The sequence below is a fragment of the Idiotropiscis lumnitzeri genome, chromosome 2 (genome assembly GCF_059441095.1).
Source record: "Idiotropiscis lumnitzeri isolate Australia: NSW breed Sydney's pygmy pipehorse chromosome 2, RoL_Ilum_1.0, whole genome shotgun sequence".
Classification (NCBI taxonomy): Eukaryota; Metazoa; Chordata; class Actinopteri; order Syngnathiformes; family Syngnathidae; genus Idiotropiscis; species Idiotropiscis lumnitzeri.
Window position 1 is genome coordinate 20,128,192 of NC_142392.1, and position 125,464 is coordinate 20,253,655.

A 125,464-nucleotide genomic window follows, 5' to 3' on the forward strand; every position below is an offset into this window, starting at 1 on the left:
TCTCGTGAGATTAAGAAAAAGCTGCCCAGATATCTGTCTTTGTACTATTTCCTGAACTCCAGAAATTGAAGAAACTAAATATCGGAACTCTAATCAGTTGTTGTTGAGTCTTTATTTGACCCTTTTCTTCTTGTGTACAAAAAAACTAACACGCATTGGAGTAAGTTTGGCTTTTAAAGGTTGATTTACGAAACTACTTCTCATTTCCATGGTGACTGAACTCCAACATCATCTTTCCACAAAGAGTCAGTTCCTTCAGTTTTTTTGTCTTTTTTTAAGCTTCAAGGATCGCTGCTATTGTCACCAGCACAATTGTGTCTCTCAGCTTGCTGTTTAGTGGCGAATTTTTTAGCACAAACGCTGCAACTGAATGGCTTGTCTCCACTGTGTGTTCTTGTGTGGCTTGTTAAATTCGCCTTTTGAGAGAAACATTTTCCACAAACTAAGCATGAAAAAGATTTTTCACCACTGTGTGTTCTCATGTGCCTTACCAAATGAGACTTTTGAGAGAAACCTTTTCCACAAACTGAGCAGGAAAAAGGTTTTTCTCCACTATGTATTCTTGTGTGACTTGTTAAATTTGCCTTTTGAGAGAAACTCTTGCCACAAACTGAGCAGGAAAAAGGTTTTTCACCACTGTGTGTTCTTCTATGGTTTGTTAAAGTTGATTTATCAAAGAAGCTTCTGCCACAAACTGAGCAGGAAAAAGGTTTTTCACCACTGTGTGTTGTTGTGTGTTTTGTTAAACTTATCTTATGAGAGAAACTCTTGCCACAAACTGAGCAAGAAAAAGGTTTTTCACCACTGTGTGTTCTTGTGTGTTCTGTTAAATATGTCTTTTCCGAGAAGCATTTTCCACAAACTGAGCAGGAAAAAGGTTTTTCACCACTGTGTGTTCTTGTGTGGCTTGTTAAATGTGATTTTCGGGAGAAACTCTTGCCACAAACTGAGCAGGAAAATGTTTTTTCTCCAGTGTGTGTTCTTGTGTGTCTTGTTAACGTTGCGTTTTGAGAGCTTTTACCATGAACTGAGCAAGAAAAAGGGTTTTCTCCACTGTGTGTTTTTTTGTGCCCTTTTAAACACAAAGTTAATGAGTCAGTGTGACGTGCCCTTTCACCTTTAGCTTGCCCATTATCATCATCATTATCACCATCATCATCGTCATGAGCGTCTGATAATGTGTCCTCATTATGTGCTTGTGATGGCCCACAATGGTCTTCATCACCTTCTGTTGTCACGTGATGACTTGAACTGCTACTTGGAGGCTCCGCCCCTCTCTTGTCCTCACTCTCATCCTTGTTTTCATCTTCACTCTTTGTAGGGACAACGTTCACTGGTGACTTGTTAATCTCCTCCTCCTCCTTCTTGATGTGAGTCAAGTTTGGCTCCTCTTTCACAGAACAGAGATCGTTTTCACTGACGTCTGTAGGACACAAAAAGACAAATTTGGTTTGGTCAAGTCAAAGCTCAGGCGGCGACTTTGTCTTATATTGTTTCTAGTACATTCCAACATTCCCCTTTTTAATTTTTTTTATAAAATTTCTGTTTCTAAATAAATTTGAAAACAAAATTACGTGTGAAGAATCAAAATCCCTACGCATAAATTAAGCAACAACACTTTCACTCTGACATATATGAATAAGGTGTATTTTAAAGTTATCCAATATGTATTAAAATTAGACTAAGATACACCATAATATTATTAGAGTTCACTGAATTATTTTGTAACTGCAATGATGCTTAACAGCCATAGGGTGTCAGTAATGAGTAACAAAGTAACACAAGACCTCCCTCTGATACATCATAATTGCCATTTGCATAAATTATCAAGAACTTTGAGTTGCGGGGGAGATGCAAACCACCTGGGCCACAGGAACTTTATGACCAGGAACTAAATGTTCCTGGACTTGTTGGTGGAAAATGGGGTTGTGACGTTCTCCATTTTTAAGCCCAAAGTAAGCCAAAGATACAGATGCATTCCTTGCAGCATGCGCTTGTTCACTGATGAGATCCGTGCAACCCTGGATGGATGCATTCAATGTATTTTAAATGTTTGGATGGGGTGAAACTATGCACACGTGCACAGAACAGTGCAGAGCCACGGGAGGTTCATTGACTCTCACCCGACCAAGACAGTACAAAGTTCATAAATAAAAAAAAAGACTAATACGTACTTTTTTTTTTTAGCTTAACATTTTGTGTTTTATTCACTAAAATTCATCAACCTCCATTGATGTTTTCGCCGCAGTGTGCACATTTTTTAGAGTCAGGTAGAATTCCTTCCCTAAGTCATTGCTTGAACAAGATATAAATAGAAAATTGAAAATGTAAAATAATCAGTTCAAATTTTATACTGGGAAAAACACGGAGTGTACCCCCCACTATTGGTTATTCTTTGGCATTTATTTTCTGCACTGATTTAATATGGCATAAACAAATGTTTCGCAAAACGACAGGTAAAAGGCAATAATTAAAAATAAAACGGCAATAACCTTGAACGCATTCCCCCAAACAACTGAATGTTGTGATGCATATTTTTAACAATAGAAAGCCGTTCTTTACAAAGCAAATGAGAGTTAGACGTACAAACCTGCTTTGTGTAGCACAACACGAAGCTGCTTGCAAACTTCGCCCAGCAGTTGAAGATGTTGCTCGTTCTCTTCTTTTATTCCACAAGGTTCCTCTTCGTACTTGGGTGTCGTTCTTTCACACATTTTCAAATGATAATTCCAAAAAACCGCACTTGATCTCTGCTTGGCGATGAGTCATGTGCCTCTTTTCGTTAGCGGCTAGCTAGCTTACAAGCTAAGCTAACAAGCTAAGCTAACTGCACCGAAAAGCATCAACGCGCGAAAATTAGATTATCGGGACACAAAGACTTAATGAATTATGTCGATGTCCTTTAGAGTAGCACTGGACATCCTGTGAGAAAATTACAGTCGGTTCCACACTAAATCAGAAAAATTTAGCGGTGGTTGTTTTTATTTCGGTGTGGACGGGTCGGTGGATGTGGACGAGGTCGAAGTTGCGCGCTTCCTAATGACGTCATGCTTTAAACACGTATTTTTCAAATATATTTCTTTGCCTCTGTGTTTGTTTTACCCCTGGCTGTTTTGTTTTAATATATATTTTATATAATATTTTAATTCGGTCGATGAAAAAATTAACAAAATAAATAAATTGAAGCCACATTGGCGAGGCAGTTCTTACGTCACTTCCGCCTTTGGCTTGAGAAGCCGCTGCTGCTCCAGCAGTGGGACGTTTACGTTTCTCCTACCGAACTTGCAACAATGCTGTGGTTCACTCGGGCTGCATGAATATAATGTCTGCATATACTCGCAGTGCTTCTCAATTATTTCACACCCACCCCTGTTTAAGTGGGGTTTTCTAAGAAAAGATACAAGTCCAGTTTCTTTGCTCTGACCCAACTTGGCCAGCGTTTATTTCCAACAACGTGTTCCTCGAATGCCCTGCAGTCCTAACAACAGGCTTACACACATCCAACTGCCCTGCAGTGCCCCCTACTGATGCACCTGATAACACAGCATACCATATTGTTACATCCTTTCTCTTTTTGGAAAGCTTGTCCTTTAAATTGGACTTGGTGCCGAACACATACAATGTGAACAATGCTGAGACTGTGGCAGTTGAAAGGAGCACACACGACTGACTGTGAACACGTCTTTATTCCAAGACTGCCAACAACAGAATAACGCACAATAACAAATTCGCGCCAACAAACATTCACATGGATACGCCCCCAAACGGGATTCCTGCTGGGTGAGAGGCATGGTCCTAATGTCCGCCACACAGCCCCCCCCCGAACACCCAGAAGGTCGCTCAGAATGAAAACCTCACAGGGGGCTTCACCGGCCTGCCACAACGACTACGCAGGCCATCCTTTAGTGGTGCAGTTGAAACCCGGTGGGCAGGGGGGTCAGGCGAGACAGGAGCGGGAGCACGACACACAACGTCGTCGCGCGGAAGTGAGGGCGCGGACTTTGGAGGGCGACCGCGGCGAGGGACGTGGGCCGGCAACAGCACATCGCCTGCAACCAAATGAGCTGGTTTTAGCCTATCTACGGAGACGCACTCCCTTCGCCCACCCATATCAAGCACAAAACTCTTATCGCCGTGCTCCAGCACCCTAAACGGGCCGTCATACGGTGGCTGCAAGGGCGAGCGGTGGGCATCGTGGCGCACAAAAACAAAACGGGCTGACATAAGCGCGGACGGCACGAATACCTTGGGAACACAGTGGTGAACCGGTGCAGGGCTCAGGGGCCCCCCCGACAAAAAGGAAAAGGGCGGAGCGTCCAAACCGTCTGGCAGAAATTCACCAGGTACGCGAAGCGGCTGACCGAGCACCAACTCAGCAGGAGCGGCGTTAAGATCCTCCTTCGGCGCTGAACGTAAGCCGAGCAAAATCCATGGCAGACGGTCGACCCAGTTACCGTCCGATAACGCAGCTCGCAGCGCAGCTTTAAGTGACCGGTGAAAACGTTCGCACAAACCGTTAGCCTGCGGATGGTAGGCAGTAGTGCGGTGCACGCGCACACCCAACGATACTGCCAAGGCTGACCAGAGCTCAGATACAAACTGGGGGCCCCTGTCCGAGGTGATATCGGACGGCGTGCCGAAACGCGCGACCCAGGACGACAGAAACGCACGGGCTATATCCACCGAGGTCGTGGAGGACAGAGGAACCGCCTCTGGCCACCTAGTCGTCCGGTCCACCATAGTGAGTAGGTGAGTAAAACCTTGCGAAGGGGGAAGGGGACCTACCAAGTCCACATGCACATGGTCGAACCTCCTGGCCGGAATCGGAAAAGGTTCAAGGCTCGACCTGGTGTGTCGGTGGACTTTGGCACGCTGACATGCTACACAGGCCGCTGCCCACATCCTGACGTCCTTACGAAGCCCGGGCCAGACAAACTTTGCCCCAACCAGTTTGACCGATGCACGGACGCCAGGGTGTGACAGGGAGTGGATCGAATCAAAAATCCGGCGACGCCATTCCAACGGAACTACAGGACGAGGGCGGCCCGTGGACACATCGCAGAGGAGAGCAGTGCGACCGCCCCGCAACACCACCTCCTCAAGCTTAAGAGCCGTACTCACTGCCTTGAGGTTGCGGATGTCAGGATCAACGGACTGGTCGGCAGCCATTTCCGAAAAATCAACCCCGAGCTGGACTGGACACACGATCGCGCGCGATAAACAATCAGCCACAGGGTTACACTTACCGGCCACGTGCCGAACGTCCGTCGTAAACTCTGAAACGGCCGCCAAGTGCCGCTGCTGACGGGCCGACCATGGTTCAGTAACCTTTGACATCGCAAACGTAAGTGGCTTATGATCCACGTAAGCCGTGAAACGGCGTCCTTCAAGAAGGAAGCGAAAGTGGCGCGTCGCAAGGTACAAAGCCAACAACTCTCGGTCGAAAACACTATACTTGCGTTCGTTATCCCGCAGCTTACGACTGAAAAACGCAAGAGGCTGCCACACATTTGCCACGAGCTGCTCAACCACTGCCCCAACAGCTATATCAGAAGCATCTGTAGTTAAGGCAACTTGCGCAGTCGCAATCGGGTGGACCAGGAGAGTCGCACTCGCCAGGGCGTCCTTAGTTTGTTGAAAAGCCTGTTCCCGCCGTGCAGACCACTCGACAGTATCATTAGCTTTCTTATTTTTCAAGGCATTGTAAAGAGGATGCAGGAGGTGGGCCGCACGCGGGAGAAACCGGTTATAAAAATTAACCATGCCCAAAAACTCCTGCAGCGCCTTAATTGAGGCCGGGCGGGGGAAATCCACCACTGCCTTCACCTTGGCGGGCAAGGGGACCGCGCCCTGTGCTGAAATCCGGTGGCCTAAGAAATCAATCTCAGCCAGACCAAATTGACATTTCGCCGGGTTAACGATCAGACCATGCGAATCAAGACGCTTGAAAACCTCTGTTAAGTGCGACAGATGTTCCTCTGGTGAAGGACTGGCCACCAGAATATCGTCAAGATAAACAAACACAAAGTCGAGGTTGCGCAACACAGAGTCCATCAATCTTTGAAAAGTCTGTGCTGCCCCCTTCAGTCCAAAAGGCATGCGCAAGAATTCAAAAAGACCGAACGGGGTTATCACCGCGGTTTTGGGCACATCTTCCGCCTGCACAGGCACCTGGTGGTAACCACGGACCAAGTCCACTTTTGAAAAAATGGTGGTGCCCGCCAAACGGGTGGAAAAGTCTTGAATGTGTGGAATGGGGTAACGGTCATGCGTAGTCACATTGTTAAGGCGACGAAAATCACCACAAGGCCGCCAGGAACCATCCCTTTTAGGCACCATGTGTAAAGGCGAGGCCCACGGACTGTTAGAACGCCTCACAATCCCCAAACGCTCCATTGTAGCAAACTCCCCTTTTGCTATCGCCAATTTGGCCGCGTCAAGGCGACGCGCGCGAGCAAAAACAGGCGGGCCGACCGTGGGTATGAAATGCTCCACCCCGTGTTTAGTGCATGCGGTGGAAAAGGCTGGAGTCGTTAGGGAGGGAAAGTCTGTCAGCAGGCGCTGATAAATGTCACCCGATGCCAAATAATTCGCATGCGTTAATGGCCCGAGTCCCCCAGCCTCACACGGAAAAGTAGCAAAAGAAACAGCGTCAATCAAACGGCGGTTTGCGACATCAACGAGCAGTCCATGTGCACACAGAAAATCCGCGCCGATAATGGGAACCGTGATTGCGGCAACAAGAAAGTTCCACTGGAAATCACGTCCATGGAAGCACAGAGTCACCGACCTGGAACCAAAGCTGATGATGGGCGAGCCGTTAGCCGCACACAGGGGTGGTCCGCAAACGCCGCCCGCCTTGTCCACGGCGGAGGGTGTAAGCAGGCTGACTTGCGACCCGCAGTCCACCAGGAAACGTCGTCCAGAGGACGAGTCTGTGAGGAAAAGCAGCTCGCTCTCTTTGCCGGCGCCCACAGCCACTACTGAACGCCGGCGTTGGAGTTTCCCGGAGCTTCGTAGGTGCAGGGGGGAACACAACGCCGAGCCCTGGCGCCAAACCGCTGATGGAAGAAGCAGAGAACCTTCCCACGACGCTTTCGAACGACCACTGCGGCCACCGTTGGCGGATCCACGTCTGGTGTCGTCTCAAGGGTGGAATCGGCCGCCACACTTTGCACGGCGAACCGTCTCGTAACCAGCAGAACTCGATCCGCTTCCTCAGCCAAACCTCGATGATCACCGGTCGCCAGACAAGCGGAGTTAGCCAACACTGCGCGCACCGGAGATGGTAGCTGTCGCAGGAAAATGTGCGGGAAAATAAAACCGCCCTCATCCGAACCCAAGAGCGACAGCATATTGTCCATGAGATCCACCGCCGTGCCATCGCCCAAACCGGGCTGGGAAAGGAGCCTATCTGCCCTCTCTGAGTCCGACAAACAGAACCTCCTCAGCAGAAGCTGTTTGAGCGCGTCGTATTTCCCGCCATGTGGAGGTGCTCGCAATAGCTGCATAACACGACGTGTAGTCAGTTGGTCGAGGGACGCCACGACCATGTAGTACTTCGGGTCATCGGAGGTGATTCCATGAAGGTGGAAAAGCGCTTCCACATGCTGGAACCACGAAGCCGGATCGCTCTGCCAGAACTCCGGTAGCCTCACGGCAGCGGTGACGGCTGCAAGATGAGGGAGTTGGGGCGGCATGGCCGAGGAAGACACCTCTTCATCTACGACTTGAAACATACTCAGCGTCGGGGTCACCAATGTGGCAGTTGAAATGAGCACACACGACTGACAGTGAACACGTCTTTATTCCAAGACTGCCAACAACAGAATAACACACAATCACAAATTCGCGCCAACAAACATTAACATGAATACGCCCCCAAACGGGATGCCTGCTGGGTGAGAGGCATGGTCCTAATGTCCGCCACAACATCATGTCATTATCCACACCGCTTATCCTGAACAAGGTCGCGGGAGGCTCCTGGAACCTATCCCAGCTGACTTCGGGCGAAAGGCGCACTACACCCTGAACTGGTCGCCAGCCAGTCACAGGGCAGACATAGACACCGTCACTGAGTGGGAACTGAACCCACGCTTCCTGCACACAACTCAGGCGAGTGTACCACTACACCATCTGTTTTGGCCGTTATTATATTTTCAATTGTTTATAGTTAAGAGACTGTTGCATGCCATCCCCTTTAAGTCCCAGTTTGGTGGTGCACTGCCCCTTTAAGAGAGTGTCAAAAGTCAGCGCGAGAACAAGCGCTTCCTGCTCACACAAAGTCTGTTATACACGAAGCCAAGTAGCCGTTAGGTTGTGTCTGATGCTTAAGTCCATAAAACGGCATTCCCTGTAAGTGTTTTTCAAATATTTAACCATTGATTGATGCTAATTAGTAGAGTTTGTAAATCGCAAATTAGGATGTGAACTATTTGCATTGCCGACTGTGCCGCCATTTTGTTTATTGTTGTGATGTATTTGTTACCGTTTCACACCTGCCATATAAAGAGAAGGTCTAAACCCATCCTGGCGTCAGTGACTGATTGTGTGGAGGTGTTTAACTAACTGGTTAGCAGAAAGGTTCTGTGAGGCCAGTATACACACACATCCATGTCTAACCAAATTAAAGATTACATGGACTAAACTGGTTTGATTATTCCTCACCTGGACAATATTGTGTTCTAATCAACTCCTGAAAATCTGTCCTACAAGCAAATATTTTACAGAAGGATTGTATTATGATTGCTGGCATTATTTTAAACACTTACAGGACAGAAGGTCAATTATTTAATTTAGCAGGTTCATATTTACGGAATATGTTAAACATTGATGAAACAAAAAGCATTTATCAGATGAAAGTAGAAGCACGGCTCACAAGAATAACTGGGATTGTAGTCCTGATGTTTTCTGATTTATTATATTTTTCTCATATGCTAAATTTATAGTACTTAGTTGAAATGTGTGAACTTTATTGAAATTTTGGGTAGTGAGAACAAATTTGCACACATAGCATTTCCATGACTTGCATTCACATTCACAGCACTTCATGGACAAATACGACGAAGCACATTCTCCACATTGGCTGTAGAGATGCAAACATACCCAATTGGGCACTGGAGGACTCACACAGACGCTATAAAAAAAACACATTCCGAAAGACAGAACAATTGGAGATCGGAGCACATGCACATACACACGCACGTACACAAGCTCATACACATAGACTCGCACATACACATGTACATACACGTATACCTGCATATACACGTGCACATACACATGCACACCGACAAGATTCCAGAGCAATGCCAGCTGGAGAGACGGAGAGACTGCCCGCCGGAGAAGGCCAGCCTTGGCGTTCCAGTCTTGGGGACAAGACGGGAATCAACTATCCAGACGATGACTAACCTGGGGAGGACCTTCCCTTGGACGTGGAACCGTGCCGTGGGAGGGAGCGAGGACGACCGATTCAACCTACATTACCCTTGTGTTGCAAGTATGGTGACGAGCTTGCGTGACGTGTGGGGTGCGCATGCGTGGAGGAGGGAGGGGTCGGATGTTGTTGGAGTGTTGAATGAATGAAAAGGAGGAAGTGAAAAATGGAAGAGGGAAGAGCATGAAAACAATAAAGCGAGGCTACAGGTACACCACTGTCTCCCTGCTGGCGTGTTATTATTGATTGGGAGGACTCCGCTTTTCGACGACGTGCGGCGATCACGATCCCCGGGCAACTCCGGCCTTGGAGACGAATCTCCCCTGCGTCCCCCACCCGACCACGGTCAGGAGGAAACCGAGCAGGAACGGATAACACTTGACATAAAAAACTCCTATTAAAACTGAAGTGGGCTGAAAGATGGCCCGCATTTTTCGACTGTGCTCGCCCGAGTGCAGTTTTCTCGTGACATTAAGAAAAAGCCGCCCAGATATCTGTCTTTGTACTATTTCCTGAACTCCAGAAATGGAAGAAACTAAATATCGGAACTCTCATCAGTTGTTGAGTCTTTATTTGACCCTTTTCTTCTTGAGTACAAAAACCGAACACGCATTGGCGTAAGTTTGGCTTTTAAAAGTTGATTTACTAACTACTTCTCATTTCCACGTTGACACAACAACAATACTAAAGCTGTTGCTTTATGTTATCCCTATAGAATTTTTGTTTAAAATCCCCCTGGCTCTTTTTATTGTCCTTTCTATATGTACGTATTAATAACTGTGTTTGGTTTGTTAATGTTAATAGAGTTTTTTTTTTCTTTTTTTTTTTTTAAAACGTATTAGTAAATTTTTATCATGTCACTGATCGTGTAGTGGTACACTCGCCTGAGTTGTGTGCAGGCAGCGTGGGTTCAGTTCCCACTCAGTGACGGTGTCTATGTCTGCCCTGTGACTGGCTGGCGACCAGTTCAGGGTGTCGTGTGCCTTTCGCCCCGAAGTCAGCTGGGATCGGCTCCAGCACCCTCCCGCGACCCTGGCCAGGATAAGCGGTGAGGATAATGAAATGACATGACAAGTATTTATCATCTCATCATTATTTGCACAACAGAGTACTGAGCTTCGAGATCCTCACGATAATAGTTCTCGAAATTATATTTCTTATCAATGTAGCTTAGTTAAGGGATATTTTATTGACAATCTAATCTCAATATACAAAGACAGAAAAACAATTGGTGGTGGGGGGGCGCGAATCTTTTTCTTCTTGGTAGGGGCGGGCGTGATATAATTGAGAAGCACTACTAGTATATGCAGACATTATATTCATACAATCTTACAGCCCGAGTGAACCACAGCATTGTTGCAAGTTCGGGAGGAGAAACGTAAACGGCTTCTCAGGGCATAGGCGGAAGTGACGTAAGAGCTGACGCGACGCGCAACTGTGGCGTTAATTTAGTTATTTTGTTAATTTTTTATCAACCGAATAAAAATATTATATAAAATATATATTAAAATCGAACAGCCAGGTGTAAAAACAAACACAGAGGCAAAGAAACATATTTGAAAAATACGTGCTTTAGCATGACGTCATTAGCAAGCGCGCAGCTTCCGAAGGCCCGTCCATATGGGCTGATATTTGTGCCACAAGAAACTGAATATTTGAATTGAAGACTGGATATTTGAATTGAAGACTGGATATTTGAATTGAAGAGTCGATATTTGAATAATTAATAATTCAAAAATTCAGTTTTTAATTCAAATATCCAGTCTTCAGTTCAAATATCCAGTCTTCAATTCAAATATTCAGTTTCTAGTGGCACAAATATCAGCCCATAGTATGGTCGTTTTTCAAAGTCGCACAGAAAGGATTTCCTGTTCGACACGAAAGCGGAAGAACAGGACACACCCCGCTGTGATATGATTGGCTGCTGGCTGTGTGGCGCACTGTCACCAACTCACCGACAGATGTCGCCATTTGCGATGCAAATCATTGTTATCTTCTAAACATTGGAAAAACGTAAGATTTGAACCGTATGCACGAGAACAAACATTTTAGTTCCCAAATATGAACTTGAGAGATGTATTGTATTTTACTTTTGTTGCTGGTTTTGTTTTCACATCTGACACCATGTTGTTGGTTGGATAGTATTCCAAATGTATTTCCCTATTAATAACAGTTGACATGATAAAGTGATACTTTATGTCAACATATTTGCACCTTTGCAGAGTTTTTCAACAGGTTGCGATGTGGTTGCAAATTTTAAATTAAAATATGTCACTCTTTTATTACTTAACTGTTATTGTGTTAGAAAATAATTTCGGTATTTATTTAAGTACTTTAATATTTCATTATTCGTTTCAGTATTCATTAAACTACAATAATTCACTATTAATTTCAAGATTCATTGAACTGCTTTAGGATTCATTTAGTATTCAATGTTTAATCGTTACAGAATTTCCTTTTTAAATTTTTGTTTCACCATTTTGTCCAATCTTAATCTCTTGGAAAATTATTTAGCAAGCACCAACACAAGGTTTTTAAAGATTGTGGTAAATTTCCGCTGTTGATGTGCGGGTCTGGCTCAGCTCCCCTCCGGACAGGTCGCCAGGCAAGGTTGGCTTGGTGATGGAAAAAACTTCTGACACACACCGGTGGTTGGAAGAAGATTTTATTGATCTCAGCTGATGTCAGAAGTTCCCAAAAGAAAAAAGGTGTCTCCCTCTCGCGCCTTCCCTTCTTATAGGGAAGGCAAACAAAAGACATGAATATCTAATTCTCGCTTGTTGCATATTCATTTTATCCTGCTGCCTTTCAACTGACCCTCGAACTGCGGGGCACAGACTCCCCAGATGGGACTTCCCGGCGCCAGACCCCTCTTTTGTAAACCCCCTCCTTGGGACGCAGATAACCCCTGTTCTGCTTCCTGACCCCCCGTAGATAAAGCTAAAGTCTCGTGCCTCTCAGGGCGGCAATCTACGTGTCGAAGGGGGAGTCAGGAAGCCCTGGGGGAGTTCAAAGCAACAGTTGTCATGGCCATAAAATAAGTTGTCTTTGTCAGACCTTGTGAAAATACACTACACATCCCCCCTTCGAGGCAACCCCAGATTGCCTCGACACTTAGTTAAGATAAAACAAAAACGACATCAGCATGAATCCAAAAATCTCAATCCAACATTTTATGCCAATCCCATGTCTACAATTTGAAACCTATTTGACTAGATCCTAAATGATGCTCAAGGCATGTTACTTAAGGTTAACTTTAGACTAGGAAAAGCTAATCTAATAAGGCCAAATCACTCCCTGATGGCACCCTAACACCTCCCACAGGACTACACACCACCGCAAAAATTTAAAAGATCTCATATCAACCACCCCGGTCACATCAAATTTACCCCTTGACTGGTAATTCTTTTAGCAAACCGACATTAACATTAGGCAAATTTCGATGCAGTCCATACGGAAGTGTTAGGGACCCACCGAGCCTCCGTCGGAAAAACCCCCCTCGTGTAGAGAGTGGGGAAAAAGAGGGAGGCCCATACTAACCAACAAACAATGTTTACAGATTGCCACAAATACAAAGGCCATGAACATGAAAACGAGCATAAAGGCTTCATATGACATGCTGAAGCACCACAGGTATAAGTGAAAGAATAGTCATGCAGCAAATACAAATGATATCAAAACACAGTAAACATGTTCCACCGTTCCGTGCCTCCTGTGTGTGTAGTTGTGTGCTTGTGTATGTGTTGTACAGTCCATTGCACTGATAGAAAAGCACGCCGACAAACAGGACAATACTGGTAAGGGCCCGCAGCCCATAGTCATCGGCCTCGCACCAACGTTTACAGTCCCCTCAACGGTCTGCAGGACCCTGGCCAGTTCCTTAGTGTCCTGTAGCAGTAAAAGCATCATAAATCTCCTTTGACCCCCCTTGGATCCCATCCAACCTCACAGCCATATTCAGGACATGATTGACTTGCTCGGGCAACACTTTAGGAAAAAACAGATCTGATGGTCGCATCCTCCAACACTCATAGGAGTCCTCCATGTCACTTGCTCCAAGCGGGGTTCCAATCTGCATCCACCTCCAGTTACACTCCACCTGAAATACAACAAGCAGAAACACTCCCCACAAAATTGAGCACCTGAGGTGCCAAATGAAATAATTTTCAACATGAGAAATAGGCACATTCCAGGACGTAGATGGCTCCACGGCCACTGCAATCTTCAACACAGCCACCGTCTCCGGAATGCCCCCCTCCGTCCCCAAACTGTACCAACACTGACTCTGTCAAATAGGGGAGGGTGCAGAGACAGCAAAAAATTGGGGAAGCCGCGGAGCGGAGCCCAACATCAGTCGAACTCCAGGTCCACAACCCCTCCGGCAGAGATGCAAACAGGACTTTCGCTTCAGAGTGACCCATTCCCTGTCCCGCATAGTGTCGAGAAATTTGGTAATGTTCCAAAACAAATGAATTTGTAATGGGGCTGAAATACGCTACCCTGATAGTGAAACAGAGTATTCAACATCTGAACTGAAAACCCGTCAGTCGTCTTCACCATGGGGCCTAAGTCTTTAGTATGATAATGCGCGCCGTCAGTTAATGTGATTTGTGGCAGGCGAACGTAGACCATTCATACTGTCTCCTCTGCTCCGGAGCAAGGCGCACATGCAAGGCAACGCCGGTAGACATAACAAACACATAATCATCATGTAAGATCTATTTCTCACCCTCGATTTTGGGTGAATGCACACTGACAAACCAAATCATCATAACTCAGTGTTCAATGCAAAGTACCAATTGGTGGTTTGAATGAGTGGGGGCGGCTACGCCACGCAGACCAGAGCAGGAACAGGACGTACAAACCGCGGGAGGATGGAGACCCTGGTTTCAGAGCTGCCAGGTCTACTGGAACGGAGGAGAGCACAACGTATGCTTCCCCCGGCGGATGTGCACAGTCAAATTCAGTCCCATCTGGTAATGCCACTCAAATACCAGTGTTAGTTTCATTTGTGCGGTGTCAGTCCACTGCAGTGACTCGGGCAATCTCCAGAAGTCCACAAGGGTTGACAGTGTTGTTGCTCACTGCGATGTGCAGAGGGAGCTTGTAAAGCCTGGAATATCTTGTCCCACCATCAAAAACTGTTGTCCATCTACCGTCACCGGAATGCCGGGATCTGCCAGTCCTTGAACGCTGAGGCTCCGCGGGCACCCCTATTGTGGAATGGGGTCCCAATCTGGTTGAGGAGTCAAGTGTGCTTTGAGAGGCCATGGAAGCGTTGTCAGAGGAGTGGGTAGCGGTGGTGCCCCCTCGCTGGTGGAGCTCTTTGTGACAGGCATGGCACTGGACCACAGGATGGCACCTTTCAGGAAGTGGCTCAGTATGGACAGCTCATCACCCAGTGACCCCACAGCAAGGGCACGTCCCACTCACAACCCATGTCTATAACCACTCCTACTTTTGTTACGTGACCTTGCAGACCGGCTGGTGCGGACAACAAGCCTGCTGTGGCGCTGCATTACCAGAACCTGGCGCAGGAGCAGCAGAAACGGAAGGCGCAAGCGCAGTGGGAGCTGTCTGTATTAGCCGCGGCATTAGCTGCTCCCCCACTTATTTATTTTTTTTCCTTTCCATATTCTTTGTCCTTTCCCAATGAATTTGCACTCTTGGCCCTCTGAACCCGCAAATGTAGCAATTCTTTTTCTACACCCAAGGCAATATTTCCTTTCATTGATGTCGTGCAAATTGACGCAAAAATGTGTGCACTACTCAAACCGATTAGCAGTTTCTCATTGACGGACTGTTTCGCATGACGTCAGTAACGGGAAGGGGCACGCCCTTAAGGACGGCCACCTGGAACAGCTGTGTGGTGATGACACTATTGGACGGGTCACTTGCGGAAGTTTCAATCCATTCACGTCTCGCCCTGGCAACATGGCCAGGCCTGTCTCCCATAAGAGCTCACTAACCTAATCCCTCATAACAATGACTAGATGGAATCAACTCACAGTTAACAGCATGTGTCATCTATAAATTATTTTAAATTATGTTGAACCCCTTAAAGGTCTGTCAAAAATTCCTGACTGTTAATCACCCAAACCTAAATTATTTCTCCCAATAGGTATCCTCATCATATTTTACCTATTCCGATGCCAATTGGTTTTGTCTTCTATTTATTATTCCCTTTTAATTCCCATGAACACATCAACTATAATTTAGCTATTCTTTTTCAACTAACTCTAATAGGACCCCGTTTTCCTCAACCAAGGTGTCAGTAGCCTTTAAACTGGATCATCTGCAGACTAAAAACTTCTACTTTACTGTATATCAAAAGTCCCCTCATAACATGACAATTCGTCATATTCCCATATAATTACTATCTCAAAATGCCGTTTCATTCATTGAATTACCTCAGTACAACCGTCACCAAACTGAAGCATGCAACATTAGACGTATTTTGTTTGGCATGACCTCTAACCTTGCGTGTTCTGTTTTAACCCAATTGTATCTCTTATCAGTATCGCTGTTTCATTAGTTGCTGCCGGTCGTAAAAAGGAGGGGTTCAGAGAGGAATTTCACTCTCAGGGGCAATCCCAAACTTATGTTTCCAGGACATTGTGACACTCTAGGCTGGTTTATTATCCTTCTTATTGCAATTTTACTGCATTCAGTCTTCCTCGAGACTGAATACATTATAGTTTTTCTCAAATAGTTAATCGTAGTTTGCCACTTTAGCTTTTGCGCTTTCCATATTGCCAAGTCAGATTCCACGTATCATGCCTTTATCCTTTTAAGATCTTGGATTTCTCTTTTTTTTTTTTTTTTTTTTAAAACACCCCTACTTGAATTGAAGATTAATTTCACCCCAATGATTTTGTAGCCAATTATCTTTTTATCGTTCTAAATTTGCTTTAGTTATTATCCAAATTTTGAAATATATTTTATGCTGCATCTTTCAATGCAAACTACGACGCTCACGCGTTAGCTTTTTTGATAAACTGATGACACTGCTTAATAATGCAATCACCTAAGGACACATGGGTTTTTTTAGAAGGGGCACTTCTGACTACAAAGGACCTTGCACTGGTTTATAACTATCACCCCTTATCTCCTGCGTGGGGGCTGCCTGACGTCCTGGTCCCACAGTAGATTGAGGTGAGACCCCAGCGCTCTGCTTGCATTCTTCCTGCTGGGCCCAATCTTCAACTCTTTCACCTCAGCATGATCATTGTTGATATGTCCTGTTAACACTTAAACATCTTTACATGCAAAAACAATTATGTGAACAAAATACTGCATCTATCTCCCCCCTTTGACACATGCCCCACATGTGTCAACACAAATAACAATAAAAACTGAAAAAAATTAATTCGTTGACCAGCCTTCTCTCCTTCTGGAATGGACACTCACTTGAATGCTGAAACACAACCGGAAACAACTCACACGAACAAAATCACTTCCCATCTAGTACCTGCTCCCGCAACCTGCTTGACATGGGAACGGCTCTAACAAAACACACCTCAATAAACAAACACCCACTTACGACAACAAACCACATCATACAAATCAAACACCACATAATCTCGGAACTGGAATCAGCAGCGTCCATCCTGTAAATCAGCCTGAATTCATCAACAACAAAATCAACCAAACAGGAAAAATAAATGGTTAGGGTTAAAAATTAACAAATATAGCATATCATTCTCCCAGAAGGTGATCCGCAACCTGCAAAATCAACATAAATCACATAACCAACCCAGCGTCTGCTCCTTTAGCAATGGCTGAGCATTCAAGCTGAAAAAAAGGTTAAAAAACAAAACATTTCACGAAGTCACAATTGTCACTTGGTCTCAGTCTCTGGCACGAATGCCATATGTAGGGTCACTGTCCAAGTTTTTCCGTCTCATAGTCGACATCTGTGTCACCTCTCATACAGTCCAAAGTCATTCACAGCTGGTACAGTTGTGTCCAGCACTATTACTGCAATAGGCCTTCTCCATTTGACTAATTTGGTTGTCAAATGGTGCCATAAGATGTACCACTTCCAAATTATTCGTCCACACAGATTTGGTCAAGAACCGTCACCGATCAGTCGGTGTATCCCATTTGTTGAACCGCACAGTTTATGCAGTATATAGTTCCAGGTGAGAGGAATTTATCCTCTTATCTTGTTCACATCATCTCCAACTCTCAATGCACTTTCCCTTGAACATCTTCACACATGCCTCTTCAAGCAGGCTACCTTTTATCAATTAAACAATCCCCCATGTGGTTGATTGACTCCCATTCTCAATATATAGTCTAAGTGTAATTTTAATGGTGGCCACCCACACACACACACACACACACACACACCGCACTAGTGACTGACACATTTCCATCCTCTCACAAAACCTTTAATCACACGCAAATGAGTCATTTCACAGAATCAGAGCTAATTTTCTTCAATCAACAGCTCCAATCCACCATTACCAGTATTATTGCTTTCCCCAACTCCTTTCCAACTCATTGTAGTCCAATAGATCAGATGGATATCAAGTGCAAGACCTAATTTACCTTGAAAACAACTCCGCCCCCTCATTGGCTCTAATCTCCTCAAATTTATCCTAAAATGAATATTGAATTGTATGTTTAAAGTTCTTCCCGTGGCCTTCCCAAATACACCTATAATCCTAGAACGTGGTTCAAATCCCCTCTTTGTTTGCTTCAATTGTTAACAAAACTTTAATACCTAAAGTTGTGCTGTATCTTCAAGTTCTTCTGTTTAATACATCTTGGATTACAACTGCTCTTTTTTCTTCCCACATCCATGTGTTTATCTTCTCATTTGTTGTCATCCCGAACCTCTCTTGCAGGTTGTCAAACTCTATTTTGTTTTGTCTTGATTTCTTACTCGTTTATTTAATTATTTGTATCTCCTCAACGTCAATTTACAACGTTCATGCCTCCCCTTTTTCTAGTTCATTTTATTGTTTTCTGTGTGTAATTCCTTGGTGTTGTCACATGATCTTAATTACAGTAGTTAAATTTATATAATTTCTTTCTGTTTTGTAACCCCCTATAAGATTTCTCCGACTAAAAGTTTGTGGTCATTCAACTTCACTGTTCGAGCTGCAAATTGTTCATTCCTAATCAATCCACGAATGCTTTTTCCTCAAGAATTAATCTGTCTAGCTAACTATGGGAAGCCTACAATACCCCCCTTTAATGATGCCTCAAATGAACAGTTTGTTTTGTTTTGCTTTTTTATTTTTATTTATTTATTTTTTTATTTTCCTTTTCCCATGCCGCTGTCAACCAAGAAAGTATTGATAGAAATGTATCGCCTAATCATCTGATCAAATCTGGTGATTCATAATTTACCACTGGCTAATTCCAACTCTGCTGCATTAAATCCCACTGTTAGTTGTCGCCACGTGTATATTTTCCTTCTATTTTAATTTAATTCCATATGACTGCTACTCTTCTAAGATGTAACTCACAAGTATTTTATAAATCAGTTGCCCGATACGAATAGTTAAATTGTTTCCTCTTACGAGAGTTCGTATAGTTAGATTGACTGATTTAACAGTCCAGCCACCTGCAGACTGAATTGAAGACAGCTCAACTTCCATTACATATTCTAAGTTTCCCACTCAGGCCATTTGTACTCTGCTTCTTCCACCCAGGCTTCATGAACCCAACTCAGTGGGGGAGGCTGAAATCCCCCCTTTGAAACCCCTCGTTGTTCACTACCTCAAAGCAAAGGCTGAAGACATCTTCTGTTGGGGTCAGAAACAGGAGGTGAACGCAGGATTCTGGATCTGCCTGCTAAAATATTTAGACATGTTAAGTAACATTCTATTTATTAAAAGTCATTAGTTATGGCTAGCCTATTTGTAACTACATTTTCCAATTGATGGAATTCCATGTTGTATACTCTAGTATTTCTGTAGTGCTGTATGATTCTGGCCATATTTATCAAACATTTTCCTGCCCCTGACCAATTAAATCTCTTGACACCACACGTAACTTACTCAACTTCCCCAAATTCTTTTTTCTAACCATTCTCACTGTCTGCCAAGAAAATATTTCACTGAATCTCTTCATTAAGCATTAATTTTCTTTCGTTCTTCCTTAAAACGGTTCTCAATTCTCCATTTCGCACGTATGTAAATTACTCGTCTTCTCATTGGACGCCCTCGCGTGCAAGCCTATCCTAGACGCTCCCAGCAGGAAAAAGAGAAGGGGGGGGGCCGCCTCACTGTTCATGCGCCGATCACGCGGCCCCCGGGTTACCAGGGGTTATGCCCCCTGCCAAAGGCTCCAGTCTACCGGCCGCTCCTCCCTGCCAATTTACAAGCAGGCAATCTCAAGCCAACGGTAACAGCTCCTACCCCCTGAACTTTCCACTCGTTCCAATTCACTTACGTTTTTCTTACTCAACCTCCCTTGCCTCTCAGTTAGAGAACCAAATTCTGCCCCCGCACCTCAGGTTTGACACCACTTAAAATTTCAAATTTTTTGTTTTTAAAAGCACAATTTTGATAGAACATTCCTTATCGATCTCGTGATGCACCCCTTAAACCATTTAATGACTCTTTCCCCACATTTTGACACACAAACAGACGCAGACAGACACAGACACGGGCCCACTCCATAGAAGACAATGTTCACGAAAAGAACAGACACAAACAATAAACTGACAACAATTCAATCTATTTCATTTTGGCTTATGATAATTCTCGTTTTGATGGCTATTTTTCTCGAAACTATTACATGTACACAACCCTCTAAGGTTGACGGCCACGTTCACGCGCAGCACAAGGACGTGTGCGCGTTTTGGATTTTCCGATATTCAGTCATTTTTGCCACTCTTACTTTCTTCATCCTTATATTAATACAATCACATTATAGTTAATATTATTCTCGGTACGTCTCTATTGATTTTCAAAGCGCTTGTCTATCATTATCATTACTTCTGCAGACTTTCAAACATTTTTCTTGCATGCACATATCATTCATTTACTGGTATACCATTATTAAACCCCCTAATTAGGCCTAATTTCCACGTACCCATATCACTTCATAAACCCCTGCGTACATCCTATGCCAAACGTGGACCGCAGCCAGGTTCTTGATTTTGCGTGGCCTTGACCAGAGCGCATTTGATCACCGGATATGTCTCAAACAGCGGAATCGAACCGGCTTGACAAGGAACCTCCGTAACATACCGAACACAACGACAGCTCCTGGCTCCGCGCCGTCAACACTGAAGTGCGTCTCGTGCCTCAAATGCGCTCCATGCCTCGCTTGCCCAAACGATACGTGATAGCGCGCGTGTACAAAAGACTCATATTTCCTTATTTTATGCAGGCAGTGTTCAGGCAGCTAGGCGGGGTCCTTCATCGCTCTGGCGCCGCGGTCGAGAGAGAGAGAGAGAGAGAGAGAGAGAGAGGGGGACAGGGCGAGAGCGCGAGAGTGCGACCAGTCGGAGCAGTTACGGCGAAGTTAAAGTGTGCCGCCGATAGAAGTTCGTGATTTGATCCGTGTGTTTTCCTCTGAGCTGAAATTGTGCCAATCTCGAGTGTGCGTCCATGTGAGGTGAGTCGCGTTGCCTTTCAGTGTTTATCTTTCTTCTGACGGAGAAGCTTAAGACTTCCTCCTGCTACCAACGAGTGAATGCGGTTAGCATTAGCTGGCGCTACGTTGTATGCTCGCGTATGTTATTTCGGCTTGTTTACCTGCTTGATGTCAAATGGATAAGCATATTTAACTTTCTATGTGTAGTTGCTTATTTTGGTTTATTTCTCCCTGTTTAGAGACCACACATACACATCTCCAGGCCATATATAATCCTTATGGCCAGCCCTGTTTGACATATTTCCATAACTACGGACACCCAAACACACAAGACTCATCCAACCACTCGACGTTTCACCTAGTGGCCTCCACGGCAGGAAACCAAACTAAAAGGACACATTGTAATGGACTTTAATGGACACTGTTGTGAATTTGGATGTTAATTGCCAAACTGTTGGATAAATTGCTTAAAGCAGCCACCTGCCTCCTCCTTATTCCGCCATCCTGCACCATTTGCCCTTCCAAACAACCCGCCGCAAAGTGGCGCTCTGGCCGGCGCCCCCGGCTCCGGTAAGATAAAAAATCTGAACCACCCGATTAACAGTCAAGACTGACACACACTGCTATCGACATAGCCTCCACAACAAAACCCCTGTCATGCCCGACGCGGATCATGACAGCTGTAATGCCACGTGCAATGGCGCTAGTCGCCTGTCAACAAAATGCGAAATAAAATGAAAAAAAATGTCAATGGAATGCCAATGCCAAATAAACAAGTGTACTTCATCAGGAACATGCGCCGTCTCGAGTACTCTGGTGCGCAGTTGCCACTGGTCGTCAATGTCATGCACAGTCGGGGTCAAACAGGGGTCCATGTCGCGTCTCGACCACAAGTCGGATGTGGATCCAAAACGCTTGACATGTCTCCGCTCCCGTCCCGATGTTGTCCATATCGGGAAGTACGGTTTGCAACAAATATTTTCGTACCTCTTGTCGACTACTTTTATGAGGCGTTTAAATCTTGTGCGCTCCACTGTCGCTCGAGGAGCTACATCTTTAGCAATGTGCTAGGCCAGTGTTTTTCAACCTTTTTTGAGCCAAGGCACATTTTTTTCATTGAAAAAATCCCGCGGCACACTACCAGCTGAAAATGTGAAAAAAAGTGTTTTTTAACATTGAAAAATGACCTATTAAAAGTCTTGAATATGAATCAAATCAACAAAGAATAAAGTATCGTAAAATCTTTCACATTTATACTCAGTGTGAAACCTGTGCCTGTTTGGATGAACACAGAGCTGATATATTGGCAGGAATCAAAGTATTAATTCCTCTGCCACGAGTGAGACTTTTTTTTGATTTAGCCACAAGTTCAGCGACGTGGTAGCTAGCTTTAAGGGCTCTCTCGCTTACCTTTGCGGTTTTTCTCATGAAAGTTGCTTGTTTCTCCGTGTGTTCACTCAGGCGAACAAAATACGCCACATTTTTGTTTTGAAGTAAAGGGCGTTTCGTTTGGAGATGGCGTTTAAGCGTGCTTGGGACCAGAGCGCCGTTGGAGAGCTTTTCACCACATACCAAGCACAACGGAGTCGGTGTCGTTGCATCTCCGGTAAAAGTAAATCCAGATGAAAGATAGCTTTCACTGTATTGCCTCATGGCAGAAACTTTGCAGGTCGCCTTTGCTTTTTTTTTTATTTACCTCCACTCATACTAGGGCCTTCATCTAGGTCTGGGTTTTGTCCAGGGTCCAGTTCAGAGTCAGCATTTTTTTCTCTTCAAAAACATATCCATTACTTTCACCGTCGTTCTGTTATCCACTTTTTTCATTCTGCTATCCACTTCTCGCTTGTCTCCAAGCACAAGGCAATTCACTACCTGCTGCCGCCGCCTACTGGTTTGGAAGAGTACTACATTTTACTACTCAACTCTGCAGGCGCTAGACCGCACAGGTACACAAATTGAATAATTTCCCACGGCACACCTGACAATATCTCACGGCACACTGGTGTGCCGCGGCACAGTGGTTGAAAAACACCGTACTAGGCTATCGCGTCCACCTCTTAGACGTTCTCTCGAATGGTGTCGCCTCCGTTATGGGCTGTTGTCACTGGTCCAACCTTGCTTCTCACTTTGAACTTTTAGCACAAGCTCCAAGTCAACAGCATGGTTGTGTTGTGGGTGGTGAAAAAGAAAAGGTTGGACGCGCTGTTTCAGGTGCTTACGACGCACTTTGTAGTTCGTGTTCTTTTGCTCAAACATCGTCTTTTTGGAACCCAAAACATTTCTTAACGACAGATGTCGGAATTTCTTTTCGGGACAAGCAAGACAGGAACAATTTCAACGAACATTACGTCGTCTTCAGCCGTGTCAGCTGCTTCTGGATTTGAATCGACAGCTACGACCGCGTCGTCAGTTTTCTTTCTTGTTCAGCTGGGTGGAGTCACGTGACTACAGCCGCTCAAGCCGTTTTACAGGGGCATGAACATAGCTGCAGACTAAAATGACTTCTTTTTTTTTTTTAAACACCGAATTAACCGACATGGGCAAAATGATTTTATTAAATTTCGATCACTGTAAATTTTCGGTTTATTGCCCAGCCCTACGAGAATAGCAGCGATCCTTGAAGCTTAAAAAAAGACAAAAAAAAAAACCTGAAGGAACTGACTCTTCGTGGTAAGATGTAAATGTGATTTAGAAAATATGATATATTGAATTTTCAAAGCTTTTTTATTGACATTAAGCCAATGTGATCAGTGCCAGAAGAAGCAACGTGTCTGAGTGATGATGATTTTTTTTTGTGTGTGTTTACATCGAACATGTAAATGAAATTAATTACCTTTGCCTGGAACAACATTTGTTAACATTATGCTTTTCAGTCGTCTTTTTAATCGTATTTAATGGAAAAGGTGTGAGAAGAAACTGTTCTTATGAAATCGGTATCTTCCACAATCATCAATAAAATGACTTGTTCCACTTGCTCAACTGGCCTTCATTACGCTGTGTGAAAAGGTGAAAAACTGATCGAGAAGTTGAACGATAAAAAGAACAAGAAAGACAAACGCAAGTAGTTTCAGTTTCTCTCAAAGGTTTTGGAATGTCAGGAGTTGGCAACTTGATGGCGACTGGAGTCATCACGGAGGAGATGATCCACATCACGCAGTTTGTTGCTGCTGCTGTCTTAATTGAACCCCGCAGGCCACCCGCCAGCGTCCCTGAATTTCACCGTCGGATCGTCAGCTATCCCACGTCTGACCCCAGATTGTTGTGGAATTTTCAGCAGTTAGGGAAGATCAATGAGATAGTCTGGAAAATAAATTGTTTTTTGGGTCAGTCTGCAGAGTGATCTCAATGGGAGAAGTGCATGGGAAGATACTGATGCACACAGGAAAATGAAGATTTATTTGACAGGAACTGCGTAATCTTAAAACAAAAAGATACTTTTTCTGCGTTGAGCCTACTTATCAGTCAAGGTCGTGTTGTTTTGGCTTCACAAAGAATCCTCGAGTACAAGAAGCGAAAGGCACTTCCTTCAAAAGCAGGTGGCCACAATAAATAACAAAAACCTTACTTGCAAAATAATTGTCCATAATATTAAAATTGAACAAAGTAGTGACACAAATATTGAAAAAGTAAATAATGTCACGATTAAACATTGAATACTAAATTATTACTAAAACAGTTCAATGAATCTTGAAATAAATAATGAATCACCGTAGTTTAATGAATACTGAAACGAATAATGAAATATTTAAGTTATTTAAGTTATAAACATTGAAATCATTTTTTAAGACTCTAACATTTAGAGAATAAAACAGTGATGTATTTTAATTTAAAATTCGCAACCACGTCGCTGGCGAAAAACCCTGTAAAGAGGCAAATATGTTGACATAAAGTATCACTTTATCATGTCAACTGTTAATAATAGAGAAATACATTTGGAATACTGTCCAACCAACAACATGGTGTCAGATGTGAAAACAAAACCAGCAACAAAAGTAAAATTCAATACATCTCTCAAGTTCATATTTGGGAACTAAAATGTTTGTTCATGTGCATCTTAGGTTTTTCTCTATGTTTAGAAGAAGATAACAATGATTTGCATCGCAAATGGCGACATCTGTCGGTGAGTTGGTGACAGTGCTCCACACAGCCAGCAGCCAATCATATCACAGCGGGGTGTGTCCTGTTCTTCCGCTTTCGTGACGAACAGACTGCCATTTTCTCGAAGGAAAAAAACGACGCCATCTTTCATTCGTCTCGTCGAACAAAGAGAAGCACGCGAGTTATCGCCAAGCAGAGATCAAGTGCGGATTTGTTGAGATTGGCGTTTGAAAATGTGTGAAAGAACGACACCCAAGTACAAAGAGGAACTTTGTGGAATAAAAGAAGAGAACGAAGCAGGTTTGTACCCGTCTTACTCTCATTTGCTTTGTAAAGAACGACTTTCTATCGTTAAAAATATGCATCACAACATTAAGTTGTTTGGGGAAATCGTTCAAGGTTATTGCCGTTTTAAATGTTGCCTTTTACTTGCCAGTTTGCTGAACATTTGTTTATGCCAAATGAAATCAGTGCAGAAAATAAATGCCAAAGAATAACCATTAGTGGGGGGTAAACTCCGTGTTTTTTTTCCCCATTTTAAAATTCGAACTGATTGTTTAACATTTTACATATTCCGGTATTTATATGTTGCTAAAGAAATTAAGTTTGTCATGTCATCATGTTTCAAAACTATGCTGACAGATGTAGTGTATTTTTATATCCACACTGATAAAAATTTTGGGGCTGATCTACTTAGAAAATGTAAGGTAACCTTTTGCATCACACATTTATGTTTATAAAGCAAGGACAGTGCTTTTTTCATCTACTTAATTTCTTGTGCATAAGAAATCGGTTTTGTAAAGTCTACTTAATTTTACATGTCAAGTTAGTTTCAATTTTGCAAGTGAAGTCAACTTAATTCTGCAAGTTTGTTAACTACATTACTTCAGTAAATGCAACCTAACTATTCAAGTTAACTTGCTTGCAAAGTTAAGTAGACTTTACTTGCGAAAATAAAACTAACCTGACTTGCAAAGTTAAGTGGATTTTACTTGCAAATCTAATTTCTTCCACACAAGAAATGAAGTAGCCTTTACAAAACAATCCTTGCACTATCTACATAAAAATGTGATGCAAAAAGTTACCTTACATTTAGTAAGTAGATCAAGCACACCCTTTTGTGTCATGCTGGGTCTACTTTAAATATTAAGTATGTGACACCTGTTGGGCAATCATCCACTGATCACTCAAAATATGTTTCCAAGGCCAAGGGTCAACATGACTATGAATGAATTCCAACAACTGATTAATCAAATAATTGGTAACAATTAAATTATAAACTATTTTTGTAAAGGACAAACAGGCAATCATTAGTTGCGGCCCCAACACTACACCATGAACAACATGTGTCAAACCATGCATGTATAATTATGTGACTTAATTCAAAACAAAACTTGGAATTTCTTGAGTTTATATAAGCATATTTATTTGACAAGAAAATATTTTTTGTTATGAACAGTGAGGGTGAAGGTAAGACGTGGCAAAGTTAAATACATTGAAAGGACATGTTCATTCATAATCGATGTTTGTCTAAAAAATTAAGTCTCCTAATATCCGTTCATCTAACACCAACCAAACATCCATTCTATGCTTGTGGACGTTTTTATTAAATTCTGTTAAAATAATTATAATTTTGTCACCATTTAAATAGAGAAATCTAAGATCATAAAAGAATGAATGCATGTTCCGTGGAATCTGATTTGTCAACACGGAAAAGCTCTGAGTGATGAAAACGTGAACATATGGTTCAGGAACAGGTCTCTTTGATGGCAAAAGTCTGACTACGGTAAACAATTGATAATTAGACCTCAATGAAGTGATTGTGCAGTTGAAAAAGTTCATATATTGACTGTGCAAAGCTAAAGTGAGAAACTAGGATTAACTATTTGGCAAACACGAGAACGTATTCAGTCTCGAGGAAGACTGAATGCAGAAAAATTGCAATAAGAAGAACAATAAACCAGCCCAGAGTGTTACAGTGTCCTGGAAACAAAAGTTTGGGATGCCCCTGAGCGTGAAATTCCTCTCTGAACTCCTCCTTTTTGCCCCCGGCAGCAACTCATGAAACAGGGAAACTGATAAGAGATACAATTTTGTTGAAACAGAACATGCAAGGTTAAAAGTCATGCAAAACGAAAAAAAAAAAAAACATCTAATGTTCCATACTTCAGTTTGGTGACGGATGGACTACGGTAATTCAATTAATGAAACGACATTTTGAGATGGAAATGACAGGAATGTCATGAATTATCATGTTATGAGGGGACTTTTGATATACAGTAAATTGATATAAATTAAATTAGAAATTTTTAGTCTGCGCATAATCCACTTCAAAGAATACTGACTCATTGGTTGAGGAAAACGGGGTTATATTAGTTCAGTGGTTCTCAATTATTTCCTGTCACGCCCCCCCTACCAAGAAGAAAATAAATTAGCTCCCCCCACCACAATATTTTTACATTTCGTACTCATGTACATGTTCTTTGTATATTAATGTTGGATTGTCAATAACATATCCCTTAACAAAGATAAATCGAAAAAAAATCTATCATTTTGAGAACGACTATTGTGAGGATCTCGAAACTCAGCACTCTGTGGTGCGAATATTGATGGGATGATAAATATTTACTACACGTTTTTGTTTAGTTTTTTTTACTTTATTAACATGAACAAACCAAACAGTTATTAATACATACATAATATAGAAAAGACAAAAAGAGCCAGGGGGATTTCAAACAAAAATTCTATATAAATAACAAAGCAACAGTTTTAATATGTTGACTATACATTTTTTTTTTATGTTCACAATCTGTTTGACGTCAAACCGCTTTGTTGTGATGACGTCAGCCATTTCCGTGTTCCAGCCTGAGAGCGTCTGCTAAATTGCTAACGTAGCCATCGTCTTATTTTGTTCGGATACGTAATGGTTGCAATATAACATTTCTGTTGATAGCTGCTGGCTCTCCGCCCGAGCGCGGTTTGAGTCAGACTTCTTTTAAAAGTTGAGCGTCCATCGAAGCAATTAATTTTAGCGATTAGCGCGCTTAGCGTCTTCTTGCTCGCTCTGCTGCGGCGCAAGATAGCTTGGCGCGGGGCATTTAAGGAGCGGCGAAAGAAATCACTTCAACGAGCGACGGGGCGACGCTTTTTTTTTTTGTTAATCAGGACTGGGCGACACGTTTTTTTTAAAACCAGTACTGCGTAAACTCTGGGCACAAATAGCTTTGACGAGCTCAAACTCGCATTGTCTGAGATCGCCTTTTTCGGTCCCAAAACCATGCAAAAAAGCATGTTCGCCAGGGTCCCACGCGCCCCCCTCAGCATCACACCGCGCCCCACTATTTGAGAATCACTGTATTAGTTAGTTAAAAAAGAATAGCTAAATTATAGTTTACGTGTTCATGGGGATTGAATATGAATCATAAACAGAAGACAAAACCAAATGGCATCGGCATTTGTAAAATATGATGAGGGATTAAGTTGGTGAGCTCTTTTGGGAGACGGGGCGAGACGCGAATGGATTGTAGCTTCCGCCAGTGACCCGTCCAATAGTGTCACCACCACACAGCTGTGCCGGGTGGCCGTCCTCGAGGGCGTGCGCCTCCCAGTTACTGACATCAAGCGAAACAGTCAGTCAATGAGAAACTGCTAATCAGAATGAGTAGAACCCCCATTTTTGCATCGATGAAAGAAAATATTGTATTGGATGGAGAAAAAGAATTGTTACAGTTGCGGGTTCAGGGGGCCAAGAGTGCTAATTCACCGGGAACGGAAAAAAGAATATGGGAAAAAAAATAAAATAAAACCGGGGGCAAGCAGCTAATGCAGCAGCCGACGCGTGCAGCTCCCATTGCGTCTGCTCTTTCTGTTTCCGCTGCTCCTGGGCAAGGTTCTGGTGACGCAGTGCCACAGCAGGCTTGTTGTCCGCACCGGCCGGTCAACAAGGTCACGTAAAAGAAGTAGGGGTGGTTCTAGACATGGGTTGTGAGTGGGACGTGCTTTTGCTGTGGGGTGTGGGGTGACTGGGTGATGAGCGGTCCAAACCGAGCCACTTCCTGAAATGTGCCATCCTGTGGTCCAGCGCCATGCCAGTCACAAAGAGCTCCACTAGCACGGGGGCGCCATCGCTACCCCCTCCTCCGACAACGCTTCGATGGCTTCCAATGCACACTTGACGCCTCAACCCGATTGGGACCCCATTCCACGATAGGGGTGCCCGCCGAGCCTCAGCATTCAAGGACCGGCTGGTCTTGGCATTCAGGTGACGATTGATGGACAACAGTTTTAGATGGTGGAACAAGATATTCCACGCTTTGCAAGCTTGATGAGCAACAATGAGCAACAACACTGTCACCCTTGTGGGACTCTTGAGATTGGCCGAGTCACTGCCATGGACCGAACCCGCACCTGTGAAACAAACACTGGAATTCGAGTGGGACTGAATTTCCAGAAGGGACTGAATTTGACTGTGCACTTCCGCCGGGGGAAGCATATGTTGTCCTCCGTTCCAGTCGACTGGGCAGCTCTGAGACCAGGGTCTCCATCCTCCCGCGGGTGGTACGTCCTGTTCCTGCTCTGGTCTGCGTGGTGGAGCCGCCTCCACCCATTCAAACCACCAATTGGTCCTTTGCATTGAACACTCAGTTCTGATGATTTGGTTTGTCAGGATGTATTCACGCAATTTCGAGGGTCAGAAGCGCATCTTGAATTAGGATTATGTATTTGTGATGTCTACCGGTGCTGCCTCGCATGTGTGCCTTGCCCCAGAGCAGAGGAAACGGTATGAATTGTCTCTGTTCGCTGAGCCACAAATCACATTAACTATCGGTGCGCATCATCATACTAAAGGTTTCGGCCCATTGGTGAAGACTTTTGGCAGAGTTAATTTCAGATGTTGAATACTCCATGTCACTAGCAGGGTGTGGTGTTTCAGCACCCATTCCGAATTCTTCTGTGATGGAACATTTTCCGAATTTCTTGACAGTATGGTAGACAGGGAATGGGTCACTCTGAAGCGAAAGCTCTGTTTGTGTCTCTGCCAGAGGGGTTGTGGACCCGGGGTCTGACTGATGTTGTTCTCTGCTCCACAGCTTGTCCAATTTGTTTTTGCTATATCTGAGCCTCCCCCATTTGACAGAGTTAATGCCGGTACAACCTGGCGGACTGCTCCTCGCAAGTGACAAAGACAATCTTGGCTTGTCTCGTTTTTGACAAAAACTCTGACATATCTTGTTCAAGCAATTCCTTATGGAATGAGTCAACCTGACTCTAAAAACTGTGCACACTGCGGCAAAAAGATCAATGGCGGTTGATTAATTTTAGTGGATAAAGCACAAAGGATTAAGTTTTTTTAAAATAAATCAAGTACATATTGGTCTTATTTATGAAACTTACTGGCTCGGTCAATGAACCTCGGGTGGCCCTGCACTGTTTTGTGCACGTGTGCATCGTTTCACCCCATCCAAGCAATTAAAATACATTGAATGCATCCATCCAGGGTTGCACGGATCTCATCAGTGAACAAGCACATGCTGCAAGAAATGCATCTGCATCTTTGGCTTACTATGGGCTTAAAAAGGGAGAACGTCACAACCCCCTTTTCTACCTACAAGTCCAGGAACATTTAGTTCCTGGTAATAAAGTTCCTGTGGCCCAGGTGGTTTGCATCTCCCCCGCAACTTATAGTTCCTGGTAATTTTTGCAAATGACAATGATGACGGAAAAATGGGAGGTGTTGTGTTACTTTGTTACTCATTACTGACACCCTATGGCTGTTATACATCATTGCGGTTACAAAATAATTCAGTGAACTCATAATATTTTGGTGTATCTGCGTCGAATTTGAATACATATTGGATAACTTTAAAATATACAGTCATTATTCAAATATGTCAACACAAAAGTCAGAGTGAAAGTGTTGTTGCTGAATGCTTATGTGTAAGAACTTTTACTCTTCAAACGTAATCTTGTTTTAAAATTTATTTAGAAACAGAAATTTTATAAAAATAAAAAGAGTAATGTCAGAACGTACTAGCAGGATAAATGTCATTTTGGGTAAAAAAAAAAACCAAACGAAAATCATACAATAAATAGCGACTCTGATTCCAGGGCCCCTTTAATTATTTTAGGGATGCAGGTTATCATGAAAGCAAAAAGTACCCACGATGAAACTATCTATAAATGCAAAAAGAAATACTTGAAAACGTATTTCGCTTGAAGGATTCCTATTTTATCAATGACATTAGGTTGCGATGGCCCCCAGTGGCCCCCCATTAATAAGTTAGGGTCCCACAACAGGTGTTCCATCAGACGCACATAATAGCCTGTGTGTGCTAACTTCAGCTCGCCTCCAGAAACGTCTGTGACTATGTCAGGAATGAAATCAGGCATCAGCCGCAACGTGCTTCCTTTTTAAATGCTCGTTTATCACAGCTGTGCTGCCAAAGGGAGGTTTACATCGAAGGACGTAATTTATTGAAATGCCCCCATGGTTTGGTCCAAGTCGGGGTCGCACGCATTGTTCCGTGTGCGGCAGGCACCAGTCAAGGTAGTACGGTAGAAACAATATAAGACAAAGTCACCGCCTGAGCTTTGACTTGACCAAACCAAATTTGTCTTTTTGTGTCATGCAGACGTCTGTGAAAACGATCTCCGTTCTGTGAAAGAGGAGCCAGACTGGACTCACATCAAAGAGGAGGAGGAGGAGGAGGAGGAGATCAACAAGTCACCAGTGAACGTTCTCCCTATAAAGACTGAAGATGAAAACAAGGATGAGAGTGAGGACAACAGAGGGGCGGAGCCTACACGCAGCAGCTCAAGTCATTACGTGACAACAGAAGGTGATGAAGACCACTGGGGGCCATCACAAGCACATAATGAGGACACATTAGACGCTCATGACGATGGTGATACTAATGATGATGATAATGGGCAAGCTAAAGGTGAAAGGGTATGTCACACTGACTCATTCACTTCAAAGCTGTCTTTAAAACCGCACACGAGAACACACAGTGGAGAAAAAACATTTTCTTGCTCGGTTTGTGGCAAAAGCTTTTCTTTTAAGTCAAATTTAAAAACACATACACGATTACACACTGGAGAAAAACCTTTTTCATGCTCAGTTTGTGGAAAATGCTTCTCTCGAAATGCAAATTTAGTAAGGCACACAAGAACGCACAGTGGAGAAAAACCTTTTTCCTGCTCAGTTTGTGGAAAATGCTTCTCTGGAAAGGCAAATTTAACACAACATACAAGAACACACAGTGGAGAAAAACCTTTTTCCTGCTCAGTTTGTGGCAAGAGTTTCTATCGAAAGGCAAATTTAACACAACATACAAGAACACACAGTGGAGAAAAACCTTTTTCCTGCTCAGTTTGTGGCAAGAGTTTCTCTCGAAGGTCTCAATTAATAATTCACTCAAGAACACACAGTGGTGAAAAATCTTTTTCCTGCTCTGTTTGTGGAAAATGCTTCTCTCAAAAGGCAGGTTTAACATATCACACAAGAAAGCACAGTGGAGAAAAACCTTTTTCATGCTCAGTTTGTGGCAAGAGTTACTCTGACAAGTCTAATTTAACAAGCCACACAAGAACACACAGTGGTGAAAAACCTTTTTCTTGCTCTGTTTGTGGAAAATGCTTCTCTCAAAAGGCAGGTTTAACATATCACGCAAGAAAGCACAGTGGAGAAAAACCTTTTTCATGCTCGGTTTGTGGCAAAAGTTTCTCTGACAAGTCTATTTTAACAAGGCACACAAGAACACACAGTGGTGAAAAACCTTTTTCTTGCTCGGTTTGTGGCAAAAGCTTCCTGCATAAGTCGCATTTAACAATCCACAAAAGATTACACACTGGAGAAAAACCTTTTTCTTGCTCTGTTTGTGGAAAATGCTTCTCTCAAAAGGCAGGTTTAACATATCACGCAAGAAAGCACAGTGGAGAAAAACCTTTTTCATGCTCGGTTTGTGGCAAAAGTTTCTCTGACAAGTCTATTTTAACAAGGCACACAAGAACACACAGTGGTGAAAAACCTTTTTCTTGCTCGGTTTGTGGCAAAAGCTTCCTGCATAAGTCGCATTTAACAATCCACAAAAGATCACACACTGGAGAAAAACCTTTTTCCTGCTCAGTTTGTGGAAAATGCTTCTCGAAAAAGACATATTTAACAGATCACACAAGAACACACAGTGGTGAAAAACCTTTTTCCTGCTCAGTTTGTGCCAAGAGTTTCTCTCAAAAGGGGCATTTACAATGCCACACAAGAACACACAGTGGAGAAAAAACTTTTTCCTGCTCAGTTTGTGCCAAGAGGTTCTCTCGAAAGTCGTATTTACAAAGCCACACAAGAACACACAGTGGAGACAAGCCATTCAGTTGCAGCGTTCGTTCTAAAAAAATTGTCACTAAACAGGGAGCTGAGAGACACGATTGTGCTGGCGAGAATTGCAGCGATCCTTGAAGATTAAAAAAAGACAAAAAAAATGAAAGAACCGACTCTTTGTGGTAAGATGTAAATGTGATTTTCAATAAAATATGATGAAATTGAATTTTGCAAAGCTCTTTTATTGAGATCAGTGCCAGAAGAACCACTGTCTGAGTGGTGATGATTTTTTTGTGTGTTTACTTCAAACATGTAAATAAAATTTATTGCTTTTGCCTGGTACAACATTTTTTAACATTATGCTTTTCAGTTGTCTTTTTAATCGCATTTAATGGAAAAGGTGTGAGAAGAAACAGTGCTTATGAAATCGGTGCCTTCCACAATCATCAATAAAATCACTTGTTCCACTTGCTCAACTCGCCTTCATTACGCTGTGAAAAGGTGAAAAACAGAACTCGAAGTTGAACTATAAAAAGAACCAGAAAGAGAAACGCAAGCAGTCTCAGTTTCTCTCAAAGGTTTTGGAATGTCAGGACTTGGCAATCTGATGGCGACTGGAGTCAGCGCTGGTTTTCTCGCTGTGTTTGGCTGGCTCGTATATGTATGGTCCATTGAACAAAACTCAAACTCTTCAAATATCCCCTCTCATACATTTAATATTTCACTTTCTGAATAAATTTCTGACTGGCTAAATACACTTTCTAGGTTGAGCTCTATCAAGCGTTTGGGGTTTGTTGCTAAGCAGAATCTCACTTCAGAAAAACTATAATGTAAAAAATACTTAGGTATTAAATTAATTCAATAACCCGACCCCGGATGAGCGGCAGAAAATGGCTGGATGGATGGAATAATTTAAATTGCATACATATTCAAATGAACAAATATGTTCAGAAATATTCAAGAGTGAAATAAGGTTTAAATTGATATTGATATAATTTAACATTAAAATAATTGAATAAATATTGTAGTATTATATAAGCAAGCTTAAATATACATTGAAATAAATTTTAAAAAAGTCATGTATTTTTAAATGGCCTTATATAGATATGGGAAGTTCAAAGAAGTGACCAGTCTTGGTTCTGAAGTTCCGATGTAACCAGATACTGCCCTGAGAGAAAATAGGCCTGAGCATTGTTTATGGTGGGGACAATTCTCTCGCCAGGTCAGTGACCTTCCAGGGTATGAGAGTAATTTAAGGTGGTCACGAGTAGACTGGTCGTATCAAAGGGGAGACGCATCTGCTCTCCCTCTGGGGGACTTTTGGAGGGAAATCCCGAAGACTAGCGTGATGGGAATTGCATATGCAACAAGGGAAAATTAGATATTCATGTCCTATTTGGGCATTCCCTGTAAGAAGGGAATGTCTGAGAGGGGGCTTGCACGTTTTTGGGGAGACTTCTTTTGACATCAGCATGTGACGAGAATAAAATCTTTCTTCTTTCTTTTGTTCTTTTCCATCACCAATCCAGCCTTGCTCGGCTGCCTCTCCGGAAGGCAGCAAGAACCCACACTTCAAAGACAAAATATACGACATATTGAAAGAAAAATAATACTCAAATATTGAAATAAGTATAGAATTGAATGAATAAACAACAAAGAAATAAATACCTCCTGGAAAATATCGTTATTTTCAACATTTGTCAACATTTTTCTTTCTTGCACATTCTTAAACAATCGTAAATGTTTTTTACTTTTTCTTAAGTTACTTCAGTGCATTTCACACCTGTGCCTTCAGGGAATTCCGACTTCGTCCTACTTGAATGAATCCCCATCAAAATACCATGACACCACGACTGGACAAATAATATCCAGAAACACACTTATGCACCACTGAGTGAGTGTTGGATGATATAGCTTGTTGGAATTTATCTTTATATCAATGTTAGAATTTAATTTTAAACCAATGTAAACTCGAATTAGTAATCTGACTCCAATTTGCGACCTTAACCAACTCCCACTCATCCAACAATATGCGCGCTCGTTCTGCAATAGAAAGGTATCAGGAAGCCGGCATTTTCACGCACAAGTGGATTTATTCCCAATACACAGACTTTCTGCATGGCCCCTGGGTCCCCGGGTCCCTCTCAATACAACTCTACACCTCTCTTGCCACCAGCGAATGTGTTCTACCCCCGAGTTGCCCAGTAATGATTCATACTATACAATATGCAAATGGCACAGAGACAAAGGCATCCTGGCATGATTCTATTGGCTATGTGTATCCTGCAGTTAACTTTAGCTTGCTCTCATTGGTCTTTCTCCCCCACCGAATCCCGTGGCTCCTCCTGCGTGTGATCTTTTGATGGCTGCTCCTTCATCCACTGCCCCCCGAGTCATCTTGTCTCTCTCCCTCCTTGCGGCTATCACCATCTGTCCTGAAACATTCCATTCTCGCACCCCACACACCGTTCCGCTCCACCAGTCACACGCTCAGCACTTTACAGTCTCACACTTTCATACACTGGATGCAGCAACATCTAATGAACTATGTTAAGCTCAAACTCTTATATTCCTTTCATAGTCAAATGTATGAAATCCTTTAAGTGTAACCGAAGTTTGGACCATGCTAATGACAAGACCCTCAGGAGATGAATGCAGGAAGATTGGATCAAGGCTGCAACAAAGGAGGTGTAAACAAGACACCTCTGAAACAATGGACTTTCATGCCGGGACAACAAAAGTCATGCTGGTGAGAGATAATAGAATTACGCTTTTTCAAATTTTGATGACGTCATAGCCCCGCCTACAGAATTACGCTTTTGTCTCCTTGTCCCCGCCTACAGAATTACGCTTTTGTCCAAAATGGCCGCTATCCCCGCCCCCTGTGTTCAAACTATCCAATCTCCAGCCACCTATTTAAAAATATTTACATATTCCCTGCCCTTGAAGCGTTAATACCACGCCTACAGAATTACGCTTTTGTCGAAGTGGACCCCGCCGACAGAATTACGCTTTTTCAAATTGTGATGACGTTGTGTGTGTGTGTGGGCCAAGCCCCCCTCCCCTGATTGCCCTCAGTAGTAAAAACAATGTGTCCCCTACGTGCGTGTGGGCCAAGCCCCCCCTCCCAAACTGTATGCTTCTTATGTTAAAAACAATGTGTTCCCTGCGTGCGTGTGTCCCCAACCCAAACTGTACTTATGTCATTCATATTTTAATATCAGAAGTATATAAAGCCTCCAATGAAATGTTCTATTTAAATAAATATAACCGAATGAAATAAGTGAAATAACATGGGTTGAAAAGAGCAGGCGTTGTTTTTACCTTTGAATAAGATGTTTATTCGGTGGATATAGGTCATCCATATTTTAATATCTGAAATATATAAAGCATCCCATGAAATGAGCTATATCTAATTAAATAATGTAGATGTATAAAATTAAATTAAACGAGTGAAATAATATGAGTTGAGAAGAGCAGGCGTTGTTATTACCTTTGAATAATATGTTTATTCGGTTGATATTTGCCCTTTTTGCAAACATGTCTGGACATATTCCCAGCGACATAAGTTTAAACATGGTATTGTGCAGGCTTGGGGGGTTGTCCGGGCAAGATGCCGGCCATAGACACCCTCCAAGCCTGCAGCAGCCTCAAGGTGTTTCAAAAGATAGTGAGTGGCGGGCAACTGTCGACATCCGGTCGTCAGACCCCTTGCCTTTTTTGTAAAATCTGCCTAGTCATGTTTGCATGTCTGGACATGTATTTGTTGGCTACATTTGGACAGTCAAACGCCGTCATTTATCCCGCTACGGACGAGAAAAATGAAGGGTGATGTCTCCACCGCTCCCGCCCCTCGCACCCTCCTATTTCCCTGTACGTCACAGCCTTCCTACTGCCGGCAGCCCCCATGTTTGTAGTCCTTTTTTGTAGTCCGTACGCTGAGTAAAATAGCAACCAGCCTGGTTAAGAAATAGAATACAGCTAGGTTAAGAATATAGCACACAGCTAGGCAACCCCCATGTTTGTAGTTTATACAGGTAAGCAAAGAAATATTAGATATTAGAATATTATAATTATTATAGTATATATATATATATATATATATAAAATAAATAACATGCAGCTAAGAAACAGCGTACAGCTAAGAAATAGTATGTAGTTAGGTTAAGAAACAATATACATTTAGGTTAAGAAAATAGAATACAGCTAAGAAACAACATGCGTTTAGGTTAAGAAATAGCAGCTAAGCTAAGATATCATTAAGGTTGTTTTACCAATTATTTTACCTTTCAAGGAGGAACATCATCTTGTCTGTAGACATCCCCAAGTCATCTTTGCAACAAGTTTTGACATGTTTTCACGTATTTCTTATCTATAGTTGGACAGACAGACGACCACCAAGTTGTGGTCGTGTTTGTAAGCATAAACAACACCGCCCGCCCCCCAGAATCACGCTTCTGTCAAAAATAAGCACATCCCCTACTATCATATCCCGACCCCAGTCTCAATACAGCCAAAGCCCAAGTCACGCTCTGCACAGACAAACCAATTTTTCGGGCTGAAGAGCCAGACCTACTCTAAAAATGAAGACGCTCAGAACAAGACGCCGCATGGTCATGGACATCACACCGAGAAGGGTGACAACCATCGTTGCACCTGATCAGGTTTCTAACAACATTGCAGAAATCTCTTCAGGTAAACGTTGCAATTAATCTTTAACTATATTCCTATAATCAATAGCTATATATTTAATCAAAGTATCTTTGTACTGCAGATAGCGGTGTGGATGAACCTACATGCGACCATGACATGACTATGGTTGAAAACGTTGTTGGTGTAGAAACCCTGACAACTGCAAACATGGAACAGGTTGACGCCTGTGCAAATGTAGACCAGGATGGAACCCCTACAAAAACAGACGAGGACCAGGCAGGACCATCATACTCTTTATGGGTGGGCGGTACGGGAATCTTACCAACCCCTGTTGTAGCCTCGTACAACACTGGCGAGCCATCGTATTCAGGGTGGAGCCGTCCCGTTTCACCGACGCCGCCGTCGACACCTCCGATGACCCCCACCTCGTCGGCAGAATCTTCACAAAACGAGAAGGTACAACAGCCCAGTTGGTCCCACCAGGCTGAATCTCCACAAATCAAGGAGGTACGAGTACCTAGTTGGTCCGAACAAGAGTTCTCAAACCGTTCGCTTGAGCCCGCTAAGGTTCAGACCGTCAACGACCCTGACCCCGGACCTGCACCTATTTCCAAGGATGATGTACAACATATGTCATGGGTTGATCCTCCTAAGGGATGGGTTGATATGGATGTCGTAATAGTTGTTAAAGCGGCGATTCTTTACATGGTCAGACGCTTTGTGATAAAGTATCACAAAAAACGGGGTTGTTTGCATAGCTATAGATACCTATGCAATAGTTATTATCTAAGACTGCAATATGAGCGCATCATGCCAATCCTTTGCGATAAAAAGTTTTTACCCTGTATTCACTACTTGTTGGATTTGTGTTCTGTAAAAACGGATAAAGAAACAGTCAAGCGAGTTGCAGAGATCCTAATGGTGGATTTAGCACTCGTAAAGGACTTACCGGACCGCCTTAAAGTGGATGAGAGCGTATGTTGTATGATATATCGTGATCAACTTGATATTTTCGAAGAATATCTTATAGAAAATATTAACTTTGACTAAAAATGGGTAATGTGTTGAGAAAATTATCGCTTTTTGGCTATAGAAGCTACTTTGAGTCGCTCGGGTTCGATCGACACGTTTCAAAATATTTTGGAAAATTGGGAAAATGAGATAAGTGACTTAGCATACTCACGTTGTTTAACGATGTGATAAGATACCGTCTCCGTCATCAACAACCTGCGGATCTCGCGCACGAATTGAAGATGTTTGAAGACCTGTTAGAATCAAAAGTTAATCCATCTGTTTTAACCCTGACCTATAGACTTTTTACGTCTTAGAGAATCCTTATCATGTATAACCAGACTTAACCTTGTCATATTTTTGTATTTCATTCAATTAAAAATGGATGTTTTTAAAAATATGCTTTTGTGTCTGTCTGTGTGTTTAGATAAATAATGTGACATTTGTAACTAAATCATAAACCGTCATGAGTGTTAAGCGTTGGTTGAAAAAACTGTACTATGACCCCGCTCATCCAGCCAGTTTTGGAGGTGCAGATCGCCTTCATTTAGCTGCGAGGGAGAAAATGGGTCAAAAAGTGACGCGTCATAAAGTCAAGGATTTTTTTATCATCGCAAGATGCATACACCTACGAAAATAGGAGCACAGAAAGGTTTAAAGGGAAGTCTCTGCTTTGAAGCTTGCCCCACAGAGTAATAAAATTGCACTTGGTAACAAATAAATTACCGCAAAAGTCGGCCAGCCAGGATGAAATAGTTAAAGACAGAGAGTTTCCAGAGTTAACAAGTATCATTAAGCGTTCACTGTATCGCGTACCATCGCTATTTAGAATTTATTGTCATTGTGCCCGCAGGTGGTCAAAAGTAAAGACGGCTGCCGCCAGCACAAACGGCCCCAAAACCTGAAAATAATATTGAAGAGAGATAGAAAAAGAAATCTGCCAATATGTAAATGCACTGGTGCCGGACTCCGAGTCCATCATAAAACAGAAGCATTGTTCGGTAAATAAATTTAGGTTGAATGATTTAGAAAAATAACATAAATTATGCTGCTTTATATTTTGATGTAAAATCATAAGAGCTCCTTTCAGAGTGCATTCTCGCATTTAGTAAGAAGGATTGTGTACATTATTTAAGAATTGAGACATTAAGTGATAAAGACTGCGTAAACATCATTTAAGAAATAATAAAAGCCTCGTTCTTCTGAACTGTCAGTAAAACACCGGACTTAATAGCTCTCGGGTGGTGCTTTATGTTTAGTGGAAAACACCAAAATTTGTTTAATACCATTTATGCTTGCATACTCTTACGCTGATATATTGTGTTTTCAGTAAGTCGATATCAGATACACAGAATGGAATGGTGTTTATCTACTTCTTTGAAAAGGTAAATATTTTACGAATCCGATAAGAAATGTAGCAATTTTTGTAATGTTAGCAAAGTCGAGTAAGTTTTGCTGCAGATATGACTTGACACCGATTTGACAGTCTTTTTCATCCTTAATTTACTTTTCTTTTTTTTAAATCTGACTTGATGATTTATTATCCTGACAAAATTCTGACTAATAGCTACTGTTAACATCTTTGGCAGCGAGACTTCAGCAAACTATTAAAACAATAATAATAATATGCTTATTCTCTTCCTTTGTTTTTTGTTTCTTTTGTAGGAGACATGACTGTGATATATTAACAAAAAAGATGGCAGGAATTTGTTCATATTCATTTTTGTTTGTCTTGGCGTGTTTAATTCTTTTTTAAAAGGAAAACAGGTAACATAAAAGATAGCCGCATTTTCGCAAATAAACCTCATTCTCATTTTCTGTATTTTGATTATTTGAAAAATATCTCTCGGGTTGTTGGGAGCGTGTCTTAAATTTCACAATGTATTATTTACCAGCGATGCACGATAATATTACCATTGTTTTTAACACGCTGGCCATCGATCATGTGGTATTGGCATTAATTTCACAGTTTGAGCCGTGACTTTTGACCGTAGGTCAGTCAAATGGTCCAGGCTGACTTTCTAGACACTGAGCATGAACTGTAAAATAGTCCCACTTTTTCCATGCATTGTAAATGATTCACTTTGTGACTAGTAACATGTCAGAAAATAGTCAGAAATGCTTAACATTGTTTTCCAAAGTAAATGCCGGTGTTTGCCCGTCTTATTCTGAGTCACCAAAGCAGCGAAAATTAACTTTCAAGAATCAAAATACTTCATATTTGATTCCAGATTAATTATAGCGGTCACTGAAGGTGTAGTGGTACACTCGACCGAGTTGTGTGCTGTGCGGGCAGCGTGGGTTCAGTTTCCACTCAGTGACTTTGTCGATGTCCGTCCTGTGACTGGCTGGCAACCAGCTTAGGGTGTTGTGCGCTTTTCGCCCGTAGTCAGCTGGGATAGGCTCCAGCACCCTCCCGCGACCCTGTACAGGATAAGCGGTGTGGATAATGACATGACATTAACGATAGCCTAATCATTCAATTGTTGCACCTTTTCTTGCCTGATGACGACCGTTTTATTGCGTGCTACTTTTCAAATTTGTAACGATGCACTCTTGTATTTATTCTTCCACCTTCCCCCTGTGTTTTCCATCAGGTAAGCTGTGACCTTTCCTGTCTTTGTCACTCCATGCACTGGCAAGTACCGTGGGCAGTCCTAGTCTGGCGGAAAGGGGCAGTACTCGTAAACTGTGCTGCTTCTGGAGACCCCATGACTGCGGGCCCACCATCTCCCTCTGCGAGCAACCGAAAGCTCACACTGGTGGAGTTGATTTTATACTACCTGTTGATCTTGCTGGTTTCTGGGCTGCAACCAACAACGGGTCAGAGGGTCTACACCAACACATGAGCTGTCCACATACCAGGAGGTCGGGAGGAAGCAGAACAAATTGCCATTAAACAACTACGGACATGTAAGTTCAACAACTCTGCTCTTAGTGTTCTGGTTTGCACAGGTGAAGGGTAAAAAACACAAAATGGAGACTTCTGCTCAATTATGCTGCTGCACAAACCAAATCAAAAACAGTTTCCATTAGTGCGTCTGCGTCTGCCTATTCAGAAAGCCCGACTTGACTTTCAAAGCAACATATTGTAAATCTGAACATATGGCCAAGGAATGACACTGTCTTCGTGCTTCAGTAATGTCTGTGTTAGATTTGAGCTTGATTTCATGTAAGAAAACGCATCACTTTTAGTTTTACCCCGTGGTTTTCAACCGCACAACCATTTTTTTGTCACTTTTTATGCATGTAGCAATGCGTTGTTCTTGACTGAATGTCAATTTTTAATTCTTAAAATGATGTAGCATTAGAGTGTATGTCAACATCAGTTAGAGATGCCTAGAATGACACATTTAATTAGTGAAGGGGGAAAAAAAATCAATTGCGTTGTCTGAAAGTAGGATCTAAGTCGACTCAGGGGTGAAACACTGAGCACTGGCGAAAATGCATCAGCTATGGTCAAAAGTACAACAATGGTTTTTCTCATCTGCTGATATTGACTTCTCGTTAAAAACCTCACATTTAGGGGAGTTTTGAGGCTACTCGTCTTCCTGATACTGCCCTGAGGCTTTCATTTTTTCTTTTAATTTCATTTTTTTTTTTACATTGCATTTGATGAATCTTTTGTGATCAAGGGAGTGTCACTATTTAACATGCTGCATAGCAGCATTTACCTCTGGTTATACCTCATCATGGACGTTTGACAGGACATTTGACAGCCAATGTTTTTTTTCCATTAAACTACCCAAGATGTTCAGATTGACGCTTAGTTTTCGAGTTCACACTTATTGGTTGAGTCTGCAACTAGTTGGTGACACATGAATACTGGTGTACGATGCAACCCTTCATGAAAATGATCAAAGCGTTTCGGAACCTTTTTTCTGTTCTGCTTGAATCCTACTTTTAATTAACTGGAGACCTTAAAAAAGGCAAACAAATGTTGCTGATGAATGATAGAAAAAATCAAAATACAATGAAATAATAATAATAATAATAGTCTAATTGCCACTATTCTGCTTTGGTAACCTGTTCTGACATTTCCAGTAAAACGGTGCGGCAGCTTCCTGGGATGTTCTCTAGAGGAAAAATGACCAAATTCTTTAAATGCATGTTAACCTGGGTTTGTGTCAGATGTTTACTCAATATTTTGAAGCTGGTGCTTTTCAAGGTGGAAATGTCGTAAGAAGCTGTGTCTTTTTACCGTTGGAGTAGACAACTCTGTGGTGTGTTATTTTCAGCGATTCAACTCCGTTTTTTATGAACATGTTTGCCGGTGAGTCGGTTGTGCTGAAAAGTTTAGACATTTGGCGAAACAATTTCACGATGGAAACAACAACTGCGGCAATCGTAGTCTGTTCATTTCTCCCCATTTGGCTCTCTGGCGAGCGAGATGCAGTTTCGATTGCAACGCTGCTGTCTTTCCTTCAAACCGAAAGTCGTACTATACATTCCAAGAAGTCTCCAGAGATTAAATTGGACCTAGAGGACGCACAAATACTGTACATCACCATTGCTAAGCAAAGCATCTATTAGTGCTTACAGCTGATATTGAGCAGAAGTCTCCATTTTGTGTTTTTTACCCTTCACCTGTGCAAACCAGAACACTAAGAGCAGAGTTGTTGAACTTACATGTCCGTAGTTGTTTAATGGCAATTTGTTCTGCTTCCTCCCGACCTCCTGGTATGTGGACAGCTCATGTGTTGGTGTAGACCCTCTGACCCGTTGTTGGTTGCAGCCCAGAAACCAGCAAGATCAACAGGTAGTATAAAATCAACTCCACCAGTGTGAGCTTTCGGTTGCTCGCAGAGGGAGATGGTGGGCCCGCAGTCATGGGGTCTCCAGAAGCAGCACAGTTTACGAGTACTGCCCCTTTCCGCCAGACTAGGACTGCCCACGGTACTTGCCAGTGCATGGAGTGACAAAGACAGGAAAGGTCACAGCTTACCTGTTGGAAAACACAGGGGGAAGGTGGAAGAATAAATGCAAGAGTGCATCGTTACAAGTTTGAAAAGTAGCACGCAATAAAACGGTCGTCATCAGGCAAGAAAAGGTGCAACAATTGAATGATTAGGCTATCATGTCATGTCATTATCCACATCGCTTTTCCTGTACAGGGTCGCGGGAGGGTGCTGGAGCCTATCCCAGCTGACTACGGGCGAAAAGCGCAAAACACCCTAAGCTGTTTGCCAGCCAGTCACAGGACGGACATAGACAAAGTCACTGAGTGGAAACTGAACCCACGCTGCCCGCACAGCACACAACTCCGTCGAGTGTACCACTACACCTTCAGTGACCGCTATAATTAATCTGGAATCAAATATTAAGTATTTTGATTCTTGAAAGTTAATTTTCTCTGCTTTGGTGACTCAGAATAAGACGGGCAAACACCGGCATTTACTTTGGAAAACAATGTTAAGCATTTCTGACTATTTTCTGACATGTTACTAGTCACAAAATGAATCATTTGCAATGCATGGAAAAAGTGGGACTATTTTACAGTTCATGCTGAGTTTCTAGAAAGTCAGCCTGGACCATTTGACTGACCTACGGTCAAAAGTCACGGCGCAAACTGTGAAATTAATGCCAATACCACATGATCGATGGCCAGCGTGTTAAAAACAATGGTAATATTATCGTGCATCACTGGTAATTAATACATTGTGAAATTTAAGACACGCTCCCAACAACCCGAGAGATATTTTTCAAATAATCAAAATACAGAAAATGAGAATGAGGTTTATTCGCGAAAATGCGGCTCTCTTTTATGTTACCTGTTTTCCTTTTAAAAAAGAATTAAACACGCCAAGACAAACAAAAATGAATATGAACAAATTCCTGCCATCTTTTTTGTTAATATATCACAGTCATGTCTCCTACAAAAGAAACAAAAAACAAAGGAAGAGAATAAGCATATTATTGTTATTGTTTTAATAGTTTGCTGAAGTCTCGCTGCCAAAGATGTTAACAGTAGCTATTAGTCAGAATTTTGTCAGGATAATAAATCATCAAGTCAGATTTAAAAAAAAAAAAGAAAAGTAAATTAAGGATGAAAAAGACTGTCAAATCGGTGTCAAGTCATATCTGCAGCAAAACTCACTCGACTTTGCTAACATTACAAAAATTGCTACGTTTCTTATCGGATTCGTAAAATATTTACCTTTTCAAAGAAGTAGATAAACACCATTCCATTCTGTGTATCTGACATCGACTTAATGAAAACACAATATATCAGTGACAGGGGTGCTGTTCGGCCGCAGCCGACAGCGTTTGGTGGACTCTAAAAACGCTGACCTGGAAAGGAGGTTTCGACAAGATGTTTATTGTGTCCGGCAGCAAGCAATTAATCCACACAGAACCTACTGCATGAATCTGCAGGGGAGCTAAATAGAGGCAGATCTCGTATCTTACACCCGAGACGAAAACAGACAACGAAAAGCGCTGGTGGGCGCAGCCGCACCAGGAAAGAAAAACGAACGCCAAACTTAAAGCGCTTGCAAGGCAAGGAAAATACATAAACGAGAATGGCTTACCGCGAAAGGGAAAGCAAAGTCCAATGAGCGAAAATGCAAACAGAAAGCGAGCCGGCGAATAGCTGAGGCTGAGGATCAAACGAACAAACAATACACGGAGCAAGAAGGGCAGAATCAAAACGTGAACCATGAGCATGAGTGTCGCAGGATAATAATCCGACGCCGGTTGTTTCCCGGCGGCGGCTTAAGTAGTTCCATAATTAGTGGCGTGATCGGAATCAGCTGCGGGGCTCGTCCGCGCGTTTTTCCCAGCTGGTACGGCGCGCGCCGGGGGGAAACGCCCACTCGCTGAAAGCAGGTAAACAAAGCACGGATCGTAACAGTACCCCCCCCTTAACGGACGCCCCTTGGCGGACCACCTGGTCTTGAAGGGTGAGCGCGGTGATAGTCGTGGATGAGGTCGAGACACAGGACCCAGGAGCGGGGAACCCACTGACGATCCTTCGGGCCATATCCCTCCCAGTCGACCAGGTATTGGAAGCCCCTTCCCCTGCGCCTGGAGTCTAGGATCTCCCGAACCTTGTATGCTGGTGCCCCGTCGATGATCTCTGGAGGAGGTGGGGGGGCGGAGGGCGGAACCATGTCGCAGGTAGGTGCCGGCTTGATCAGTGAGACGTGGAAAACCGGGTGAATCCTCATGGTGGGGGGCAGCCTTAGTCGGACGGAGACGGGGTTAATGATGGCCTCTACTTCGAACGGGCCTTGGGCCCAGCTTCCGGGAAGATGCCGCCAAGTTGAGGTCCCGGGTGGACAGCCACACCTGGTCCCCGGGTTGGTAGGCGGGGTCCGGTCGCCGGCGGCGGTCCGCGATGCGCCGATTGCGTTCAGCTGTCCGGGAGGGCTGCCTCGAGGTCCTGGTTAGCCCTCTCGGATTGACCGTTGGACTGTGGGTGATAGCCCGACGACAGGCTTGGCGTGGCCCCCAGTGACCGGCAAAACAGCTTCCAGACCCTGGAGACAAATTGTGGGCCGCGGTCAGACACCAGATCGTCCGGAACCCCGTGCAGTCTCACCACGTGCTGGACGAGAAGGTAGGCCGTCTGCAGGGCGGAGGGAAGCTTGGGCAGGGCGACGAAGTGGGCTGCCTTGGAGAATCGGTCCACCACAGTCAGGATGACTGTCTTCCCTCTGGATGCGGGAAGACCTGTGACGAAGTCCAGTGCAAGGTTGGACCAGGGGCGGGCAGGGACGGGCAAGGGGTGCAGTAGTCCCGCTGGTGGTTGGTGGGAGGACTTGTTGGCGGCGCAGGAGGGGCATGCTCGAATATAGTCTGTGACGTCGCCCTTCAGTGAAGGCCACCAGAAGCGTTGCCCGATTAGGCCCAGGGTGCGGCGAATGCCCGGGTGGCAGGCCAGCTTGGACGCGTGACCCCAGGTGATCACTTCTCCTCGGAACTGCGCTGGAACGTAGAGGCGGCCCGCGGGGCATCCGGCCGGGGCGCCGGTCTCCTCCTGCGCCTCTCGAATCTGCTGCTCGAATTTCCATTGTAGGGCCCCCACCAGACGATGAGTCGGGACCACGCTGGGCGGGCCCCCCTTCTCCTCTTCTTCCCCGGAGTCGTGGATACGGGACAGGGCGTCGGGCTTGGTGTTCCGGGAGCCGGGGCGGAAGGTGAGTGTGTAATTGAATCTACTCAGCAGGAGTGACCAACGTGCTTGCCGGGGGTTGAGTCTTTTCATGGAGCGGATGAAGGAAAGGTTCTTGTGGTCCGTGTAGACCATGAAGGGCTCCGGGGTACCCTCCAACCAGTGGCGCCACTCCTGAAGGGCCAGGACCACGGCCAGCAACTCCCGGTTTCCCACGTCATAGTTGGCTTCCGCCGGAGAGAGGCGGCGGGAGAAGAAGGCGCAGGGATGGAGCTTTTGGTCGACCGGGGAGCGCTGGGATAAGACGGCCCCCACCCCTGAGTCGGACGCGTCCACCTCTACAATAAAGGAGAGCTCAGGGTTAGGGTGGTGCAGAACCGGCGGATTGGTAAAAGCCCTCTTAAGGTTTGCGAACGCGGCCTCGGCCTGACTATCCCACGCGAAACGGATCTTGGTGGAGGTCAGGCGGGTTAGTGGCAGCGCCTGACGGCTATAGTCCATGATAAAGCGCCGGTAAAAGTTTGCAAAGCCGAGAAAGCGCTTGAGCTGTTTACGCGTCGTTGGCGTCGGCCAATCTACTACCGCGCTCGTCTTGGCGGGATCAGCACGGAGCTGTCCGTCCTCTACAATGAACCCGAGAAATTGGACCGAGGGCTGGTGAAAGTCGCACTTTTCGGCCTTTACGTAGAGGCGGTTCTCGAGCAGGCGTTGTAGGACGGTTCGGACATGCTGCTGGTGCTCGTGAGCGGAGCGAGAGAAAATAAGAATGTCGTCGAGGTAGACAAAGCAGATAACATTAAGCAAATCTCTTAGGACATCGTTTATCAGCGCTTGAAACACCGCGGGTGCGTTTGACAGACCGAAGGGCATGACCAAGTACTCGAAGTGGCCTAACGGGGTTTTGAAAGCCGTTTTCCATTCATCCCCTTCCCGAATGCGGACCAGATGATAAGCACTGCGGAGGTCTAATTTAGTGAAGATGGTCGCGGATTGCAGGGGGGCGAAGGCGGAGTCTAACAGAGGGAGCAGATAGCGGTTCTTGATCGTTATTTCATTTAAGCCAGGGGTGTCAAACTCCAGTCCTCGAGGGCCGGTGTCCTGCATGTTTTCCATCTCTCCCAGCTGCAACCCACCTGATTCAAATGAGCAGGATACTTATCAGGCTTCTTCAGAGCTTGCTGATGAGCTGATCATTTGAATCAGGTGGGTTGCAGCCGGGAGAGATTGAAAGCATGCAGGAAAGCGGCCCTCCAGGACTGGATCTTGACACCCCTGATTTAAGCCCTTGTAGTCGACGCAGGGCCGGAGCGTCTTGTCTTTCTTTTCTACAAAGAATAAGCCGGCGCCCACCGGTGACTTGGAAGGCCTAATTAAACCCGCAGCCAAGCACTCAGTAATATACTCCTTCATGGCTGCCTGCTCGGGCTGGGAGACCTTGTAACGGCGGGCCGACGGAAGGACCGCGTTTGGGATCAAGTCGATCGCGCAATCGTAGGGGCGGTGAGGCGGCAGGCACTTGGCGCGCTCCTTGCAAAAGACCGCGCTGAGGTCGTGGTAGATCTCGGGGACGTTTTCGAGGTTTGGTTTCTTAACGGGGTCGGGCCTAACCTTTAACCCCTCCTCGGCGGACCCCAAGCACCGGGCATAGCAGAAGGTTCCCCAATTCAAGATCGACAATCGTTCCCAATCTATCACTGGATTGTGCGCCCTCAGCCAGGGAAGGCCAAGGACGAGCGGAGCGGATCTAGAGGGCATGACCAAAAACGACCGCCGTTCGACGTGGTTACCCGAGATCTTAAGTGACAGCGGCTCAGTCAGTCGGCAGATGGCCGCCAGGACGCGACCGTTGAGGTCGTACAAGGGCTCGGCCTGCTCCAGTTCAGTCACTGCGCATCCGAGCTCGGCCACCAGGCCGGCATCGATAAAACAGTCGTCTGCTCCCGAGTCGATCAGCGCGCGCACGCGGACGGTTGAGTTCGCGCCCTCGATCTCCCCCTCGATCTCCATTCTCAACGCGACCCGGGAGTTACCGTCCCCCCGTCCTGGAGCCCCGACGCCGGGTAGCTCCTGTCCGGGACGGGTTACCGGGGGAAGGTCGGCCGCGCACTCACGGTGGGCGACGCTGTCGGATGACGAGTCACGGCGAGTAGCTCTCTTGGGGCATGAAGCCACGCGATGACCCTGGAGACCGCAGTAGAAGCACACCCCCGTCCTCCGGCGGCGCTCCCGCTCGAGTGGGACCAGGTGTCCCGCGCCCAGCTGCATTGGCTCCTCGGCGGCTGCTGGCTCAGGAACCCGGAAGGCGGCTGGGTCGGGCCAGCGCTGTTCGGCCACCCTCTCGCGGCGGCGCTCTCGCAGGCGGTTGTCCAGCCGGATCGCCAGGGAGATGAGCTCCTCCAGCGACGAGGAGTCCTCTCGCACGGCCAGCTCGTCTTTGAGTACGGAGGTCAATCCCCGCCGGAAGATCGTCCGCAGGGCGCAGTCGTCGAAGCCGCTCTCCGCAGCCTGAATGCGGAAGCCAATGGAGTACTTCGCGACCGATCGGGACCCCTGGGTGTAGTCCAATAGTTCGGCACCCGCCTCCTTTCCCCTGATCGGGTGGTGGAAAACCCGCTGGAACTCCTACAGGATGGCGGGGAGTGACGACCGAATTTCCGGGCGAGCGACACTCACGGCCATGGCCCACGCACTCGCTTGGCCAGTCAGGAGGCTCATCATGAACGCAATCTTAGAGCTATCGTGGGCGTACGTAAGGGGTTGCTGGTCGAAAATCAACCGGCAGTGGTGGACAAAAACGCCGCAAAGGCCGGGCTCGCCACCATAGCGGCTGGGGTGGGGCAGGCTGGGTTTCCTAATCGGCAGTCCCGGTGGGGGCGCGCCGGACGCCGCGGCGCCCGGGTCTGAGCCGGGGGCGAACGAGGGGCCTAAACGAGCATCGTAAGTCTCTAGGTGTAGTGCCATGCGCTCGATCGCTTCGCGCAGGGCCGCGAGCTCATTGCCCTGTTGACCGACTAAGCGTCCTTGATAGGCCACAGCTGTCACGATCCGATCGCGGTCAGCAGAGTCCATGGTCGGATTATTCTGACAGGGGTGCTGTTCGGCCGCAGCCGACAGCGTTTGGTGGACTCTAAAAACGCTGACCAGGAAAGGAGGTTTCGACAAGATGTTTATTGTGTCCGGCAGCAAGCAATTAATCCACACAGAACCTCCTGCATGAATCTGCAGGGGAGCTAAATAGAGGCAGATCTCGTATCTTACACCCGAGACGAAAACAGACAACGAAAAGCGCTGGTGGGCGCAGCCGCACCAGGAAAGAAAAACGAACGCCAAACTTAAAGCGCTTGCAAGGCAAGGAAAATACATAAACGAGAATGGCTTACCGCGAAAGGGAAAGCAAAGTCCAATGAGCGAAAATGCAAACAGAAAGCGAGCTGGCGAATAGCTGAGGCTGAGGATCAAACGAACAAACAATACACGGAGCAAGAAGGGCAGAATCAAAACGTGAACCATGAGCATGAGTGTCGCAGGATAATAATCCGACGCCGGTTGTTTCCCGGCGGCGGCTTAAGTAGTCCCATAATTAGTGGCGTGATCGGAATCAGCTGCGGGGCTCGTCCGCGCGTTTCTTCCAGCTGGTACGGCGCGCGCCGGGGGGAAACGCCCACTCGCTGAAAGCAGGTAAACAAAGCACGGATCGTAACAATCAGCGTAAGAGTATGCAAGCATAAATGGTATTAAACAAATTTTGGTGTTTTCCACTAAACATAAAGCACCACCCGAGAGCTATTCAGGCCGGTGTTTTACTGACAGTTCAGAAGAACGAGGCTTTTATTATTTCTTAAATTATGTTTACGCAGTCTTTATCACTTAATGTCTCATTTCTTAAATAATGTACACAATCCCTCGTACTAAATACGAGAATGCGCTCTGAAAGGAGCTCTTATGATTTTACATCAAAATATAAAGCAGCTTAATTTATGTTATCATTCTAAATCATTCAACCTTAATTTATTTACCGAATAATGCTTCTGTTTTATGATGGACTCGTAGTCCGGCACCAGTGGATTTGCATATTGGCGGGGCCGTTTGTGCTGGCGGCAGCCGTCTTTACTTTTGACCACCTGCGGGCACAATGACAATAAATTCTAAATAGCGATGGTACGCGATACAGTGAACGCTTAATGATCCTTGTTAACTCTGGAAACTCTCTGTCTTTAACTATTTCACCCTGGCTGGCCGACTTTTGCGGTAACTTATTTGTTACCAAGTGCAATTTTATTACTCTGTGGGGCAAGCTTCAAAGCAGAGACTTCCCTTTAAACCTTTCTGTGCTCCTATTTTCGTAGGTGTATGCATCTTGCGATGATAAAAAAATCCTTGACTTTATGACGCGTCACTTTTTGACCCATTTTCTCCCTCGCAGCTAAATGAAGGCGATCTGCACCTCCAAAACTGGCTGGATGAGCGGGGTCATAGTACAGTTTTTTCAACCAACGCTTAACACTCATGACGGTTTATGATTTAGTTACAAATGTCACATTATTTATCTAAACACACAGACAGACACAAAAGCATATTTTTAAAAACATCCATTTTTAATTGAATGAAATACAAAAATATGACAAGGTTCAGTATGGTTACACATGATAAGGATTCTCTAAGACGTAAAAAGTCTATAGGTCAGGGTTAAAACAGATGGATTAACTTTTGATTCTAACAGGTCTTCAAACATCTTCAATTCGTGCGCGAGATCCACAGGTTGTTGATGACGGAGACGGTATCTTATCACATTGTTAAACAACGTGAGTATGCTAAGTCACTTATCTCATTTTCCCAATTTTCCAAAATATTTTGAAACGTGTCGATCGAACCCGAGCGACTCAAAGTAGCTTCTATAGCCAAAAAGCGATAATTTTCTCAACACATTACCCATTTTTAGTCAAAGTTAATATTTTCTATAAGATATTCTTCGAAAATATCAAGTTGATCACGATATATCATACAACATACGCTCTCATCCACTTTAAGGCGGTCCGGTAAGTCCTTTACGAGTGCTAAATCCACCATTAGGATCTCTGCAACTCGCTTGACTGTTTCTTTATCCGTTTTTACAGAACACAAATCCAACAAGTAGTGAATACAGGGTAAAAACTTTTTATCGCAAAGGATTGGCATGATGCGCTCATATTGCAGTCTTAGATAATAACTATTGCATAGGTATCTATAGCTATGCAAACAACCCCGTTTTTTGTGATACTTTATCACAAAGCGTCTGACCATGTAAAGAATCGCCGCTTTAACAACTATTACGACATCCATATCAACCCATCCCTTAGGAGGAACAACCCATGACATATGTTGTACATCATCCTTGGAAATAGGTGCAGGTCCGGGGTCAGGGTCGTTGACGGTCTGAACCTTAGCGGGCTCAAGCGAACGGTTTGAGAACTCTTGTTCGGACCAACTAGGTACTCGTACCTCCTTGATTTGTGGAGATTCAGCCTGGTCGGACCAACTGGGCTGTTGTACCTTCGCATTTTGTGAAGATTCTGCCGACGAGGTGGGGGTCATCGGAGGTGTCGACGGCGGCGTCGGTGAAACGGGACGGCTCCACCCTGAATATGATGGCTCGCCAGTGTTGTACGAGGCTACAACAGGGGTTGGTAAGATTCCCGTACCGCCCACCCATAAAGAGTATGATGGTCCTGCCTGGTCCTCGTCTGTTTTTGTAGGGGTTCCATCCTGGTCTACATTTGTACAGGCGTCAACCTGTTCCATGTTTGCAGTTGTCAGGGTTTCTACACCAACAACGTTTTCAACCATAGTCATGTCATGGTTGCATGTAGGTTCATCCACACCGCTATCTGCAGTACAAAGGTACTTTGATTAAATATATAGCTATTGATTATAGGAATATAGTGAAGGATTAGTTGCATCGTTTACCTGACGAGAGCTCTGCAATGTTATTAGAAACCTGATCAGGTGCAGCGATGGTTGTCACCCTTCTCGGTGTGATGTCCATGACCATGCGGCGTCTTGTTCTGAGCGTCTTCATTTTTAGAGTAGGTCTGGCTCTTCAGCCGGAAAAATTGGTTTGTCTGTGCAGAGCGTGACTTGGGCTTTGGCTGTATTGAGACTGGGGTCGGGATATGATAGTAGGGGATGTGCTTATTTTTGACAGAAGCGTGATTCTGGGGGGCGGGCGGTGTTGTTTATGCTTACACACGACCGCAACTTGGTGGTCGTCTGTCTGTCCAACTATAAAGATAAAGATGTCCTTTATTAGTCCCACAATGGGGAAATTTGAAGTGTTACAGCAGCAAAGATATAGATCACACAGAGTCGGCGGCGTAATGTAGCCGTTAATGTGTAACATTAGCAGCAGACATTCATAAAAAGCATGCAAATATACACAGTATAAATGTATAGAAGTGTAAGGAAACACTCCTAATGTCTGTCCATTATACAGAGGGGGAAACACTGTAATGATAAAAACTACTGAATGATTGAAAATACTGCAATGATAAAGATATTACACTGATAAAAGTACTGTAATGGTGAGAGTACTGAAATGACAGGAAAGTACTGCAATGATAAAATATACTGCAATGATAAAAGTACTATAATGGTAGAAGTACTGCAACGATGGAAAAATACTGCAGTGATGAAGTATTGTAATAGTAAAAGTACCGCAATGATAGGAAATACCGTAATTATAAAAGTACTGCAATGATAAAAGTACTGTAATAGTGAACATCCTGCAGTGGTAGAAATACTACAGTGATAGAAGTATTGTAATAAGAATACTGTAATGGTAAACAAAATACATCATTGGTCGATGTTTAAGTACACCCTTGGCTGAAAGTACAGTAGTAGTGTATATTGCATTCTAGGACTGCACAATTGCACTAATGCCCTCCTGTTTGTAGATAAGAAATACGTGAAAACATGTCGAAGCTTGTTGCAAAGATGACTTGGGGATGTCTACAGACAAGATGATGTTCCTCCTTGAAAGGTAAAATAATTGGTAAAACAACCTTCATGATATCTTAGCTTAGCTGCTATTTCTTAACCGAAACGCATGTTGTTTCTTAGCTGTATTCTATTTTCTTAACCTAAATGTATATTGTTTCTTAACCTAACTACATACTATTTCTTAGCTGTACGCTGTTTCTTAGCAGCATGCTATTTATTATATATATGTATATATATATATATATATATATATATATATATATATATATATATATTTATACTATAATATATATCTATAATAATATATAATATTCTAATATCTAATATTTCTTTGCTTACCTGTATAAACTACAAACATGAGGGTTGCCTAGCTGTGTGCTATATTCTTAACCTAGCTGTATTCTATTTCTTAACCAGGCTGGTTGCTATTTTACTCAGCGTATGGACTACAAATAAGGACTACAAACATGGGGGCTGCCGGCAGTAGGAAGGATGTGACGTACAGGGAAATAGGAGGGTGCGAGGGGCGGGAGCGGTGGAGACATCACCCTTCATTTTTCTCGCCCGGGGCGGGATAAATGACGGCGTTTGACTGTCCAAATGTAGCCAACAAATACATGTCCAGACATGCAAACATGACTAGGCAGATTTTACAAAAAGGCAAGGGGGTCTGACGACCGGATGTCGACAGGATGTCGCCACTCACTATCTTTTGAAACACCTTTAGGCTGCTGCAGGCTTGGAGGGTGTCTATGGCCGGCGTCTTGCCCGGACAACCCCCCAAGCCTGCACAATACCATGTTTAAACTTATGTCGCTGGGAATATGTCCAGACATGTTTGCAAAAAGGGCAAATATCAACCGAATAAACATATTATTCAAAGGTAATAACAACGCCTGCTCTTCTCAACTCATATTATTTCACTCGTTTAGTTTAATTTTATACATCTACATTATTTAATTAGATATAGCTCATTTCATTGGATGCTTTATATACTTCAGATATTAAAATATGGATGACCTATATCCACCGAATAAACATCTTATTCAAAGGTAAAAACAACGCCTGCTCTTTTCAACCCATGTTATTTCACTTATTTCATTTGGTTTTATTTATTTAAATAGAACATTGCATTGGATACTTTATATACTTCAGATATTAAAATATGAATGACATAAGTACAGTTTGGGAGGGGGACACACACACGCAGGGAACACATTGTTTTTAACATAAGAAGCATACAGTTTGGGTGGGGGGCTTGGCCCACACGCACGTAGGGGACACATTGTTTTTACTACTGAGGGCAATCAGGGGAGGGGGGCTTGGCCCACACACACACACACACACCCCCACACACACACACACACACACCCACGCCCGTGGGGAACACATTGATTTTGATAGAAACGTAATTCTGTAGGCGGGGTCCACTTCGACAAAAGCGTAATTCTGTAGGCGTGGTATTAAGGCTTCAAGGGCAGGGAATATGTAAATATTTTTAAATAGGTGGCTGGAGATTGGATAGTTTGAACACAGGGGGCGGGGATAGCGGCCATTTTGGACAAAAGCGTAATTCTGTAGGCGGGGACAAGGAGACAAAAGCGTAATTCTGTAGGCGGGGTTATGACGTCATCAAAATTTGAAAAAGCGTAATTCTATTATCTCTGATATACAATGTTCATCCTGAAGTTCTCAATGTTTAAGACAACTGTAGTAAAGTAGATTAAACCAGTTCAGTATGTGAAAAAGTATTGTAAGAGCAACAGCTAAAACCCTTTAATTTAATTATATTTCATTGAGTTATAGTCTTTGTTATTAAACGTGCATATTGTGTTTTCCTCGCTAACATAATACAGCAAGTTATGTGGTCTAAGATATAAAACCATTGTCATAGAATTGTCAGAAATTATAATAGAAATGGTTTTGGTGTGACGGTAGCAGAAGAACAGTCAATTTGTGAGGACGCAAGAGAAGCTGCGCTTCAAGAACATTTCTGAATGTTACTATTGTGCCCTGACAGGGAGAAGTGCTGCTGATTGGAGAAAAATAAATACGTTGCACGGCAGATGAGTTGGTCCATCATTTCAAGCTGTGTAACATGTGCATGGAGGCTTGCAACCTCATTTTGGAACGGGAAATTTAACTAACAACTGTCTGGGAAGCAGAAGCTTGGGAATTACCTAAAACAGAGTAATTGTCAACCTGTTCAGGGATTGGAGAACAGTTAAGGGAAACATGGGGAAATCAAACAGTAAAAAGCTAGAAAAAAAGGATCCGAAACAACAATTGACGTGTAAGGACTAGAAATTTATAGAAAGCCAATGTCCGGAAAAAGTAAAACATTTAAACTTATGCTTGCGTAATGAAAGCCAGTTGAGCAAGTGGAACAAGTGATTTTATTGATGACTGTGGAAGGCACCGATTTCATAAGCACAGTTTCTTCTCACACCTTTTCCATTAAATACGATTAAAAAGACAACTGAAAAGCATAATGTTAAAAAATATGTATTAAGCTGACCAGCGAATTCATGTTATAACAAAAAAACAAATATTAAAACTTATTATTTTTTTATTCCCCAGCCATTATTTTTGTACTTATTCAATTACTTCGACTTTTACCTGCTGGTACGCCGTCCGGTGTGCCCTGTGAATGTTATGATCCTCCAGCAGAACTGGAGGATTGAAGAGGACTCTCCAAACGCAGACACGGAAAAAAGGTGGTGATACAAAGATAGTGTAGCGACTTTGTAAATAGTTCAAGGGTTCTGTGTTTTCCTCTTTTCTGTGGAGGCTGTGAAGGCAGCAGGGGAGTGAACGTTATGTTGTTGTCTTTGTGTTGCTCTCTCTCTCTGATCGGCGTGGTTGCGGCCAACAGCGGCCGTTTTTGGCTTAATAATAAAAGCGTTCGCTGATGGACAAATTGGCCTGATATTATACAACGTTACAATATTTATTATAATCACAATATAGTCAGTGTAATCAGCGCGTCTCGCAGCAGCTGATGGCATGGCGCGAGACTATCGCTGGAGGAACGCCCACACAGCTGAAAAAACAAAAACACACGCAGCATGACAGGCACGGATCATGACAGTGAAATGAAAGGTGGCATTCTTCATTTATTTATTTATTCATTCATAACTGACAGCCTCGCTCTCTGCCGTTGCCCGGGCGGAAGGTGCTCCTATTCGGCTTAACTACCACGCACGCCGGCCGGTCTCCTTCGGAGCTCACGCACGGTGTCCGATCGTGTCCGTCGCCACCAATCGTGTCCGGGGGAACCTGCTCTTCTTCGGCCACTCTCTTCTTCGTCCACTCTCCTCTTCGGCGCACGCCGGCCGTCTAACCGCTTCAGCGCCCCCTTGTGCCGCTCGGCGAAACTACAATGTTCCCGAATATTTTTTAGACCCGCGAAGCACTGAACCCGCAAAAGGTGAGCCGCGAAGTAGCGGGGGTTCACTGTATTAAATGTATGTGAGGGAATATTTGAAGAGTTTGAGTTTTGCTCAATGGACCATACATATACGAGCCAGCCAAACACACCGAGAAAACCAGCGCTGACTCCAGTCGCCATCAAGTTGCCAACTCCTGACATACCAAAACCTTGAAGAGAAACTGAGACGATTTGCGTTTCTCTTTCTTGTTCTTTTTATAGTTCAACTTCTAGATCTGTTTTTCACCTTTTCACAACGTAATGAAGGCCAGTTGAGCAAGTGGAACAAGTGATTTTATTGATGATTGTGGAAGGCACCGATTTCATAAGCACAGTTTCTTCTCACACCTTTTCCATTAGGTACGATTAAAAAGACAGCTGAAAAGTATAATATTAACAAATGTTGTTACAGGCAAAGTTTCCTTTACATGTTTGATGTAAACACACAAAACAAATCATGATCACTCAGACACATTGCTTCTTCTGGCAAAGATCACATTGGCTTAATGTCAATAAAAAAGCTTTGCAAAATTCAATATATCATATTTTATTCAAAATCAAAATTTACATCTTACCACAAAGAGTCAGTTCCTTCAGTTATTTGTTTTCTTTTTTTTAAGCTTCAAGGATTGCTGCTTTTCTCACCAGCACAATTGTGACTCTCCGCATATTGTTTAGTGGAGAATTTTTTAGCACAAACGCTGCAACTGAATGGCTTGTCTCCAGTGTGTGTTCTTGTGTGGTTTCGTAAATACGACTTTTGAGAGAACCTCTTGGCACAAACTGAGCAGGAAAAAGGTTTTTCTCCACTGTGTGTTCTTGTGTGGATTGTTAAATCAAACTTTTGAGAGAAGCTTTTACCACAAACCAAGCAGGAAAATGTTTTTTCTCCAGTGTGTGTTCTTGTGTGGATTGTTAAATTTGCCTTATCTGAGAAGCATTTTCCACAAACTGAGCAGGAAAGAGGTTTTTCTCCAGTGTGTGTTCTTGTGTGGATTGTTAAACTTGAATTTTGAGAGAAGCTTTTACCACAAACTGAGCAGGAAAAAGGTTTTTCTCCAGTGTGCGTTCTTGTGTGGATTGTTAAACTTGAATTTTGAGAGAAGCATTTTCCACAAACTGAGCAGGAAAAGGGTTTTTCTCCACTGTGCGTTCTTGTGTGGATTGTTAAACTTGAATTTTGAGAGAAGCTTTTACCACAAACCAAGCAGGAAAATGTTTTTTCTCCAGTGTGTGTTCTTGTGTGAATTATTAAATATGACTTTCGAGAGTAACTTTTGCCACAAACTGAGCAGGAAAAAGGTTTTTCTCCAGTGTGCGTTCTTGTGTGGATTGTTAAACTTGAATTTTGAGAGAAGCATTTTCCACAAACTGAGCAGGAAAAAGGTTTTTCTCCAGTGTGCGTTCTTGTGTGGATTGTTAAACTTGAATTTTGAGGGAAGCTTTTACCACAAACTGAGCAGGAAAAAGGTTTTTCTCCACTGTGCGTTCTTACGTGCCCTTTTAAAGACAGCTTTGAAGTGAATGAGTCAGTGTGACATGCCCTTTCACCTTTGGCTTGCCCATCATCATCATCATCATCATCGTCATGATCGTCTGATAATGTGTCCTCATTATGTACTTGTGATGGCCCCCAGTGGTCTTCATCACCTTCTGTTGTCACATGATGACTTGAGCAGATGCTTGTAGGCTCCGCCCCTCTCTTGTCCTCACTCTCATCCTTGTTTTCATCTTCAGTCTTTATAGAGACAATGTTCACTGGTGACTTGTTGATCTCCTCCTCCTCCTTTTTGATGTGAGTCAAGTCTGGCTCCTCTTTCACAGAACGGAGATCGTTTTCACTGACGTCTGCAGGACACAAAAAGACTAATTTGGTTTGGTCAAATCAAAGGTCAGGCGGCGACTTTGTTTTATATTGTTTCTACCGTGCTACCTTGACTTGTGCCTGCTGCACACGGAGCAATGCGTGCGACCCCAACTTGGACCGGACCATGGGGGCATTTCACAAAATTACGTCCTACGATGTAAACCTCCCTTTAGCAGCACAACAGTGATAAACGAGCATTTAAAAAGGAAGCACGTTGCGGCTGATGCCCGATTTCATTCCTGACATAGTCACAGACGTTACTGGAAGCGAGCTGAAGTTAGCACACACAGGCTATTGTGTGCGTCTGATGGAACACCTGTTGTGGGACCCTAACTTATTAATGGGGGCCACTGGGGGCCATCGCAACATAATGTCATTGATAAAATAGGAATCGTTCAAGTGAAATATGTTTACAAGTATTTCTTTTTGCATTAAGAGATAGAACTAAATATTCCTGGGCTTGTTGGTAGAAAAGGAGGTTGTGACGTTCTCCCTTTTTAAGCCCATCGTAAGCCAAAGAGATATATATATACAGTGGAACCTCGGTTCTCGACCATAATCTGTTCCAGAACCCTGTTCGAGAACCGATTTGTTCGAACACCGAATCAAATGCAATAGTTGTACGCACTACTTTTCTTTTTTCGCTAGTAGCAGCTTTGTTGCTTGCACTGACCTTCTTAGGAGGCATGATTAGGGACTAAAACACTTCCCAGCACGTAGCACGTCCGCACGTGACAACAATTGGTCAATTGGCTGCTCAGCATCCCACCCTTGCATACGCACTCACGCGTCATACGGGCGTTCGAACTCCGATGTTTGTTCGAACTGCGAAGCAACAATTTCTCTATTTTTTTTGTTCGAACTCCAATTAGTTCGACCTCAGAGTCGTTCGAGAACCGAGGTTCCACTGTATATATATATATTTTTAAGCATTTTTGAAGGTGTGCCGCTACTTCGCGGATTTTCAGTTTTCACGGGTGTCAGGTTTAAAAAGGTCCTGACGCCTTCTTAGACTGAATTAAAATACAGAGAACCAGAGGAATGACCAGGGAAGGTTTTGTCTTTTCTCCATCGCGGATGGGAGGAGAAGCCAGGAGGTGAAGTATACGTCTTGCCAGTTCAATCTCCCGCACTCTCACTGACTTCTTCGCCCAACCCTTTGGACTTTTATTCAGAGGAAAACGAAACTTATGGAAAGTGAAACTCAGGAAAACGAAACTTAATTTAGGCAAGTGTGTGTGTGCCAAAACAATGAGTGGCTGTGTGTGCATGTGCTGAAGCAATAATGTGAGTGTCTGTGTGTGTGTGCAATTATTACTGATACAAATAGTGCATAAAAACATGATTATGAATACACAAAATTGGTGACATATCCTAACAGCGGGTGGTCTCGGTCCCCATTAACCGCGATAACCGGGTTTTTACTGTCCTTCCAACTGACTCCTTCCGCGACTCGCACACTCCCCTTTTCTTCTCAAGTGCGCAATCTCCTTTCTTCAAGTGCACATTCTCTCACGTCATCAATCGGGATTGCGCATCGACATCCCGCAACCGACAAAATAAGCACATTGTCCATTACATGCGCCACACCAATCAAAGGCAAACAGTATTAAAAATACAGCAGAATGTCAAACGATGCACAATTATTAACCATATAACTGTGTATATCATAAAGCCATCACAATTAACATTAGTTCGGAAAATATCCCCTTCTTAATCACAACTCAAAGGGATGATTCTATAAACATGCGAACCTTCAGAACAACCATAAACACGTCAACTATAATTTAGCTATTCTTTTTTTAACTAACTAAGACAGTGATTCTCAAATAGTGGGGCGTGGTGCGATGCGAAGGGGGGCGCATGAATTGATGACAGTGCTCCACACAGCCAGCAGCTAATCATATCACAGCGGGGCGTGTCCTATTTTTCCACTTTTGTGCTGAACAGACTGCAGTTTTCACCCAGGAAATCCATTCAGCACGACATTAAAAAACGACAACGCCGTTCATTCTTCTCGTCTAACAAAAAGAAGCACACGAGTTATCGCTAAGCAGAGATCAAGTGCGGATTTGTTGAGATTGGCGTTTGAAAATGTGTGAAAGAACGACACCCAAGTACAAAGATAAGATAAGATAAGTTGTCCTTTATTAGTCCCACAATGGGGAAATTTGAGGTGTTACAGCAGCAAAGATATAGATCACACAGAGTCGGCGGCGTAATGTAGCCGTTAATGTATAACATTCGCAGCAGACATTCATAAAAAGCATGCAAATATACACAATATAAACGTATCTAGTGTAAGGAAACACTCCTAATGCCTGTTCATTATACAGAGGGGGAAAACACTGTAATGATAAAAACTACTGAATGATTGAAAATACTGCAATGATAAAGATATTACAATGATAAAAGTACTGCAAGGATAAAGTATACTGCAATGGTAAAAGTACTGTAATAGTAAAAGTACTGCAATGATAGAAAAATACTGCAATGATAAAAGTACTGTGATAGTAAAAGTACCGCAATGATAGGAATACTGCAATTATAAAAGTACTGCAAGGATAAAAGTACTGTAATAGTGAACATCCTGCAATGGTAGAAATACTGCAGAGATAGAAGTACAGTAATAAGAATACTGTAATGGTAAACAAAATACATCATTGGTCAATATTTAAGTACACCCTTGGCTGAAAGTACAGTAGTAGTTAATATTGCATCCTAGGACTGCACAATTGCACTAATGCCCTCCCGTTTGTAGGCCTGACCGAATGTTCTTGTTAAAAAGTCTGACAGCAGTCGGCAGGAAGGAGCGGCGAAATCTCTCTTTGGTACAGCGAGGGTGTAAAAGGCTGTCACTGAAGGAGCTGTAAAGTGTTCTCAGAGTGTCATTGAGTAGGTGGGCTGGTTTGTCCAGCATTGATGATAGTTTTGCCGTCATCCTCCTGCCCCCCACTGAGTCCACAGAGTCCAGGGAGCAGCCCAGGACAGAGCTGGCCCTCCTCACTAGTTTGTCCAGTCTCTTTTTGTCCCGGCCCGAGATGCCTCCTGCCCAGGAGACCACTCCATAGAAGATGACTGAGGAAACCACCGAGTCATAGAAATTCCTGAGGAGTGTTCCCCGAACGCCAAAGGACCTCAACCTCCTGAGTAGGAAGAGTCTGCTCTGACCCTTCCTCCAGCTTGTCTCCCAATAAGGCGGGCTGTATGGTGTTGAAAGCACTTGAGAAATCAAAGAACATGATCCTCACCGTGCCCCCCGCCTTCTCCAGGTGGGAGAATGAAGTGTGGAGCAGGTAGATGATGGCATCATCCACACTGATGCCAGGCTGGTATGCGAACTGGAGTGGGTCCATTAAGGAGCTGACCAGGGGGCGCAGGAACTTTATTACCGGGAACAAAATGTTCCTGGACTTGTAGGTAGAAAAGGGGGTTGTGACTTTCAGCCTTTTTGAGACCATAGTAAGCCAAAGATGCAGATGCATTACTTGCCGCATGCGCTTGTTCACTGATGAGATCCATGCAACCCTGGATGGATGCATTCAATGCATTTTAAATGTTTGGATGAAGTGAAACTATGCACACGTGCACAAAACAGTGCAGATCCACCGGAGGTTCATTGACTCTCACCCGACGAAGCCAGTACAAAGTTAATAAATGAAAAAGACTGATACGTACTTGACTTTAAAAAAAACAAAAACTTAATATTTTGTGTTTTATTCACCAAAATTGATCGACCGTCATTGATGTTTTCGCCACAGTGTGCACATTTTGTAGAGTCAGGCAGAATTCCTTCCAGAAGGAATTGCTTGAACAAGATATAAAAACCAGAAAATGGAAAATGTTCAATAATCAGTTCAAATTTTATACTGGGAAAAAACACGGAGTTCACCCCCCACTATTGGTTATTCTTTGGCATACATTTTCTGCACTGATTTTATTTGGCATAAACAAATGTTTAGCAAACCGACAAGTAAAAGGCAATAATTAAAAATAAAACGGCAATAACCTTGAACGCATTTCCCCAAACAACTTAATATTGTGATGCATATTTTTAACGACAGAAAGTCGTTCTTTACAAAGCAAATGAGAGTAAAACGGGTACAAACCTGCTTTGTGTAGCACAACACGAGGCTGGTTGCAAACTTCGTCCAGCAGTTGAAGATGTTGTTCGTTCTCTTCTTTTATTCCACAAAGTTCCTCTTTGTACTTGGGTGTCGTTCTTTCACACATTTTCAAATGATAATTCCAAAAAATCCGCCCTTGATCTCTGCTTGGCGATGAGTCATGTGCCTCTTTTCGTTAGCGGCTACCTAGCTTACAAGCTAAGCTAACAAGCTAAGCTAACTGCACCGAAAAGTATCAACACGCGAAGATGAGTTTATCGGGACACAAAGACTTAATGAATTATGTCGACGTCCTTTAGAGGAGCACTAAGGATCGAGAGACCTCATTGTTGGGACAGAAAAGCGACTGTCCTCAGCGAAGCCGGACCGAGATCTTAGATTGTGGAAACAAAGCATGGACAAAGAGTGAGGAGGAACAGGAGGAGTCTTCTGAAGGTTCCCGAGGACTGTAAGAAATCTTCTGATACGGCTGAGGCTGCAAAGCAGGTGGATACATCGAAGGAGCACAGACCAAAACCACCAGCAATTTCTGGGATTACTGAACCTCTTCGAAGATCAACAAGAGTTAGACGACAACCGGACAGGCTGATTGAAAATGTTTAATGTTGTGTGATTGTTGCTAAAATTGTTGTAGAGCTGCTTGTTGTCATAAAAAATGGATAGATATTGTTAAGAAGTGAAAATAATTGATAACAAAACAAAATTATTATAATAATAATAAAAAATAATAAGAATGAAAAAAAAGCTTAGGCATTGTTTAACGTTTGAAAGGGAGATGTAATGATAGCAGTTATATCATTGGCCACTAGTTGGCAGTATTGCCCGATGTGTGTTTTGGTTACCAGACGAACAAGTGTGTCTGCACATAGACGAGAATGCAAATCAGTAAATTAAGAGACACAAGCTTGCAGCATCACGTTGCCTGCGTGACTTCTTAAGATAGAAGACGGAACATTACAGTAACCATTAAAAAAAACGTATAGTAACCATAAAATTATTTTTAAAAAAACGTATCGTAAAATACTAAAGCTGTTGCTTTTTGTTATTTACAAAGAATTTTTGTTTAAAATCCCCCTGGCTCTTCTTTTTGTCTTTTCTATATTATGTACGTATTAGTAGCTGACCTTCCCACAACTCCCTGGCAGAAGGTAGGCACTGATTTTTTTCATATAAGAGAACATTATCAGATTCCCAAGCGTGAAAAAATCCTGAGTGACATGGCAGGTGCTAAGTACTTCAAATTAGATGCATCGCATGGATTTCGGTATTCATAAATGTGTTTGGTTTGCTTCTGTGAATAAAGATTTTAAAAAAAAAACGTATTAGTAAATATTTATCATCTCATCAATATTTGCACAACAGAGTACTGAGTTTCGAGATCCTCACAAAAAATAATTCTCAAAATTATATTTCTTAGCAATTTAGCTTAGTTAAGGGATATTTTATTGACAATCTAACATCAATCTACAAAGACAGAAAAAAAATTGGTGGTGGGGGGGGGCGCGAATCTTTTTCTTCTTGGGAGGGGCGGGCGTGAAATAATTGAGAAGCACTGCTAGTATTTGCAGACATTATATTCATACAATCTCGCAACCCGAGTGAAACACAGCATTGTTGCAAGTTCGGGAGGAGAAACTTAAACGTCTCACTGCTGGAGCAGCAGCGGCTTCTCGAGGCAAAGGCGGAAGTGACGTCAGATCTTACGCGCCAATGTGGCGTTATTTTATTTTTATTTTTTTTTTATCAACCGAAATAAAATATTATATAGAATATATATTGAAATATAACAGCCAGGGGTAAAAACATACACAGAGGCAAAGAAATATATTTGAAAAACACGTGCTGAAAGCATGACGTCATAAGCAAGCGCGCAGCTTCCGAAGGACCTCGACCACATCCACCGACCCGTCCACACCGGAACAAAAACCGTCCACCGCTAAATTCTTCTGATTTAGTGTGGAACTGACTGTAAATTTCTCACAGAATGTCCAGTGCTACTCTAAAGGACTACGACATAATTAATTAAGTCTTTGTGTCCCGATAACTCATCTTCGCGCGTTGATGCTTTTCGGCGTAGTTAGCTTAGCTTGTTAGCTTGCTAGCCGCTAACGAAAAGAGGCACATGACTCATCGCCAAGCAGAGATCAAGTGCGGATTTTTTGGAATTATCATTTGAAAATGTGTGCTAGAACGACACCCAAGTACAAAGAGGAACTTTGTGGAATAAAAGAAGAGAACGAGCAACATTTTCAAATGCTGGGCGAAGTTAACAAGCAGCCTCCTGTTGTGCTACACAAAGCAGGTTTGTACCCGTCTTACTCTCATTTGCTTTGGAAAGAACGACTTTCTATCGTTAAAAATATACATAACAACATTAAGTTTTTGGGGGAAATCGTTCACGGTTATTGCCGTTTTATTTTTAAATATTGCCTTTTACTTGCCGGTTTGCTGAACAATTGTTTATGCCAAATGAAATCAGTGCAGAAAATAAATGCCAAAGAAAAACCATTAGTGGGGGGTCAACTCCGTGTTTTTTTTCCCAGTTTAAAATTTGAACTGATTATTTAACATTTTACTTATTCAGGTTTTTAAATGTTGTTAAAGAAATTAAGTTTGTCATGTCATCAAGTTTCAAAACTATGCTGACAGATGTAGTGTACTTTTATATCCACTGTTGGAGTTGAGCCACCGAGAAAATGAGAAACATTTTGTAAATGAATCTTAAATGCCAAAGTTACTCCAATGCGTGATCGTTTTTTGTACTCAAGAAGAATAGGGTCAAATAAAGACTCAACAACAACTGAATAGAGTTCCAATATTTAGTTTCTTCAATTTCTGGCATTCAGGAAATAGTACAAATACAGATATATGGGCGGCTTTGTCTTCATCTGACGAGAAACTGTACTCAAGACGAGTACTATCGAAAAATGGCGCGCTGATCTCAGCCCAGCCTCACATTTTATAGGAGGCTTTTTATGTCAAGGGTCATGTAGGTTGAATCGGTCGTCCTTGCTCCTTCCCCCGGCCCGGCCCACGTTCCACGTCCAAGGCTGACCCTCTCAGGCAGGCGGCAGTCTCTCCGTCTCTCCTGCTCACATTCCCCTGTAATCTCGTCAGTGTACAGATTGTGTGGTGTATGTTTTCCCAGATCAGATTATATTTTTGGGTCTTCTTGATTAGAAATTACAAATTAGAAATCCCTTTATTGTCATTGTACTCAAGTGTGCAACGAGATTAGAGATAGCATCCCTGTGACGTCCTCCCCCAACTTGATATGTTTGTATCTTCTATGGCCTATGTGGAGAATGTGTTTTATTGTATTTGTCCATGAAGTGCTATCTGGGGTGTCATCAGTTTGACCTGAGCAGACTGAATCTGTTTGTTCTGAATGAGAGTGTGGGTCATGAAAATACTATGTGTTAGGGCTGGGCGATAAACCGAAAATTTACAGTTACCGAAATTTATTAGAATGACCGGCATCATTTTGCCCATGTCGGTAAATTCGGTGTCTAAAAAAAAGAAAAGAAAAAGAAGTCTTTTCTGTCTGCGGCGATGCTCATGCCCCTTTAAGACGGCTACAGCGCGTGTAGTCACGTGACTCCTCCCTTCTGAACAAGAATGTAAACAAGACGAGTTCGTAGCTGGCGATTCAAATCCTGAAGCGGCTGACAACAGCTGCGGACGAAGTAACGTTAGTTGAAATTGTTCCTGTCGCGCTTGTCCCGAAAATAAAGTGGACATCTGTCGTTTGGAAATGTTTTGGGTTCCATGAAGACGATGTTTAAGCAAAAAAACATGAACTACAAAGTGCGTCGTAAGCAACAGAAACAGCGCGTCCAACCTTTTCTTTTTCACCACCCACAACACAACCATGCTGTTGACTTGGAGCTTGTGCTAAAAGTTCAAAGTGAGGAGCAAGGTTGGACAAGTAACAACAGCCCATAACGGAGGCGACACCATACGAGAGAACGTCTCAGAGGTGGACGCGATAGCCGAGCACATAGCTAAAGATAGAGCTCCTCTAGTTACAATAGAGCGGACAGGATTTAAACGCCTCATGAAAGCAGCCGACAAGAGGTACGAAAATATTTGCCGCAAACAGCACTTCCGATATGGACAACATCGGGACGGGAGCGGAGACATGTCAAGCATTTTGCATCCACATCTGACTTGTGGTCGAGTCGCAACATGGATCCCTGTTTCAAGCTGGAAGTCACTGACCTGCTCTTTGGTTTACTATGGGCTTAAAAAGGGAGAGCGTCACAACCCCCTTTTCCAACTACAAGCCGAGGAACATTTAGTTCCTGGTAATAAAGTTCCTGTGGCCCAGGTGGTTTGCATCTCGACTGCATCTCATAGTTCCTGGTGATTTTTGCAAATGACAATGATGACGGAATCATGAGAGGTGTTGTGTTACTTTGTTACTCATTACTGACACCCTTTGGCTGTTATGCATCATTGCAGGTACAAAATAATTCAGTGACCTCTTAAAATATTATGGTGTATCTTCTTTAATACATATTGGATAACTTTAAAATATACAGTCATTATTCAAATATGTCAACATGAAAGTCAGAGTGAAAGCGTTGTTGCTTAATTTATGTGTTAGAACTTTTACTCTTCAAACGTAATTTTGTTTTAAAATTTATTTAGAAACAGAAATTTTATAAAAATAAAAGGGTAATGTCGGAACTTACTCGCAGGATAAATGTCATTTTGGGTAAAAAAAAACCCAAACGTAAATCATACAATAAATAGGGACTCTGATTCCAGGGCCCCTTTAATTCTTTTAGGGATCCAGATTATAATGGAAGCAAAAAGTACCCACGATGAAACTATCTAGAAATGCAAAATGAAATACTTGAAAACATATTTCGCTTGAAGGATTCCTCTTATCAATGACATGATGTTGCGATGGCCCCCAGTGGTCTGCATCAACATGTTAAGGTCCCACAAAAGGTGTTCCATCAGACGCACACAATAGCCTGTGTGTGCTAACTTCAGCTCACTTCCAGAAACGTCTGTGACTATGTCAGAAATGTAATCGGGCATCAGCCGCAACGTGCTTCCTTTTTAAATGCTCGTTTATCACTGTTGTGCTGCTAAAAGGAGGTTTACATCGTCGGACGTAATTTTGTGAAATGCCCCCATGGTCCGGTCCAAGTTGGGGTCGCACGCATTGCTCCGTGTGCAGCGGGCACAAGTCAAGGTAGCATGGTAGAAACAATATAAGACAAAGTCGCCGCCTGACCTTTGACTTGACCAAACCAAATTTGTCTTTTTGTGTCCTGCAGACGTCAGACAAAATGATCTCTGTTCTGTGAAAGAGGAGCCAGACTGGACTCACATCAAAAAGGAGGAGGAGGGGATTAACAAGTCACCACTGAACGTTTTCCCGATAAAGACTGAAGATGAAAACAAGGATGACAGTGAGGACAACAGAGGGGCGGAGCCTCCAAGCAGCAGCTCAAGTCATCACGTGACAACAGAAGGTGATGAAGACCACTGGGGGCCATCACAAGCACATAATGAGGACACATTATCACACTCTCCTGATGATGATGATGATGATGCTGATGGGCAAGCCAAAGGTGAAAGGGCATGTCACACTGACTCATTAACTTCAAAGTTGTCTTTAAAACCGCACACAAAAACACACAGTGGAGAAAAAACATTTTCTTGCTCGGTTTGTGGCAAAAGCTTCCTGCATAAGTCAACGTTCACAATTCACACAAGAACACACAGTGGAGAGGAGCCTTTTTCATGCTCAGTTTGTGGCAAGCGTTTCTCTCAAAAGTCGCATTTAACCAGCCACACAAGAACACACAGTGGAGAAAAACCATTTTCCTGCTCAATTTGTGGAAAATGCTTCTCTCAAAAGTCACATTTAACAGAACACACAAGAACACACAGTGGAGAAAAACCTTTTTCCTGCTCAATTTGTGGAAAATGCTTCTCTCATAAGAAGAGTTTAACAGAACACACAAGAACGCACAGTGGAGAAAAACCTTTTTCCTGCTCAGTTTGTGGCAAAAGTTTCTTTCATAAGGCAAGTTTCACAAAACACACAACAGCACACAGTGGTGAGAAACCTTTTTCCTGCTCAGTTTGTGGCAAGAGTTTCTCTCAAAAGTCAAATTTAACAAAACATGGAAGAACACACACTGGAGAAAAACCTTTTTCCTGCTCAGTTTGTGGAAGATACTTCTCAACAAAGTCAAATTTACAAATCCACACAAGAACACACAGTGGTGAAAAACCTTTTTCCTGCTCAGTTTGTGGCAAGAGTTTCTCTCGAAGGTCTCATTTACGAAGCCACACAAGAACACACAGTGGAGAAAAACCTTTTTCCTGCTCAGTTTGTGGAAGATACTTCTCAACAAAGTCAAATTTACAAATCCACACAAGAACACACAGTGGTGAAAAACCTTTTTCCTGCTCAGTTTGTGGAAGATACTTCTCAACAAAGTCAAATTTACAAATCCACACAAGAACACACAGTGGTGAAAAACCTTTTTCCTGCTCAGTTTGTGGCAAGAGTTTCTCTCGAAGGTCTCATTTACGAAGCCACACAAGAACACACAGTGGAGAAAAACCTTTTTCCTGCTCAGTTTGTGGAAGATACTTCTCAACAAAGTCAAATTTACAAATCCACACAAGAACACACAGTGGTGAAAAACCTTTTTCCTGCTCAGTTTGTGGCAAGAGTTTCTCTCGAAGGTCTCATTTACGAAGCCACACAAGAACACACAGTGGAGACAAGCCATTCAGTTGCAGCGTTTGTGCTAAAGAATTCTTCACTAAACATGGTGCGGAGAGTCACAATTGTGCTGGTGAGAAAAGCAGCGATCCTTGAAGCTTAAAAAAAATACAACAAAAAACTGAAGGAACTGACTCGTTGTGGTAAGATGTAAATGTGATTTTGAATGAAATATGAAAAATTTAATTTTGCAAAGCTCTTTTATTGACATTAAGCCAATGGGATCAGTGCCAGAAGAAGCAACGTGTTTGAGTGATGATTTTTTTTTTGTGTTTCATCCAACATGTATATGAAATTAATTGCCTTCGCCTGGAACAACATTTGTTAACGTTATGCTTTTCAGTTGTCTTTTTAATCGTACTTAATGGAAAAGGTGTGAGAAGAAACGGTGCTTATGAAATCGCTGCCTTCCACAATCATCAATAAAATCACTTGTTCCACTTGCTCAACTGGCCTTCATTACGCTGTGAAAAGGTGAAAAACTGAACTAGAAGTTGAACGATAAAAAGAGCCAGAAGGAGAAACGCAAATCGTCTCAGTTTCTCTCAAAGGTTTTGGAATGTCAGGAGTTGGCAACTTGATGGCAACTGGAGTCAGCGCTGGTTTTCTCGCTGTGTTTGGCTGGCTCGTATATGTATGGTCCGTTGAACAAAACTCGAACTCTTCAAATATCCCCTCACATACATTTAATATTTCGCTTTCTGAATAAATTTCTGACTGGCAAAATACACTTTCTAGGTTGAGCTCTATCAAGCGTTTGGGGTTTGTTGCTAAGCTGAATCTCACTTCGGAAAAAAAACTATAAATTTGTCAAATATACCAAATATATTTTTTCATGCTGTATTATATTTTTTATACATTGGATTATTTATATATTGAAATAGGAAAATATTAAAATTTAAAATTGGAAACCACATACAGACTTAATTCAATTAATAATAAATATAGAAACATTTCATAAATATTGAACTAATTGAGAAGAGTCCTGATCTTGAAATAAATATTGAATTATAAAAAATACTTAAAAAATTAATTCAATAACCCGACCCGGGATGAGCGGCAGAAAATGGCTGGATGGATGGAATAATTTAAATTGCATCCAAATTCAAAAGAACAAATATGTTAAGAAATATTCAAGTGTGAAATAAAAAGGTTTAAATTGTTGAGAATTTTACATACTAAAATAATTGAATAAATATTGTATTATTACCTAAGCAAGCTTAAATATACATTGAAATGAATTAAAAAAAAGTCGTATATTTTTAAATGGCCTAATATAGATATGGGAAGTAACTCTCTTTATGAAACTATGAAAGGACTGGAGCTCACAGAAGTGACCAGTCTTGGTTCTGAAGTTCCGATGTAACCAGATACTGCCCTGAGAGAAAATAGGCCTGAGCATTGTTTATGGTGGGGGCAATTCTCTCGCCAGGTCAGTGACCTTCCAGGGTATGGAAGTCATTTAAGGTGGTCACGAGTAGACTGGTCGTATCAAAGGGGAGACGCATCTGCTCCCCCTCTGGGGGAGCTTTTGGAGGGAAATCCCAAAGATTAGCGTGATGGGAATGCATATGTAACAAAGGAAAATTAGATATTCATGTCCTATTTGGGCATTCCCCATCAGAAGGGAATGTCTGAGAGGGGGCTCGCACGTTTTTGGGGAGACTTCTTTTGACATCAGCATGTGACGAGAATAAAATCTTTTTCGAACCAGTTCTTTTCCATCACCAATCCAGCCTTGCTCGGCTGCCTCTCCGGAAGGCAGCAAGGACCCACACTTCAAAGACAAAATATACGACATATTGAAAGAAAAATAATACTCAAATATTGAAATAAGTATAGAATTGAATGAATTAACAACAAAGAAATAAATACCTCCTGGAAAATATAATTATTTTCAACATTTGTCAAAGCACAACATTTCGATCAGATTGAGTTCTTGCTTGCACATTCTTAATCGTAATTTTTTTACTTTTAATTTTTAAGTTACCATATTTTCGCAGTATAGGACGCGCTGCTTCAAAGGGCGCAACACCTGTTGAAGGTGCTATTTCTGTCTTTGAAACACACACTGGGCGCACCGCCTTACAAGGCGCTAGCTCAGCTGCTTTTAGCATAGCAATAGCTCGCACTGACTCAGCCCATGGCAATTCACCTTGCCTCAATACCATAAGCAATCGCCACATTTCAAAGAGAGTTGCCATGATACCATTGACAATCGCTATCATTAACAATGACTCTAACCAATAGTGATGGGTAGATGAGGCATCCTGTATCGTTTCGACACAGTGACACAATGTATTGACACTGTGTTGACACTGTGTTGCTGAATACTGACACCTGGTGGACTTGCAGGAAACATTTGACAGGGTCATCTGACACTGATCTGTCAAACTAATTTTATCCAATTCCATTGATTAGCGACGTGATGTGTTTTTATATATCCTATTTCTTATTACTTTCCATCGCACTAATTATTCTCTTGTCTAATTTATATATTTAACTGAATTATTGTTGTATTGCACTGGAGAGGGGAGCTCTTTAATCTCGTTGCACACTTGAGTACAATGACAAAGCGATTTCTAATTCTGATTAGGCATTTGCTTTCACATTATTTTTACATACACGCAATTTCATAAAAGAAATCTTTGATATTCGAGACGCAGTTGATAAATTAAGAGAACATCTGTCTGAATGCCCAAGTAAAAGTGTTGTGAATGACAATGGACTCATTGTAATTAAAGATTTTTATTCAAAAGAAATTAGTTTCTCCAGCGTTTTGTTATTCAGTCTATTTCTTTTTTTGAGGCAATTTCCCCCGCCTTTGAGAAGATCCTCTCACAAGACACTGAAGAGGCCGGTGTGCACAACGCCTGTGTGGCGAATATAAATAGGTGAGGGAACGTTGCCTCCATGGGCTTCCAGTATAAGAGCGAGTCTTCCGTACGTGCAACGTGTCCTGCTGACATATAGCGCTGCACCTCCGAGTGCGCATCAACAGTGACGTCTTCCATCTTGTGGATATTTAACGCAAAGTAATGCGCCAATAACTCGATGCTTGTTTTGAGCGTCCATCCTGTTGACAGATGCGCTTCCTTATGAACACAGTTTGGCGCGCGACCGCTGTGTCGACACGATTCTGGTAGTGGTCACGTGACTTTCTCAAAGCGGTACGCGCACCGACACGGGGTTTGCCCTGGAAGCTCGGCGCGCGCATCGACTCCTCAGTGTCGCTGGACCAATCACTACCTAGGAGAAAAGAGATGTGAATTTGGTTTTCGTCACTCACTAAACGAACATATGTGACAGTTCCATAGCCTCCTTTGCTGGCGTCAGAAAAATGATGTAATTGTGCCTGCTTTACAGCTCCAAACCCAGCTGGTCTAATACACCGGTCAACTTTAAATGTAGCTAGCTGGCCCAAGTCCTCCAACCACCTTCTCCATCGCTTAAAAATGTCTTGTGGCAAAGGATCATCCCAACTGCAGCCCCTTCTACACAGCTCCTGTTGCATTATTTTGGCCTGAAGGGCCACTGGCGCCAGGAACCCCAGTGGGTCGTAAACAGAACTGTTGACTGATAGCATCCCACGTCTGGTCAGAGCCCGATGCTTTATTTCCAATCCAAAGACAAAATCATCCGTCTCCACACACCACTGAAGACCAAGCGCTCTTTCTCCTAGAAGCTTGTCATGGTCCAAATCCAACATCTTCAGCTCTTTGGCTCTCCACCCTTCAGAGATGGCTTGCAAAACAACATGACTGTTGCAAATCCACTTTTCCAAAGCAAAGCCTCCTTGTTGACAGAGAGCAATGAGGTCCTGTATCAGCTGGATAGCTTCGGTGACAGTGGCTGTTCTCTTCATACAATCATCAACATAAAAGTTCTGTTGAACAGCTTCTATAACAACCGGTAGGCACTTAGACTGATTGTCTTGAGCCATTCTTCTCAGAGCATAAGCTGCGCAACTTGGTGATGAGATGGCTCCAAATAAATGCACCATCATTCTGTAAGGCACTGGTTGTTGTGTTGTGTCTCCATTAGGCCACCACAAAAAACGTAGAAAGTCCCGATCCTCCTCTGGCACACAGACTTGATGGAACATAGCTTGAATGTCTCCCATGAAGGCTGTTGGCTGTTGTCTAAACCTCATGAGGACGCCCATCAACGTGCTTGTGAGAAGGGACCCTTGCAGCAGCTCCGTATTCAGGGACAAGCCTTTAAACGTGGCACCGCAGTCAGACACGACACGCAGTGTTCCCTTTCTGGGATGATGGACACCATGATGGGGAATATACCAAACTCTTCCTGAATCAAGGTCTCTTTGATCATCAGGTACTTGTTCTGCATAATTGCAAGTGATCGTATTAGTCATGTACTTCACATATTCTTGATGGAATTGCTGATTAAACTTAAATTTCTTCTTCAAACCGTGTAACCGTTGTTGGGCCACAGCAAAATTGTTTGGTAAGAAGACATCTTTCTTCTTAAAAGGTAAGTTTATAGTATACTTTCCATCCTGTAACTTGGCAGATGTTTCCATTATATTGAGAGACTGCTGGTCTTCTCTTGACATTTCCTGGCTTTCCATGTGCTTCTCGCAGAAATCATGATTATACTGGTTCATTAGCAGCTCCTCCAGCCTGCTGACACCAATTCTATTCACAGATACGACAGAAGCTTCCATCCTACTATTCCCATCCAGTGGGCCATTAACCACCCAGCCGAGCGCAGTTTTGACAGCATACGGACCATTACCTTGACTATTTAATAACTTCCCATGGCTCCAATAGCTTGGGTGCATTGATCCCGATCAACAGGTCACGATCAACAGGTCAACCTTGGCTTGAATGGACGGTACCTGTATACCTGACAAATACGGCCATTTAAGGAGGTCTTGAGATGTTACCATATCGTCTGTAGTGACTGGCATTTGCGCCTGTGTAAGCACTTCCGGCAGTGGATGGAACTGAGAGCTTTCCAGGCCGGCCACCTCGAGATTAAAAAGTGAAAAGGCATGACTCATCTTTGTTTGACCCATTGTTCGTATCAGGACTTGGGTTCTCTTTCCAGAGAGGTTCAAGCGATTCATCAGTTGTTCAGAACAAAATGTTCCGGTGCTGCCTGGATCCAAGAATGCATATGTTAAGATCACACAGTCACCTTTGGCAGCTTTTACTTTAACAGGCAGCACTGACAACATGGTGCGACAATTGCCGGCCCCTGTATGTCCACAAGTCATGTGAGAAATGGGAATAAGCTCTGGTGTTTCCAACTCTTGTTGAGGAGCACTTGCCTGTCTATTTATGTGCAACACTGTTGGATGATTTTGCTTGCAAATGTCGCATTTCAATCTCATATCACAGTCACGGCTAACATGTCCATGACGAAGGCAGCCAAAACATAAACCTCTTTTCTTCAAAATAAACAGCTTGTCCATGTGTTTCTTTCTTCCAAACTGCTTACAATTTTCCAGCAAATGTTCCAGTGAGCAAAAAATACAACGGCCATTTTCATAGTCTTCGAAGGAGTGTGGCTGCTTAACCTTGGGAGGATCTGTCTCAGTCACGGTACTGGCCACCACGTTCCCCTTCACTCTACTGCCCGCATATGACCTGCCTTGACCTATTGATGTTGAGTTAGGGCTGTAATCATGCAGATCTCCAAAGAAGGGGTCCGAAAGAATTCTTACGTGCCGCTCTATGAACTGTACCAAGTCAACAAATCCAGCTCTGTATCCTGTTGATTCCATGATGTCATGAGCCTTGCCACGCCAATGTTCTCGTAATTTATAGGGCAACTTGGCCAAGATTGCCCTCAAGTTCGCAGGCATGTCCAGTTCCTGCACATACTCCAGCTCCTCCATGATGTTGCAGCAGCCGCGTAGAAATAAGGAGTAACTGTGCAGTGCCTTTGTGTCATCTGCTTTTATTGCTTGCCATGACAGAGCCTTACTAATGTATGCAGTGGCCGTTTTGTAAGGATTTCCAAAATGATCCTGGAGCAAAGCCTTGGCCACGGCATAACCACGATCTGAAGCCATGTGTTGACAACTTCGCACAAGTTCCTGAGGTTGCCCTCGGGTGTATTGCTCCAAATAATACAAACTGTCTGCTGCGGCTGCTTTACTTTCCACTCCTTGCTCAAATGCTTTGATGAAAGTTCTGTAGTGCAATGGATCACCATCAAATATTGGAATGTCTCTTGGTGGAAGTGTCATTGAACGCTGTTGGTTCATTAAGGCTGCTGTAATCTCAGTTTGTCTGCTCATAATGGTCAAAAGGTCTGCAGGAACCTGTGAAGTGGTTGATGAATGAGCTTGCGCATCACTTTGTGTTGACCGTACCTTTACTTCCATTGCTTTTCCATCTTGCTCCACCAAAGGGTGCTCCTGATTTGTGTTCCATTTCCTTTGTTCCAGGAGGTTATGCTGTTGCTTTATATTTGATGCAATCAATTTCTTTGGCCTCACATCCGCTGCTTTGCTTTCCATTTGTGGCATCCTTAATCTCTCCTTTTGTTGTGCTGTTTCCATATCATCATGATGAGGTTTAAACTCTTGGACTGTGGGGTTTAAACCTTGTCCATTCATTGCTCCATTTTTCTTTACAGTTGACTGCGCTTGAGACTGGCCCTCTTCATTGGCATTATAAATGTCCATCCGCGCTTCAAATGCCACCAGTTCCGCCTCCAAATCAAGCATCTCCATTCTTCTCCTTAGTTTTGCTTCTTCTTCTTCAATAGCATGTCGTTGTTCCAATATTTTCACACGAGCCAGCACTGCAGCTCTTTCCGCTGCTGCCTTTAGTTTAGCAGATGAAGCAGAGGACTTGGTACTTTTTTTGCTAACCCTGCTGCTCACGTTTGACACACTATCTTCAGGAGAGATTTCATCATTAGCATAACCTTTATCGGTTTCTTTTATGATTTCTTGTATTTGTGTTGAACCTTGAGAAAACCATAGATTGACCCTTGAAAAACACTCATTGTTTGGGATCATTTTGGCTTCAAACCATATTTCGTGCTTTTCACCCTCTTCAACAGACAACAAACCCATCATTGAATCATGTACATTTTTAGCATCAACACACAACCCTTTCAACTCATCAAGACCATTTATCACCTTGGTTTTATCACCACGAGACATGAATGCATTCAAATCGCTTCTAATTTTACTTACATTGTTAAGTTTACATTTCCTATTGTTTCGTAACCTTTCAAGTTTATCAACCAAACCCTTTTCTGTTAATTTAACAATACGTTTTTGAGTTCCCGAATCATTAAGTACTTCATTTTCATTATTTGTGTCCATGTCCGCTGCACAGGCTTCCATTGTACGTGCTGGCAGTGAACGCAACGCAAAATTCAGCTCCGGTGATGACGCGAAGGTTGGTCAGTGAGTCACGTGATCCAGCGCAATTTCTGAACCGCGACGATCGAATTAATTTTAACGCACGGAGCGTTACCAATGCATTGGATTTTAATTTTTTTTTAAGTGTGCACACAATTGGCCATCGACAGAGTAGCGCTACATATACCTCTCGTTGGGCGCCTTAACTGTAAATCCACACGATGACGTCGGTGCTCCAATCCACTCGGTGGTCAGCAGCACTCCTCTGGATCAGCCATGATAGCAACCATCACGGCTGCCTGCGAAGTCGATCAACCCCAGCTGCTCCTCCACACACCGGCTTCCCTGCTCGTCCCACGCCGTCTGCCGTGCTCCGTCGTTTCCTCCAACACAGTCTTTGTTTGGGCAGGTTTTTGACAGTGTAATAGCCAGTATACTAGTAGGCTAGTGAGGTATTGACTGTCTGTTTGTTTGCTTAGATTGGCTTGGCTTGACGCGCTGGCGGCTTTGCTACCTGTGATTGCTTTGCGATGTTATTCACCAAAGAGTCCATGAGAATCTTGTTAAAAGGTTAGGTTTATTTATCAATCGTCAATATTAAAATCAATCTAAAACACCATAAAGTTGCACACGCTCCGCCCAAGCGGTCAAAAACCTGTATGCCCTTTAAGTCCGTACCTGGGCATACCTTCTTGCTCTTCCCTTTTATATAATCAGTCAGAGCGCCACACAGTGCTCAACAAAAGTAATACACACACACACATTTGACCCCTATTTGGCGTCTACAACGAGCATTGTCCGTTTTGCTTTCAATGCAGTGCTCAAAGGTGCGTATAAAAGTATGGTAATGCAGGGGGTCTCCCTTAAAAATTGTGAGCTCCTTCGCAGGTAAAGTGGAAAGTCTCTGCTCTTTAATTAGCATTTCGGTTATTTCGTTTTGCTTTTGCATTATTTTTAATAGCTCGGAACAGGAATCAGTTGGTTTCTGGGTCGGCTTGGCATTGGTGGTTTTGCTGTGTGTGGGCGATGGTGTTTGAGGCCTGGTCCCGTTAAAACAATCAAATGGTTGTGGTTGCCAACCTGTTTTTCCACTCCGCTCATCATTACCATCATCATCATCGTCACATTCATCATCAGCATCGTCAGTTTCCGTAGCACTGCCGTCATCAATATCCCATTCACCATTACCATAACCATAACGGAGTTCTAATCCTTTCTTTGGCCTTTATTTGTTGCCCTTTACACTTAAACTCATGTCCTCATAGGTTTTGAGTTTTGCATCTGCAGCAGCAAGTTGCATTTCAAGAACCAACATTTCTCTTTTCACCTTTAATTTAGCTTCTTCTTGTTCAAGGGCCTGTGCTTTCTTTAGACCTTCGACCTGGACTAAAAGTGCAGCTCTCTCCACTTCAGCGTTGCATCTGGTTGAGGATGAGCGGCTGCTACTTTTGCTCTTTTTGGTATCCCGCTCCAATTTTCTCATTATTCCCACTGACACACAAGAATCCTGACTTTCCCTTTGACCGTGGGACTGCGTTCGTTGTCCTTTAGCTTTCTTCAGATGTTGTTATTGATTAGAAGGAAAGTCTGTACTTTGTTGCACCCACTGTTCAACTGTTGTTGCCTTTTGCAGCCATTGTTTTACTGTTATTCTAAATTTATAGATCTGAGCAGCTTTGGGCAGGTACCAATGTGTGTGATCCACATCCCTTTCTTCCTCTTTGAGCAATTCATAAATTGTTTTTTGAATGGTTGTAAATTCTTCAGTTATTTCGTTGAAATTGCTGTACGATTGGGTGATTATTTCAATGTCATCATATCCTACTTGCATAATGGACTCAATGTAATTCATCTTTGATATTAATTTACTATATTTAGCAGATCTATGTTTTATTAATCCCTCCATTTTATTCTTCAGAGCCTTCTCAGTTAGTTTGGGTTTTCTTTTCCCATGTTCGACTGGTTTGGGGGTCACATTCTCAGGTTCTGATGTCTTATTTTTGTCACCCGTCATTTTATCGGCGTCGGAATGATTGGGATCAAATTCTTCCATTTCATGGGTGAGACACTTAACGATGTCATTTTGGGTTCTGCCTTTATTAATATTCTCAATTCCAATAGTTTGGTCGAGATTGCCATTATTATCATTGGTGCGAGACATCGTGTTAACTTTACGAATATGCGTACACGCAATCTACAGCGACAAGGCGGCGTTTGTTTTGACAGCGACTTGACTGGCTCGTTCGTTGTTCAAAAAATAGTGTCTCTATCACGATATACAATCGGCAAAGTCAACACGGGAGTTTGGAATATTTTCGTTCACTTGTGCTTCGTTTAACATTTGCAAGCGTTAAAAACAATACAAGTCATACCTCTATCTTTAAGCTGTATGCGTTTCACTAATGCATCACGTCAATTCATTCCGCGTTGGCTGAACGATCACCATTAAACGATCCACTTTATTTATAAACGATCAATCATTCCAAACGGCCACGCCACTATCCACACGACAGCGTTCCGTCTTCAAACTTTTACTTCTTTCGTCAATTACTTTCCTTTCGGACGTTTTTCAACCTTTTGTTACTGCCATTTCAATGAGCTGGCGAAAGAAAGTTTTAACGCGCACTCACTCACCATGGGTTGAAGTTGCGATGACGTTCGCTCGGCTTCACTGGTCTTGATGTTGATGTGTAGTTATGTATGTCACGTCAAAAAGTCAAGGGTTAGTCTTAATCGTAGTCATTTCAGTCCAGATGTCATGCCGTGAAGTCAAGTAAATCAAATAAATAAATCAATGGCTACGGTCTTCCAAACTTCAAATCAAAACCATACGCGCATATGCGGTAATCAATACAATATACTATATTCTATCTTTCAGTTTGTACATAAATAATGCGCCTTGATTAAGTGTTGAAAAACGGTATCCGACCAGCGTTCCCCCACTTGTCCTGCATTCGTTATTTATGGATGAACGCAACCAGTGCTGACGTCATCAATTGCCCTAGTGGTGGTGTTGCCATACTGCATTACTCAAAAGAAAACTGCTCCAACAGATAAAATGTTTTGCAAGTGAAATTAAATTGTTCCCAAAAAGTCCATGTCCTTCTCTCCACTAACTATACTTCAACTTTAATGGACGACATCCTCACATTGTTCTTTTTTTCTTCCTCTCCTAATTTTTGTTGTTCAACGATGCACTTTTTGTATTCAATATGTGCCAAAGTTGTTTGCGTATCGATATTTTCAAATTTATTTCAGAAAAAAAGTACCATGGCGCCATCTAACGACGAAGACGCAAATGCACAACTCCGAGTGGTGACGTTGCTTATTAAAAATAAAACAAACAAACAAACAAAAATGTTTTCGAAGCATATAGAACTCAAGGGACAATATTATTGAACCAAACAATGATATTTGGAAACAATTTTTTTTTAAATTATTACAAAAACAATAAGAGCAGCATGTTAGAATGCAGAAGACCCTTCTTTCGACTGTTTTTGAGTCTTCCCGGATGTCGTACTGTTGTAAAATCCGATTGGACAGTAAACAGCCAATCAAAATCAGCCCGAGTGTCCGACTCCTGATTGGTTAATAATTGTGGCACAGTTTGCAACGTAGGCGTAAAATTGTGTTTTGTACCCAAGAGGAGAGAGAAGCCGGAAGAGTTGCTCATTTTTGTGGAACCCACACAGAGACAGCCGTTTTGGATCGGCTCATACTCAAGGACATTTTGGGGGGACTTCAATAAATTTGTCAGTTTATTTCTTGATAAAGACTTTTCTTTAAAGTGGGAAAATGTTGTTTTCTGTTTCTTTTAGAAAAGTGGTGCCGAAGATGCTTTTTTCATAATTTATTTGCTCATACTTAGGGCTAGGTTTTTATTCATAAATGTAAGTTTGGCAATCAGAAACCGACATTTTCACACTGACACTGTTTTCGATATTAGACTTTGAAATGACTCCACTAACACAAAGGCTCAGAAAAAAAGGCCAGTTGAGCAAGTGATTTTATTGATGACTGTGGAAGGCACCGATTTCATAAGCACCGTTTCTTCTCACACCTTTTCCATTCGGTGCGATTAAAAAGACAACTAAAAAGAGGCTGCAGGGAGGAGCCAGGCAGAAGGTGAGCGGGATTGAACTGGCAAGACGCCTGTTTGCCGCTGGCCCTCTCCCATTCGCGAATGGTGCAAAACGAAAGCTTTACCTGGTTTGTTTTGGTTTTCAGCCGTCTTTAGTAAGTTATTTCAGTCTAAAAACGGCGTCAGGGCATTTTAAACCTGACATTATATAAACAATCCAACGTACAAAAAATATAATATAGCATGAAAAAAATATTTGGTATATTTGACAAAATTGATAGAGCTCAACCTAGAAAGTGTATTTAACCAGTCAGAAATTTATTCACAAAGCATAATATTAAATGTATCTGAGGGGATCTTTGAAGAGTTTGAGTTTTGTTCAATGGACCATACATGTACGAGCCAGCCAAACACAGCGAGAAAACCAGCGCTGACTCCAGTCGCCATCAAGTTGCCAACTCCTGACATACCAAAAGCTTTGAGAGAAACTGAGACGATTTGCGTTTCTCTTTCTGGTTCTTTTTATAGTTCAACTTCTAGTTCAGTTTTTCACCTTTTCACACAGCGTAATGAAGACCAGTTGAGCAAGTGGAACAAGTGATTTTATTGATGATTGTGGAAGGCACCGATTTCATAAGCACCTTTTCTTCTCACACCTTTTCCATTAAGTACGTTTAAAAAGACAACTGAAAAGCATAATGTTAAAAAATGTTGTTCCAGGCAAAAGCAATTAATTTTATTTATAATGTTCGATGTAAACACACAAAAAAAATTCTCATCACTCAGACACAATGGTTCTTCTGGCACTGATCACATTGGCTTAATGTCAATAAAAGAGCTTTGCAAAATTCAATTCATCATATTTCATTCAAAATCACATTTACATCTTACCACAGAGAGTCGGTTCCTTCAGTTTTTTTTGTCATTTTTTTAATCTTCAAGCATCGCTGCTTTTGTCACCAACACAATTGTGTCTCTCAGCACTATGTTTCGTGGAAATTTTTTTCGCACAAACGCTGCAACAGAATGGCTTGTCTCCATTGTGCTTTCTTGTGTGGTTTGTTAAACTTGCCTTTATAGAAAAGCTTTTACCACAAACCAAGCAGGAAAAAGGTTTTTCTCCAGTGTGTGTTCTTCTATGTTTTCTTAAATTCGACTTTTGAGAGAAACTCTTGCCACAAACTGAGCAGGAAAAGGGTTTTTCTCCACTGTGTGTTTTTGTGTGGCTTGTTAACGTTGACTTTACAGAGAAGCATTTTCCACAAATTGAGCAGGAAAAAGGTTTTTCTCCATTGTGTCTTCTTGTGTGGCTTTGTAAATTTGACTTTTGAGAGAAACTCTTGCCACAAACTGAGCATGAAAAAGGTTTTTCTCCACTATGTGTTCTTGTGTGTTTTGTTAAACTTGACTTATCAGAGAAACATTTGCCACAAACTGAGCAGGAAAAAAGTTTTTCTCCACTATGTGTTCTTGTGTGTTTTGTGAAATTTGACTTAAAAGAAAAGCTTTTGCCACAAACTGAGCATGAAAAAGGTTTTTCGCCACTGTGTGTTCTTGTGTGGTTTGTTAAATTCGACTTTTGAGAGAAACTCTTGCCACAAACTGAGCAGGAAAAGTTTTTTTCTCCAGTGTGTGTTTTTATGTGACTTGTCAAATGTGACTTTCCAGAAAAGCTTTTGCCACAAACTGAGCAGCAAAAAGGTTTTTCTCCACTGTGTGTTCTTGTGTGAATTGTCAAATGAAACTTTCGAGAGAAAGTTTTGCCACAAATTGAGCAAACGAGAGGTTTTTCTTTACTGTGGTTTCTTGTGTGCCGTTTTAAAGACAACTTTGAGGTTAATGAGTCAGTGTGACATGCCCTTTCACCTTTAGCTTGCCCATCATCATCATTATCATCGTCATCATCATCGTCGTCTGATAATGTGTCCTCATTATGTACTTGTGATGGCCCCCAGTGGTCTTCATCACCTTCTGTTGTCACGTGATGACTTGAGCTGCTGCTTGGAGGCCCCGCCCCTCTTTTGTCCTCATTCTCATCCTTTTTTTCATCTTCAGTCTTTATCGGGACAAAGTTCACTGGTGACTGGTTAATCTCCTCCTCCTCCTCCTTTTTGATGTGAGTCAAGTCTGGCTCCTCTTTCACAGAACAGAAATATTTTTCACTAATGTCTGCAGGACACAAAAAGACGAACACACATTTAGTTTGGTCAAGTCATTCTGATTCAGATCAACCCACTCGTGTACAAACCTGCTTTGACTGGCACAACACGAGGCTGATTGCAAACTTCGTCCAGCAGTTGAAGATGTTGCTCGTTCTCTTCTTTTATTCCACAAAGTTCCTCTTTGTACTTGGGTGTCGTTCTTGCACACATTTTCAAATGATAATTCCCAAAAATCCGCACTTGATCTCTGTTTGGCGATGAGTCATAAAGGATAATGTAAATGGCAGTCAATTTAAAACTGAACAAAGGTTGGACTGCTCGGAGCCACTTTTGTGATCCTGGCATGGAAGTCCATTGTTTCAGAGGGGTCTCGTTCACACCTCCTGTGGTGCAGCTGTGATCTAATCTTCCTGCATTCCTCTCCTGAATGTCTGGTCATTAGCATGGTCTAAACTTCAGTTACACTTAAAGGATTTCATACTTTTGACTATTAAAGGAATATAAGAGTTTGAGCTTAACATAGTTCATTAGATGTTGGTGCATCCAATGTATGAAAATGTGATATTGTAAAATGCTGAGAGTGTGACTGGTGGCGCGAGGCTGGTTGCGGGGGTTTGTGCATGAATGGAATGTTTTGGAAGCAGATGGTGCTGAGCGAGACGAGATGACTCCGGGACCAGTGGACGAAGGAGAGGCCATCGGGGGATAGCACAAGCAGGAGGAGTCGCCACGGGATTCGGCGGGAGGAGAAAGACCAATGAGAGCGAGCTAAAGTTAACTGCAATACACATAGCCAATAGAATCATGCCAGGATGCCTTTGTCTGTGCCATTTTGCATGTTGTATAGTATGAATCAGGACTGGGCAACTCGGAGGTAGAACACATTCGCTGGTGGCAAGAGAGGTGTAGACTTGTATTGAGAGGGATTCGAGATCCAGGTGCCATGTAGAAATCTGTGTATTGGGAATAAATCCATTCGTGCGTGAAAATGCCGGCTTCCTGATACCTTTCTATTGCAGAACGAGCGCGCATATTGTTGGATGTGTGGGAGTTGGGTAAGGTCGCAAATTGGAGTCAGATTACTTATTTGAGTTTACATTGGGTTAAAGTTAAATTCTAACATTGATATAAAGATAAATTCCAACAATTTATGGTGACGCCGACGGGATGCATGAGAGGTAATAGAAGTCTGGGACTTCAAAGAGAGTCTGGGACTCTAAGAAAAGAAAAGAAGCCTGGGGCTTCAAGAGCCTGGGGCTCAAAGGAAGCCTGGGGCTTCAGGAAAAACCACAAGAGTCTGAGACTCGGGCCTGGGGCCCACGTCCACACCAGGTGACGACCTGACAAAGGATAAAAGAGCCACACATCCGACCGTCTTTCCTCTTGGGCCCACAGTGAAACAAGGTAAGCAGAACCCTTTCAAATTCTGCACATTGGCAACGCTAAATTATAAGAGGAAGGAGGAGCGGAACGTAGTAAGCGTAAAAGTGTTGGACGCTATTAGGGTGTAAAATCTGGGATTTACCTTCTAGCATAATTAATGGCGCAAAAGTAAAGTAGTATAGTTAAAAAAAATGAAAGTGTAAAAGTGTAATAGTAGGGTGTAAAATCTGGGATTTACCTACGAGTATAGTTAGTGTAAGAGTATAGTTATTGGCGCAAAAGTAAGTGTAACAGTGTGGACGTTAGTAGGATGTAAAATCTGGGATTTACCTACTAGAATAGTTTGGAACTATTCGTGGTTAAGATACGGTATAAAATCTGGGATTTACGTATCGGGACACGGTTTAAAATCTGGGATTTACGTGTCTGTGTGGAAGCTGTGTGAATGTGAAGGCTAAAATTGTTCTGCGTAAAAGTGGTTGGGACACGCACGAGTGGATTTTGATTTCAAGATGGCGAAGGAGAGGAAGTGTTATAGTGGTCTCGGGTCCTGGGTGTGGCACGGAGATTGAGGATAAATTCATAAAAATGAAACACAAAAAAGAGAAAGAAAGAAAGCTAGAGAAAAGAGAAGAAATTGTGTCAGTGTAGCGATTGGAAGTTCAATAAGAAAAGAAAAGGAATGTGAAAAAGATGCAGAATGTGTAGAAAAGAGAAAGGAACAATTAATGTTCCATTGAAAGGAGGATGATGAAACAGGCAGTATTGAAGAAGGTGTGACTTGAACAAATGAAAAGGATAAGAATTAGGGTCTGCTGTAAGGAGGAATTGAAGAAATAAATATTTTATGTGTCATACTTTAGTTGATGGTCTTTCTATTAAGGTAACTGTAATTAGTAACTGGAATGAAATGCACAGATGGAAATGACACAAAGAAAAAAAAGATTGGTGTTATGAAATCATAATTGAATGAAGCTTTTGAGAGCATGAGAAAACTTTGCAAGAGCATAGGTGGTTCCTGACTTTGTAGTTTGTGATTTGATACCTTGATTGTTTGAGTGGCTTTGGTAAGGCTACAGTGAATTTGGAAAATTAAAGGGAAAAAATAAGAGTGAGAAAGATTTTACAGAAGGCAATGGGTAGAGGTGTAATCGTAAAATCATGAGTGTGCTCTAACAAAGAGTTAACAGCCCTTTGAAGTTAGATGCTCGTTCCCAAGTAGGGGGAGGAAGTCAGAGAAAGAGGATGAAGTGATTGAAAAAGTGGAAGAAAAGACGGAATGTCTGAGAGGCATTTATCCACAGTTGCCAGACTCGCAACAGTATGTGTTTGAGCCGCCGCCCGATCCGACGGCGCCATTAATGGGGGGGGAGCAGAATGGTTTGAGATGCAAAAGATAAAACGATTCACGGATGGCACCAGCGACCATACAATTGATCGAACAGGCTGTGAATAATGAGAGAGAGGGTGCGCGGAGAACAGCAGGGGAGTGTGGAGACGCCCGTGCTGGCCCCGGGGGGGAGCACCAGCAGGAACATGTAAACATTTCAGACACAAGAGGAAAAACAGGCATCAATGGCAGTCGTTAACTGATTGAAAAGGAAGATATGCCTTTTGGTGCTCTCGAAAGAAGGTCACAGTCCTTTTGTTTCAGAGGTGTGTCGCGGCACCCCCACGATGTTGCAGACGTTGATCTAATCTTCAGGCATCTGCCTCTCATTGAGGTGTGGAGCAGTTTTTTTTTTACAGTGCTAGTGTAGTATGGTACGGGATAAAATATATGTATTCAACCTAACAATAAATACAAATTAGCAGGGAATTAGAACACAAGTTAAACACTGAAACATGCAGGGGATGCCTGAGGAACAGCAGGGCGGCGACAATCTTATTAAAATTTAAATTTTAAGCAAAGGGATTATGGTTTTGGGATAAGTTTTAAGTGAAGTATTCTATGAACATGTTGAAAGAAAATCTTTGGAAAGGGGAATATCTAGCCATTGGAGATTGGTTTACCAAATTTAAAGTTGGACTAAATAGTTTTGTAGATGATTTATTAACTGATGTGTATTAAATGTGACAAAGGTGGAAGACAGATGTTTTTTTTTGACTGTACGACGCGAACGCTGACATGACAATTTTAGAGGATATGACATCATTCCATAAATACCAGACTGCTAACATTCGCATCTATGAGCTGTTTGATGTCACAGGTGCAGTTTCGTCAGCTGCGTCCAGGAGAGGAGAAACAACTTCACGGGGAGTGAATGGGAAAATCCAGAGACCCACAGTTGTAAATTTTGGCATACGCTGGCTAAATTAAGGCAAAATTATGGATCTGCCAGCACAAATCTCAGTGAAATCAAGGCGGACGCGCCAAGGGAGGGGTCTCTGTGTGGAATTGGAAAGTATCGTTTGGTGAATGAAAGTGTGAAAGAAAAAGTGTTTGGATGCATATGTGGTTTGAGTGAATGTTTAAGGGACGGGCCTCAGGACAGAAAATTGTTTGAGGTCACCGGCAAGCCCTTACAGTACTTAGGATGCGATGGGTGGACAGGTCTGATCAACCTGAATCCCTATTGCACTCCCGAGTATTGATTTTCAAATTGTTTTTGGAGAAAGATTGGAGTAATTAAATTCAAGCATCAAGTGAATGGTTGATTGACGTTATTACACAAAATTTATGCAAAACTGAAAGTTTTGGAAGGAAGATAATTTACCCCTTCTCATTCTCACTGGCAAGTGCCACTCGTCCAGTTCTGTCCACAGGTTTGAGGTGACATGTGACCGGTGTGACCAGAAGGCCGGAGAACGCTTCAAATAGCGCCTCACCACGCCCATCCCGGAGGTTCTCCTCAACAAGGAGGGAGGTACAAAATATTCTAATTTAGGGTCCACGGAACAGATTAAAATATAGTTGTTGCTTTAGCCTGTTCATGTGCTCCACAGGAGTTATTATTATTATTCACATTGAATGCGCGACTAGATAACACACGCCCAGTCAAGGATAGGGCAAACTTTTCTTGGAGTGTTCAGACTTTTTCATATAATACAGCACCACAGCAGTGATATTTGAAGTTAATGTCGAATTAGTGGCACTGTTTTTATGGAAAATTACTTACTTAATGCAAGGGTAAGTTGTTGTAGAGGAGATATTTCAGACAAAAATGACCCTGAAGTGGTCTCAAGCACGTGTCTCATGTTGGATGTATGAAATTTTATTCTGATATTTTCCATTGTAACGTATTTCATTGTATTTAGGACTAAGACATTGTAAAACACTGTTTGGAATAACTCATAGAATACCTCAAATTTAAGAACAAATGGGAAATAGATGTTGAAGCAACTTTAGTTGACCATATGTGAAAAGTGTTAGGAAAACAAAAGACAGGCGCAAATTTAGAGTGACAAAGCTCTTTCCGTCTCCCAGCAGGGCAGTAATCTAGTAAAGCCAGGATACTGGGTGCTTGTAAGAAGTTTGAAGATAAGACATTCGTAATTACCCAAGGGGGAAGGAGGCGTTAGTAACAGCTCTCACAGCTGTAAAGATAGCAGAAAGGTCAACATTGGTTTATTCGACACGTTGTAAAGAGGTCACACGTTGTAAAGAGGTCACGTTGGTTGAAATCTCCTACAAAGGAGACACCAGACTAAGAGGTTTATACAGAGTTACAAGCGGGACAAAATTTATTTCAGAGGAACTATCCTCACTTGAGGCCGAGGCCAGACCTGCTGACCAGCATGATGGTCACCAACTAAATGGGGACACCTCAGGTGAGATTGGCTGTGCCGTGCATCAGATATTTCTGGCCCGTTGGGGTCGATGTTGCTGTGTCTTTCAGGTGGGGAAGGGGGAGACAGGCCTGGTCTATGTGGCCAGGGCGAGACGTGAATAGAGTGAGACTTCCGGCAGTGACCCATCCAATAATGTCGACATTACACAGCTGTTCCAGTTGGCCGTCCACAAGGGCGTGCACCTTCCAGTGGCAGACATCAGGCGAAATAGTCCATGAATGAAAAAATGCTAATCGGCCTAAGTAGAACACATTTTGTACCTAATTTTGCACGACATCAGAAAAGGAATATATGGGATTGGATTAAGGAGCGTGACTAAAATTGTTGTACTTGCAGGTTTAGAAGGCCAAGAGAGATAAGAAAAAAGGAGGCAGCTGCTCCTTCCACTTCTGCTGCTTCTGGGCAAGGTTCGGGTGACGCAGCGCCACAGCAGACTGGCTGCTGTCCATAGCAGGCCAGTCAACGAGGTTGGGATTGCAGTAACAGAGATATGGGTGGTTACAGACGGGGGTTGTGAGTGGGGTGTGCTCTGGCTGCGGGGTGTGGGGTCACTGGGTGATGAGCTGTCCATGCCGAGCCACTTTCTGGAATGTGCCATCCTCCGGTGCCATATCTGTCACAAAGAGCTCCACCAGCGCAGGGGGCGCCACCGTTACCCACTCCCAACGCACTTGACACAAACCCGCTGGTACCCCATTCCGTGACAGGGGGCCGCGGAGCTTCAGCGTTCGAGGACTAGCAGGTCCTAGCATTCCGGGGACGGTGGATGGACAAGTTTTCGATGGTGCTGGATATTGGGGCGAGCTATGAGCTCCTTCCGCAACCCCCACTGAGCCATGTGGACTCTCAAGAGTGCCTGAGTCACTGCCATTGACTGAACAAACACTGGAATTCGAGTGGCATTTCTGGATGGGACTGAACTTGACTGTGCACATCCGTCGGAGGGAGCATATGTCGTGCTCTCTTCCTTCCCAGTGGCTAAACTGAACTGAAACATTTGAGGGCAGCTCTGAAACCTGGTTCCCATCCTCCCGCGGTGGGTATGCCCTGTTCTTGCTCTGGTCTGAGTGGTTTAGCAACCGCCACCCTTTCAATTCACCGATTGACATATCACATTGTAAATGTGATCACAAACATGATTTGGTTTATCAAAAATGCACTCATCCAAATTTAGTCATGAGTGCATCTTGCGTTAGAATTATATATTTGTTATGTCTACCGGCGTTGCCTCGCACGCGTGCCTTGTCCCTGGGCAGCGGAAATGGTATGAATTGTTTACTTTCGCCGAGCCACAAATCGCATTGAATATTGATGCGCGTCATCATACTAGAGGTCTAGACCCCATAGTTGTTGCACAATCGGGAGATCATATATCAGCACCGACTACAAATTCTTTGGTTTTGGGAACATTACTAAATTTCAAAATTTCCAGGGAAGGGTCGCTCGGAAATGGTAGTTCTGTGTGTGTCTCTGCTAGAGGTGTTGTGGACCCAGGGCCCGACTGATTTGGGGCTCGGCTCCACAGCTCCGCGATTGTTTTTACTGTCTCTACCCCCTCCCCCAGTTGACAGAATCAGTGTGGGCACAGCCTGTAGGTGGATTGAGCCAATCATGAGACAATAGGAGGTGAAGACTGCAGCGGTCTTGGAGCTGTCTATGTCTTGTAGAGCACCTTTTCTTCCCATAAAAAAAAAAAAAAAGAAAAAATAGAGGTTTAATTCGGTATCTGCGTTATTATAGTTTTGGGATTTTTTTTATTTTAAGCATAAATGGTTACTATTTCATTTGTGTTGCTTTAAAATTTGTCAATTAACAGTCAAAATTGGAGCGTTAGCTCGAGGCTTAATTTGTAATCTCGGAACACAGTTAGATATTTGAACTCAGTGAACTCAGCATCACTGGAGTCGGACTTCACTCCGTACATCAACCTCCGGGTGCTTTCCCGGAGGTGGACTCAATCTCGCTGATAAGGACAGTTTAGAGTTCTGGCTAGAACCTCACACGCCATCCAATTGGGAACTACGGGACAAAAGTGGTACCATAACTCACAGTTGCGCCCGGCCCCAGTATTTGTGCCCGCCAAGGTTGAGCTTTGAGGTTGACCGCCCGGACGGGCAGGTCAAGAGAGGGAATGTGTAGATGGCATGAATTGGATCAAAGTCAGACACTTTCGAGTCTGAACAAAGACGATGACGATGCAAATGTTTAACTTATTGACTATTTTACCTGCTGGCGTGTGCTTTGTGTGGACGATGTTGGCGTTTGAACATAGGATGCGGGATGACAGAAGTGATGGAGCGAAAGGAGCATGTAATGGAATGGTATGGTATGGAGCAGAGCGAGATGATGGTAAGACGCTGACACAGACACAACAACTACTGCTAAATCTGAAATGTAAACAACCGACACAGGTGAACACTTGGGTGACAATTTTAATTGGACACACCCATGGAATGATGTGGGAATAAAAAAGAAAGAGCCTATTTTTGACACCCAAGTTGCAAAACAAAAGTTCACCTGCCTAAAAGTTAAATGGGACGGGTCCTGGGATTGGAAATATCCAGGAGTCATGGTGTAATGAAAATGTGTCTTTGCCAGTAGGAATCCCTCTCGCTCGTGATGATGTTTGGCTGTGGTGTGGAGAGAAAGTGCTGTACGATAGGCTTCCCACCAATGCCTCAGGTAAGTGCGCCCTGGTAACGCTGATCATGCCAGTTAGTGTGACAGCCTTAGATCTGGCCAAAATGGAGTGGGAAGGTGTTGGACAATGACGAAGAATCCCCTTCCTTAACAGGAAGAGAAGGGACATGCAAGAATGGTTGAATGCAGGAGATCCCACGTATATAGATGCAATTGGAGTTCCAAGAGGGATCCCTGACGAGTATAAATTGGTGGATCAAATTGCGGCAGGATGGGAGAGCCTTTTCCTGTTCGTTACAGTAAACAAAAATGTGGATCGGATTAATTATGTCCACTATAATGTCCAACGATTGGCGAATTTTACCACCTCAGCACTCCAGGCAGTGCATGAGCAATTGGCTGCCACGTCTCTTATGGCATTCCAGAACAGAATAAGCTTAGATATGTTGTTAGCCGAAAGAGGAGGGGTGTGTAGTATTTTTGGGGATCAGTGTTGTACTCTGATTCCCAACAATACATCTCCTGACGGTCGCCTTACCAAGGCATTGGAGGGTCTGCGCACGTTAAGTGACAAAATGAAGGAGCACTCAGGTGTGGACACCAGTTGGTACTCTGACTGGTTAAACATCTTTGGCAAATATAAAAGCTTGATTGCATAAGTACTGATTTCTATCGCTGTGTTTGCCGCTATTATGGTGTTATGTGGATGTTGTTGTATTCCATGTATCAGATCATTAACTGTTAAGACAATTGAACGCACGTTGGGGCCACTCCCTCCTGGTGGCCAGTACATGATGATCCCTCAGAAGGACCCCCAGGAGGGGGGGGGGACAGCTGTGGCCCTACGGGAGTCCGGGATGTGAGTATGTGTAGGTGGCCTCAGCGACCTGAGGCCATGAGGAGGAAATGAAATTTTCTACGGATTTTCTACTAGAATGACATTTTCTATTGATTTTTAAGTTTTACTAATTTTCTATTGATTTTTAATTTTTACTAATTTTCTATTGATTTTTAATTTTTACTAATTTTCTATTGAGCTTTACCTCACCTTCTATGGATTTATAGTTGTTACTAATTTTTCGTTGTTTGATTTTTAGCTCGTGTTTAACAATAAAATAAGGGGTTCGAGTGATGACCTCAGTTGTCTGAGGTCATGAGAGGGAATAAAGGAGTGGAAGAGTTTAAACCTGGCTAGTTTTATTCGATGTCCTGCATCTTGTGTCACTGTTATTCTGTGGAATGCTGAGTGTGTGGCTGGTGAAGTTGGAAAAAGAAAGTGAAAGAATGTGAGGTTTGGGAGGTTTTAGGTCGGTGCCTGGCGCAGACAGATACCTCGAGGGGGAAGGGATGCACAAGAAACTGGACCCTTCAGCCACAAGCAGGAGGGGCCACCACTTGAAGAAAGACCAAGAGAAGCAAGCTAAAGTTAACTGCAGCGTACACATAGCCAATCGAATCATACCAGGATGCCTTTGTCTCTGTGTCATTTGCATATTGTGTCTTTAAATTAATGCTGAACAGCGAAGACAAAGAGAGCTGTATTGAGAGGGACACACGCTCAAGTTGTAGATTTGTGTGTTAGGAATAAATCCACTCGTGTGTGAAAATGCCGGCTTCCTGATACCTTTCTATTGCAGAACGAGCGCGCATATTGTTGGATGAGTGAGAGTTGGGTAAAGTCACAAATTGGAGTCAGATTATTAATTTGAGTTTACATTGGTTTAAAATTAAATTCTAACATTGATTTAAAGATAAATTCCAACACCACCAAATTTTAATTTTTTATTTTCGACCAGAGACTGTAAAAGAGGAGGCGGGACTGTGTCAATTATAAAAACTTAAACTCTTATTTCAAAGTAAACTATTTTTAACAGGTATTTATCTTTTGAACACCACGCCTTTGTTTTTAGCAGTCCTTCTATTCTCTGTGTCACACTTTATCTACCTCCTCATCACTCTACTTCTTTTATGGGTGAGTTTTCAGAGTTCTTATCGATTTTACATTCCACTTATAACAGAATTTTAATAACTGGCGATTTTAATGTGCATGTTGACAATATCTCGGACTCACTGTCCAGAGAATTTTTAAACCTTTTTAACTATTTTGAATTTAAACAGCATGTCGCACAGCCAACTCACAATAGAGGACACACCCTGGACCTGGTCATAACATACGGCCTGTCCGTTGGTGTGTCCTCTGTTGTTGACCTGGCTGTGTCAGACATTTACTGTGTATATTTTAACATCGCCAGTTTTAATCAAGAAGCAGCCCCGGTGAGAATAGTGAGAAAACGCTACCTAACTTCTGAGGTGGCTGCAAATTTTATTGAGATTTTAAAGAGCACTCCTGCTGACATTTTACCTGCACCTTGTGATTTTATTGTTGATAATTTTAACAGGGTTTTAAAATCAACATTAGACTCAGTTGCTCCACTTTTAACAAAAAACATAAAAATCAAGACGATACCCCCGTGGAGAAATGATTTAACGAAGAAATCAAAAAGAAAATGCAGGAGTGCAGAATGGAGGTGGAGAAAGAGCAACCTTACAGTTCATGACCAAATATTATGTCAACAACTCAAATCCTACAATAAAACAGTCAAACTGGCAAGAATGTCTTACTTCTCAAATCTCATTACAATTAGGAAAAACAACCCTAGGTATCTCTTCTCCACCTTCGATCTTTTAACCAGATCTGATCTTAAAAAGTCCTCACAGACAGCGACAGACGCTTTCTGTGAGGAATTTTGCAAAACACTTCAGAAGTAAAATCGATGGCATAAGATCCAGTCTTTTAGCTCATTAAAATGTAACTTCTATTAACGCTGGACAGTCATTTTTACCAGAGGAAACACTGGAAAGTTTTGCCCTGGTTGATGCAAGGACACTTGGTCGAGTTTTCTCCCAGGTAAATCAAACAACCTGCCTTTTAGATCCAATTCCCACATCACTTTTAAAAGCTTTTTATGGATTTTTTTGAGGAACAGATTTTAAATATAGTCAATTGCTCTCTTCAGACGGGTGTCTTCCCCACTGCATTTAAAACGGCGGTGGTGAAGCCCCTTCTGAAGAAGAGCAATTCAGAGCCCAGTGATTTAAATAATTACAGACCTGTATCCAACTTACCGTTTTGAAGTAAGATTTTAGAAAAAAATGTTTTTCTACAGTTATATTATTTTTTTAAATACAAATAATGTTTTAGAGAAATTTCAATCTGGTTTTAGAATGAACCACAGTACAGAGGCAGCTCTTTTAAGGATTCTAAATGATTTCAGGTGTTTTGCAGATGCAAAAAAGCTCATAGTTTTGGTGCTACTGGATTTAAGTGCCGCGTTTGACACAGTAGATCACATTTTATTAAAAAGACTTAAAAACCTAGTGGGCATCTCTGGTACTGCTTTTGTTCCTATCTCACAGACAGACGTTTCTTTGTAAGTATGGATACCTGTTCCGCCAAAACCCATGAAATTGAATGTGGGGTTCCCCAAGGTTCAATTTTAGGCCCAATACTTTTTAATCTGTACATGCTTCCTCTTGGGGATGTCATGACCCGACTGTTTCTCGTCCAGCAGAGGGCGTCCCCTCCGCGCGCTCCCCGCCGCGCGTCACCGGACAGACGCGCCCAGCCGCGCAGCTGACGCTCATTACCTACTAATGGACCTCACTATTTAAGCCGGCGCCGAGGATCGCTCGGCGACGGATAATTACTCCGAAATGCTCATGTTCACAGCTTATGCTCACGTTTACCCCTTGTTGTTCCTTGTGTTATGTTTCTCGTTCATAGTTAGTTCATGTTCAGCTTGTTTACGGCTCGTCTTTTGTTCTCGTTATCGTGGTTTGGACTTCTCTTTCCCTTTTGCGGTAAGACCATTTGCGTTTTCTAGTTTTTCCTTGCTCGGCAAGTGCTTTAAGTTTAATCTCGTTTTTGTTTCCTGGTGTGACTCGCTCCGCCAGCGCTTGTCGTTCTCGCCGCTCGCGGCGCTTGTAATATTAATTATATCTCTAAATTTATATTGTCCCCTCGTCCATAGCTTAGGATGCTCATGGAATGATTGTTCTCTGTCGGCCCTAATAAACATCTGGTCTGAAACTCTTATCGTGGTTAGCGTTTGTGGAGTTCACCCTTCGCTTCCGGCCTCGGCCGGACAGCGCACCCAACAGGGGATGTCATTAGGAGACACGGCATCAGCTTCCACAGCTACGCTGATGACACACGGCTGTATATTGCCGTGTCTCCGGATGACACAAAGCCTATCGATACCCTTTTAAATTGCATTTTAGATATTAAGTCATGGATGGCAGAGAATTTCCTACAGCTCAATCAGGACAAAACAGAGGTTTTAGTTATTGGTCCTGAAGGTCAGAGAGAAAAACTTTTACCAAAACTACAAGATTATAAATCATCACAATTTGTGAAGAACCTGGGCGTCATTTTTGACTCTGAGCTCAGTTTTATTCCTCATATTAAAAATGTAACCAAGATTGGTTTTTATCACCTTAAGAATATAGCCAGAGTCCGCCCGTTTCTCTCTCAGGCTAACACGGAGGTGCTGATGCATGCTTTTATTTCCTGCCGCCTAGATTACTGTAATGCCCTGCTCTCTGGTCTTCCCAAAAAGAGTATTTCTAGTCTACAACTACTTCAGAATTCAGCCGCACGGGTGCTGACGAGGACCACAACGTGCTTGTGAGAAGGGGCCCTTGCAGCAGCTCCGTATTCAGGGACAAGCCCTTAAACGTGGCACCACAGTCAAACACGACACGCAGTGTTCCCTTTCTGGGATGATGGACACCATGATGGGGAATATACCAAACTCTTCCTGAATCAAGGTCTCTTTGATTGTCAGGTACTTGTTCTGCATAATTGCAAGTGATTACATAAGTCATGGACTTCACATATTCTTGATGGAGTTGCTGATCAAACTTAAATTTCTTCTTCAGACCTTGTAACCGTTGCTGGGCCACAGCAAAATTGTTTGGTAAGAAGACATCTTTCTTCTTGAAAGGTAAGTTCATAGTATACTTTCCATCCTGTAACTTGGCAGATGTTTGGGTCCTTGCTGCCTTCCGGAGAGGCAGCCGAGCAAGGCTGGATTGGTGATGGAAAAGAACTGGTTCGAAAAAGATTTTATTCTCGTCACATGCTGATGTAAAAAAAAGTCTCCCCAAAAACGTGTGCGTGTATGCGCCCCGCGCACGTGCGAGCCCCCTCTCAGACATTCCCTTCTTACAGGGAATGCCCAAGTAGGACATGAATATCTAATTTTCCCTTGTTGCATATGCATTCCCATCACGCTAGTCTTTGGGATTTCCCTCCAAAAGTCCCCCAGAGGGAGAGCAGATGCGTCTCCCCGTTGATACGACCAGTCTACTCGTGACCACCTTAAATTACTCTCATACCCTGGAAGGTCACTGACCTGGCGAGAGAATTGCCCCCACCATAAACAATGCTCAGGCCTATTTTCTCTCAGGGCAGTATCTGGTTACATCGGAACTTCAGAACCAAGACTGGTCACTTCTGTGAGCTCCAGTCCCTTCATAGTTTCACAAAGAGAATTACTTCCCATATCTATATAAGGCCATTTAAAAATACAGTTTTTTTTTTTTATTTCAATGTATATTTTAGATTGCTTATATAATACTACAATATTTATTCAATTATTTTAATATGCAAAATTATATCAATATTAAATTAAACCTTTTTATTTCACTCTTGATTATTTCTTAACTTATTTGTTCATTTGAATATGTATGCAATTTAAATTATTCCATCCATCCAGCCATTTTCTGCCGCTCATCCGGGGTCGGGTTATTGAATTAATTTAATGCATAAGTATTTTTTATATTTCAATATTAGGACTCTTCTCAATTAGTTCAATATTTATAAAATGTTTCTATATTTCTTATTAATTGAATTAAGTCTGTATGTGGTTGCCTATTTTAATATTTCCCTATTTCATTATAAAAATAATCCAATATATAAAAAATATAATACAGCATGAAAAAAAATATTTGGTATACAGTGAAACCCCGCTACTTCGCGGTTCACCTTTCGCGGGTTCAGTGCTTCGCGGGTCTAAAAAATATTCGCGGGCATTGTAGTTTCGCCAAGCGGCACAAGGGGGCGCTGAAGCGGTTAGACGGCCGGCGTGCGCCGAAGAGGAGAGTGGACGAAGAAGAGAGTGGACGAAGCAGAGCAGGTTCCCCCGGACTCGATTGGTGGCGACGTTTCGCGCGGTTCGGACCGTATCAGAGCTCCGGCCGGCGTGCGTGGCAGTTAAACCGTAGATGAGCACCTTCCCCGGGCACGGACGGTGCCAAACGGCCCCTGAGTTTAACCGAATGGGAGCTGCCGAGGAGGGCATGCTCGCGTCACAGTAAGCCGAAGAGGAGCACCTTCCCCGGGCACGGGCGGAGCGCGAGGCTGTCAGTTATGAATGAATAAATAAATAAATGAAGAATGCCACCTTTCATTTCACTGTGATGATCCGTGCCTGTCATGCCGCGTGTGTTTTTGTTTTTTCAGATGTGTGGGCGTTCCTCCAGCGATTGTCTCGCGCCATGCCGTCAGCTGCTGCGAAACGCGCTGATTACACTGACTATATTGTGATTATAATAAATATTGTAACGTTGTATAATAAATCAGGCCAATTTGTCCATCAGCGAACGCTTTTATTATTAAGCCAAAAACGGCTGCTGTTGGCCGCAACCACGCCGATCAGAGAGAGAGAGCAACACAACGACAACAACATAACGTTCACTCCCCTGCTGCCTTCACAGCCTCCACAGAAAAGAGGAAAACACAGAACCCTTGAACCATTTACAAAGTCGCTACACTATCTTTGTATCACCACTTTTTTTCCGTGTCTGCGTTTGGAGAGTCCTGTTCAATCCTCCAGCTCTGCTGGAGGATCATAACATTCACAGGGCACACCGGACGGCGTACCAGCAGGTAAACGTCGAAGTAATTAAATAAATACAAAAAGAAGTAATTGAATAAATACAAAAATAATGGCTGGGGAATAAAAACACAACATCATATTTTATCCAAAATCATATTTACATTTTACCACAAAGAGTCAGTTCCTTGAGTTTTTTGTTTTATACTTTTTTTTAAGCTTCAAGGATCGCTGCAATTCTCACCAGCACAATTGTGTCTCTCAGCACCCTCTTTAGAAAAGAATTTTTTAGCACAAACGCTGCAACTGAATGGCTGGTCTCCACTGTGTGTTCTTGTGTGGCGTCGTAAATGCGACTTTCGAGAGAACCTCTTGGCACAAACTGAGCAGGAAAAAGGTTTTTCTCCACTGTGTATTCTTGTGTGCCTTGTGAAATGAGAATTATTGGAGAAGCTTTTACCACAAACTGAGCAGGAAAAAGGGTTTTCTCCACTGTGTGTTCTTGTGTGACAAGTTAAACTTGACTTTTCAGAGAAGCGTCTACCACACACTGAGCAGGAAAAAGGTTTTTCTCCACTGTGCGTTCTTGTGTGGATTGTTAAACTTGAATTTTGAGAGAAGCTTTTACCACAAACTGAGCAAGTAAAAGGTTTTTCTCCAGTGTGTGTTCTTGCGTGTTCTGTTAAAGTTGCCTTTTGAGAAAAGCATTTTCCACAAACTGAGCAAGAAAAAGGTTTTTCTCCACTGTGCGTTCTTGTGTGGATTGTTAAATAAAACTTTCCAGAGAAGCTTTTGCCACAAACTGAGCAGGAAAAAGGTTTTTCTCCACTGTGTGTTCTTATGTGATATGTTAAAATAGAATTTTGAGAGAAGCTTTTTCCACAAACTGAGCAAGAAAAAGGTTTTTCACCACTGTGTGTTCTTGTGTGCCTTACTAAATGAGACTTTCGAGAGAAGCATTTCCCACAAACTGAACAAGAAAAAGGTTTTTCACCACTGTGTGTTTTTCTGTGTCCTTTTAAAGACCGCTTTGAAGTTAATGAGTCAGTGTGACATGCCCTTTCACCTTTGGCTTGCCCATCATCATCATCATTAGTATCATCATCATCGACATGAGCGTCTGATAATGTGTTCTCATTATGTGCTTGTGATGGCCCCCAGTGGTCTTCATCAACTTCTGTTGTCACGTGATGACTTGAACTGCTGCTTGTAGGCTCTGCCCCTCTGTTGTCCTCATGCTCACCCTTGTTTTCATCTTCACTCTTTATTGGGAAAACGTTCAGTGGTGACTTGTTGATCTCCTCCTCCTCCTTTTTGATATGAGTCAAGTCTGGCTCCTCTTTCACAGAACGGAGATCGTTTTCACTGACGTCTGCAGGACACAAAAAGACAAATTTGGTTTGGTCAAGTCAAACCTTGTGCGTCGACTTTGTCTTATATTGTTTCTACCGTACTACCTTGACTGGTGCCTGCCGCACACGGAACAATGCGTGCGACCCCGATTTGGACCGGAGCATGGGGGCATTTCACAAAATTACGTCCTACGATGTAAGCCTCCCGTTAGCCGCACAACAGTGATAAACGAGCATCTAAAAAGGAAGCACGTTGCGGCTGATGCCCGATTTCATTTCTGACATAGTCACAGACGTTTCTAGAAGCGAGCTGAAGTTAGCACACACAGGCTATTGTGTGCGTCTGATGGAACACCTGTTGTGGGACCCAAACATATTGATGCAGACCACTGGGGGCCATCGCAACATTATGTCATTGATAAAATAGAAATCCTTCAAGTGAAATATGTTTACAAGTATTTCTTTTTGCATTTAGAGATAGAATTAAATAATCCTGGGTTTGTTGGTAGAAAAGGGGGTTGTGACGTTCTCCCTTTTTAAGCCCATAGTAGGCCAAAGATGCAGATGCATTCCTTGCAGCATGCGCTTGTTCACTGATGAGATCCGTGCAACCCTGGATGGATGCATTAAATGTATTTTAAATGTTTGGATGAGGTGAAACTACGCACGTGCACAAAACTGTGCAGAGCCACCCGAGGTTCATTGACTCTCACCCGACCAAGCCAGTACAAAGTTCATAAATAAGACCAATACGTACTTAATTTTTTTTAAAAACGTAATATTTTGTGTTTTATCCACTAAAATTGATTGACCACCATTGATGTTTTCGCCGCAGTGTGCACATTTTTTAGAGTCAGGCAGAATTCCTTCCGTAAGGAATTGCTTGAACAAGATATGTCAGAGTTTTTGCCAAAAACGAGACAAGCCTGCACAAATGAATCACCCAGCCAAGATTGTCTTTGTCACTTGCGAGGAGCAGTCCGCCAAAGAGAAAAGCGTTCCCGCTCTTGTGCGGCGTTTTATTGAAGCACAGCAAAGTAATTTGTATATGCAAACTCATAAAGAATGGAAAAACATGAACACTTTGACTTTATCACACCCGTCCGTCCACACTCTTCCTGTTGTTCGAACGGTTTCAGCTTACAAGACATGTTTGGGTCACACTTCTGTTCAATGCGAGCTAAACGGTTTCCTGTCAAACACGGTTCAAGACGTGCATCTGTTTTTGTGGCTTCCTGCTAAACTGCCAGCATGGACACAACTCTGTTACCACTGAACTCACGTTTTCCTGTTTAAGAGGTCCATGTTTTTGTGACCTTTTATTAACCTGTAAGCATAGTTTTGAAACATGAGGTGTCGGGTTGAAATGCCCTGAGGCCTTTGGGAGAGCTTAATTTGCTGCTGACTGAAATAGCTTAGTGCACCAGATAAAGGTGACTGACACCAGGGAAAAAGCAGGCATTGTTGTTCATTTTTACAGCCGTCCTGCTTCCTTCAGCTCTGTGCACCCTCTCGCTGCTAGCCCCCCCCCCCAATATTAAAAAATAAAACGGCAATAACCTTGACCGATTTCCCCAAACAACTTAATGTTGTGATGCATATTTTTAACGATAGAAAGTCGTTCTTTCCAAAGCAAATGAAAGTAAGACCTGTACAAACCTGCTTTGTGTAGCACAACACGAGGCTGCTTCCAACCTTCGCCCAGCAGTTGAAGATGTTGCTCGTTCTCTTCTTTTATTCCAGAAAGTTCCTCTTTGTACTTGGGTGTCGTTCTATCACACATTTTCAAATGATAATTCCAAAATATCCGCACTTGATCTCTGCTTGGCGATAACTCGTGAGCTTCTCTTTGTTCGACGAGACGAATGAAAGATGGCGTCGTTTTTTTCCTTCTGTTCGTCACGAAAGCGGAAGAACAGGACACACCCCGCTCTGATATGATTGGCTGCTGGCTGTGTGGAGCACTGCCACCAGCTCACCGACAGATGTCACCATTTGCGATGCAAATCATCGTTATCTTCTTCTAAACATTGGAAAAACGTACGATTTGAACCGTATGCACATGAACAAACATTTTCGTTCCCAAATATGAACTTGAGAGATGTATTGAATTTTACTTTTGTTGCTGGTTTTGTTTATACATCTGACACCATGTCGTCGGTTGGATAGTATTTAAAATGTATTTCCCTATTATTAACAGTTGACATGATAAAGTGATACTTTATGTCAACATATTTGCACCTTTGCCTTTTTCCAGGCTTTTTCGACAAGTTGCGATGTGGTTGTAAATTTTAAATTAAAACATGTCACTCTTTTATTACTTAACTGTTATTGTGTTCGAAAATGATTTGGGTATTTATTTAAGTACTTGAATATTTCATTATTCGTTTTAGTATTCATTAAACTACAATAATTCACTATTAATTTCAAGATTCATTGAACTGTTTTAGGAATAATTTAGTATTCAATGTTTAATTGTTACAGAATTTACTTTTTAAATTTTTGTTTCACCATCTTAATCTTATGGAAAATTATTTAACAACCACCAACACAAGGTTTTTAAAGAGAAAGCTAAAGATGTCCTTTATTAGTCCCACAATGGGGAAATTTGCAGTGTTACAGGAGCAAAGGTATAGATCACACAGAGGCGGCGGCGTTATGTAGCCGTTAATGTATGACATTAGCAGCAGACATTCATAAAAAGCATGCAAATATACACTGTATATACGTAAATACACAAATCCCCCTGAATATACACACTTACATCCCACAACATATACAAGTGTAAGGAAACACTCCAAATGTCTGTCAATGGTACGGAGGGGAAATTAATAAAAATGCTGCAATGATAAAAAATACTGCAATGATAGAAAATACTGCAATGATAAAAGTGCTGTAATGGTAAAAGTACTGCAATGATAAGACTACTGCAATGGTAAACAAAATACAGCATTGGTCAATATTTAAGTACAGCATTGGATAAAGCACAGTAGTAGTTTGTATTGCATCCTCGGACTGCACAATTGCACTAATGCCCGCCCATTTGTAGACCTGACCTAGTGTTCTTGTTAAAAAGTCTGACAGCAGCCGGCAGGAAGGAGCGGAACAATCTCTTCACTCTATCACTGAAGGAACTGTGGCGTGCTCCAAGAGTGTCATTGAGTGGGTGGGCTGGGTTGTTCAGCATTGATGCCAGTTTTGCCGTCATCCTCCTGCCCCCCACTGAGTCCACAGAGTCCAGGGAGCAGCCCAGGACAGAGCTGGCCCTCCTCACTAGTTTGTCCAGTCTCTTTTTGTCCCGGTCCGAGATGCCTCCTGCCCAGGAGACCACTCCATAGAAAATGACTGAGGAAACCACCGAGTCATAGAAGTTCCTGAGGAGTGTTCCCCGAACGCCAAAGGACCTCAGCCTCCTGAGTAGGAAGAGTCTGCTCTGACCCTTCCTATGGAGAGCGTCTGTGTTGTCGCTCCAGTCCAGTTTATTGTTCAGATGTACACCCAGGTACTTGTAAGTTGAGACCCTCTCAACGTCTGTTCCCTGGATATTCACTGGTGCAGGTGGAGAGTACCAACGCTTGCAGAAATCCACCACCAGCTCTTTGGATTTCCTAGCGTTGATTTGGAGGCGGTTCTGCTGACACCAGTCCACAAAACCCTGCGTAGCCCCTCTGTACTCCCGATCGTCTCCGTCAGTGATGAGGCCAACAATCGCGGAGTCATCAGAGAACTTCTGCAGGTGACAGGTAGAGGAATTGTATTTGTAGTCCGAGGTGTAGAGGGTGAACAGGAAGGGAGCCAGAACAGTTCCCTGCGGTGCTCCCGTGCTGCAGAGGAGCACGTCAGACACACAGTCCTGTGTCCTCACCACACCGGCAGGAGGGGTTGGTGGGTGCTGCAGCAGTTGAGACCGAGCGGGGGCACGCATCTGATCAAATATATTGAAAAATAGGTTCACCTCATTTGCCCAATGAAGGTTCCCCCCCCTTCTGGGGCTTTGGTTGTCTGTGGCCTGAAATGGTCTTCAGGCTCCTCCAGACATCCATGGCATTATTACTCTGCAGCTTTTCCTCCATCCGCATCCCATAGGACTTTTTCCCCTCTCTGATCCTCCTTCTCAGCTGACGTTTCTCTTCAGCTCTTCCTTGTCGCCTGACACAAAAGCCCTCTTTTTCTCCTTCAGGAGAGGTTTAATGTCTGGTGTGATGCATGGTTTGTTGTTGGAGAAACATCTTACTGTCCTGGTGGGAATGGTGTTCTCCATGCAGAAATTATTATAGTCTGTAAATGTGTCCGTTAGACCATTAATGCCCTCCCAGTGGGCTTCGCTGATTACTTCCCACACAGTTGTGTTGAAACAGTCCTTCAAGGCCTCCTCTGCTTCTCCAGACCATCTCTGAACTGTGCCTGTCACAGCCGGCAGCCAGCGGACCAGAGGTTTGTACACAGGAAGGAGAGCCACCAAGTTGTGATCAGCTTTGCCCAGCGGGGAGAGGGACAGTGATGTGTACGCCTCCTTGGTGTTGGCATAGAAAAGGTCCAATATTTTATTGTCTCTGGTGTGGCAGGTTACATATTGTGTGAATGAAGGCAGAGAGGAGGAAGGAGAAGCCTGATTGAAGTCGCCAGTGAAAAGGAGCAGGGCATTTGGGTGCTTTGTTTGTAGCCTACTCACAGCAGCAGTCAGTACGTCACAGACTGTCTCACTCTTAGCTGATGGAGGTTCGTACACTGCCACCGAGATCACATGACTGAACTCTCGTAGGACGTAATACGGACGCACGCTAACAGCTAGAAGTTCAATGTCCCGACTGCAAATTTGCTCCTTAATAGTGATGTGCCTAGGATTACACCATCTATCATTAATCTCGTTGCACACTTGAGTACAATGACAATAAAGGGATTTCTAATTCTAACAAACACAGCCAGCCCTCCTCCTTTCTTCTTACCGCTTTCCAGTGTCCTGTCCGCAAGTAGAATTTGGAAGCCGTCCAATTCGACGACGGCGTCCGGCGTTAGCTCTGTTAGCCAAGACTTCGTGAACATCAGCAAGCTAGCCTCCCGGAAATTCCACACGTGCCGGGTTAACGCTGTTAGCTTGTCCATTTTATTGGGAACAGATCTAACATTCCCCAAAATAACGGATGGGAGGACGGGGTGCTTTCGTGTCCTCCTTGCCTGGTGTTTAGCCCCCGCATCCCCGTCTCTTCCTCCTCAGCTCCCGGGGGACATCGGGTCTCGCTCCGGCAGCCGGTGCGGGGTTAGCACGGAGTGCTAACAGGTGATCTCTTGTGTACACGATCGATCCGTAGCTCAGAGTTATGTCTCCGGACACGGTCGCGCAAAAAACAGCCCCCAGCAGCAATAAAACCACCACAAATTGGATGTCCGTTGCTGTGATGAGGTGAAATAAATAAATAAATAAACAGGGTAGAGGGAAAAACACACGAAGAAGGCTCAACGGTGAGCCAGTGCTGCTGAAACAGGCAGCCACTTGCGCGGCGCCGAAAATCATCATCATCATTATCATCATTGTCGTCTTCAGGAGCGTGGGACGATGTGTCCTCACTATGTGCTTGTGATGGCCCCCAGTGGTCTTCGTCACCTCCTGTTGTCACGTGATGCTTGGAAGCTCCGCGTGTCTGTTGTCCTCACTCTCACCCTTGTCTTCATCTTCACTCTTTAAAGCCGTGATTCTCAAATCGTGGGTCGCGGTGCGATGCTGAGGCGGGCGCGTGGGACCCTGGGGAACATGCTTTTTTTCCGCCGTAGTCCATCTGAACGATGCATCGTTTTGGGACCGAAAAAGGCGATCTCAGACAACACGAGTTTGAGCTCGTCAAAGCTGTTTGTGCCCCTAGTTCACGCGGTACTGATTAAAAAAAATATATATATATATAGCGTCGGCCTGTCGCTGGTTGTCCTGGAAGTGATTTATTTTGCTGCTACTTAAACGCCCTGCGCTAAGCTTTCTTGCGCCGCAGCAGAACGGACTTTATTTGAACTATATCTAAGTCCGCGCACAGGAGCAGCAACAAGATACGTGATGGCTAATAAACGACTCCACTAACAAGTAGCGTGCTAAACGAGGAGGTGCTAAGCGCGCTAATCGCTAAAATTAATTGTTTCTATGTACGCTCGACGTTTAACAGAAGTCTGACTTGAACTGCGTTTGGGTGGAGAGCCAGCAGCTATGAACAGAAATGTTGTATTGCAACCATTAAGTATCTAAACATAAAATGAAAGGAACACGGAAATGTCTGACGTCATCACGACGAAGTGGTTTGATGTCAAACGTAAAGTAACTGTAATGATAGCAGTTATATCATTAGTCAGTAGTTGGCAGTATTGCCTGATGTGTGTTTAGTTACCAGACGAACTCGTGTGTACACACATAGACGAGAATGCAAATCAATAACTAAAGAGACACAAGCTTGCAGCATCACTGTACCTGCGTGACTTCTTAAGATAGAAGACAAAAATTTACAGTAACCATTAAAAAAAACGTATAGTCACCATAATTTTTTTTTTTTTTTTAAAACGTATCGTAAATGTCATGTAATGGTACTAATTTTGTATTTGCGACGGTGTTGCACCTTTACGGTAACTGAGTGTCACAGTTGTCTCGCAGGGGGTCTCGCGAGATTGTTCATGCAAGTGCGGGCAGTTGTTGCAGTGGTATCGCCATTAAAACGTGTTACTAGACAAGAGCCTCGTTGCCATCATTTACATGGTGTCAGAAGTAAACTCGAAACAATGGCCAAGTTTAATCCCCCGACGGGTTTCCCCTTTGATAAGCCAGGAGAGTGGCCGGACTGGAAGCAGCGATTTGTGAGATTTAGGACCGCCACTAAACTCGACAGAGAAGAGGGTGCGGTGCAGGTGAGCAGCCTGATATACGCCATGGGTAGTGAGTCCGAGGACATCTACAAGTCGTTTACATTCGCCGAAGATGGACACAGAAATGACTTTGACCGAGTACTCTGCAAGTTCGATGACTATTTCGTGCCACGACGGAATGTGATACATGAACACGCATGCTTCCACCAGCGCGCACAACGGCCGGGCGAGAAGGCGGAGACTTTCATTCGTGCGTTGTACGAGCTCTCGGAACATTGTGACTTCGGCGCGACCCGAGAGGAGAACATTCGCGACAGGATCGTCGTGGGAATATTGGACAAGGAGGTTTCACGTAAACTGCAGCTGATGAACGACCTAACACTGGCGCGGACGATTGAGACGGTCAGGCAGTGCGAGGAGGTAACGTCCCAAATTAGCATGCCAGGAGAAGCAGCTGGGATGGTACATGAGGTGACCAATAAATTTAAAAAGCGTACCAAGCAACACTTCAAGCAGAGGGAGAGCTGTTATGGACAATGTGGAAAATGTGGGAAAGCCAAGCATAATAAGGATGAAATATGTCCTGCTAAGAAATCCACATGTAACTCGTGCAACAAAGTGGGACATTGGAGCAGAGTGTGTAGGAATAAAAAAGCGGCGGTGAGTGAAGTCACAGAGCAACCGGAGCAACAGCAACCGTATTTCCTTGGGTCAGTAAGAAAAGCAAATGGGACTTCACAGCAATGGGCCGTGAAGTTGTTGCTGGGATCTACCCCAGCAGAATTTAAAATTGACACAGGGGCAGACGTGAACGTCATCTGCAAACAGACCTACCGCTCGCTCACCCCCAAAACACAACTGCAGCCTGCTGACATTCCACTTGATAGTCCAGGTGGTGAATTGCAGTGCTTAGGTCTGATCCAAAGCACAGTTACCTATAAAGGCAAAACCTACCCTCTCGCAGTTTATGTTATTCGTGGTCGCACGGTGAATAACCTCCTCAGCCGGCCAATGTCTGTGAAAATGAACCTGGTGAGGAGAATAGATAAGTTGGTGACCAACAGAGGCCACATACAAGCATACGGTGAACATGGGACTTTAAAGACTGAACCGGTGCGAATACAATTAAAAGACAATGCTCAACCATATGCTGTACACACAGCGCGACGTGTTCCTCTGCCCATGCTGCAAAAGGTGAAAGAAGAGTTATATAGGATGGAACAAAATGGCATAATAGAGAGGGTTACACAGCCCACTGACTGGTGTGCACCCATGGTGCCAGTCCTGAAGAAAAGCACAGGAAAAGCCCGCATCTGTGTCGACCTCAAAAGGCTGAATGAGGCTGTTAAACGAGAACGATAGAATTTTGCCCACAGCTGATGACATCATAGCAAAATTAAGCGGCGCTACAGTCTTTTATTCCTTGGATGCAGCCAGCGGGTTCTTCCAGAAACCCCTCCATCCAGACTGCTGTAGGCTCACAACATTCATCACTCGTTTTGGCTGCTTCAACTTTAAACGTCTCCCGTTTGGAATGACAAGTACACCAGAGATCTTCCAGAGAAAGATGATGGAGACTCTACAGGGCCTTGAAGGGGTTGAGGTCTTCATGGATGACATCCTGGTGTACGGGGCTACTGAGAAGGAGCATGACGACAACTTGGAGAAGGTGATGCAACGCATCCAGACTGCTGGCCTGAAGCTCAACAAAGATAATTGTTCAATTAAACAGGACCAGCTGCGATTTCTTGGACACCTCATCGACAGGTCTGGCATCCGGCCAGACCCAGAGAAGGTGGAAGCTATACGGCAGTTGTCACCACCAGGTGATTTGAAAGAGCTAAAGAGGATATTGGGAATGGTCAATTACCTAGGAAGGTATATTCCAAACCTCTCAACGGTGGGTCAGCCAATGCATAAGCTTATGAGGGATGATGTGGTCTGGAGGCTCAACAAGCAGCTTTTTGAGAACATTAAGGAATTGCTAATAACTGCACCGGTGCTTGCCTACTACAATGTGGGGATGCCAACTGCTGTGTCGGCTGATGCGAGCAGTTATGGACTGGGTGGTGTGTTACTGCAACTCCATGGAGATCACTGGAAACCTGTAGCTTATTGCTCCCGAAGGCTAAGCGATGCAGAATCTCGCTACGCACAGATAGAAAAGGAAGCATTGGCTGGTGTCTGGGCGTGCGAGAAGTTCGACAGATACCTTAACGGACTGGAACAGTTCAAGTTGGTAACTGATCACAAACCACTTGTACCTCTCATCAACAATCGAAGTTTGGACAATGTACCCTTACGTTGCCAGCGTCTTCTCATGAGACTAATGAGATTCAACCCTATCGCAGAATATGCTCCTGGGAAAACCCTGATTGTTGCGGACGCGCTGTCACGCAGCCCGCTACCTAACGCAAACACTGTAAACGAAACGCATAGCGATGTGGCCTGTTATGTGGCTAGTGTGGTGGAAGGGATCCCTGCATCTACAGGCAAGTTGGATGAAATTAGGGTAGCGACAGCCGCTGACCCCGAACTTCAATGTGTTACAGGACTAATAGAGAGAGGATGGCCTGAGCACATCAGTAAAGTGCCAGTAGTTGCTAGAGCATATGTTCAAGTTAAATCAGAGCTGTCAGTGCACGATGGCCTAATTCTGAGAGGGTGTAGGATTGTTGTGCCACGATCAATGAGAGGGGAAGTACTTCAGAAAGTTCATGAGGGACATCAAGGCCTCATCAAATGTAGACAGAGAGCGGGTTCATCCGTGTGGTGGCCCGGACTTTCATCAGAAATATGCAAGCTCGTGGCATCATGTCAAGTGTGCTACGAAATGAGAAGAACTCAACAAAAGGAGCCACTCCTATCCACACCGTTTCCGGAGCGACCTTGGAAGAGAGTAGCCATGGACATCTGTGAATTTAAACAACATAACTACCTTGTAATCTCGGATTACTACTCAAGGTTTATTGAAATATTACACCTGCCATCTACAACGAGTGCACAATTAATAAAAAGTTTGAAAACCGTTTTCCCTAGATTCGGCATTCCAAGTGAGATAGTGAGTGACAATGGTCCCCAGTTTACAAGTGCTGAATTCCAGCAGTTCGCTAAACAGCTCGGCTTCCAACACTACACGTCCAGCCCTCATCATCCAAAAGGAAATGGACATGCAGAAAGAGCAGTGCAGACAGCTAAGAGGATCCTGAAGCAGGAGGACCCTGTCATGGCGCTCATGTGTCATCGAGCTACTCCCTGTTCCACGACAGGCTACAGCCCAGCTGAGCTGTTGATGGGGAGGAAAAATAGAACGACACTTCCAACGCTGGAGGAGAACCTCAAACCTAAGTGGCCCAGCAGGACAGTTGTGGAGGAGTCAGATAAGAAGGAAAAGGCGAAACAGGCTCACTACTTCAACCGTCGCCATGGAGCCAGAACTTTGCCTTCTTTACGTCCAGGTGACCAAGTGTTTTCCAAATTGGATCACGCGAAGTCATGGTGTTTGCCAGCTGTGGTTTCATGCGAGAGTACAACACCTAGGTCCTTCATCATCCGGACACCACAAGGAGCAGAACTGAGGCGGAACCGCCGTCACCTCAAACCTGGGCCAGTTCCCCAGTCAGTCCCAGCAGCGTCCGAAGACTACAAGCTGACGGACGTCCATCCCGGCATAGACGACACCGTTTCTGTATGCCGGAGTGAGTCGACATCCTCGACTTCCCCACCTACTCAGGTGGTGACCCGTTCTGGACGGGTGTGCAAACCAGTTGACAGGCTTGACCTGTGAGACTGAGACTCATGGTCTTTGGGGGGACGGGGATACAAAAAAAAAAAAAAAGGGGAGTAGAAAGGAAAAAAAATACACTGGAGAATTGTATGGAAATTAAGTAGATTGTTGAAGAAAACAATGGGATTGTTTGTTACCGATGCCAAAATTACTCATGCTGTTGGGATTTGTTTGATTGGTGCATATTTCTGGTTAACTTGATTTCTGAGAGGCATCTTTATTTTAATTTTTTTTTGCATTTTGCAGCCCAGTTGGGGAAATAAATGCTTGTTTTGGTGTTATTGAAAATAACACAAAAGAGGGGAGATGTCATGTAATGATGCTAAATTTATATTTGCGACTGTGTTGCACCTTTACGGTAACTGAGTGTCACAAATGTCTCGCAGGGGTCTCGCGAGATTGTTCATGCAAGTGGGGAGTTGTGGGGAGTGGTAACGCCATTAAAACGCGTTATAAGACAAGAGCCTCGTTGCCATAATTTACAGCGGGAGTCTCTCCGTCTCTCCTTCCCCTGTAATCTTGTCGGTGTGCAGATTGTGTGGTGTATGTTTTCCCAGATCAAATAGTTATGTTTTTTGTTCTTGATCGTGTCCCTGTGACGTCCTCCCCGGCCCAATTTGACATGTTTGTATCTTCTATGGCCTATGTGGAGAATGTGTTTTATCGTATTTGTCCATGAAGTGCTATCTGGTTTGTGATCAGTTTGACCTGAGCAGACTGAATCTGTTTGTTCTGAATGAGTGTGTGGGTCATGAAAATACTATGTGTGCAAGTTTGAGTCCTTACATTTAACCCATAAGACCCCCACCCTACGTTAGAGAAATTTAGCATATGAGAATAATGTTGCGACTATGGTGACAAGCAGTAGCCCTCGAGACTGCCCCGAACCACCTATTCTCCATCTCAAGGCTCCAAACAAGAAAATGTGCATGGCCGTGCGCCTTTACGAGCTGGAAGTGTGCGCTGTTCTGGATAGCGGGGCCCGGAGTGTGCTGCCACTGCACTATTACAACGCCATTCGCCCCGACATGAGGCCCCCTCTGCAGCCCTCAACTGTCGAGACCTTGATCGGTGTAGGCCCTGGAGACGTGCCTGTACTGGGCGAGGCCCAAATACCTGTCGATATCAGCAGCCGTCAAGTGACCATTGATTTTGTTGTAGCAGATATATCTGGAAATGAAGTGCTGCTGGGTCATCCCTTTCTCGTTCGAGCCGAAGCTCGCCTTGACTTTGGCCGTCATCGCATCATCTTGTTCGGCGAAGAAGTGCCCTACTACCAAGCTGAAGCTAGCCCAAAGTCACATGCCGTGAGAGTATCCAGGTCCGTTGTTGTGGAGCCGGGGCAGGAATGTGTTGTGAGGGGCAGTGTGGATCTAGGCGCAGCCACCTTCGGGAACCTGATGCTCAGTCCCACGAAAGGATTCGTCGAAAAGCACAAGGTGCTCGTTGCTAGAGTGCTGATCGATGCCCAGTCTTCCAAAGCGGTCCCCCTTCGACTTTTCAACCCGGGCAACAAAGCTGTGACTGTTAAGGAAGGATCCATTGCTGGGCTCCTCCAGCCGGCCGAAGCCATGCAGCCGTCCAGCGTGCCCTCGGTGAAGGACACACTTGTTGGCCCGCCAGTGGTTCCTCTGCACCTGCAAGAGCTCTATGCCCAGAGTTCCCAAGACCTTAATGACCATGAGCAGCTCCAACTTAAGCGTTTGCTGTGCACTTATGGCCACACATTTTCCACAGGGCCTACAGACTTGGGCCGAACCAGCCTTGTCCAGCACGACATTATGACCCGTCATGGTGCTCCAGTCAAACAACCACCAAGGAGAATGGCAGGAGAAAAGCAGCAGCAAGCAGACCAGCAGATCCACGACAGCCTGCAAAGCGGTGTCGCTCAGCGTAGTCACAGTAGCTGGGCCTCACCCATTGTTATGGTGCGTAAAAAGGATGGGACTTACCGTCTATGCATCGACTACAGAGCCCTCAACGACCGTACCATCACCGATGCATATCCCCTACCGCGTATCCAGGACACGCTGGACACGCTCTCCACTGCTAAATGGTTCAGCACGTTGGATCTTGCCTCGGGCTACTGGCAAGTGGAGTTGACCCCAAGAGCACGCAAAGCCGCCGCTTTTTGTACCAGAAAGGGCCTCTTCGAATGGAATGTCATGCCATTCGGCCTTTGCAACGCTCCAGCAACGTTCCAACGGCTGATGGACCGCGTCTTGGCTGGCCTGCAGTGGGAGACCTGCTTGGTCTATTTGGACGACATCATTGTGCTGGCCAGGGACGTGACGGAGATGCTGCAACGGTTGGGCAAGGTGTTTGACCGACTTCAGCACGCGAACTTGAAGCTGAAACCCTCTAAATGCTGCCTCTTTCGACGCAAGGTTGCCTACCTTGGCCACATAGTATCTGAGCACGGTGTGGCCACCGACCCGAGCAAGGTCCAGAAGGTCCAGACGTGGCCCACCCCCACATCAATCCAGGAGGTAAGACGATTCATCGGTCTAGCCTCGTTTGATCGTCGGTTTGTAAAAGACTTTGCATCAATAGCCGAGCCCTTGCACAACCTGACTAAGAAGAACGCTCACTTCCAGTGGCATGCAGAGCACCAAGCGGCTTTTGACGAGCTTAAGTGCCGCCTGACTTCAGCCCCAGTCCTTGGATATCCGCTTGACTGCGGTGAAATGATACTGGACACCGATGCGAGTGACACGGGCGTCGGTGCTGTACTGTCGCAGATTCAACAAGGTGTGGAGCGAGTGCTGGCTTATGGCAGTCACAAACTGACGAGAACCGAACAGAACTACTGCACGACGAGACGTGAACTCCTAGCCATTGTGGACTTCACTTCACATTTTCGCCAGTACCTCCTTGGACGACGCTTCAAGGTGCGCACCGACCACAGCAGCCTGCGCTGGCTGACCAGAATGAAAGAGCCAGAAGGGCAGTTGGCTCGGTGGCTCGAAAAACTTGCTGAATACGACTTTGAGATTGTTCACCGCCCAGGGCGTGTGCACGCCAACGCTGATGGCCTCTCCAGAAGGCCCTGTCGCCAGTCCTGTGCCTGCAAAGTGCCAAGTCCTTCCTCGCAACCGACGGGCGTCACACATCGGGCGGTCCAGTGCGAATTGGACTCTGCCCCCGGTTCCCTGTCGCTGAGTCCAGTGGGGGTAGAGGGACGACCATCCACCATGGTGTCGGGTCTAGTGGGGGTAAGTCAAAGCGCCCCTGCACCCGACACACATACTGTAGACCAAGGCAGTCACACCAATGTACACATTGTCAATATGACCGAGAATGTCCATGTGACGAGAACCCCTGATACTGCTTCGTTGTTTCATGGCTGGACAATGGGGGAGCTGAGCCAAGCCCAGGACGCAGACGCTGACATTGCACCAATACGCGCCTGGATGTCAGCCAGCAGTGAGCGCCCCCCTTGGACTACAGTTTCATCATGCAGTCCAGCCGTGAAGACGTACTGGTCCCAATGGAAACGACTCTACTTCAGAGATGATGTTTTGGTCCGTCGTTTCTACTGCCTTGACGACACCCAATTCTACCCGCAAATTCTGCTGCCTCACAATTTACGGCCCGAGGTGATGAAACAGATGCATGACGGTGCCGTGGGTGGACATTTTGGGGTTGAACGGACCGTGGCCAGACTGCAAACCCGATACTACTGGTACCACATGAGGGAGGATGTCACCCTCTGGTGCCGGACCTGTACCAGCTGTGCGTCCAGGGCCCGCCCCGTCAAGAGACCACAAGCCCCAATGGGAACTGTCCGGGTAGGGGCCCCGATGGAGCGCATTGCCTTGGACATTATGGGACCACTTAATGAGACTGAGCGCAGAAACCGGTATGTGCTTGTCATACAAGATTACTTCACGAAATGGACAGAGGCGTTTCCCATTCCTGATGAGCGAGCTGTGACCGTTGCAGAAGTTGTTGCTTCTGAGTGGGTGTGCCGCTACGGCATACCTCATGCACTGCACAGCGATCAGGGACGCAATTTTGAATCTGAAGTATTCCAAAGCATGTGCCGCTTGTTTGGCATTGACAAGACTCACACTACACCATTTAGACCCCAGTCAGATGGCCAGGTTGAACGCTTCAACGCTACTCTCCAGAAGATTCTGGCCTCCACCGCGGAACGTTGCCATTGGGACTGGGACCTTATGGTTCCTTATGCTGTCATGGCCTACAGGGCAGCTAAACACAGTTCCACCGGGTTCACTCCAAATTTCATGATGTTCGGCAGAGAAGTGAGCGAACCAGTGGACCTAGTTGCCGGATTGCCACCCGACCCAGACATTCAACCGTCCGTTCCAGAGTACGTCAAACAGCTGCGTGAACGGCTGGAGCTGGCCCATCTGATCACCAGAGAAGCTCTGGGTGAGTCTGTTACGCGTGCAAAAAGACAGTACGACAAAAACTGTTGCCATTCGCAGTACAAGATTGGAGATCCTGTGTGGTACCTTGTAAAAGGTACGCACCACGTCAAGAACAAAGTGAGGAAGTTCCTTCCGTTATATGAAGGGCCATTCTTTGTCCTTGGACAATTGGACGACCTGGTCTACCGTATTCAGAAGAACCCGAGATCCAAGGTGATAGTTGTCCACCACGATCAACTTAAGCATTATCGCAGCCGTGAGCCCCTGGACAACACCTGGGCTTTGGACCGAGCTCAGAGGTGGGCACCTATAGAGGTTCCTCCGCCAGCTGTGGAGGATGGCCCAGCACACCATGATCTAGGCCTGCGTGATTTGTTCTCAAGCGTGACTGACGATCCTGGCACCATTTCACCATCTGCATCTGACCCCACACCGGTTGTGCTCATTCCATCCTCCCCTTCCCATGGAGACCATGAAAATGGTGGGGGCGCGGTGGGTGAGTCACTCCAGCTGGGCCTGCCAGTCCAACGACCAGGACGTCCCCGCAGGGCACCTGACCGTTATGGTGCCTGGGTGACTTGAATGGTGTGAGGAGCACTTGAATGTTCTAGGCAGTTCTCAGGGCCTTACCTAAATTTTATAAAATTTTTCTACTTCGTCCATGTTTGAATGGAAGTTGTTTATATATGCGATTTTTCAATGTGTTTCGCTGTTGAAAAAAAAAAAAAACCCTGCCAGTGCTACGCTTCTGACCTGTCACTGTAAATTGCTTTATCTCAGGAATTCCGCCGGTCGCCTTAAACTGATTACTCAGGAGTGGATTTTCAGCTCCTTCCTCGTGGCGCTTATTTTCACCGTGGTTAATATGTATTTTCTTATATGAACCTATTATTGTTACCAAGCTGTCATTTACCATACCTCGCTTGTATAAGAGAATGATAATCACAACTGTCTTTTGGGCTCCAAGCCTCTTATAGATGTTGTAGGTCAGCTCGTGTTTCTGTGCTGGAGTGGAATTGTTTAAATACCATCCAGAGTGGGGGTAGTGTTGCAAGTATGGTGACAAGCTTGCGTGACGTGTGGGGTGCGCATGCGTGGAGGAGGGAGGGGGCGGATGTTGTTGGAGTGTTGAGTGAATGAAAGGAGGAAGTGAAAAATGGAAGAGGGAAGAGCATGAAAACAATAAAGCGAGGCTACAGGTACACCACTGTCTCCCTGCTGGCGTGTTATTATTGATTGGGAGGACTCCGCATTTCGACGACGTGCGCCGATCACGATCCCCGGGCAACTCCGGCCGCGAAGACGGACTCCGCATTCCGACGACGTGCGCCGATCACGATCCCCGGGCAACTCCGGCCTTGGAGACGAATCTCCCCTGCGCCCCCCCGACCACGGTCAGGAGGAAACCGAGCAGGAACGGATAACACATGACTAAAATAGCTCGAATATTTTTAAGTAGACAATTCACTTGTGAGTAAGAAAGGGAGTAATATTTGATTATTGGCTGTTAATTCATTAGCTCCATGATGTGACCTGACATAGTGTCAGTGACTGTGTTCTGTTTATGCTATGAAACTTATGGAGGCAGCGCCACAGGCACTGGTCTTAAAGGAATACACAAATTTCCCACACTCACAATTTACTCATGTGATTACTCAATTAATAGGCTCTCCTGGACTTAAAATTGATAATCTGGATTGCTGTAATATCGTTTTCCCAATTTATTTTAATTATTAAAACTACAATTAACATTTTCAATAACTGCACAGGATGATACATGCTGTTGTGAGTAGGGTTTCATGGTTGATGATGAAAACAAGATTAATTTATGTTTATCAGATTATATGTTTATTTACATTTGTGGCGCACATTTTACAACCATAAACATTTTATTCTTAGAGAAAAAAAATTGTCACTTGCCCAAGTCGGGCAAGTAATTTGGCCACTCGGGCAAGGCAAATTTTAGTGGCACTTGCCCTATGGGCAAGCAGTTTTTAAAGTTAACCGCGAACCCTGCATATATACACTTTACGCAAGTGTCCAAATTCACGCGGCCTCCGAGAACTAGCCTTATAATCTGTCCTCGTTTCCATGGAGACGGGCCCTGAGTGAAGGCTACGAGAATGCAACCTTCGCAGCCTTAAAATCCTCGCTCTTCCTCTACGCCGTTCTACACTCGCAAGATGCAAACTACCAAAGCCACGTGTTCCGCCTCATCCGAGTGCACTTTCAGATGTAAGTACAAGTTATTTATATGTAATATTAAGACAGCACTCATGAGAAATATTGGGCAGCAATGTTTGGATAATTAGCTCCAGATTAAGATAATTTTATTAGTTGCGATATCGGCCAAATATAACTAATGTAGCTCTAAGAACTATTGCATAGGAGGTACGGCTGAAACATTTGAATTGCCTTATTTCTGCATGTTAGCATTATTTTATTTAATCTTTTCCTTATGTTTTAGGGAGCAAGGAGATGACCGCGCGGCTGATCAAGCTGTGCGGGGAGTACGACAGCCTCTTTACAGGGGCCAAGTTCTCCGCAGCCACAGCATGGAGGCAAAAATACAATTTCTAGCGGGAAAAATATTTGACGGGTTATTGTCTTATTTATTTTCATCCATTTAAACTCAAAATATCAAAAAGAAAACGCATAAGAATGGCGAGACCCACTATAGCAATTTTATTCCATTCATCAGCCATTTGTGTTTGAATTAGATTTGCGCTAACACGCAGCTGTTTATTTATCCTAGCACAGAATGTGCCCTGTATAAATTCCATGTACCCCCTGCAATGTGCTCCCCAATTACTGATATTAATGAATAATATATGAATCACCCTCCACAGTAACATGATAAAACGCACTGAAAAGGTCAAGAACTAATGTACTGAAGTGCATAAATCTGCATGTTACCCATAACACCAGGATTTCTGACGAATGTTTGCATCTTTTTACCCTTTTTTTCATCCTTTATTTTTGCATGCATTTTTATTTATTTAATACAGGATCATCGTGGAAAAGCTCGAGCTGCAGGGCAAAGTGACGCCCCTGCAGGCAAAAAAAAATGGGATAATTTAAAAATGAAGTATAAAGTATGGAAGTCCACATTTCTTTTTCTTGTGTGTGAAAATGAAGATATAATTGTTTTATCTTTTTGCTTCTTTTCAGATAAAGGATTGCAAAAACCCAGGCACTGGCGAAGGGGTGGCAGGGAGAGCTACTGCCGATACTTGGCCCTGGTTCGACCTTATGGATGGAGTGCTCGGACAGAGACCGTCCATCACCCCCCCTGTCCTAATTGCCTCCATCCCTGAGGAAAGACCAGGGCCAAGTCAGGCCATCCCTGAAGAACTCCCAGGGCCAAGTCGGGCCAGGGCGACGCAAGAGGAGGAGGAGGAGGAGGAGGAGGAAGAAGAAGAAGTCGTAGAAGAAGAAGAAGAAGAGCGAGGCCAACAGCCGGAGCAACGACCGAGAGGGAGAAAGCGAAGGAGAGAGGATGAAATGATTGAACTATACAGACGTGATTTAGCAATGCGGAGACAGGAATTGGAGAGACAGAGGTTGGCAGAGGAGGGAAGGGCAACTGAGAGGAGGGAGTCTTTTGAAAGGTTTTTTACTTTGATGGAAAAGATGATAGATCAAAATAAAAAATGAGTGAAATATGCTTGGTGTTCAAGACTGAATTTAGATAACATTCATTTAAAATTAAACAAAAACCGGGGTACTTTCAAAACAGATGAACTAGTTTGTATCCCAGTCACACCTTGAGATCAGCTTCTTCAGACAAAAGTGAAAAAGCCCAGGTTTGTGAAAGACCAAAACCTTTACAATAATATGAAGACTCCACCATGTCTGTTTTGCTTACAAACTATTAATTCATTGAAAAACTGGTGGACAAACAAGACATACATTAAGTACATCATAACTCACAGTAACTATTCACAGTAAATAAAAAGCATTCCCCAGTTCATAACTGTTGCAGGATAAACCTGAGTGTCAGTGCAGTTTTGCCAATTCTCACCTGAGCAGGGACTCATTTGGAGCATGGATGGAACCTTTCTTCCAGGACCCATGACATGGATGGGGCACGAGCAAGAGTCCTGATCTTCCTCTCGTGACTTGAAGTGGGGCATCATACCGGTTGCAGTGTCCACTACATCATCCGTTACGTGGGGGTTTGTAGGGATGGTTGGGGCAATAGATGGCTGCCATGTCACTCCAAAAGATGGGATAGATTTATTAACCATTCATTACATTGTATATGAATCTATTTTTCCATCTTCTCATATTTTGCCATGTTTGTGTGTCTGTGCTCTTTGATGATTCAGTTAAAGATTATTTTGTGCCAAAGGTGTGGTGCACCTCCAGGGTGTGGAAAAAGATGGCCCGGAATCTCACCTTCATCATTCCAAAGGCACGCTCAATTATTGAGCGTGCCTTGGAATGATGAACGTTGAAGCGCCGGGCCCACACACCCTGCACCGGCCGCTTGTAAGGAGTGATGACGGGGAGTGGTCGTTGGAGGTACGGGTACCCTCCATCTGCCAAGATGAAGTGCCCTGGAGGAGGATACAGCCCTCTTTGGTAAAGGGGGCTGTGGCGGAGGACCCTGGAGTCGTGGACTGATCCAGGCCAGCCCATGTAGATGTCCAGAAAGCGACTCTGATGGTCACACACAGCTTGCATGATTATGCTGCTGAAAAGCTCGCGGTTCTTATAAGTCGTGACCATCAAGGTCACTTGGAGGCTTGATTCGGACATGACAACCATCTATTGCTCCAGCAACTTTTGCAAATGCATGGTGCCTCGCCAGTCCTGTAAGTCCCTGGGTCACTGCCTGAAGGTCTCCTGCAGTGTTGGGGAAGTGGATGACTCTGTGGCGAAGAGCCACCACTTCCCCAGTGACCCGGTGGATGATGTAGTGGACGGTGGACCGCGGCATCCCAAATGCTCGTGCCTGCGTTAAATGAGTATTTTTTTTCAAAAAAACAGCGCCACCGCCCCCTTAACTGAAATTACCTTCAAGTATCACCGCTGTGGTGCCGTATATTATGGAAAAGTCTCAACAATACACCAAAATTTTGCCCTATCCTGGACTGGGTGTGTGTTATCTAGTCGCGCACCCAATGTGAATCATAAAACCTGCGAGGCACATGAGCAGGCTAAAGCGACAACTATATCTTAATCTGTTTTTGTGGACCCTAAATTACAATATCTTAAATCTCCTTCCTTGTTGAGGAGAACCTCCGGGATGGGCGTGATGCGGCGCTTTTTGAAGCGTTCTCTGGCCTTCTGGTCACACAGGTCACATGTCACCTCAAACCTGTGGAGAGAACTGGAGGAGTGGCACTTGCAAGCGAGAAGGGGTAAATTACCTCCATTCTGACACTTTCAGTTTTGCATAAATTTTGTGTATTAACGTCAATCAATCATTCACTTGATGCATGAATTTAATTAGTCCAATCTGCCTCCAATAGCAATTTGAAAATCAGTACTTGGGAGTGCAATAGGGATTCAGGTTGATCAGGCCTGTCCGTCCATTGCATCCTACGTGCTGTTCGGGCTTACCGGTGCCCTCAATCAGGTTTCTTTCCTGAGGCCCGTCCCTTAAACATTCACTCATACCACATATACATACAAACACTTTTTCTGTCACACTTTCATTCACCAAAAAGATACTTTCCAATTCCACACAGAAACCTTTCCCTCGGCGCGTCCGCCTTGATTACACTGAGATTTGTGCTGGCAGAACCTTAATTTTGCCTCAATTTAGCCAGAGTATGCCAAAGTTTACCACTGTGCGTTTGTGGATTTTCCCATTCAGTCCCCGTGAAATCGTTTCTTCTGTTCCTCCTGGACGTAACTGACGATCCTGCACCTGTGACGTCAAACAGCTCATAGATGCGGATGTTAGCAGTCTGGTATTTATGGAATGCTGTCTTGTCCCTTAAAAGTTGTCATGTCAGGGCTGGTGTCGCATAGTCATAAAACATCTGTCGTCCACCTTTGTTACATTTGATACACATCAGTTAATAAATCAGCTGCCGAACTATTTAATCCAACTTTATACTTGGCAAACCTCTCATCAATTGCTAGACATCTCCTGTTCTAAAGATTTTCTTTGAACATGATCATAAAATGTTTCAATTCAAACCTGTCCCAAAAACCTAATCCTTTTGTGTCATGGTCCGTCTTATCCTGTCATGTTTTTGTTTTGTGTTTGCCCAGCTGGAGTGGGGGCGTTTCCTTCCAGCGCTTGTTCCTGTTCATGTCGTCATGGCTGGAAAGATGCGCCCACCAGCCACGCACCTGTCACTCGTCAAGTCATTGATTACTGCACTATTTAAACACTCCACGCTGACTACTCAGCGTCGGAATAGTCATCTTGCTCATGTCCCAAGTTGTGAATTCTAGAGACCTTGTTATTGCATTCCGTGTAACTTGTTCCCGTTCATTGTTAGTGTTTCCGTTTTCTTTTATTGATTTTGTCGGTTGAGCTCGCTCATCAATTTGTTTTCCTTGCCCTTCTGTGGTAAGCGATTTTTGTTCATTTTGTTCCTTGCCTTTTGCAAGCCTTTTTCGTTCCCGTCGTTATTCCCCTGGTGTCAGTTTTTCCACTCGCGTCTTTAGTTGCACTTTGTCGGTATTGCGTATGATTTTATATATATATAGTGTTCCTGTTTTTGTAAAAATAAATATCTTTGTTAAAATTCGTCTCTCTGTGTCTGCGCTTGAAGAGTCCTGATCCTATTTTCCAGCTTTGATGGAAAATACCATAACAAAATATTCCGACCATGGACTCTGCGGACACAGAGAAGATTTACAAGGCTCTGGCCAGCCAAGGACGATTGGTGGGACAGCAGGAGACTGAGCTTGCGGACCCCGCAACGCAGTTGGCCAGCTGGCCCACCGTTTTGAGAATTTCGATGCTCGCATAGGTAGCCTGCTGTCACGCACTGTCTCGGGTTCCGACCCGATTGCCTTTGCGACCGGAGCTCTCCCGCCCGGCTACCACAGTCGCGAGCCAAATTTACCTCACCCCTCCCATTATGGGGGGGAACCTGGCCTTTGTGGGTAGTTTATTCATTAATGTAGGTTAAATTTCGCTCAAGAGCCCCTCACGTATGTTCATGACAGCACCAAGGTATCATTTATGATGAGTCTATTGACTGGCCAAGCTAGTGCTTGGGCCATGGCTGTGAGCAATGCCCGACCAGACCTCCGGTCTTCTTTCCCTGCTTTCCTGGCTGAGTTTCAGCGGGCCTTCCGTCACACAGTTGAGGGAAAGGAGGCTGGAGGTGAACTGTTAGATTGCACTCAGGGCAGCCGATCGGTGGCTGACTATTCCATTTCTTTACGCATTTGCACGGCGGAAAGTGGTTTTGATGACTGTGCCTTACGAACCGTGTTCCGCCGAGGAATAAACTCGGCTTTAAAGGATGAGCTCGCCGTCCGCGAGGTTACGGCATCACTGGAGGAGCTTATCAGCCTGGCGATCCGTCTGGACAAACGCCTGAGAGAGAGAAACCGAGAGAGAGGAGCAGAGCAGCTTCACACTGAGCCAGCGCACCCCCGGGTCCTAGTGCCTCTTCCTTCTGATGAACCTATGCAGCTGGGAGGAGGTCGGCTGGATGCGGTGGAACGACAGCGATGGCTCAGGTCGGGGTCTTGCTTCTACTGCGGCTTACTGGGCCACCGGGTGTCTTCATGTCCGACACGACCCTCACGCCGGGCACCACCACAGAAGCAAGGATAATTCTGTAAGTCGGCTATCCGCCACCTCGAGCACCCCGACTCCGGGGAAGAGAACTCAAGCCTCGAGGTCAGAGGACAAATGGACATACGACCTGGGGACACTAAAAGACTTTAGATGGACGGGGAAATTATTGGACTAAGTACTAGTATCCACATTCGTGCCCTCGTTGATTCGGGAGCAGATGATTGTTTCATTGACCCCAGCCGGGTTGGTCGCTAAATTAGGTTGCTCGGTCAGAGAATTAGAAAAACCGAGAGAGTTTGCGATCTCGACGGGCGACTCCTGGCGGATATTAAACGGGTAACGCAAACGTTAACCTTAAAATTATCAAGTAACCACGTAGAGAAATGGTCCTTTTTTTGTCATGCCCTCCAGAGCAGCCCCGATTGTTCTTGGGTTACCCTGGTTGAGGTCTCACAAACCGGTAATAGATTGGGGTAGGCTGTCTTTTGAAAATTGGGGCCCTTATTGTTATGCCCATTGTTTACGCTCAGTGGAAGAAGGACTAAGTACCCGTGCCACGCCACTTGAAATTATTTGCTTAGATAATGTTCCTGAAGTTTATCATGACCTCCGCTCCGTTTTCAGCAAAGATAGGGCTCAATCCTTACCCCCGCACCTTCCATATGATTGCGCCATTGAGCTCCTTCCGAACTCGACCCTTCCTTCTGCTCGCCTGTATAAGTATCCCAGCCCGAGCAAACAGCAATGAAAGAATATATCACCAACTCCCTTGCGGCGGGATTGATTCAGCCTTCAAAATCCCCGGTGGGATATGGATTTTTCTTTGTAGAAAAGAAGGATAAGACATTACGCCCTTGTGTGGACTACAAGAGTCTGAACGATATCACATCGCGGTTAAAAATCGCTGTCCACTTGCGTTGCTGGACTCCGCTTTTGCTCCGTTGCAATCAGCAACAGTGTTTTCCAAATTAGATTTATGAAGTGCTTACCATTTGGTGAGAATACGCGAGGGGGATAAATGGAAGACAGCCTTCAAGACGTCCTTTAGGCATTTTGAATATTTGGTAATGCCTTTCGGATTGACCAATGCCCCCGCAGTTTTTCAGAGCCTAATCAATGACGTCTTAAGAGATATGTTGTTTTGTTTCTCTTGATTTCCGTGGAGAACACCAACGACACGTCCGGGCCATCTTGCAACGTTTACTTGAAAACAAGTTGTGCGTCAAGGCGGAGAAGTGTGAGTTCCACAAGAATTCAGTTCAGTTCTTAGGCTTTATTATCAAGAAAGGGCAGATTTAGGCCGATCCGGCCAAGACCCGCGCTGTGGTAGATTGGCCGACACCCACTAACCCTAAACAGCTGCAGCGTTTCCTGGGTTTCGCGAATTTTTACCGCCGCTTCATTTAGAATTACAGTCACCAAGCATTACCCCTCACTCGTCTCACATCCGTCAAGACAATCTTTATCTGGGATCAAAGGGCTGAAACCGCGTTCCGTGGCCTCAAACGAGCCTTCACCAACCCGCCTATATTGCGTCACCCTAACCCTGAGTTTCCTGTTGTTGTAGAGGTGGACGCTTCTGATTCAGGAGTGGGGGCGGTGCTATCTCAGCGTTCTCCAGTCGACCAGAGACTCCATCCCTGCGCCTTCTTATCCCGCCGGCTCAGTCCGGCTGAGGCCACTACGATGTGGAGAATCGGGAACTGTTGGCGGTGGTCCTCGCGCTTCAAGAATGGAGACACTGGCTAGAAGGCTCCATAGAACCGTTCACCGTGTACACTGACCATAAGAATCTCTCATACATCCGGACTGTAAAAAGACTTAATCCTCGCCTAGGACGTTGGTCCTTGCTCCTCAGCCGATACAATTACACCTTAACATATCTCCCTGGGTCCAAAAACACCAAGCCGGACGCCCTGTCACGCATCCATGATCCAGTGGAGGAAAGGCCGGGACCTGACAGCCTGGTGCCAGACCATTGCTTGGTGGGATCCTTGCAGTGGGAGATAGAGCAACAAATCCAAGGGGCACAGGACGATGCCAACAACCCGTCCGGGTGCCCAGTGGGCCGGTTATTTGTGCCGGCCCAACTTCGCACAGAAGTACTAAAGTGGGGCCAATCCTCCAAGGTGGCATGCCATCCCGGGGTTCGTCGTACCCTCGGGCTCATCTGTGCATCGAGTAAAGCAACGCATCAGCCTCCAGCGGGGCTTCTGCACCCTTTGCCAATACCTCCACGACCTTGGTCACACATAGCCCTGGACTTTGTCACGGGTCTGCCTGCCTCTCGGGGCAACTCCGTCATACTCACCATTGTGGATCGCTTCTCCAAGTCTGCTCACTTCGTCGCCTTGCCTAAGCTTCCGTCTGCCCTAGAGACGGCCAACCTGCTTGTGCTTCATGTTTTTAGGCTTCACGGAATCCCGACGGACTTGGTGTCCGACCGAGGCCCACAATTCGTGACCCGGGTGTGGAAGCGATTCTGCCGGTCCCTGGGGGCTACGTCAAGCCTGTCATCCGGGTACCACCCTTAGTCCAATAGACAGTCTGAAAGGACAAATCAGGACCTGGAAGCTGCTCTGCGGTGGATGTGTCTCGATCGGCCATCCTTGTGGGCCGACCATCTGCCATGGGTGGAGTATGCGCACAACACGCTGGTCTCGTCTGCCACGGAGCGCTCTCCCTTCATGACCGCCTATGGCTAC

At 44.0% G+C, this 125,464-nt stretch overlaps 3 protein-coding genes across 3 annotated transcripts in view; 1 reads left to right on the forward strand and 2 right to left on the reverse strand.

The window, feature by feature from the left end:
• Window positions 1–214: 214 nt before the first annotated feature.
• On the reverse strand, window positions 215–60,989 carry LOC148341918 (uncharacterized). The gene is made up of 3 exons (XM_088287992.1): window positions 60,985–60,989; window positions 58,372–58,923; window positions 215–933 (listed from the first exon to the last, which is right to left on the reverse strand). The coding sequence occupies exons 1-3, from the start codon at window positions 60,987–60,989 to the stop codon at window positions 282–284; spliced, it is 1,209 nt and encodes a 402-aa protein (XP_088144118.1). The 3' UTR covers window positions 215–281.
• Window positions 60,990–65,433: 4,444 nt separating this feature from the next.
• Window positions 65,434–70,666, forward strand: LOC148341919 (uncharacterized). Its single transcript, XM_088288937.1, has 2 exons — window positions 65,434–65,897; window positions 68,890–70,666. Exons 1-2 carry the CDS (start codon window positions 65,774–65,776, stop codon window positions 70,449–70,451), a joined length of 1,686 nt encoding a protein of 561 aa, XP_088145063.1. The 5' UTR covers window positions 65,434–65,773; the 3' UTR covers window positions 70,452–70,666.
• A 28,218-nt stretch (window positions 70,667–98,884) lies between these two features.
• Window positions 98,885–125,464, reverse strand: part of LOC148341920 (uncharacterized) — an 83,000-nt gene continuing 56,420 nt past the window's right edge. Inside the window, exon 3 of the mRNA XM_088287993.1 lies at window positions 98,885–99,633. Within this exon, the coding sequence (XP_088144119.1) occupies window positions 98,885–99,633 (749 nt within the window). The remainder of the gene's footprint in view (window positions 99,634–125,464) is intronic.

Excerpts from the sequence above, each read along its gene's own strand:
- LOC148341918 (XM_088287992.1), bottom strand. Across the intron at positions 934-58,371 it reads TGCTCAGTTTGTGCCAAGAG|TTTCTCCCGAAAATCACATT; the intron begins GTTCTCTCAAAA and ends TTGTGGCAAGAG.
- LOC148341919 (XM_088288937.1), top strand. The coding sequence starts at position 65,774 with ATGTGTGCTAGAACGACACCCAAGTACAAAGAGGAACTTTGTGGAATA. Across the intron at positions 65,898-68,889 it reads TGTTGTGCTACACAAAGCAG|ACGTCAGACAAAATGATCTC; the intron begins GTTTGTACCCGT and ends TGTGTCCTGCAG.